This window comes from Scyliorhinus canicula, chromosome 25, assembly GCF_902713615.1.
Source record: "Scyliorhinus canicula chromosome 25, sScyCan1.1, whole genome shotgun sequence".
NCBI classification, from domain to species: Eukaryota; Metazoa; Chordata; class Chondrichthyes; order Carcharhiniformes; family Scyliorhinidae; genus Scyliorhinus; species Scyliorhinus canicula.
This window is the reverse complement of record NC_052170.1, coordinates 24222330-24324305: the sequence shown is the minus strand read 5'-3', so window position 1 is coordinate 24324305 and position 101976 is coordinate 24222330. Positions and strand designations below refer to the sequence as shown.

General features: G+C 48.1%; 1 protein-coding gene across 3 annotated transcripts; it reads right to left on the bottom strand.

The window, feature by feature from the left end:
* Nucleotides 1–16382: 16382 nt before the first annotated feature.
* Nucleotides 16383–80146, bottom strand: LOC119957095 (pancreatic secretory granule membrane major glycoprotein GP2-like). 3 transcript variants are annotated; one of them, XM_038784786.1, is made up of 9 exons: nt 80123–80146; nt 42622–42670; nt 39555–39699; nt 34608–34684; nt 34351–34515; nt 29050–29066; nt 28730–29001; nt 22599–22681; nt 16383–17651 (listed from the first exon to the last, which is right to left on the bottom strand). In XM_038784786.1, the coding sequence occupies exons 1-8, from the start codon at nt 80129–80131 to the stop codon at nt 22630–22632; spliced, it is 786 nt and encodes a 261-aa protein (XP_038640714.1). In that variant the 5' UTR covers nt 80132–80146; the 3' UTR covers nt 16383–17651; nt 22599–22629. The 3 variants fall into 3 exon arrangements, with proteins under 3 accessions (XP_038640714.1, XP_038640713.1, XP_038640715.1); XM_038784785.1 differs by having other exon boundaries at nt 28730–29066; XM_038784787.1 differs by lacking the exons at nt 28730–29001; nt 29050–29066.
* Nucleotides 80147–101976: the final 21830 nt, after the last annotated feature.

Here is a 101976-nt window from a genome sequence, read left to right as displayed (position 1 = left end):
ACCTCCCCTTCGGATCCCCCTCCAATTTTTTGCTGCCCTGAGCGCGATTGCTAGCAGTTCGATTGCTAGTGCGAACAGCAGCGGGGACAGTGGGCATCCTTGTCTGGTGCCCCTGTGCAGCTGGAAGTATTGGGAGTTGGTATTGTTGGTCCGTACACTCGCCATGGGAGCGTTGTATAGGAGCTTTACCCAAGCGGTGAACCCTGTTCCAAGCCCGAACCGCTCCAGTACCTCTATGAGGTATTTCCATTCGACTCTGTCGAAGGCCTTTTCTGCGTCCAGGGAGACGATCACCTCTTGTGTTCTCTCCCCGGAGGGGGTCATTATCACGTTCAGCAGGCGCCTGATGTTCGCGGTAAGCTGTCTACCTTTGACGAAGCCCGTCTGGTCCTCTGTGACCACCTCAGGTACACAGTCTTCTAGCCTTTTGGCTAGGATTTTGGCCAGTATTTTGGCGTCTGCGTTCAGCAGAGATATGGGTCTGTATGACCCACATTCCGTTGGGTCTTTGTCTTTCTTAGGTATCAGCGAGATTGAGGCCTGTGCTAACGTGGGTGGCAGTGTGCCCCTAGCTAGTGAGTCTGTGAACATCTCCCGCAGGTGCGGGGCCAGTGCTGTCGCGAATTTTTTGTAGAAGTCCACCGGGAATCCGTCCGGTCCCGGCGCCTTCCCCGTCTGCATGGAGCTAATGCTCTCCATGATCTCTCCCAGTGCTAGTGGTGCTTCCAGATCCCGTTTTCTGCCCTCTCCCACGACTGGTATGTCCAGTCCATCAAGAAACCGGTTCATCCCAGCCTTCCCCGTTGGGGGCTCTGAGGTGTACAGCTCTTGGTAGAAGGCCTTGAGGTTTCGTTAATCCTCTCTGGTTCTGTTTCCCACGTGCCTCTGGTAGACATCATAATAAAATAACAATAATATAATCATCAATTATTGTCACGAGTAGGATTCAATGAAGTTCCTGTGAAAAGCCCCTAGTTGCCACATTCCGGCGTCTGTTCGGGGAGGCTGGTCCTGGAATTGAACCCGCGCTGCTGGCATTGTTCTGTATTACAGGCCAGCGATTTAGCCCACTGGTCATTGGGAACATATCTTTCTGAATCTACCCTGTCTAATCCTGTTAGAATTTCTAAGTTTCTATAAGATCCCCTCTCACTCATATGAACTCCACTAAATATAATCCTACTTGACTTCGTCTATCCTCGTTTGACAGTCCCGCCATCCCAGGAATCAGTCTGGTAAACCTGTGTTGCACTCCCGCTATCGCAAGAACATCCTTCCTCAGATGAGGAGACCAAAACTGCACACAATGCTCCAGTATGGCCTCACCAATGCCCTATTCAATTGTAGGATTCCTGTATTAAAATGCACACCGTTTGCCTTCTTTACTGCCTGCTGTACCTGTACGCTTACTTTCAGCGACTGATGCATGAGGATACCAAGGTCTCATTGAGTATCCACCTCTCACAATTTACACCCAAATCATAATCTGCCTTGCCATTTTTGGGACTAAAGTGGATAACCATATGTGGAGGGACAGATAGTGTTGAGGAACCGGGGAAGTGGAGGATAAACGTCGACAGGTAATTGTTAGGATATTGTTGTATCATTATTGTCTGCCCTGTGTTCCCCTTTTTATCCCCGCCCTGCTGCCTGCTTTGATCTACAGTATTCTGGTTAGCTGCTACAACAATACTGCACCCTTTGGGATTTCCATTTAGATTACAGTCTTTGGACACCGGAACACCCCAGTCCTCATGGGCCAGACCAAGACGTCCCCTTTAGGTTCTGTGACAGAGCCTGTGTACTTGCAGGCACGGAGATGGGTTGAAGTGTGTCTACTTCAACACAAGAAGCATCAGGAATAAGTTGGGTGAACTTAAGGCATGGATCGGTACTTGGGACTACGGTGTGGAGGCCATCACGGAAACTTGGATAGAAGAGGGGGAGAAATGGTTGTTGGAGGTTCCTGGCTATAGATGTTTCAATAAGATTAGGGAGGGTGGTAAAAGAGGTGGGGTTGCATTGTTAATTAGAGATAGTATAACAGCTGCAGAAAGGCAGTTCGAGGAGGATCTGCCGACTGAGGTAATATGGATTGAAGTCAGAAATAGAAAAGGAGCAGTCACCTTGTTGGGGGGTTTCTATAGGCCCCCAAATAGCAGCAGAGATGTGGAGGAACAGATTGGGAAACAGATTTTGGATTTTGCAGAAGTCACAGGGTAGTAGTCTTGGGTGACTTCAACTTCCCAAATATTGAGTGGAAACTCTTTAGATCAAATAGTTTGGATGGGGTGGTGTTTGTACAGTGTGTCCAGGAAGCTTTTCTAACACAGTATGTAGATTGTCCGACCAGAGGGGAGGCCATATTGGATTTGGTACTTGGTAATGAACCAGGGCAGGTGATAGATTTATTAGTGGGGTAATATTTTGGAGATAGTGACCACAATTCTGTGTCTTTCACTTTAGTAATGGAGAGGGATAGGTGCGTGCAACAGGGAAGGTTTACAATTGGGGGAAGGGTAAATACGATGCTGTCAGATAAGAATTGAAGTGCATAAGTTGGGAACATAGACTGTCAGGGAAGGACACATTTTAGAACAAAGAACAAAGAAAATTACAGCACAGGAACAGGCCCTTCGTCCCTCCCAGCCTGCGCCGCTCCAGATCATTTATCTAAACCTGTCTCCTATGTTTCAAGGTCTACTTCCCTCTGTTCCCGCCCATTCATATACCTGTCTAGATGCTTCTTAAATGATGCTATCGTGCCCGACTCGACCACCCCCACTGGCAAAGCGTTCCAGGCACCCACCACCCTCTGCATAAAAAACTTTCCACGCACATCTCCCTTAAACTTTTCCCCTCTCACCTTGAAATCACCTTGAAGATCCAATTCAAGAGCAAACTCTCCGGTAAATGAAAAAGCCCTGGGGAAAATTGGTGTACAGAGAGATCTGGGTGTTCAGGTCCATTGTACCCTGAAGGTGGCTGTTTAGGTTGATAGAGTGGTCAAGAAGGCATACGGCATGCTTTCCTTCATCAGAAGGGATATTGAGTACAAGAGTTGGCAGGTCATGTTACAGTTGTATCGGACTTTGGATCAGCCACATTTGGAATACTGCGTACAGTTCTGGTCGCTACATTACCAAAAGGATGTGGATGCTTTGGAGAAGGTGGAGAGGAGGTTCACCAGGATGTTGCCTGGTATGGAGGCTGCTAGCTATGAAGAAAGGTTGAGTAGATTAGGATTATTTTCATTAGAAAGACGGAGGTTGAGGGGGGACCACATTGAGGTACAAAATCATGAGATATCTCGACAGGGTGGAGAGCAAGAAGCTTAGAATTCATAGGAATAGGAATCATAGAATTTACAGTGCAGAAGGAGGTCTTTGGCCCATCGAGTCTGCACTGGCTCTTGGAAAGAGCACCCTACCCAAGCCCCCCATCCATCCTATCCCCATTACCCAGTAACCCCACCCAACACTAAGGGCAATTTTGAACACTAAGGACAATTTATCATGGCCAGTGCAGCTAACCTGCACATCTTTGGACTGTGGGAGGAAACCGGAGCACCCGGAGGAAACCCACGCAGACACGGGGAGAACATGCAGACTCCGCACAGACAGCGACCCAAGCCGGAATCGGATCTGGGACCCTGGAGCTGTGAAGCAATTGTGCTATCCACAATGTTACAGTGCGGCCCTAGTGGGTGTAGTGTACATGGATTTTAGTTCGGCATTTGATTAGATTCCCCATGGTCGGCTTATGCAGAAAGTAAGGAGGCATGGGATAGTGGGGAATTTAGGGAAGTTGGATAACGAACTGGCTAACCATTAGAAGTCAGAGAGTGGTGGTGGATGGCAAATACTCAGCCTGGAGCCCAGTTACCAGTGGCGTACCACAGGGATCAGTTCTGGGTCCTCTGCCGTTTGTGATTTTCATTAATGACTTGGATGAGGGAGTTGAAGGGTGGGTCAGTAAATTTACAGATGATACGAAGATTGGTGGAGTTGTGGATAGTGAGGAGGGCTGTTGTCGGCTGCAAAGAGACATAGATAGGATGCAGAGTTGGGCTGAGAAGTGGCAGGTGGAGTTTAATCCTGAAAAGTGTGAGGTTTTCCATTTTGGAAGGACAAATATGAATGCGGAATACAGGGTTAACGATAGGGTTCTTGACAATGTGGAGGAGCAGAGAGATCTTGGGGTCTATGTTCATAGATCTTTGAAAGTTGCCACTCAAGTTGACAGAGCTGTGCAGAAGGCCTATGGGGTGCTAGCTTCGTTAGCAGAAGATTTAAGTGCCGTGAGGTGATGATGCAACTGTACAAAACCTTGGAAGGGCCACATTTGGAGTACTGTGTGCAGTTCTGGTCGCCTCATTTTAGGAAGGATGTGGAAGCTTTGGAAAAGGTGCAAAGGAGATTCAGGTTGGTGCAATTCTGTCCTTCTACCACCAGATGGGGTTTTACCCAAGAGTTCCAGATTGGTGCACTTCCACCCATCTACCACCAGATGGAGCGAGACACTAGGATGTTGCCTGGAATGTAGAGTAGGTCTTACGAGGAAAGGTTGAGGGTGCTAGGCCTTTTCTCATTAGAACAGAGAAGGATGAGGGGCGACTATGTAGAGGTTTATAAGATGATCAGGGGAATAGATAGAATAGACAGTCAGAGACTTTTTCCCCGGGTGGAACAAACCATTACAAGGGAACATAAATTTAAGGTGAATGGTGGAAGATATAGGGGGGATGTCAGAGGTAGGATCTTTACCCAGAGAGTAGTGGGGCATGGAATGCACTGCCTGTGGAAGTAGTTGAGTCGGAAACATTAGGGACCTTCAAGCGGCTATTGGATAGGTACATGGATTACGGTAGCATGATGGGTGGAGTTTGATTTGTTCTTAATATAGGACAGAAGTTCGGCACAACATAGTGGGCTGTTCACGTGTGCTTTTTGTGTTGGGAAATCGGCAAACAACTGTAGAGTCAGTCCAGAGCCGGCGTAGTTGGGAGAGCCGATCCGCGGGCAGGGGGAGATTTTGTCAGGGGCTGGGGGGCACCGTTGACCTGAACAACCTGATTCTAGCTCCATCTGGTGGTAGATGGGTGGAATTGCACCGACCTGGAACTCTTGGGTAAAACACCATCTGGTGGTAGAAGGACAGAATTGCACCAACCTGAACCTCAAGTAAATCTATTCCGAGAGGCAGCAGCAACGGCAGCATTAACTCCACTCAACCTTTTCCCTTTAATCCCCATTTTTAAATCCTCCCAAACCCTGACCTCTTGTGGCTGTCTGGGTGGAGGGTATTGGGATTAGGTAGAATAGAGGCATTTTCTAAATGGGGAAGGTTTCCGGAAATCTGAAACACAAAAGGGTTTCGGAATCCTAATTCAGCAGTGTCTCTGCAGGTTCAGTGCAGAACCAGCTCTCTGCAGCGGTACAACTGAGTCACCCTTGGTGATGGACATTGAAGTCCCCCCACCCAGAGCACATTCTGCACCCTCGCCACCCTCAGTGCTTCCTCCAAGTGGGGCTCAGCAGCAGAATTGATTTCTCAGCTGATGGTGGCTGGTATGTAGTTATCAGCAGGAGGTTTCCTTGCCCATGTTTGCCCTGAAGGCGGGAGACTTCATGGGATCCAATGTTGAGGATGCAGAGAGAGAAACTACCCCAGTGTCTGTGAATTCAGCCTTGGGAGGGGAATGGCACTGGCTGATTCAGCGTTTGGCTCAGCAATAATTGCCTTTGAACTGAAGACTATTTCAGAGCCCCCCCCCCCCCCTCCCTCCCCCTCCCCCTCTCCCGGTACAACACCGGGGCGATTCCTCATCCAAGATTTCTGTCTCAATATTATCTTTGTTGCGAGTTATGTAAAGCCACATTTAAATGTATCTCACTGATCACCTGTTGCCTCATTTTGAAATATGTGCCCAGAAACTTTAGGCAATTCTGGATTCAGAACTTTTATCCAAGTTTGTCACTCAAGTAGAAGCACAGAAATTAGGTGTCATAATATCCATCCATGTATCTGATGGAGTGCAGACAGGCAGTGATTGACACACAGGATGACCAGTGAGCACACAGAATACAGCAGCCAATCACCAGACAGGACACGGCCACTATAAAGCCAGAGGGCACCAGGTTTCCCGCTCTCTCGGGATCCAGCCTCTGAGGCAGTCAGAGCCCGTGAGCAGCAGCTAATACAAACACCATGTGGTAGACAGTTAGTCTGGTCAGGCTAGCCTCAGGTCTCCAGTCAAGTCAGTATAGTGTCAACCCACAGTTAAGCATGTAATATAGTTAGATGTTAAATAAAATTGTGTTGCATCTCGTCAAGTTGGAAGCCTTCTCCCTCTACACTGCATCAAGTGCAGTCAACATAGAACATAGAACATTACAGCGCAGTACGGGCCCTTCGGCCCTCGATGTTGCGCCGACCTGTGAAACCATCTGAAGCCCATCTGACATACACTATTCCATTTTCATCCATATGTCTATCCAGTGACCACTTAAATGCCCTTAAAGTTGGCGAGTCTACTACTGTTGCAGGCAGGGCGTTCCACACCCCTACTACTCTCTGAGTAAAGAAACTGCCTCTGACATCTGTCCTATATCTACCACCCCTCAATTTAAAGCTATGTCCCCTCGTGTTGGTCATCACCATCCGAGGAAAGAAACTCTCACTGTCCACCCTATCTAACCCTCTGACTATCTTATATGTCTCTATTAAGTCACCTCTCAGCCTTCTCCTCTCTAACGAAAACAACCTCAAGTCCCTGAGCCTTTCCTCGTAAGACCTTCCCTCCATACCAGGCAACATCCTAGTAAATCTCCTCTGAACCCTTTCCAAAGCTTCCACATCCTTCATATAATGTGGTGACCAGAACTGCACGCAGTACTCCAGGAGCGGCCGCACCAGAGTTATGTACAGCTGCAGCATGACCTTGTGGCTCCGAAACTCAATCCCCCTACTGATAAAGGCTAGCACACGATATGCCTTCTTAACAGCCCTATTAACCTGGGTGGCAACTTTCAGGGATTTATGTACCTGGATGCCGAGATCTCTCTGTTCATCTACACTACCAAGAATCTTGTCATTAGCCCAGTACTCTGCATTCCTGTTAGTCCTTCCAAAGTGAACCACCTCACACTTTTCCGCATTAAACTCCATCTGCCACCTCTCAGCCCAGCTCTGCAGCTTATTTATGTACCTCTGTATCCTATAACATCCTTCAGAACTATCCACAACTCCACCGACCTTTGTGTCATCTGCAAATTTACTAATCCATCCTTCTTACCCTCTTCCAGGTCATTTATAAAAATGACAAACACCAGTGGCCCGAAAACAGATCCTTGCGGTACACCACTAGTAACTGAACTCCAGGATGAACATTTGCCATCAACCACCACCCTCTGTCTTCTTTCAGCTAGCCAATTACTGATCCAAACCACTAAATCACCTTCAATCCCACACTTCCTTATTTTCTGCAATAGCCTACCGTGGGGAACCTTATCAAACGCCTTACTGAAATCCATATACACCACATCAACCGCTTTACCCTCATCCACCTGTTGGTCACCTTCTCAAAAAACTCAATAAGATTTGTGAGGCATGACCTACCCTTCACAAAACCGTGTTGACTATCGCTAATCAACTTGTTCTTTTCAAGGTGATTATAACCCCTATCTCTTATAAGCCAGCTTGCCCAACACATCATGGTACCAGGTCTGGATGCTGAGAATTGACAGACTCGCCTTGAGGTAATCAGCGTTAATCCGCAATCAGCCATCCAGTAACATGGACAACATCTGCCCTCCTCCGCAGCTCCGCATCGCCGGCAACCTCGGTGCAAACTGGAAGGTTTTCAAACAGAAGTTCCAACTCTATCTCGAAGCCACCGACCTCGAGGCCGAATCGGATGCCAGGAAGATCGCACTCTTCCTTTCTACAGCCGGGGACCACGCCATCCACATCTACAACTCCCTTACATTCACTGAAGGCGAAGACAAGACGAAATTTAAAACAGTCTTGCTGAAGTTCGACAGCCACTGCGACATTGAGGTGAATGAGAGCTTTGAACGATACATTTTCCAGCAGAGGCTTCAGGGTAAGGATGAACCTTTTCAGTCCTTGTTGACCCATCTCCGCATCCTCGCGCAGCCATGTAACTATGACTCGGCAACTGATTCCATGATCCGGGATCAAATCGTTTTCGGGGTCCACTCCGATTCACTTCGCCAGCAGCTCCTGAAAGTCAAGCAGCTCACCCTCACCATCTCCATCGAAACGTGCGTTCTCCACGAGCACGCTAACAACCGGTACTCCCACATCAGGGCGGCAGAAACGGCAAAGCTAAACCCCCACGAGGCAGAACGAGTGCAGGCCATCAAACAAATGCAGGGCCTGAGTCATGATGAGAGTGGCCATTTGGCGAACTTTCCCGGACTCCAGCGCATGCGCGCCACGACCGGGGGGACGGCGAGGCCGACGACCAGCCTGCGGAGGTGCGTACGTCATTCGACCGCACTGTGTATGCAGACCCAGCTTACACAACACATCATTAGGTAGAGTTGGTCATTCAAGCCTGAGGTCGCTTCACCAACCCCAATCTGTCCCCACCCAACCCCTAACCTGTCCCCAAATTCCCTACCACCCAAAATCCTTTTGATTCCCTTCTTCAAAGAGTTTAACTTCTTACAGAAGATTATAGGTTTCTCTGAGATCCGTCCTCATTCGAAACAAATCTAATCCTTCCCGACTCACTCATATCAGTCCTGCCATCTCAGCAGTTAGTCTGGTAAACCCTCTTTGCATTCCCTCCATAGCTAGAACATCCTTCCTCTGAGAAGGAGACTAAAACTACACACAATACTCCAGGTGTGCTCTCACAAAGGCCCTGTATAATTTCAGTCAGACATCCCGGCTCCTGTACTCTAACCCTCGCTGTGAAGGCCAACACACCATTCGCCTTCTTTACCACCAACACTCGTTGAACAGTCACTTCTCTCGAGAACATCTCCTCTCCACGACTGATGTTTTCATAGAATTTACAGTGCAGAAGGAGGCCATTCGGCCCATCGAGTCTCCACTAGCTCTTGGAAAGAGCACCCTACCCAAAGTCAACACCTCCATCCTATCCCCATAACCCAGTAACCCCACCCAACACTAAGGGCAATTTATCATGGCCAATCCACCTAACCTGCACATCTTTGGACTGTGGGAGGAAACCGGAGCATCCGGAGGAAACCCACACACACACGGGGAGGATGTGCAGACTCTGCACAGATAGTGACCAAAGCCGGAATCGAACCTGGGACCCTGGAGCTCTGAAGCGATTGTGCTATCCACAATGCTACAGTGCTGCCCTTTGCAGATGTTTTAGAGAGGGTGCAGAGGAGGTTCACCAGGATGTTGCCTGGTATGGAGGGTGCTAGCTATGAAGAAAGGTTGAGTAGATTAGGATTGTTTTCATTGGAAAGACGGAGGTTGAGGGGAGTCCTGATTGAGGTCTACAAAATTATGAGAGGTATGGACAGGGTGGATAGCAACAAGCTTTTTCCAAGAGTGGGGGTGTCAATTATAAGGAGTCACGATTTCAAGGTGAGAGGGGGAAAGTTTAAGGGAGATGTGCGTGGAAAGTTTTTTACGCAGAGGTTGGTGGGTGCCTAGAATGCTTTGCCAGCGGAGGTGGTAGAGGTGGGCACGATAGCGTAAATTAAGATGCATCTGGACAGATATATGAACGGGCGGGGAACAGGGGGAAGTAGATCCTTGGAAAATAGGCAACAGGCTTAGATAAAGGATCTGGATCGGCGCAGGCTGGGAGGGCCGAAGGGCCTGTTCCTGTGCTGTAATTTTCTTTGTTCTTTGTTCAATATCTTCCAGCATTCATCTTAAATTTATGTCCCCTTGTAATGGTTTGTTCCACCTGAGGAAAAAGTATCTGACTGCCTACTCTATCTATTCCCCTGATCATCTTATAAACCTCTACCAAGTCGTCCCTCATCCTTCTCTGTTCTAATGAGAAAAGGCCTAACACCCTCAACCTTTCCTCGTGAGACCTACGCTACATTCCAGGCAACATCCTAGTTGTCTCACTCCATCTGGTGGTAGATGGGTGGAAGTGCACCGATCTGGAACTCTTGGGTAAAGCACCATCTGGTGGTAGAAGGACAGAATTGCACCAACCTGAATCTCCTTTGCACCTTTTCCAAAGCTTCCACATCCTTCCTAAAATGAGGCGACCAGAACTGCAAACAGTACTCCAAATGTGTCCCTTCCAAGGTTTTATACAGTTGCAGCATCACCTCATGGCTCTTAAATCTTCTGCTAACGAAGCTAGCACCCCATAGGCCTTCTGCACAGCTCTGTCAACTTGAGTGGTAACTTTCAAAGATCTATGAACATAGACCCCAAGATCTCTCTGCTCCTGCACATTGCCAAGAACCCTATTGTAAACTCTGTATTCCGCATTCATATTTGTCCTTCCAAAATGGACAACCTCACACTTTTCAGGATTAAACTCCATCTGCCACTTCTCAGCCCAACTCTGCATCCTATCTATGTCTCTTTGCAGCCGACAACAGCCCTCCTCACTATCCACAACTCCACCAATCTTCGTATCATCTGTAAATTCACTGACCCACACTTCAACTCCCTCATCCAAGTCATTAATGAAAATCTCAAACGGCAGAGGACCCAGAACTGATCCCTGCGGTACGCCACTGGTAACTGAGCTCCAAGCTGAGTATTTGCCATCCACCACCACTCTCTGACTTCTATTGGTTAGCCAGTTCATTATCCAACTTCCCTAAATTCCCCACTATCCCATGCCTCCTTACTTTCTGCATAAGCCTACCATGGGGAATCTTATCAAATGCCTCACTAAAATCCATGTACACTACACCCACTAGGGCAGCACTGTAACATTGTGGTTAGCACAATTGCTTCACAGCTCCAAGGTCCCAGGTTCGATTCCCGGCTTGGGTCACTCTCTGTGCGGAGTCTGCATGTTCTCCCCGTGTGTGCGTGGGTTTCCTCCGGGTGCTTCGGTTTCCTCCCACAGTCCAAAGATGTGCAGGTCAGGTGGATTGGCCATGCTAAATTGTCCTTAGTGTCCAAAATTGCCCTTAGTGTTGGGTGGGGTTACTGGGTAATGGGGATAGGATGGAAGGGGGGCTTGGGTAGGGTGCTCTTTCCAAGAACCAGTGCAGACTCGATGGGCCAAATGGCAGCCTTCTGCACTGTAAATTCTATGATTCCTATTCCTATGAATTCTAAGCTTCTTGCTCTCCACCCTGTCGAGATATCTCATGATTTTGTACCTCAATGGAGTCCCCCCCTCAACCTCCGTCTTTCTAATGAAAATAATCCTAATCTACTCAACCTTTCTTCATAGCTAGCAGCCTCCATACCAGGCAACATCCTGGTGAACCTCCTCTCCACCCTCTCCAAAGCATCCACATCCTTTTGGTAATGTGGCGACCAGAAATGTACGCAGTATTCCAAATGTGGCTGATCCAAAGTCCGATACAACTGTAACATGACCTGCCAACTCTTGTACTCAATATCCCTTCTGATGAAGGAAAGCATGCCATATGCCTTCTTGACCACTCTATTGACCTAAACAGCCACCTTCTGGGTACAATGGACCTGAACACCCAGATCTCTCTGTACATCAATTTTACCCAGAGCTTTTTCACTTACCGGCGAGTTTGCTCTTGAATTGGATCTTCTAAAATGTGTCCTTCCGTGACAGTCTATGTTCCCATCTTATGCACTTCAATTCTTGTCTGACAGCATCGTATTTACCCTTCCCCCAATTGTAAACCTTGCCCTGTTGCACGCACCTATCCCTCTCCATTATAGAATTTATTTTTTTATAGAATTTACAGTGCAGAAGGTGGCCATTCGGCCCATTGAGTCTGCACCGGCTCTTGGAAAGAGCACCCTACCCAACAGCACACTATCCCTATCACCCAGTAACCCCACCCAACACTAAGGGCAATTTTGGACACTAAGGGTAATTTAGCATGGCCAATCCACCTAACCTGCACATCTTTGGACTGTGGGAGGAAACCGGAGCACCCGGAGGAAACCCACGCAGACACGCGGAGAACGTGCAGACTCCGCACAGACAGTGACCCAAGCCGGGAATTGAACCTGGGACCCTGGAGCTGTGAAGCAATTGTGCTAACTTTTAATTTTACTAAAGTGAAAGTCACAGAAATGTGGTCACTATCTCCAAAATGTTCCCTCACTAATAAACCTGCCCTGGTTCATTACCAAGTACCAAATCCAATATGGCCTCCCCTCTGGTCGGACAATCTACATACTGTGTTAGAAAAGCTTCCTGGACACACTGCACAAACACCACCCCATCCAAATTATTTGATCTAAAGAGTTTCCACTCAATATTTGGGAAGTTGAAGTCACCCATGACTATGACCCTGTGACTTCTGCAAAAACCAAAATCTGTTTCCCAATCTGTTCCTCCACATCTCTGCTGCTATTGGGGGGCCTATAGAAAACCCCCAACAAGATGATTGCTCCTTTCCTTTTTCTGACTTCAATCCATATTACCTCAGTAGGCCGCTCCCCCTCGAACTGCCTTTCTGCAGCTGTTGTACTATCTCTAATTAACAATGCAACCCCACCTCTTTTACCATCCTCCCTAATCTTATTGAAACATCTATAACCAGGAACCTCCAACAACCATTTCTCCCCCTCTTCTATCCAAGTTTCCGTGATGGCCACCACACCGTAGTCCCAAGTACCGATCCATGCATTAAGTTTGCCCACCTTATTCCTGATGCTTCTTGTGTTGAAGTATACACACTTCAACCCATCGCCGTGCCTGCAAGTACACAGGCTCTGTCACAGAACCTAAAGGGGACGTCTTGGCCTGGTCCATGAGGACAGGGGTGTTCCGGTGTCCAAAGACTGTAATCTAAATGGAAATCCCAAAGGGTGCAGTATTGTTGTAGCAGCTAACCAGAATACCGTAGATCAAAGCAGGCAGCAGGGCGGGGATAAAAAGGGGAACACAGGGCAGACAATAATGATACAACAATATCCTAACAATTGCCTGTGGATGTTTTTCCTCCGCTGCCCTGGTTCCTCAACACTATCTGTCCCTCCACATATGGTTATCCACTTTGGTCCCAAAAATTGGCACGGCAGATTATGATTTGGGTGTAAATTGTGAGAGGTGGATACTCAATGAGACCTTGGTATCCTCATGCATCAGTCGCTGAAAGTAAGCGTACAGGTACAGCAGGCAGTAAAGAAGGCAAACGGTGTGCATTTTAATACAGGAATCCTACAATTGAATAGGGCATTGGTGAGGCCATACTGGAGCATTGTGTGCAGCTTTGGTCTCCTCATCTGAGGAAGGATGTTCTTGCGATAGCGGGAGTGCAACACAGGTTTACCAGACTGATTCCTGGGATGGCGGGACTGTCAAATGAGGAGAGACGAAGTCAAGTAGGATTATATTTAGTGGAGTTAGAAGAGTGAGAGGGGCTCTAATAGAAACTTAGAAATTCTAACAGGATTAGACAGGGTAGATTCAGAAAGATATGTTCCCAATGAACAGTGGGCTAAATCGCTGGCCTGTAATACAGAACAATGCCAGCAGCGCGGGTTCAATTCCAGGACGAGCCTCCCCGAACAGACGCCGGAATGTGGCACCTAGGGGCTTTTCACAGGAACTTCATTGAATCCTACTCGTGACAATAATTGATGATTATATTATTATTTTATTATTATTATTATGTGGTGGGGGAGTCCAGAACTAGGGGTCATAGTTTGAGGATAAGGGATGAACCTTTCAGGACTGAGGTGAGGAGAAATGTCTTCACCCAGAGAGCGGTGAATCTGTGGAATTCACTCCCACAGAAAGTCGCTGAGGCAAAATCATTGTGTTATTTCAAGAAGGAATAAGATATATCACTTGGAGCGAAAGGGATCGAGGGATATGGGGGGTGGGGAGGCGAGATCAGGGTATTGAACTTGATGATCATCATGAATGGCAGGGCAGGCTCGAAGGGCTGAATGGCCTCCTGCTTCTATTTTCTATCTATGTTTCTGTATATCTTTGAATCATCTACAAACTTTGCCCCATGGTGGCACAGTGGGGAAGCACAGTGGTTAGCACTGTTACCTCACAATGCCAGTGACCCATCGTTTGATTCCAACCTCGGGTGACTGTGTGAAGTTTGCATGTTCTTACCGTGTCTGCGTAGATTTCTTCTCATAATCCCATGGCTTGGCCATGCTAAAATATCCCGACGTGGGATAGTGGAGATAGGGTGGGGGATTGGGCCTGTGTAGGGGGTCGGTAAGGACTGGATGGGCAGAATGGCCTCCTTCTGCACTGTCGGGATTCTATTCCATGACCAATATCCTCAGTTCCTCCTTCCAGATCGTTAATGTATGTTGTGAATAGCTGTCCCAATACTGACCCCTGCGGAACACCATCAGTCACCGACTGCCATCCTGAAAAAGACCCCTTTATCCCCACTCTCTGCCTTCTGCCAGTCAGCCAATCCTTTTGTGGGTGGCAGAGTGGTCTATGGTGTAGGTGGCAGAGTGGTCTCTGGTTTGGGTGGCAGAGTGGTCTCTGGTTTGGGTGGCAGAGTGGTCTCTGGTGTGGATGGCAGAGTGGTCTCTGGTGTGGGTGGCAGAGTGGTCTCTGGTGTGGGTGGCAGAGTGGTCTCTGGTGTGGATGGCAGAGTGGTCTCTGGTGTGGGTGGCAGAGTGGTCTCTGGTTTGGGTGGCAGAGTGGTCTCTGGTGTGGATGGCAGAGTGGTCTATGGTGTGGGTGGCAGAGTGGTCTCTGGTGTGGGTGGCAGAGTGGTCTCTGGTGTGGGTGGCAGAGTGGTCTCTGGTATGGGTGGCAGAGTGGTCTCTGGTGTGGGTGGCGGAGTGGTCTCTGGTGTGGGTGGCAGAGTGGTCTCTGGTGTGGGTGGCAGAGTGGTCTCTGGTGTGGGTGGCGGAGTGGTCTCTGGTGTGTGTGGCAGAGTGGTCTCTGGTGTGGGTGGCAGAGTGGTCTCTGGTTTAGGTGGCAGAGTGGTCTCTGGTGTGGGTGGCAGAGTGGTCTCTGGTGTGGGTGGCAGAGTGGTCTCTGGTTTGGGTGGCAGAGTGGTCTCTGGTTTGGGTAGCAGAGTGGTCTCTGGTTTGGGTGGCAGAGTGGTCTCTGGTGTGGGTAGCAGAGTGGTCTCTGGTGTGGGTGGCAAGGTGGTCTCTGGTTTGGGTGGCAAGGTGGTCTCTGGTTTGGGTGGCAGAGTTGGAACGACAGCTTCACCTGGAAATAAGGGACATAAAGACGGGAGAATGAGTGAGGACAAAATCCCAACATCAAAGGATGTTGGACAGGGTGGATAGGGAGCAGCTATTCCCTTTCGTTGGACGGTCAGTTATGAGGAGACACAAGTTCAAGGTGAGGGGCGGGAGGTTTAGGGGAATTTGAGGATAAACCATTTTTACCCAGAGGGGGGTGGTGAGGGTCTGGAATGCACTGCCTGGGAAGGGGAGGAGGGGGGGGGGGGGGGGTGGGGGTGTAGAGGCGGGTTGCCTCACATCCTTTAAAATGTACCTGGATAAGCAGTTAACACGTCTTAACATTCAAGGCAATGGGCCAATTGCTGGCAAATGGGATTGGGTCGGCAGCTCAGGTGTTTCTCATGTCGGTGCAGACTCGATGGGCTGAATGGCCTCCTTCTGTGCTGTATTACTCTGTGATTCTGCAGACTCGATGGGCCGAATGGCCTCCTGTGCTGTATTATTCTGTGATTCTGCAGACTCAATGGGCTGAATGGCCTCCTTCTGCATCGTAGGAATTCTATGGGCTGGATTTCCCGTTTCTCAGTCTAAGAGCTGACGCCGGGTCAGGATTCGGAACATTCACAACATCAAAACTGTTGCTGAACCCGGACCGATTCAGCGACCGTGGAGGGTTTGAACCGGCGCCAGGTGGAACACAATCGATTCCAATGGGAAACGGTGCAGGAGCCGCCGGGTCCGTGATTGACCCTCGGGAGGCTGACACGCTGCAGCTGCCTGTACACATTACACTCCCCACACACACCATCCCAGCCAACAAGGTGGCACTGGCTGTGCTGGAGTGCGCCCATCCAGCTGATGGGTTGGCTGGGGCCAGAGGGCACCGAGGGGGTGGCTTGGGGGCACTAAGTTCACAGTGGGCTGTGGAAGAGAGGAAGATGAAGCAGGTGGAGGACAGAGGAACAGAAAGATCCCACTCAGAGAAACAAGCCAAACATCAGTCTCAGCGTCAGAATGAGTTTCAATCTGGACCAGGATGGTTTTCACTCCCAATCAGATCATCTGTACATTTCTCCAAAAGAAACACCTTTCACACATTGTGGTTGAGCATTTATAGATTTATTGAGCACACACTTTATGCAATAACATTGAAACACCCGCTTAACCGATCGGCCCACATGTGATGGTGAGAGACTCGGACATGTTAAACTTCCCAGCTGAATATTCAGTGAAACAAACTGTCCACAATCCAAATCCTCAGGACAGTCGACTGCTTCATTCGAGACCTTTTTGACTCCAGGTTGTGTCTGTAAAAGTCCATTAATGGGAAGCTCACAGACCTGATTGTGTCACAGAAACAAGAGAAAAACCAACGAGCTGTAAATGCTGAGCCGGTCAGGCAGTAACTGTGGAGAGAATCACAGTTACTGTTTCAGGGTCAGGAGCTAAAGCATTGAGCTGAAACATGGTCTGGGTTTTTCTCCACAGCCGCTGCCTGACTGGCTGAGAGTTCAGTGTCTGCAGGAGTTTTCCCTGATATTAGTCCTGATCATGTCTTGCTCACACCAGCAGTTTCCCAGCTTCACGCTGCAGAGATGTGACCAACAGGACATTTTCACCGGGTCTATTGATGACATGAGTGATGGTGGGAACACATTGCTCTCTGCTCCGTCAGGAATATCGCTCCTCCAGATAAGGAGGATCTGATTGGACCCACCACATATCAGAAAAGCTGATTCCTTCCCTTGTTTCATTGGGCTCCTGGGATCAGTTACCAAATATTTCACTTTGCTCAACAGAAAGATGTTTCTGTGAAGAAAACAAGAATCCTGGATTTTATTCTGTGCCAACAACACCATTCTCGAGGAACCCTGAGGGAAAGGATGATATCTACCCAGAGATTGTGTTGGGATTAACTGTTGTCAGGACACCCATTCTCGGTGCTGACAAATCTCGGAATTCAGCAACTGGACACAGATCTTTATCAAATCCTCTCATTCAGCAGAAGGTTAAAAAGGGTCATTTGGGGTCAGTCTCTGTCCAACAGCCCAGTGGTCAGGACTTCCAAATGGAGGTTATACTTCCCTATTCCACAAAGCCAAAACTAAAAGCTCCCACATTCCCTAATATGAAGAAGAATCAATCCCAATGTAACATTAACACACAGCGAGCGATTAATCCTTTGCTCGCTGCTTAACGCTGTAAGGCAGAGCTATTACTGAGCGAAGCTGTACAGGTCACCAGGTGCTCACTGGTACAATCCATCACCGTCAATCTTCTGGAGAAGCCACAGCCCAGGGCTAATATTTTCCGAGACTCAACTGAAGCTTCAGGTCCGGGAGTCGTTTCCCGAACAACAGCTGCACCTACATCACAGACAGGAGACATGGTTAATATTGCTGTGAGGGGGGGGGGGGGGGGAATGTGGGGTAGAGTTTGGGGACAAAGTCACCTTCACTGCCAATCACTGGCTGGAACGGGACAGGATGTAAGGAACGGGGGGAAATTGCTGCCAATATGTGTAATGGAGAGATAAGAGGGAGAAATGAACTTAGAGAGAGACAGTGTGGAAGAGGGTGTGAAACTAACAGAGAAAGGGGGAGACAGGATGAGGCAGAGAGAGGGAGAGAGAGACTAGGATAGAACGAGAGAGAGAGAGAGACAGGATAGAAAGAGAGAGAGACTGGGATAGAAAGAGAGAGAGACTGGGATAGAAAGAGAGAGAGATACTGGGATAGAGAGAGAGAGAGAGAGACTGGGATAGAAAGAGAGAGAGAAAGAGAGACTGGGATAGAAAGAGAGAGAGAAAGAGAGACTGGGATAGAAAGAGAGAGAGAGAGAGAGACGGATAGAAAGAGAGATAGAGACTGGGATAGAAAGAGAGAGAGAGATGGGATAGAAAGAGAGAGAGAGAGAGACTCTCTCTAGTGGGCAGCACGGTAGCATGGTGGTTAGCATAAATGCTTCACAGCTCCAGGGTCCCAGGTTCGATTCCCGGCTGGGTCACTGTCTGTGCGGAGTCTGCACGTCCTCCCTGTGTGTGCGTGGGTTTCCTCCGGGTGCTCCGGTTTCCTCCCACAGTCCAAAGATGTGCGGGTTAGGTGGATTGGCCATGCTAAATTGCCTGTAGTGTCCTAATAGTAAGGTTAAGGGGGGGGAGTTGTTGGGTTACGGGTATAGGGTGGATACGTGGGTTTGAGTAGGGTGATCATTGCTCGGCACAACATCGAGGGCCGAAGGGCCTGTTCTGTGCTGTACTGTTCTATGGGATAGAAAGAGAGATAGAGACTGGGATAGAAAGAGAGAGAGATTGGGATAGAAAGAGAGAGAGAGAGAGAGACTGGCATAGAAAGAGAGAGAGAGAGAGATTGGGATAGAAAGAGAGAGAGAGTGACTGGGATAGTAAGAGAGAGAGAGACTGGGATAGTAAGAGAGAGAGAGAGAGACTGGTACAGAGAGACTGGGATAGAGAGAGAGACTGGGATAGAAAGAGAGAGGACTGGGATAGAGAGAGAGAGGGATAGAAAGAGAGAGATACTGGGATAGAGAGAGAGACTGGGATAGAAAGAGGGAGAGAGAGAGACTGGAATAGTAAGGGGGAGAGAGAGAGTGGGATAGTAAGAGAGAGAGAGTGGGGCAGACAGGAGGCAGAGAGAGAGAGAGTGGGGCAGACAGGAGGCAGAGAGAGAGAGAGTGGGGCAGAGGCTAGAGAGAGAGAAAAGGTGTTTTATTCTTTCTTGTAGCCCCAAAGAGAAGGTCTCAGAGGTGACACACGTCGAGTTGGTATCACATTGAGGAAGGGGTTTATTTACAAAATGCAGCTCCGACAGGGCACAATGGTGAACTCCACAAAAGCCCGTGAAACGCTCCGATTATGTCATTGCGGAACATGTGACACTAACACGTGGGCAGCTCGGTGGCTGAGTGGTTAGCACTGCTGCCTCACAGCGCCAGGGTCCCGGGTTCAATTCCCACCTCAGGTGACTGGGCGGAGTTTACACTTTCTCCCCGTGTCTGCGTGGGTTTCCTCCGGGTGCTCCGGTTTCCTCCCACAGGTTTGCCGGTTAGGGGGTGTTGTGGGGTTATGGGGGTCAGGCGGGGTGTGGGGCTCGGCAAGGTGCTCTTTCAGAGGGTCGGCGCAGACTCGATGGGCTGAATGGCCTCCTTCTGCAACATGGATTTCTGAGTTTCTATTACACCAGCCAATGGTGTTACTCTGATACAGAACAGAAAGTAACAGAAAGGCCTCACGGTAGCATGGTGGTTAGCATCAATGCTTCACAGCTCCAGGGTCCCAGGTTCGATTCCCGGCTGGGTCACTGTCTGTGTGGAGTCTGCACGTCCTCCCCGTGTGTGCGTGGGTTTCCTCCGGGTGCTCCGGTTTCCTCCCACAGTCCAAAGATGTGCAGGTTAGGTGGATTGGCCATGCTAAATTGCCTGTAGTGTAAGGTTAATAGGGGGATTGTTGGGTTACGGGTATGTGGGTTTAAGTAGGGTGATCATTGCTCGGCACAACATCGAGGGCCGAAGGGCCTGTTCTGTGCTGTACTGTTCTATATAGAGGGCAGACGGAGACAAAGTGTAAGAGAGAGAGAGAAACATTGAAGGTTAGAGGGAGCGAGACGGCAGGAGGGAGAGTGTGAGAGATTGAGGGGGAGACAGAGGACAGACAGATTGAGGCAGCGACAGAGGGATAGAGAGCAAGGGAAAGATACAGGGATAGAGTGAGGGAGAGATACAGGGGGAGAGAGAGAGGGAGGGAAAGATACAGAGAGAGAGGGAAAGATACAGGGGGAGAGATAGAGAGGGAAAGATACATGGAGAGAGAGGGACAGAGACAGAGAGGGAAAGATACAGAGAAGAGATAAATGGAAAGATACAGGGGAGAGGGAGAGAGGGAGCGGGAAAGTTACAGAGGGGAAAGAGACAGAGAGAGAGCGAGGGAAAGATACAGAGAGAGAGGCAAAGATTTTTTTTCTTCTTTATTTAGATTACCCAATTATTTTTTCCAATTAAGGGGCAATTTAGCGTGGCCAATCCACCTACTTTGCACAATTTTGGTTGTGGGAGCGAAACCCACGCAGACACGGGGAGAATGTGCAAACTCCACACGGACAGTGACCCAGAGCCGGGATTGAACCTGGGACCTCAGCGCCGTGAGGCAGTTGTGCTAACCACTAGGCCACCATGCTACCCTTGAGGGAAAGATACAGAGACAGAGAGCGAGGGAAAGATACAGAGACAGAGAGAGAGCGAGGGAAAGATACAGAGACAGAGAGAGAGCGAGGGAAAGATACAGAGACAGAGTGAGAGGAAAGATACAGAGACAGAGACAGAGAGAGAGAGAGAGAGGGAAAGATGCAGAAACAGAGAGAGAGAGAGAGCGAGGGAAAGGTACAGAGAGAGAGAGGGAAAGATACAGAGACAGAGAGAGAGGGAAAGATACAGAGAGAGAGAGAAAGGGAATGATACAGGGAAAGAGAGAGAGAGAGGGAGCGGGAAAGATACAGAGACAGAGAGGGAAGGATGCAGAGACAGAGAGAGAGAGGAAAAGATACAGGGACAGAGAGAGAGGGAATGAAACAGGGACAGAGAGAGAGAGAGAGAGGGAGCGGGAAAGATACAGAGATAGAGAGAGTGAGGCACTCTCAAGTACGACACAAAAGTTAGGTCTTTAATAAGCAGTGACCAATGGCAGCCTCCATGAGAAGTGTGCTCGCAAAATGGAGTCTCATCTTAAGTACTGTTTCCCAGGGGGCGTAGCCAGAGGCGGAGTCCCCCAGGGTTCCAAGCCTCTTAAAGGGGCCAATGTATTCCGATCATCACAAGCCTCTTAAAGGGGCAAGGTATTCCAATCATCACAGAGAGAGAGAGAGGGAAAGATACAGAGACAGAGAGAGAGAGGTAGAGGGAAATATACAGAGACAGAGAGAGAGAGAGCGAGGGAAAGATACAGAGACAGAGAGAGAGAGGGAAAGATACAGGGACAGAGAGAGGGGGAGAGAGGGAAATATACAGAGACAGAGAGAGAGAGAGAGGGAAAGATACAGAGACAGAGAGAGAGAGAGGGAAAGATACAGAGACAGAGAGAGAGATAGAGAGGGAAAGATACAGAGACAGAGAGATTGGAGAGGGAAAGATACAGAGACAGAGAGAGAGAGGGAAAGATACATGGGGAGAGAGAGAGAGCGAGGGAAAGATACAGGGACAGAGAGAGAGAGAGAGAGGGAAAGATAGAGAGGGAAAGATACAGAGACAGAGAGAGAGAGAGGGAAAGATACAGAGACAGAGAGAGAGAGGGAAAGATACAGAGAGAGAGAGAGAGAGAGGGAGAGATACAGAGACAGAGAGAGAGAGAGAGAGAGGGAAAGATACAGAGAAAGAGAAAGAGAGGGAGAGGGACAGAGACAAAGAGAAAGAGAGAAATGGAAAGATACAGGGGAGAGAGTGAGCGGGAAAGATACAGACAGAGAGGGAAAGATACAGAGAGAGAGAGAGAGAGGGGGAACGATACAGAGACAGAGAGAGAGAGGGAAAGATACAGAGACAGAGAGAGAGAGAGGGAAAGATACAGAGACAGAGAGAGAGAGAGGAAAAGATACAGGGACAGCGAGAGAGAGAGGGAATTATACAGAGACAGAGAGAGAGGGAAAGATACAGACAGAGAGAGGGAGGGAGGGAAAGATACAGAGACAGAGAGAGAGAGAGGGAAAGATACAGAGACAGAGAGAGAGGGTGAGAGGGAAAGATACAGAGACAGACGGAGAGAGAGAGAGGGAAAGACACAGAGACAGAGAGAGAGAGAGAGAGAAAGATACAGAGACAGAGGGAGAGAGAGAGAGGGAAAGATACAGAGACAGAGAGGGATAGAGGGAAAGATACAGAGACAGAGAGAGAGAGGGAAAGATACAGAGACAGAGAGAGAGAGAGGAAAAGATACAGAGACAGAGAGAGGGAACGAGGGAAAGATACAGAGACAGAGAGAGGTGATCTCGGGGTCAGCTGTGCAATGTGAGACTGTTTCACACCTCATTCTGCCCCTTGTTGTGTGAGATCAGCCCAATGGGACGGGACTGTGACAAAGCCCCTGCTTCAGTTACACTGTCGAGGCTCAGACACCAACACAGGAACAGGAGGAGGCCATTCAGCCCATCGAACCTGTTCCATGGGACAGGAGGGTTGTCTGGGTGATAGGAGGGTGACCAGAGGGGGAGTGGAGCTGCTGTATGTGACGTGGAGGCTCCTGATCTCTGAATCCAGACAGTGAGAGGCAGGTGTTGGTGTCAATATTGAATCTGGAAACAGTTTCTTACCTCCAGCATGACTTTCTGCATCGATTCAGGATCACAGTCTCCCAGCAATGTGATCACCAGTTGAAACTGTTTGCCACCCATTCCTAAAGACAACAATCACAGCTTTAGAAGGTTAAACTCACTGAGCACAGCTCCCAGGAGGAATTGGGGCCTGGCCATTCATAGACCATACAGTGCAGAAGGAGGCCATTCGGCCCATCGAGTCTGCACCGACCCATTTAAGTCCTCACTTCCACCCAACACCCCTAACTAAATCGCCCCTCCTAACTTTTTTTCGTCTTTGGACACGAAGGGTAATTTAGTATGGCCAGTCCACCTAATCCAGTAAGGCGTTTGATAAAGTTTCCCATGGCAGGTTGATGGAAAAAGTGAAGTCGTAAGGGGTTCAGAGTGTACTAGCTAGATGGATAAAGAACTGGCTGGGCAACAGGAGACAGAGAGTAGTGGTGGAAGGGAGTGTCTCAAAATGGAGAAGGGTGACTAGTGGTGTTCCACAGGGATCCGTGCTCGGACCACTGTTGTTTGAGATATACAGAAATGATCTGGAGGAAGGTGGTCTGATTAGCAAGTTTGCAGATGATACTAAGATTGGTGGAGTTGCAGATAGCGAGGAGGACTGTCAGAGAATGCAGCAAAAATAGATAGATTGGAGAGTTGGGCAGAGAAATGGCAGATGGAGTTCAATCCAGGCAAATGCGAGGTGATGCATTTTGGAAGATCTAATTCAAGAGTGGACTATATGGTCAATGGAAGGGTCTTGGGGAAAATTGATGTACAGAGAGATCTGGTAGTTCAGGTCCATTGTACCCTGAAGGTGGCAACGCAGGTTGATAGAGGGGTCAAGAAGGCATACAGCATTCTTGCCTTCATCAGAAGGAGTATTGAGTACAAGAGTCGGCAGGTCATGTTACAGTTGTATAGGACTTTGGTTAGGCCACATTTGGAATACTGCGTGCAGTTCTGGTCGCCACATTACCAGAAGGATGTGGATGCTTTAGAGAGGGTGCAGAGGAGATTCACCAGGATTTTGCCTGGTATGGAGGGTGCTAGCTATGAAGAAAGGTTGAGTAGATTAGGATTGTTTTCGTTGGAATGACGGAGGTTGAGGGGGGACCTGATTGAGGTCTGCAAAATTATGAGAGGTATGGACAGGGTGGATAGCAACAAGTTTTTTCCAAGAGTGTGGGTGTCAATTACAAGGGGTCACGATTTCAAGGTGAGAGGGGGAAAGTTTAAGGGAGATGTGCGTGGAAAGTTTTTTACACAGAGGGTGGTGGGTGCCTGGAACGCTTTGCCAGCGGAGGTGGTAGAGGCGGGCACGATAGCGTAAATTAAGATGCATCTGGATAGATATATGAACGGGCGGCAACAGAGGGAATTAGACATTGGAAAATAGGAGACAGGTTTAGATAAAGGATCTGGATCGGCGCAGGCTGGGAGGGCCGAAGGGCCTGTTCCTGTGCTGTAATTTTCTTTGTTCTTCTTTGTTCTAACCTGCACATCTTTGGACTGTGGGAGGAAACTGGAGCACCCGGAGGGAACCCACGCAGACACGGGGAGGACGTGCAGACTCCGCACAGACAGTGACCCAAGCCGGGAATCGAACCTGGGACCCTGGAGCTGTGAAGCCACAGTGCTAATCACTTGTGCTACAGTGCTGCCCTATTCTTCCCTATATTTCATGTTGCCCCCTCAATGTTACCATTGCCTCTTTCCTCTCCCCCATTCCATATCCTGTTTACTCTCTCTTTATCTCGATATTGTGTCTACTATCTACTCTCTGTCTCACATCCTCCTGACTCCCGTCCAAATTAATAACAACATCAGGAATTTGAGCGATATCATTGAGTCCATCAGTACGGCTCTGCTTAATCAGGCTGGTCATTGTGGATCTAACACCACTTTCCTGCCTATTCCCGATAATCTCGTCAATCCCAAATCAGTACCTCGTCTCTCACTTTTTGTTCCTCCTTCAATTGCTGTTTCTCTCTCCCTTCTCCCTGTCACAGGAGAGAGAAATACAGCAAGATAGAGAGAATGTGTGTGAGAGAGAGAGAAACACAACAAGATAGAGAGAATGTGTGTGAAAGAGAGTGACACAGCAAGATAGAGAGATTGTGTGTGAGAGAGATACAGCAAGATAGAGAGAATGTGTGTGAGAGACAGAGAAATAGAGCAAGATAGAGAGAATGTGTGAGAGAGACAGAGAAATACAGCAAGATAGAGAGAATGTGTGTGTGAGAGAGAGAGAAATACAGCAAGATAGAGAGAATGTGTGTGAGAGAGAAATACAGCAAGATAGAGAGAATGTGTGAGAGAGAGAGACACCGAAAGGTAGAGAGAATGTGTGTGAGAGAGAAATACAGCAAGATAGAGAGAATGTGTGTGAGAGAGAGAAATACAGCAAGATAGAGAGAATGTGTGTGAAAGAGAGTGACACAGCAAGATAGAGAGAATGTGTGTGAGAGAGAGATAGAGATACAGCAAGATAGAGAGAATGTGTGTGAGAGACAGAAATACAGCAAGATAGAGAGAATGTGTGAGAGAGACAGAGAAATACAGCAAGATAGAGAGAATGTGTGTGAGAGAGAGAGAAATACAGCAAGATAGAGAGAATGTGTGTGAGAGACAGAGAAATACAGCAAGATAGAGAGAATGTGTGAGAGAGACAGAGAAATACAGCAAGATAGAGAGAATGTGTGTGAGAGAGAGAGAAATACAGCAAGATAGAGAGAATGTGTGTGAGAGAGAAATACAGCAAGATAGAATGTGTGAGAGAGAGAGATACCGAAAGGTAGAGAGAATGTGAGAGAGAGAAATACAGCATGATAGTGAGAATTTGAGAGAGAGAGAAATAAAGTAAGATAGAGAGAATGAGTGTGTGAGAGAGAAATACAGCAAGATAGAGAGAATGTGTGTGACAGAGAGAAATACAGCAAGATAGAGAGAATGTGTGTGACAGAGAGAAATACAGCAAGATAGAGAGAATGTGTGTGTGGTGAGATAACCACTGTAGTTATGTGTACTGCAGTAGGGGGATGTATGCCTGTACCTGTGGCATTCTTTTCACGCACCCTCCACGCCTCCGAAATTCGGCATTCCTCTGTCGAAAAGGAAGCCCAGGCAATCGTTGAAGCGGTGCGGCACTGGAGGCATTACCTGGCCGGCAGGAGATTCACTCTCCTCACTGACCAACGGTCGGTAGCCTTCATGTTCAACAACACGCAGCGGGGCAAGATCAAGAATGACAAAATCTTGCGGTGGAGAATCGAGTTCTCCACCTTTAACTACGAAATCTTGTATCGCCCCGGCAAGCTCAACGAGCCCCCAGACGCCCTCCCCCGAGGTACATGTGCCAGTGCACAAGTGAACCAGCTCCGTGCCTTGCACGACAGCCTTTGCCATCCGGGGGTCACCCGCTTGTACCATCTGATCAAAGCCCGCAATCTGCCCTACTCCGTCGAGGAAGTACGGACAGTCACCAGAGACTGCCAGATCTGTGCGGAGTGCAAGCCGCACTTCTACCGGCCAGATCGCGCGCGCCTGGTGAAAGCATCCCGCCCCTTTGAACGCCTCAGCGTGGACTTCAAAGGGCCCCTTCCCTCTACCGACCGCAACACCTACATCCTTAGTGTGGTCGATGAATTTTCTAGGTTCCCCTTTGCCATCCCATGCCCAGATATGACGTCTGCCACCGTCATCAAGGCCCTGGATTCCATTTTCGCCCTGTTCGGTTTCCCCGACTATATCCACAGTGACAGGGGATCCTCATTCATGAGCGATGAGCTGCGTCAGTTCCTGCTCAGCAGGGGTATCGCCTCCAGCAGGACGACCAGCTACAACCCCGGGGAAACGGGCAGGTAGAGAGGGAGAACGGGACGGTATGGAGGGCCGTCCAGCTGGCCCTACGGTCCAGGAACCTCCCAGCCGCTCGCTGGCAGCAGGTCCTCCCTGACGCGCTCCATTCCATTCGGTCGCTACTGTGCACCGCAACTAACAGTACACCCCATGAATGTGTTTTTGCCTTCCCTAGGAAGTCCACATCCAGAGTGTCACTCCCGACTTGGCTCACGACTCCGGGCCCAGTCCTTCTCCGTAGGCATGTACGGCACCACAAGGCGGAACCCCTGGTGGACAAAGTACGCCTTCTCCACGCCAACCCTCAGTATGCCTACGTGGAGTTCCCCGACGGCCGCCAGGACACAGTCTCGCTCCGGCACCTGGCTCCCTCAGGTGCCGATCCCATGCCCACACCCCTTCCTGCGCCAACCCCAGCGCCCCCCTATTCGTCCCCATCAGGTCCATCCCTCATCCCCCTGCCCACCCTGGAGGACATGGAAGATTTCGGCTTGCTCTCGGAGTCATCCCGCCAGCAGCCAGCACCAACACCGCCAGCACCTGCACCATCGGGGCCATCACCGCCTGTGCCGACGTCACCACCACAGCTACGCCGATCACAGCGGAACGTCCGACCACCGATTCGGCTCAACCTGTAACCTGCTAACCGGATGGACTCTTGATTTTCCTTGTTGGACCCTCTTGTAAATAGCATCCTTTGTATTAGAGTTACATGTCACCCCCGCCGGACTCATTTTTTACAGGGGGTGAATGTGGTGAGATAACCACTGTAGTTATGTGTACTGCAGTAGGGGGATGTATGCCTGTACCTGGAATACAGGTTCCTCCGGTCAGCCCCTGCCGGCTAGCTCCGCCCACAGGGAGCTTGTGTATAAATATGTATGAGAGCTGCTCAGACCCTCAGTCTACAGTTGCGGATGGAGGGACAACATCGTACAGCAATAAAGCCTCTATTGTACTAGTCTCTCGGCTTTGAGTATAATTCTTAGCGCCACAGTGTGTGACAGAGAGAAATACAGCAAGATAGAGAGAATGTGTGTGTGAGAGACAGAAATACAGCAAGATAGAGAGAACGTGAGAGAGAGAGAAATACAGCAAGATAGAGAGAATGTGTGTGACAGAGAGAAATACAGCAAGGTAGAGAGAATGTGAGATAGAGAAATACAGCAAGATAGAGAGAATGTGAGAGAGCAAGAAATACAGAAAGATAGAGAGAATGAGTGTGAGAGAGAGAATTACAGCAAGATGGAATGAGTGTGAGGGAGAAATACAGCAAGCTAGAGAGAATGTGTGTGAGAGAGAGAAATACAGCAAGACAGAGAGAACGTGAGAGAGAGATGTACAGCAAGATAGAGAGAATGTGTGGGAGGGAGTGATACTGCAAGATAGAGAGAATGTGTGTGAGAGATAGAGAAATACAGCAAGATAGAGAGAATGTGTGTGAGAGATAGAGAAATACAGCAAGATAGAGAGAATGTGTGTGAGAGAGAGAAATACAGCATGACAGAGAGAATGTGTGGGAGGGAGTGATACTCCATCCCACTCCCCTCACTCACTCACTCCATCCCACTGCCCTCACCCACTCCATCCCACTCCCCTTACTCACTCAATCCCATTCCCTCACTCACACCATCCCACTCCCCTCACTAACTCCATCCCACTCCCCTCACTCACTGCATCCCACTCCCCTCACTCACTCACTCCATCCCACTCCCCTCACTCACTCACTGCATCCCACTCCCCTCACTCACTCACTCCATCCCACTCCCCTCACTCACTCACTCCATCCCACTCCCCTCACTCACTCACTCCATCCCACTCCCCTCACTCACTCCATCCCACTCCCCTCACTCACTCCATCCCACTCCCCTCACTCACTCCATCCCACTCCCCTCACTCACTCCATCCCACTCCCCTCACTCACTCACTCCATCCCACTCCCCTCACTCACTCCATCCCACTCCCCTCACTCACTCCATCCCACTCCCCTCACTCACTCCATCCCACTCCCCTCACTCCCTCACTCCATCCCATTCCCTCACTCACTCACTCCATCCCACTCCCCTCACTCACTCCATCCCACTTCATTCACTCACTCCATCCCACTCCCCTCACTCACTCCATCCCACTCCCCTCACTCACTCACTCCATCCCATTCCCTCACTCACTCCCTGCAGAATAATAAAAGCCACTCTCTCAGTTGGAGATTTGATGATTGCTCCGGGAGTTTTCCGGGTGAAGTTTGAGTTTAAAACCCCTCCGGATGCTGATACCTGACGATGGTGATGTCGGATTTGGGACAATCATTGATGATGCAACTTGTGGCGGAGTGGTCTCTGGCTTGGGTGGCAGAGTGGTCTCTAGCTTGGGTGGCGGAGTGGTCTCTGGCTTGGGTGGCAGAGTGGTCTCTGGCGTGGGTGGCAGAGTGGTCTCTGGCGTGGGTGGCAGAGTGGTCTCTGGTGTGGGTGGCAGAGTGGTCTCTGGTGGGTGGCAGAGTGGTCTCTGGTGTGGGTGGCAGAGTGGTCTCTGGCTTGGTTGGCGGAGTGGTCTCTGGCTTGGTTGGCGGAGTGGTCTCTGGCTTGGTTGGCGGAGTTGGAACGACAGCTTCACCTGGAAATAAGAGACACAAAGACGGGAGAATGAGTGAGGACAAAATCGCAACATCAAAGCAAAATAAAAAAAGTGCCGGGAATCTGAAGACATTGCAGAAGCTTCTGGAAAGACTCAGTACATCTGGGACCATCTGTGGAGCGAGGAACAGAGAGCCTTGCAGATTGAGAAACTGTTGTCATCCGAGGGCCAGAAGCCGACAAGGTTAACTCTGTTCCTCACAGTAAGAAGTCTTACAACACCAGGTTAAAGTCCAACAGGTTTGTTTCAAACACGAGCTTTCGGAGCACGGCTCCTTCTTCAGGTGAATGGAAAGGCTTGTTCCAGAAATGTTTATATAGACACAGTCAGAGATGCCCCGGAATGCGAGCACCTGCAGGCAATCAAATCATCAAAGATGCAGAGAGAGAGGTAACTCCAGGTTAAAGAGGTGTGAATTGTCCCAAGCCAGTTCAGTCGGTAGGCCTCTGCAAGTCCAGGCTTGTTGGTGGGGGCCGAATGTAATGCGACATGAATCCCAGATCCCGGTTGAGTCCGCATTCATGCGTGCGGAACTTAGCTATAAGTTTTTGCTCAGCAATTTTGCGTTGTCGCGTCTCCTGAAGGCCTCCTTGTAGAATGCTGACCCGGAGATCAGAGGCTGAATGTCCTTGACTGCTGAAGTGTTCCCCAACTGGAAGGGAACAGTCCTGCCTGTTGATAGTCGCACGGTGCCCGTTTATTCGTTGTCGCAGTGTCTGCATGGTCTCGCCAATGTACCACGCTTCGGGACATCCTTTCCTGCAGCGTATGAGGTAGACTACATTGGTCGAGTCGCACGAGTATGCGCCGCGTACCTGGTGGGTGGTGTTTCCACGTGTAATGGTGGTGTCCATGTCGATGATCTGGCATGTCTTGCAGAGATTACCCTGGCAGGGTTTTGTGGTGTTGTGGTTGCTGTTCTGAAGGCTGGGTAATTTGCTGCAAACAATGGTTTGTTTGAGGTTGCGCGGTTGTTTGAAGGCCAGTAGTGGGGGTGTGGGGATGACCTTGGCAAGATGTCCATCCTCGCTGATGATGTGTTGGAGGCTGCGAAGAAGATGTCGTAGTATCTCCGCCCCAGGAAAGTACTGGACGACGAAGGGTACTCTGTCAGTGGTGTCCCGTGTTTGTCTTCTGAGGAGGTCGGTGCGGTTTTTTGCTGTGGCGCGGTGGAACTGTCGATCAATGAGTCGAGCGCCATATCCCGTTCGTACGAGGGCATCTTTCAGCATCTGTAGGTGTCTGTTGCGCTCCTCCTTGTCTGAGCAGATCCTGTGTATACGGAGGGCTTGTCCATAGGGGATGGCTTCTTTAATGTGTTTCGGGTGAAAGCTGGAGAAGTGGAGCATCGTGAGATTATCTGTGGGCTTGCGGTAAAGCGAGGTGCTGAGGTGACCGTCCTTGATGGAGACGAGTGTGTCCAAGAATGGAACTGAATTTGGAGAATAGTCCATGGTGAGTTTGATGGTGGGATGGAACTTATTGATGTCATCGTGTAGTCGTTTCAGTGATGTCTCGCCGTGGGTCCAAAGGAAAAAAATGTCATCGATGTATCTGGTGTATAGCATCGGTTGAAAGTCCTGTGTGGTGAGGAAGTCCTGTTCAAACTTGTGCATGAAGATGTTGGCATATTGAGGTGCAAATTTGGTCCCCATGGCTGTTCCGTGCGTCTGGATGAAGAATTTGTTGTCGAAGGTGAAGACGTTGTGGTCTAGAATGAAACGGATGAGTTGCAGAATTGCGTCTGGAGATTGGCAGTTGTCGGTGTTGAGGACTGAGGCTGTCAGCATTCTACAAGGAGGCCTTCAGGAGACGCGACAACGCAAAATTGCTGAGCAAAAACTTATAGCTAAGTTCCGCACGCATGAATGCGGACTCAACCGGGATCTGGGATTCATGTCGCATTACATTCGGCCCCCACCAACAAGCCTGGACTTGCAGAGGCCTACCGACTGAACTGGCTTGGGACAATTCACACCTCTTTAACCTGGAGTTACCTCTCTCTCTGCATCTTTGATGATTTGATTGCCTGCAGGTGCTCGCATTCCGGGGCATCTCTGACTGTGTCTATATAAACATTTCTGGAACAAGCCTTTCCATTCACCTGAAGAAGGAGCCGTGCTCCGAAAGCTCGTGTTTGAAACAAACCTGTTGGACTTTAACCTGGTGTTGTAAGACTTCTTACTGTGCTCACCCCAGTCCAACGCCGGCATCTCCACATCATGGCTACCATCTGTTCCTCACCACAGACACTGCCAGACATGCTGAGTATTTTATATTCTTCTCCACAATCACCAAAATCCTCTTCAAACCATTGCTAGAATTCAGCATATGAGAGAGAGGAGGTAAAACAGCCTCCGCAATCATTTAAATGTGACTCCTACCCAGACTGGTCCCCACACGGGACAGTCCACATCCTCCTGACCCCACAACAGACTCCGCCACCCCTCAGTAAGCCCCCCCCCCCCCCCCCATGGTATTCCCCAAACCCGACCCCCAGAGTTGGGGCCTATTTTGTGATCCATGCACTGGGCCCCCCAGATCCCTCTGTGCCTCAGAGCTCTGCAATCTCTTACCATTTCCATAATCACCTTCTTTATTATTCTTCCTGTCAAAATGGACACTTTCCCAAGTTATACTCCATTATCCAGGTGATTTTTGCCCCCACATTTACCCTTTCGATGTCCCTTTATACACTCCTTACGTCCGCTTCACAATTTACTGTCCTTCCTATCATTGTGTCATCAGCAAAGTTAGTGAGCAGACATTCAGCCCCTTCATCCGAGTCCCTATCTCCATGTTCCTGAAATATCCTCAGTGACTCAGCTTCCACAGGCCCTGGGATAGAGAATTCCAAAGTCACATCACTGTGATTTTATCATTTTTAAACACTCACTCCCCCTCAGCAGTGTGAGCTCAGTCACATTCCCACCTGGATGAAAAGGTTTTCCCTCAAATCCCCTCACAATCTCCTGCCCCTTACCTTAGATCGATGCCCCCTGGTTACCCCTCAACTGAGGGGAAAAGTACCTCCCTATCCACCCTGTCCATGTCCCTCATAATTCTGTCCAAATCACTTAGCTCCCTCCTCAGCCTTCTCTGCTCCAGAGAAAACATTCCCAGCCTATCCAGTCTCTCTCGATAGCTGAAACGTTGCAGCCCAGGCAACATCCTGGTCAGGTTCCTCTGCACCCTCTCTAATGCACTCACTGCTATAGTGTGCTGACCAGAACTGTACACAATACTCTAGCTGTGGCCTAACCAGTGTTTTATACAGCCCCAGCATAACCTCCCTGCTCTTATATTCTGTGCCTGGGTTAATAAAGGCAAGTATCCCATAGACCTTGTTAACCACCTTATATATCATCCTGCTGCTTTTAGGGACATATGGACCTGCACACCCAGATCCCTCTGTACTTCCTGAGGTCTTACCATTCATTGTATGTTCCCTCCCCTTCTTATTCCTCCCAATAGGCATCACCTCACACTTTTCAGGGTTAAATTCCATTTGCCTCTGTTCTGCCCATCTAACCAGACTGTCTCCTGGGCTGGCAGGACGGACGTATGAGGAGAGATTGAGTCGGTTAGGATTGCATTCTCTGGAGTTCAGGATTAAATTCTAACAGGACTGGACAGGGTAGATGCAGGAAGGATGTTCCCGATGGTGGGGGTGAACCAGGGGTCACAGTCTGAGGATACAAAGAACAACACAGCACAGGAACAGGCCCTTCAGCCCTCCAAGCCCATACTGGTCATGATACTACCCTTGGCCAAAACCCTCAGCACATCCTAGTCCGGCGGCATCGGCCATTTCGGACAGAGATGAGGAGAAATATCTTCACCCAGAGAGTGGAATTCATTATCACAGGAAGTAGTTGAGGCAAAACATTGGATGTTTTCAAGAAGCAGTTAGATATCGCTCTCATGCCGAAGTGGATCAAAGGATATGGGGGAAAGCGGGATTAGGCTATTGAGTTGGGTGATTAGCCACGGCCATAATGAATGGTGGAGCGGGCTCGAAGGGCCGAATGGCCTCCTCCTGCTCCTATTTTCCAGGTTTCTTTGACCAGCTCCTCAATATCGTCTTGTAATCTAAGGCTTTCCTTCTCTCATTCTTCAAACCTGTCACAAATTCTTGTCCAGTTTCCACAATCTCTCTTCATAAGAGACAGGCCAGACATCCCGGGAACAAGTCTGGTGAACCTTCGGAAAACTCCAGCTTTGGGAATAAAATCCTTCCTTAGGTAAGGGAACCAAAACTACACACACTGCTCCAGAGCACACTGCTCTGGTCTAACCAGAGTTCGATAAATTTGAAGCAAGACTTGGCGACTCCTGCACGGAATTCTCTGGCCATAATGTCTAACATTCCTTTAGCTTCCTAATTGCTCGCTGTAAATGCACGATAGCTCTCAGTGCCTTATTGACAAGGGCTCCCAGATCCCTTTGTACATCTACACTTTCTAATCTCGCACTATTTAAAAAATAACCCACACACCTGTTCCTCCCACAAAATGGTCGCCTCACATTTTCTACGGTATATTCCATCTCCCATGTTCTTGCCAACTCACTAAATCTGCCCAAATCCCCGTGAAGCCACTTTGCATCTTCCTCACAACTCACATTCCCACTCACGTTGTGCCTTTCACAATCTTGGAAAGGTTACATTGATCTATATTGTCAACAGCTGGGGCCCTGAGTACTGATCCTTGTGGGCCCCACTCGTCAGAGGCTGTCAATGTGAGAATGGGCCCTTTATTCCCACTCTCTGTTTTCAGCCTGTTAACCAATCCTTAATCTATATCAGTATCTTGCCTCCTATCCCATTGCTGTAGTTTGTTGACCAACCTCCTGTTGGTAACTTTATCAAAAGCCTTCTGAAAATACAGGAACTCTACATTCCCCTTTATCAATTCTGTCAGTAACACCCTCAAAACACCCCCAACATGTTCGTCCAACATCTTTCCCCACATTAACCCATGTCGACTGTGTCCAATCAGATCATCATTATCCAAGTGTCCATTTCTCACATCCTTCCGAATTGATTTGAGTGTTTCCCCTCCGACTGCAGCAAGGTTACTGAATTGGGAAAGGGTTACAAAGGAGATATACGAGTGTCTGATTCAGTTGCCGTCGCTGGAAATTACACTTTGGGTTTCAGTCCCTTACAGCAGGGAGGCTCTGATGTAACTTTGTCATCGCTGCTGCTGACCTGGGACATCCCAGAATTACCCATTTACTCCATTTAAAAACCCCAATGTACCTGTGCAGTAAGCGAGGCTACAGAAGGGAGTCTTCACCAAGTAATAAACAAAGTAATTGCTGCACTGTTTGATCTTTATTTCCACACTCCAGAGACAGGGATTTTCTCTCCAGTGAAAACACACTTTCCTCGTCACTTCCCCATCATCCGGAATGGGATGAGTGCCTGAAATGAGGGATAGAAAGAGTGAAAAGTGTATCCAGTGTGAATATGTTGGACAGTCAATGGAAATCTGAGATAATAGATTCTGAAATTACCGTTTAACCAGCCCGGGGCGTGTGTGGAGCATAGATTCCTTGGAACAAGTTTATCAGGAATGGTCGATCCACCAGAACTGAAAGAACAATCACACAGTCAGTCGCTGGAATGGGGAAATCAAAATAAAATGAAGCTGGAATTACTCAGATGGGCAGGCAGCCTGTGTGGAGAGAAACAGAATTAACCTTTCTGTTTGTGATGTCCCTTCGTCAGGACAGAGGAGTTATCACAACACCAAACATTAACTCAGATTCTCTCCACAGAAGCTGACTGAGCTGCTGAGTATTTGCAGCATGTTGTGTTTCCATTTCACATTGTATTCAGGAGGACGTGTGTGAAATGTGCAGTGAGATCAACCCAGTGGGGGAGGGAATATTACTGATTCCCGGGAGCGGGAGAGAGCGGGAGAGACAGGGATATTTCCGGGAGCGGGAGAGAGAGAGAGAGAGAGACGGGGATATTCCCGGGAGCGGGAGAGAGAGAGAGAGAGAGACGGGGATATTCCCGGGAGCGGGAGAGAGAGAGAGAGAGAGATGGAGATATTCCCGGGAGCAGGAGAGAGAGAGAGAGATGGAGATATTCCCGGGAGCGGGAGAGAGAGAGAGAGAGAGGGAGATATTCCCGGGAGCGGGAGAGACGGGGATATTACCGGGAGCGGGAGAGAGAGAGAGAGAGATGGAGATATTCCCGGGAGCGGGAGAGACGGGGATATTCCTATAGCGGGAGAGAGAGAGACGAGGATATTCCCGGGAGAGAGAGAGAGACGGGGATATTCCCGGGAGCGGGAGAGAGAGAGAGAGAGAGAACATAGAACATAGAACAGTACAGCACAGAACAGGCCCTTCGGCCCTCAATGTTGTGCCGAGCCATGATCACCCGACTGAAACCCACATATCCACCCTATACCCGTAACCCAACAACCCCCCCCCCCCTTAACCTTACATCTATTAGGACACTACGGGCAATTTAGCATGGCCAATCCACCTAACCCGCACATCTTTGGACTGTGGGAGGAAACCGGAGCACCCGGAGGAAACCCACGCACACAGGGGGAGGACGTGCAGACTCCACACAGACAGTGACCCAGCCGGGAATCGAACCTGGGACCCTGGAGCTGTGGAGCATTTATGCTAACCACCATGCTACCCTGCTGCCCCTAGAGGCAGGGATATTCCCAGGAGAGAGACGGGGATATACACGGGAGAGAGAGAGAGAGACGGGGATATTCCCGGGAGCAGCAGGAACGGGGCTATTCCCGGGAGCGGGAGAGAGAGAGAGAGAGAAGGGGATGTTCCCGGGAGCGGGAGAGAGATGGAGATATTCCCGGGAGCGCGAGAGAGCGAGACGGGGATATTCCCGGGAGCGGGAGAGACGGGGATGTTCCCGGGAGCAGGAGAGAGAGACAAGGATATATTCCCGGGAGCGGGAGCGACGGGGATATTCCCGGGAGCGGGAGAGACGAGGATATTCCCGGGAGAGAGAGAGAGCGAGACGGGGATATTCCCGGGAGCGGGAGAGATGGGGATGTTCCCGGGAGCAGGAGAGAGAGACAAGGATATATTCCCGGGAGCGGGAGCGACGGGGATATTCCCAGGAGCGGGAGAGACGAGGATATTCCCGGGAGAGAGAGAGAGACAGGGATATATTCCCGGGAGCGACGGGGATATTCCCGGGAGCGGGAGAGATGAGGATATTCCCGGGAGAGAGAGAGACGGAGATATTCCCGGGAGAGAGAGACGGAGATATTCCCGGGAGAGAGAGAGAGAGACAGAGATATTCCCGGGAGATGGAGAGAGAGAGACGGAGATAATCCCGGGAGCAGGAGAGAGAGAGAGAGAGAGACGGGGATATTCCCGGGAGAGAGAGAGACGGAGATATTCCCGGGAGAGAGAGAGAGAGAGACGGGGATATTACCGGGAGAGAGAGAGAGATGGGGATATTCCCGGGAGCGGGAGAGAGAGAGAGACGGGGATATTCCCGGGAGAGAGAGAGAGAGAGAGACGGGGATATTCCCGTGTGCGGGAGAGACAGAGAGAGACAGAGATATTCCCGGGAGAGAGAGAGACGGAGATATTCCCAGGAGCTGGAGAGAGAGATAGACGGAGATATTCCCGGGAGCGGGAGAGAGAGAGAGACGGGGATATTCCCGGGAGCGGGAGGGAGAGAGAGAGAGAGAGAGAGAGAGACGGGGATATTCCCGGGAGAGAGAGAGAGAGAGACGGGGATATTCCCGGGAGCGGGAGAGAGCGAGAGAGAGAGAGACGGGGATATTCCCTGGAGAGAGAGAGACGGAGATATTCCCGGGAGAGAGAGAGACGGAGATATTCCCGGGAGAGAGAGAGAGAGACGGGGATATTCCCGGGAGCGGGAGAGAGAGAGAGACGGGCATATTCCCGGGCGAGAGAGAGAGAGACGGGGATATTCCCGTGTGCGGGAGAGAGAGAGAGAGACAGAGATATTCCCGGGAGAGAGAGAGAGAGAGACGGGGATATTCCCGGGAGCGGGAGAGAGAGAGAGAGAGAGACGGAGATATTCCCGGGAGCGAGAGAGACGGGGATATTCCCGGGAGAGAGAGAGACGGGAGATATTCCCGGGAGAGAGAGAGGGACGGAGATATTCCCGGGAGCAGAAGAGAGAGAGAGAGACGGAGATATTCCCGGGGCAGGAGAGACGGGGATATTCCCGGGGGAGAGAGAGAGAGACGGGGATATTCCCGGGAGAGAGCGAGAGACGGAGATATTCCCGGTTGCAGAAGAGAGAGTGAGACGGGGATATTCCCGGGGCAGGAGAGACGGGGATATTCCCGGGGCAGGAGAGACGGGCATATTCCCGGGAGAGAGAGAGACGGGGATATTCCCGGAAGAGAGACAGAGAGAGAGACGGGGACAATCCCGGGAGAGAGAGAGAGAGATGGGGATATTCCCGGGGAAGGAGTGACGGGGATATTCCCGGGAGTGGAAGCGAGAGAGACAGGGATATTCCCGGGGCAGGAGAGACAGGGATATTCGCGGGAGAGAGAGAGAGAGAGACGGAGATATTCGCGGGAGAGAGAGTGACGGGGATATTCCCGGGGCAGGAGAGACGGGGATATTCGCGGGAGAGAGAAAGAGAGAGACGGAGATATTCGCGGGAGAGAGAGAGATGGGGTTATTCCCGTGGCAGGAGTGACGGGGATATTCCCGGGAGCGAGAGAGAGAGAGACGGAGATATTCCCGGGAGAGAGAGAGAGACGGAGATATTCCCGGAAGCGGGAGAGAGAGAGAGACGAGGATATTCCCGGGAGAGAGAGAGAGAGAGAGAGACAGGGATATTCCCAGGAGTTGGAGAGACGGGAATATTCCCAGGAGCGGGAGAGACGTGAATATTCCAAGGAGCGGGAGAGACGGGGATATTCCCGGGGGCGGGAGAGACGGGGATATTCCCGGGAGCGGGAGAGACGGGGATATTCCCGGGGGCGGGAGAGACGGGGATAGTCCCGGTGGCGGGAGAGACGGGGATATTCCCGAGAGAGAGGGAAGTAGATATTCCCGGGAGTGAGAGAGAGAGTGAAAGAGAGAGAGAGACAGGGATGTTCCTGGGGGCGCGAGAGACAGGGATATTCCTGGGTGCGGGAGAGACGGGAATATTCCCAGGAGCGGAAGAGACGGGGATATTCCTGGGGAGCAGCAGAGACGGGGATATTCCCGGGAGAGGGAGAGACGGAGATATTCCCGGGAGCGGGAGAGACGGGGATATTCCTAGGGAGCGGCAGAAACGGGGATATTCCAGGGAGCGGCAGAGACGGGGATATTCCCGGGAGCGGGAGAGACGGGGATATTCCTAGGGAGCGGCAGAGACGGGGATATTCCAGGGAGCGGCAGAGACAGCGATATTCCCGGGAGCGGCAGAGACGGAGATGTTTCCGGGGACGGGAGAGACGGGGATATTCATGGGAGCGGGAGAGAAGGGGATATTCCCGGGAGCGGGATAGACGGGGATATTCCCGGGAGTAGGTTGAGACGGGGATATTCCCGGGAGCGGGAGAGACGAGGATATTCCCGGGAACGGGAGAGATGGGGATATTCCGGGGAGCGGAAGGGTCGGGGATATTCCTGGGGGCGGGAGAGACGGGGATAATCCCGGGAGCGGCAGAGATGGGGATATTCCCGGGAGCGGGAGAGACGGGGATATTCCCGGGAGCGGGAGAGACGGGGATATTCCCGGGAGCTGGAGAGACAGGGATATTGGCGGAGGCGGGAGAGACGGGGATATTCCCGGGTGCGGTAGAGACGGGGATATTCCCGAGAGAGAGAGATGTGGATATTCCCGGGAGCGAGAGAGAGAGAGACAGGGATATTCCCCGGAGCGGGAGAGACAGGGATATTCCCGGAAGCGGCAGAGAAGGGGATATTCCCGGGAGAGAGAGATGTGGATATTCCCGGGAGCGAGAGAGAGAGAGACAGGGATATTCCCGGGAGCGGGAGAGACAGGGATATTCCCGGGAGCGGGAGAGACGGGGATATTCCCGGGGGCGGGCGAGACGGGGATATTCCCGGGGGCGGGAGAGACGGGGATATTCCTGGGAGCGGGAGAGACGGGGATATTCCTGGGAGCGGCAAAGACGGGGATATTCCCGGGAGAGGGAGAGACGGGGATATTCCCAGTAGCGGCAGAGACGGGGATATTCCCGGGAGCGGGAGAGACGGGGATATTCCTGGGAGCGTGAGAGAACATAGAACATAGAACAGCACAGCACAGAACAGGCCCTTCGGCCCTCGATGTTGTGCCGAGCAATGATCAACCTACTCAAACCCACGTATCCACCCTATACCCGTAACCCAACAACCCCCCCCTTAACCTTACTTTTCTTTTAGGACACTACGGGCAATTTAGCATGGCCAATCCACCTAACCCGCACATCTTTGGACTGATTTAATTGAGTTTAATTGAGTTTCCCCTGGATTTACCCGTTGAATCTGTACCATCCAGTGGCAAGGTCTTCATCACATTTCAAACTAGAACAGTCAGTATTGGCACACTTTGTGCTTCTCCATGGCTGGTCCAGGACTGTGTGATTCACACACGGGTTGGCAGACAGTAAATGGCAGCAATCTGTAAAGATTGTAAAGATAAAGTTTAGGAAATGTTCCACACTGACTCGTACCCATTGAAACATTAAAAACCTCCGTTTCACCCACTGCTCTGCTATCAAATCCCTGAAATGAAAGCGGGAATGTCTGCTCCTTCCCGAGACCAGCACCCGGAACTCCCCACCCTCACCCCCCGACTCCCAGCTCCATCAAACATCAGACTTTGGCTCAATTCACTAATTGGGAATGTTCCATTGGGAGCGGGTTTAGCCGCATGTTTCCGAGTACTCGCCGTGCCGGGACACACATGGATATACAACGTGACTCGCGCTGTATATGGAGCCTCAGCGGGGAACACGTGGCCAAGGCTGCACACAGGCCCCGTTTTGTACATCAGGGAGCTCCGCTCGCCAGAACTCCCCAGTGTAACGAGAGAGCGGGAAGCCAACTTCAAATGGCACAGCCAGGGCCCTAGGTGGCACTGCCAGGGTGCCCAGGTGGCACAGCCAGGGTGCCCAGGTGGCACAGCCAGGGTGCCCAGGTGGCATGGCCAGGGTGCCCAGGTGGCACAGCCAGGGTGCCCAGGTGGCACAGTCAGGGTGCCCAGGTGGCAGAGCCAGGGTGCCCAGGTGGCACAGCCAGGGTGCCCAGGTGGCACAGCCAAGGTACCCAGGTGGCACAGCCAGGGCGCCCTGGACGTCACCAGTGCCGGGTCACCACCCTGCCCAAAGGGCATGCATCTGAGGGTCTCCAGACCCCCGGGAGACCCCCACGGGAGACCCTACCCTCCCCCCGAGAGCCGTTGGGTCTGGTTCCCGATTGTGGGGTGCAGTGCTGAATAGCGCTCGCCCGAGGTCTCTGAGGTGAAGGGCCTGAATCCCAAAGCCTCAGACTCCTCGGGAATCTGATCCAAATACTGATCCCGCCCACAGTGTATGTATGTCGGGAGACGGTGGGAGCCGGGTCGATCCCGGCTCTCCTGGCATTTACCGGCCGCCCTGCGCCATGGCGAGCTGATTCTAGTGCTCAGCGTGGCCATTGGATCGACCCCTTTGTATTTTTTAAACTTATTCTTTCAGCCTGAAAACCTCAACAACTTGTTCCAGTGAATTTCACACCCAAGATTCCCCCAAACATTCCAGGATGTTGACCTCACTTCTCCTGGGAATCTCCCGATATTCCCCATGTTTCACTCTGTGGGATCCACATCCTTTGGGCTCATTTAAATTCCCAGACGCTGGAATCTCCCGGTTCCCGGGATTTAACGGCCGTGCCCGGGAGAGCTCACCAGGCCTCCGTTTATACCGGTCCACACAAATGTGGAGCAGACGTAACGGCACCTGGGGGGGTGGAGGGGGGGGGGGTGTCCTAGGCCATTGGAGACCCCCAGGGTGGTCAGGGACTGGACGGGGGGGTCGTGCCAGGGAGTCCGAATGCCTCCCTCCCTCTGCCCCAACCCTCCTCCCACTCAAACCCTCCCTCTGAAACCCCTCCCTCCCAAACCCCGCTTCCAAAATCCACCCCCAAAACACCTCCTCTCTAAACCCTCCATCACAAATCCCCCTCACTAAATCCTCCCTCCACTCAAACCCTCCCTCTGAAACCCCTCACAAAACGCCCCTCGCCAAATCCTCCACTTCAAAACCCTCCCTTGCTCAACACTCCCTGCGAAAACACTCCCTCTGAAAACACTCCCTCTGAAAACCCTCCCTACCCAACTCGTCCTTCCCAAAACCCTCCACCTCTTGAACAGTCCCTCCACTCAATCCCTCCCTCCTGAAAACCTCCATCCAAAACGCTCCGTCCAAAATGCTGACTCCAAATCCCTCCCTCCACCCAAACCCTCCCTCCAACATCTCACCTCCCTCCAGAACCTCACCTCCCCAGTGCCTCATCGCCATCCATCACCTGCCTTCCTCCAACACCCACCTTGCACCAGTTCTTCACCAATTGCCAGCATGCCTCCTCCCTCCAGTGTACCTCCTCCCTCCAGCACCTCTCCACCCATCCAGCGTGCCTCCTTCCTCCAGCGTGCCTCCTCCCTCCAACGTTCCTCCTCCCTCCAGCACCTCGCCACCCTCCAGCGTGCCTCCTCCCTCCGACGTGCCTCCTCCCTCCGACGTGCCTCCTCCCTCTAATGTGCCTCCTCCCTCCGACACCTCGACTCCCTCCAGTATTCCTCCTCCCTCCAGCACCTCGCCACCCTCCAGCGTGCCTCCCTCCGACGTGCCTCCTCCCTCTGATGTGCCTCCTCCCTCCAGCACTTCGCCACCCTCCAGCGTGCCTCCTCCCTCCAGCGTGCCTCCTCCCTCCAGCGTGCCTCCTCCCTCCAGCACCTCGCCTCCCTCCAGCGTGCCTCCTCCCTCCAGCGTGCCTCCTCCCTCCAGCGTGCCTCCACCCTCCAGCGAGCCTCCTCCCTCCAGCACCTCGCCTCCCTCCAGCGTGCCTCCTCCCTCCAGCACCTCGCCACCCTCCAGCACCTCGCTACCCTCCAGCACATCGCCACCCTCCAGCGTGCCTCCTCCCTCCAGAGCTTCACCTTCTCAGGCAAAATCTCTCAGTGAGATAATTGTGCAAACTCTCCCGATTATCCTCAAATTTCAATCCTCCCAAACCATTCATTGTGTCACAATCTCCTCTGAGCTGAGCCAAAAACTTCATCCGTCTGCGTCCAACACAACCCCATCACCCAATCACTGGAGGCCACAAGCTCATCCCAACGTTCCGAGCTGGGAAATGTCTTCCCGAAAGCTCTCAGTCACTCCACCTTCCTCTCGTCCTAAATACACATCCTTCAATAAAACCTCTCCAAAAACCACGTTCTCTGTTTCAAACCAATTCTTTGGTCAGGAAGAAGCTCTCGAGGTTTTGAGGGGAAGATACTGAATGGAGACGATTGTATTTGTTGTACAATAGCCGAGCGTCCTGAATGAAAGTTACTCACTCAGACATCCCAGAATCAGCAACAACGTCTTCATCTCACTCGGCAAATCCTGCAAAGGAAAAGAGACAATCCGTATGAGAGAGAATTCCGGCGATGGGAAAATTAGAGATAATGTTAAACTGTGGGTGTGATAGGAAAAATTGAGTTTATCTCTCTATAGTGAGTGACGTCTCTCTGGGAGTGGGATAGTAAACATTGAGTTTATCTATCTATAGTCAGTGAAGTCTCTCACTGGGAGTGGGATAGTAAACATTGAGTTTATCTATCTATAGTCAGTGAAGTCTCTCTCTGGGAGTGGGATAGTAAACATTGAGTTTATCTATCTATAGTCAGTGAAGTCTCACTGGGAGTGGGATAGTAAACATTGAGTTTATCTATCTATAGTCAGTGAAGTCTCTTTGGGAGTGGGATAGTAAACATTGAGTTTATCTCTCTATAGTCAGTGAAGTCTCTCACTGGGAGTGGGATAGTAAACATTGAGTTTATCTATCTATAGTCAGTGAAGTCTCTCTGGGAGTGGCATAGTAAACATTGAGTTTATCTATCTAAAGTCAGTGAAGTCTCTCACTGGGAGTGGGATAGTAAACATTGAGTTTATCTATCTGTAGTCAGTGAAGTCTCTCTGGGAGTGTGATAGTAAACATTGAGTTTATCTATCTGTAGTCAGTGAAGTCTCTCTGGGAGTGGGATAGTAAACATTGAGTTTATCTATCTGTAGTCAGTGAAGTCTCTCTGGGAGTGTGATAGTAAACATTAAGGGCCCGATTCTCCGCACTCACGATGGGTCGGAGAATAGCGGGCGGCGAAAATTCTTACGGCGACGCTGGTCTGACGCCCTCCCGCTATTCTCCCCCCCCCAACTCCCGCCCCCTGACACGAATCGCTGCTCGCCGTTTGTTTACGGCGAGCAGCGATTCTCCCCTGGCCGGTGGGCCGATTTCCAAGGCCTTTACGGCCGTTTTCACGAATTTAAATACACCTGCTATACCAGTTCGTGAAAACGGCCGCAAAGTGCCGTTCTGCACAACCATTCCACCGATTGGCACGGCCACACCACGGCCGTGCCAAGGGTGGCATGGGCCCGCAATCGGTGCCCACCTATCGCGGGCACCGGGACCGATTCCCGTGCACTCGTTCTCCCTCCGCCGCCCCACAGGATAAGTCCGCGGCGCGGCTGAGGGGCATTACGGACCGCGCATGCGTGGGTCTGACGCATATGCGCGGATGACGTCATCCACGCATGCGCGGGTTGGAGTCCTCCAATCCGCGAATGTGCGGCTGACGTCATCATATGCGTCAACCGTCGCTATCTTTGGCGCGCGGATTTAGCGAAATTCGTTAAGCCCGCGATGCCGGAGTTCAAGGGGCCCCTCTGCTAGCCCCGACCAGGGAGCAGAATCGGGTCCCGGGAGGGGGCGCGGAGGCTCCCGTGAAACGCGGCCGGTTTCACGGCAGCCATCACGACTCTCCGCCTTTGCGGAGAATCGCGCCCTGAGTTTATCTATCTGTAGTCAGTGAAGTCTCTCTGGGAGTGGCATAGTAAACATTGAGTTTATCTATCTATAGTCAGTGAAGTCTCTCACTGGGAGTGGGATAGTAAACATTGAGTTTATCTATCTATAGTCAGTGAAGTCTCTCTGGGAGAGGGATAGTAAACATTGAGTTTATCTATCTATAGTCAGTGAAGTCTCTCTGGGAGTGGGACAGTAAACATTGAGTTTATCTATCTATAGTCAGTGAAGTCTCTCACTGGGAGTGGGATAGTAAACATTGAGTTTATCTATCTATAGTCAGTGAAGTCTCCCTGGGAGTGGGATAGTAAACATTGAGTTTATCTATCTATAGTCAGTGAAGTCTCTCTGGGAGTGGGATAGTAAACATTGAGTTTATCTATCTATAGTCAGTGAAGTCTCTCTGGGAGTGGAATAGTAAACATTGAGTTTATCTCTCTGTAGTCAGTGAAGTCTCTCTCTGGGAGTGGGATAATAAACATTGTGTTTATCTATCTATAGTCAGTGAAGTCTCTCTGGGAGTGGGATATTAAACAATGAGTTTATCTATCTATAGTCAGTGAAGTCTCTCTGGGAGTGGGATAGTAAACATTGAGTTTATCTATCTATAGTCAGTGAAGTCTCTCTGGGAATGGGTAGTAAACATTGAGTTTATCTATCTATAGTCAGTGAAGTCTCTCTGGGAGTGGGATAGTAAACATTGAGTTTATCTATCTGTAGTCAGTGAAGTCTCTCTGGAAGTGGCACAGTAAACATTGAGTTTATCTATCTATAGTCAGTGAAGTCTCTCTGGGAGTGGAATAGTAAACATTGAGTTTATCTCTCTGTAGTCAGTGAAGTCTCTCTGGGAGTGGGATAGTAAACATTGTGTTTATCTATCTATAGTCAGTGAAATCTCTCTCTCTGGGAGTGGGATATTAAACAATGAGTTTATCTATCTATAGTCAGTGAAGTCTCTCTGGGAGTGGGATAGTAAACATTGAGTTTATCTCTCTGTAGTCAGTGAAGTCTCTCTCTGGGAGTGGGATAATAAACATTATGTTTATCTATCTATAGTCAGTGAAATCTCTCTCTCTGGGAGTGGGATATTAAACAATGAGTTTATCTATCTATAGTCAGTGAAGTCTCTCTGGGAGTGGGATAGTAAACATTGAGTTTATCTATCTATAGTCAGTGAAGTCTCTCTGGGAATGGGTAGTAAACATTGAGTTTATCTATCTATAGTCAGTGAAGTCTCTCTGGGAGTGGGATAGTAAACATTAAGGGCGAAATTCTCCCAAAACGGGAGAAATCGTAAAACTGCTGTAAAACCCGGGCGGGTTTTACGGCAGCGCGCCCCTTCCCGACGGGGGACCGATTCTGGTCCCCCGTCGGGGCTAGCAGCCCGACGTCGGAGGCTCCGACAAGTCGGGTTTAACGAAAATCGTTAAGCCCGCTTGCCGGATTTAGCGCCGGCTGACGCGTCATATGACGTCAGCCACGCATGCGCAGTTTGGAATACTCCACCCGCGCATGCGCGGGTGACGTCATCGCGTTTTTGCGCGAAACCCGCGCATGCGCGGGCCGGGTTGCCCCTCAGCCGCCCCGCGTATTGATACTGCGGGGCGGCGGAAGGACAAATAGTGCGCGGGCAGCGGGCCCGCTGCCCGCGATCGGTGCCCACCGATCGCGGGCCCATGGCACCCTTGGCACGGCCGTGGTACTGCCGTGCCAATCGGTGCCATGGTTATTTTTTGCGAGTTTGTCACGACGTTTTTACGAACGGCAGGACCAGGTGTGTTTGCCGTTCGTAGAAAGGTCGTAAAGGGCTGGGACTTCGGCCCTTCTAACAGCTGAGAATCGCTGCCGGCCGTAAAAAAACGGCGGCAGCGATTCTTGTCGGGATTTCGGCGGGGGGGGGGGGGGGGGGGAGAATAGCGGGAGGGCGTCAAAAAATGTCGGGAAGGCCCTCCCCCTATTCTCCCACCCGTCGTGGGGGGGGGGAGAATTTCGCCCTAAGTTTATCTATCTATAGTCAGTGAAGTTTCTCTGGGAGTGCGATAGTAAACATTGAGTTTATCTATCTATAGTCAGTGAAGTCTCTCTGGGAGTGGGATAGTAAACATTGAGTTTATCTATCTATAGTCAGTGAAGTCTCTCACTGGGAGTGGGATAGTAAACATTGAGTTTATCTATCTATAGTCAGTGAAGTCTCTCTGGGAGTGGGATAGTAAACATTGGGCGCGATTCTCCGCTGCCCACGACGGGTCGGAGAATAGCGGGAGGGCCTTCCCGACAATTTTCACGGCCTCCCGCTATTCTCCCCCCCTGTGGTATTGTGTGAAGTAAATAATGGCATGATGGGAAAACTAGTCATGTTTCTTGGTACTATAACATTTAAACTGACTTTGCATAACCTAAGGCACAAATACAAGCAGCCAAGTTCAACTTGACCCGAAAACTTGCTGACTCTAAACTCGGATAAAAACTCAGTCGTCCCACCCCAGAGCAATCTAAATACACAAGATAAACGAGAAATAGTTCTTTTCGATACTGAAACAAATCTGCTCCGTTTCTTAAACATGCACCAAAAGACAAGATAGTGATATGAGACCCCGAGTCCTCTAAAGGTCAGCAAGGTGACGCCATTTTAATGATTATTATTTATGTTTTACTTTTGATCAAATTCCTGACCAAGCTGTATTCACGTTATCTTGATTTTATAATGTATAAATGTCTACCTATTTTCTGTAATATCCAGACTTGGAAGGGAACCAGCAGTTTGTACTTGGCTGCCTTCCGACTTCAAGTCTCAGCCATACTGCTAGCAGTTGTAGTTCATAAATAAAGCTTAGTTTTGCTTTCCTAACGAACCTTGTTGAATCTTTTTATCACAGTCCAGAAGCGGGGAAAATATTGACTACGACATTTGGCGCTGCGAGAAAAAATCCAATACCCTGAGTGATCTTCCGTGAGGGACTAAGAAAAAGTGATCGAAGCTACGACCGGAGTAAAGAGACAGACGCCGGCACAAGGTATGATTCACCTTGGTCTCTGTCTCTCTCTCGGATTGCTGGCTTGACCCCTCTTCCCTGACGAAAGTAACTAAACAGGTGACGGTTCTCGAATCTAAATTTGACTGTGAGTAATTTTGGGGTCAGGGACCCGATTGTGATTAGCCACAGGTCAGGGACCTTTTTGATCTTGTTTTCCATCCGGATCAGATTTATACAGGCTGTCAATAAATTTGGTTCAGGGACCCTTTGATTAAGTTTTGGGGTCAGGGATTCTGTGAATAAGTTTTGGGGTCAGGGACCCTGTGAGTATTTTTTTTTGGGGTCATGGACCCTCCAATTTGATTTGGTACCAGAAATTTTTTTTGAACATTTTTTTGCCAGGGACACATTATGGGACAAACTTTAGACAAAACTAGGGGCAATTCTGCTCTATTTTTCATGTGTTTAAAAACCCTTCTCATGAACGTTGTTCCGGAGACTGTTTGCAGCGCTGCTTTAAACAATAAATTAGGTAACGATATCTGGCCACTAGGTTACACAGGGAACTTGGAACTACAATAATTGCATTGTCGCTGAAAAAATTATTTGGTAGAGAAACGCCAGCTTCAAACTTAACGCAACGAACAATCACTGTTTATGAGTTGAAGAGATAACGCCCGCAAAAGAGGTATTGATGATTGTGTGAATGGGATAGAAAACAGTCAAACCACTAAAACAGCAATCTGGCAATAACAAACCTCCTGTTGGCAGTAATGTAGGGCTGGCCCATAATATTATAGGAAAGGAAGATCCTCCCAGTTGCTCTGGAATGCCGTTGTTCCACTATTCAGGTGATACGGAAGGGGAGGACGATTTCAACCCTGGACCCCACCCTCATCCTGCACGCCCCGATCCTACAATTCCACTGTCCCAAGTCCTGACTCCCCCTTCTGATCCCATTACCAATGAACCCCCCGCTAACGTGTCCCCCGTAGCGACACGCATTCGGTCACATACGCAAGCTGTAAATATGCAACAAACCTTTACCTCTGTTAATCAGGCTTTTCTTGATTTATCACTCCAACCTAATGAGAAGGAAACTTTTCCTCCAGCCTCCCCCTTGTACTGTGCAAGATATTTTTTTACTGACACGGGAGAACAGCCCTAGCCACCTTGACCTTGCCCCCTTGCTGCCAGGCTCATAACACACAGGGAACTGTCATACGTCCATTCTCCATACATTATAAACAACCCTTCTCTATGGAGGACATGATAATTTACTAAAAAGTATTGATTAAAAGATCCACAAGAAGGGAATTATGGAAGTGAAGTTAATGAGTTACCAATTTAGAAGCATGCTGGGGATAATGACTGAATTTTAACATTGCTTTTGAATGAAATTTAGTAGATCAGATAATGTAAACTAACTACTGCTTGGTATGTTGTACTGGCCTTATTATGATAACAGGTGGTTCTTCTGAAGGACAACAAAATGAATACTCAAATTGTTTTTAAACTAAGGGCAAAACATTCATAGTTCCTCTTGTAAATGTTCCTAAGCTTTCTCTCTTCAAAGTTGTTCAGTTCACACTATTTCAGTTTATAAGAAAATGCCTTTCAAATTAACTTTACGAATAGAAGTAATTAACTATGAATAAGCTTTTAGATTACGTGAAAAGACGTAAAAGGCATCACACCAAGTTCCCCGCCCCTTAGATTCAGCAGGAAACATTAACCATTTCAGCAGACAGTTGGTCTTTTTTGAATTGACAAAGAAAAAATACACGTCTCTAAGAATAGCTAATGCCTCTTAAATTAATCAATGCAAATTGACTTAAATGGAATAACACAGATAAAGTTTTCGAAGGAGAATGAAAAATGTTTTTGTTCAAAATTTTTCCCCAAGGACAAGGGCTGAATCCAAGAGAGAGAAAGAGAGACAGAGGAAGAGATTGAAGGAGAGAGAGAGAGACAGGGACAGAGACAGGATCTGTTAGAGACAACAAAAGTTGAGAGAGCGAAAGAGAGCGAGTCAGGGAGAGGCAGAGATGGAGAGGTAGGCAGATAAAGAGAAAGAGCAACAAGAGTTCCAAAGACAGACAGAGTTACGTAGAGAGGGAGAGAGATAGATAAGAGAGAGAGGGAAATAATTCATATTTCATTTTTCAGACTTTGACTTTAAAAATTATGTTTCAAGCTGTGATTATTTGAAAGAGGTAAAGAGATATCAATGCCAACATGGTCCTTGTTATTACCTGAAACCTTCGCGATAAAAGGTTCCTGTTAACTTTGTAAGGCGGGTGACATAGAATCTTTACAGTGTCACCTTTGAGCTGTTAATTGGTTTGTACGGAGCGCGATTACTCCTGCAGATGCGGATAACTCTGCTTAATAACACATAAACAGGGCAAAAAGCGTGCGTACCCTGACATAAAACATCACACATGTAATTTCCTTAATCAATTGTTAAAATTGTAATTGGAAGGACCATCTGGCATCAGACAAAGGGTGCAATGGGTAAAGCTTTAGATACAACTTTTGAAAATGGCAGCGCACTGCAAACGCTGTGTGAACAATACTGGGGGGAACTAAAGACCTATCAACAGTCATAGAAGCTCAACAAGTGATTTGGGAAAATAATAGGGGGTCAACTGCTAAAACGTTAGTTGCTCTATGGAGGGAATATTGTCCAAAATTGAAGGATGCCTCCTTGTTAGCCAACTGGCAGGATAAAGAATTAAAATTGGGTATAGAATTGACAGGTCTTGAAAACGGAATGCGCATATGGGAAAAGAACCAAGTTAGGCTATCCACCTTGATCAGAAAGGGGCTAAAACACTCCATTAGTTTTTGTTCAGGAATATCTGAGGATGACAAATCGCCCAAAATGAAAAAAGGGGAGCAAAGTCAATACAAGATTAAGGTTAGGAACTTAACAATGGATTCTTGTCTAAAATAACTTCAGATCATTTCAGGCCGTCCAGATAGACTCGGTGGTTCAGTTCATTTGAAATTTTAAAAAATAATAAACATCCAGTAATGTCTCTTCCAAAAAAAAACTGGTTAAATAGCAAACATTGAAAATTGACTACTCATAGCCCTCTCCCAGGAAGGATGTACCTCAACTAGCGACACCTGACCCTATTAGGCAGACAGACACTGCAAATTCGGAGCGGTAATACAAGTGCATTGATAATGGAATGTTTCTAGAACTGTCTCAAATACCAGGTCACCAGCTGCAGAATTTAATAACTTCTGAGCCTGGGCCCGATTGCTCTCTGTTCTATGCTGGCAGCTAACGTTAACCCTGAGTACCATTGTTTAAAAAAATAAAAATCTACAAACTGCAGGAAGTCTTACAAAAGATTAATGACACTTTGGCACAGCTATTAAAACACCCGATAGAGTCCAGATGAGAGAATATAGTGACCCAAGCCTTGATAACGGCATTACCATATCACCTATCCCACAGGCCCAGCTTCAAAATTTTCCCCTATTCACTACTCCACAGTGGTGGTCGATTGATTTTGATCCCTCACACTTTTCACCTCCCTTAGATATTCCCAATCCACATGTCACTCTTTGCTACGATCATACAGGATGCTCGCCCGCTTTGGAGAGCATTTACCAAGACGCCATTGGTTCTCTACAATCCGTTTCCTTTGTTGGCCTCGCTAAGGGAAAAGAAGGGTCTGCCTTTCTTGTCGATTTACCCCACAGCCTTTGGCGTCAGTCGAGACTTGTGTCATCCCACGTGACCCTTTCTGTCAACGAAAGCTACAGTGCCAAGTCCTTGGAATTTCTGGCAGCTGCACTAAGAGGACAAGCTGATCCTTTCCTTAATGGAAGTCAAACCCTACCCGCAGGCACTTTAGAATATTTTAAACGCCCATTTGTCCTCATTGGCACACTGCACCACCATCGTTCAGCCCAATCTACGACTCCTGAACTGCCCACAGATTTATGGGCAGCCTCCAAACACGAAGCTGGTCTCACTAATGTCCCTCCCATTGTTATTAGAGTCAAACCTGATATGCCCTTGCCCTCGATTTCACAGTACCCTTTGCGCCCCGAGGCTGAAGAAGGAGTCTCGGTCATGATTCAATCGTTCCTTCAACAGGGAATTTTGATACCATGCCAATCGCCCTGTAACACTCCGATTCTTCCAGTTCCAAAGATAGGAAGACCATCCGAATGGCGTTTGGTCCAAGACCTCCGGCGTATTAATCAGATAGTGGAACCCTTACATCCTATTGTCCCAAACCCGGTGACAATCCTTAGTAATGTCCCACCGGGAGCCACTATTTTCACCCTTGTTGATTTACAACATGCCTTTTTTGCGATACCCCTCGCCCCTGAATCACAGTATTTGTTTGCCTTTACATTTAAGGGAAAGCAATACACTTGGACTAGGCTTCCACAGGGCATCATTCATTCTCCAACCATTTTCTCACAGGCATTGCCCTCCCGGTTAGCGACATTAGCACCTCCTGGTGGCTCCACCATCATTCAATATGTTGATGACTTACTCCTTGCCAGCCCTGATTTCATCGCTAACCAGTGTGACACCTTTTACCTGCTCATCCGTCCTCATTCATGGAGATATGTGATCCCGCCCGCTAAAGAGTGCGCAAAGAGTGGTGAGGCCGTGGAATGCCCTACCTGCAACAGTAGTGAACTCGCCAACATTGAGGGCATTTAAAAATTTATTGGATAAGCATATGGATGATAAGGGCATAGTGTAGGTTAGATGGCCTTTAGTTTTTTTTTCCATGTCGGTGCAACATCGAGGGCCGAAGGGCCTGTACTGCGCTGTATCGTTCTATGTTCTATGTTCTATGTTCTAAAGTTCATAAAGGCCAACGACAGGTCAAATTTTTGGGTGTCCTAATAAGTGCTACTGATCGCTCGCTTACTCAGGAACGCATTTCTCCTATACTGCAGACCCCATTTCCTACATCACCCAAGCAGGTGCGAGCCTTTTTAGGATTAGTGAACTTTCGCAGACAATGGATTCCGAATGTTACTGTACATACTAAAGAATTAACTCCGTACTCCTCTCAAAATGCTCCTCTTAAGTTTGAACTACCTGATTCAGCAAAGCAATCATTTATTACTCTGAAAAATGCCCTGGCTACCGCCCCAGCACTAGGACAACCTATGTATGACAGACCCTTTCAGCTGTACATTAATGTTCTTGATCAATGTGCCACTGGTGTTCTTACACAAGAACACGGTGACCGGCGTCGCCCGGTCGCCTACTGGTCTACTAAATTAGATCCTGTAGCTTGGGGTCGACCTCCCTGCACCCAAATTCTTACGGCTGTCCATTTGTTAGCACAGGCAGCCTCTAATCTGACCCTTCACCAGCCAGTACAAGTGCATACTTCGCACTCTATTGTGTCTCTCCTAACGTCTCAGCAAACCCAGCATCTGACTCAAGCGCGCTTGAGCCGCTATGAGGTTTCACTATTGTAAAACCCCGACCTTTCTTTTCATTATTGTTCAACCTTAAATCCTGCTGTGTTCCTCGAACAGCCCCCCGATAACCTTGGGGACCCACCACACGATTGTTTACTTCGGAATCACTTCCTTACCACGCCTCGCCCGGATTTAACAGACAGGCCTATTGATAATCAAGATCTAATTTTTGATGTTGATGGCAGTTCTTCCATTTCCTGTCCCACAGTCGGGATATGCCGTGGTAACCGACACTGACGTGCAGGAAGCAGCAGCCTCCCAGACCCCTGTCTCTGCACAAAAAGCCGAGCTATTCGCCCTTACTCGAGCATGTATTTTGGCCACAGACAAAAGTACTAATGTTTACACTGATTCTAGGTATGCCTTTGGCGTGACCCATGATTTTGGCCGCCTCTGGCAACACCGAGGTTTTCTCACCTCTGCGGGAACTCCCATTCAAAATGCATTTTGGTTAAAAATCTCCTCGATACTATTCAGCTTCCCCGTCAATTGGCAGTTATTAAATGTGTTACGCACACGAAGGGTGACACTCCTGTTCAATTAGGAAATGCCAGTGCTGATTCAGCTGCTAAAACTGCAGCTTCATCAACCTCTTTAATTGTTCCCAGTGGGGCTAATCAGGCTCTAAACCAGGTACCTGCATTGAGGACGAAGGGCATGCCAGAGATAACTAAAGTTCAAAATTTACAGAGGGACGCCTCTGATTCTGAGCGAACACTATGGAAGTCAATGGGGTGTTCGCACTCCTTGACACGAGACCTCTGGCTGACTCCAGCTGGTCAAGTTTGTATTCCGAATTCTTTATTGCCTGTACCTGTTGATGATTTGCATTCTTGTACCCATCTTGGCAAGGAGGGAGTGGTACAGCTACTCCTAAAAACTTGGTGACACCCAGATTTGAATACAGCAGCGCAAACACGGCAGGATCGATGCGTCATTTGCATGAAACATAATAAGGGTAAAGGTATTAAATGCCCTCCAGGAACCACTCCCTTGTCAGATAGTCCTTTCGCTTGTACACAGCTTGATTTTATCGAATTGCCAAAAGCACAGTGCTATAAATTTGTTTAGTAATAATCAATGTGTTTAGTAAATGGATTAAAGCCTTCCCCACCACTACTTTTACGGCACATACAGTAGTGAAGTTGTTGTTAACGGAAGTCATTCCTTGTTTTGGGGTTTCCAAAATGGTGAGCTCAGACAATGGACCATATTTTGTAGCTCGGATCAATACTGAATTGTGAGATTCTCCGTGGGCCAATGGGCCGAGTACCGGGGAGTTTACGGCCGTTTTCACGGCCGCGATCACACCTGCTTTCAGCGTTCGTGAAAATGGCCGCAAAGTGCCCGTCCCGGACAACCATGGCACCGATTGGCACGGCCGCACCACGGTGGCATGGGCCTGCGATCGGTGGGCACCGATCGCGGGCAGCGGATCCGATACCCACGCACTATTTGTTCTTCCGCCGCCCCGCAGGATCAGTCCGCGGGGCGGCTGAGGGGCATGACGGCCCGCGCATGCGCGGGTTTGATGCATCTGCGTGATGACGTCAGCCGGCGTGACGCTTGGCGCGCGGACATAGCGACAGTCGCTAAGCCCGCGATGCCGTGCTTCACGGGGCCCCACTGCTAGCCCCGCACGGGGGGGGGGGGGGGGGGGGGGGGTGAATCGTGTCCCAGGAGGGGGCGGGGAGACTGCTGTGAAAAACGGGCAGTTTCACGGCAGCCTTTACGACTAGCCGCATTTGCGGAGAATCGCGCCCAATTGAGTTTATCTATCTATAGTCAGTGGTCTCACTGGGAGAGGGATAGTAATCATTGAGTTTATCTATCTATAGTCAGTGAAGTCTCTCTGGGAGAGGGATAGTAAACATTGAGTTTATCTATCTATAGTCAGTGGTCTCACTGTGAGTGGGAGAGTAAACATTGAGTTTATCTATCTATAGTCAGTGGTCTCACTGTGAGTGGGAGAGTAAACATTGAGTTTATCTATCTATAGTCAGTGGTCTCACTGGGAGAGGGATAGTAAAGAATGAGTTTATCTGTCTATAGTCAGTGGTCTCACTGGGAGAGGGATAGTAAACATTGAGTTTATCTATCTATAGTCAGTGAAGTCTCCCTGGGAGTGGGAGAGTAAACATTGAGTTTATCTATCTATAGTCAGTGAAGTCTCTCTGGGAGTGGGATAGTAAACATTGAGTTTATCTATCTATAGTCAGTGAAGTCTCTCTGGGAGAGGGATAGTAAACATTGAGTTTATCTATCTATAGTCAGTGGTCTCACTGGGAGTGGGATAGTGAACATTGAGTTTATCTATCTATAGTCAGTGGTCTCACTGGGAGTGGGATAGTAAACATTGAGTTTATCTATCTATAGTCAGTGAAGTCTCACTGGGAGTGGGATAGTAAACATTGAGTTTATCTATCTATAGTCAGTGGTCTCACTGGGAGTGGGATAGTAAACATTGAGTTTATCTATCTATAGTCAGTGAAGTCTCACTGGGAGTGGGATAGTAAACATTGAGTTTATCTATCTATAGTCAGTGAAATCTCTCTCTCTGGGAGTGGGATAGTAAACATTGAGTTTATCTATCTACAGATGTTGAAGTTAGGGATACCGTATATACTCGCGTATCCTGCGATCTCGCGTATCATGCGACCCCTAAATTTTCGGCCCCAAAACATGATTTTATCATATATCTTATGTATCATGTGAGTCGCTTTTTTGAGATACCAGATGGCACTGGGCTAGGCTTTCCGCCATAAACAACCGAATGAGAAACAGCTGTTTTGCTGTTTCTAATCACGATAATAAACAGTTACCTAACACGTAACAAGTACCGTAACACATAACAACGATCTAATACATTCTACCCTTAGCCACGATGGAGAAAAGATCTGCGAAGAAATATACTGCCAAATTGAAGCTGCAAGTTGTTGCCGAAGCGGAACAAAGCAACAACGTTAAAGCTGCAAAGCTGTTTGGTGTCGGAGAAAGCTGTGTCCGAAACTGGAGAAAACAAAAAGAAAAATTGAAGGAAACTCCTTCCTATAAATGCGCAAATCGCGGGTCGAAATGAAGGAGAATTCCAAGCTTTATTTGATGATGACACTGATAACAATGAAAGCGAATTTGAAGGATTTTAGTTTACCTGTAATAGTTTGTTTTAAAAGTGTTTTTATTTTATTAAATGTTAATTAACCTACATATGTATTCCTGTTTTATATTTCATAAATATAATAGTTTCATTAACTACTGGGTACTATTTGACTTACCGTAAATGGATACGGTCTGCTTAACAGCCTAACAGCCTAATCTTGGCCAGCACTTCACACCCGCAAATTTTGTATCTCGCGTATCATGCGACCCCCCAAATTTCGGTTATAATTTAGGTTCTCAAAAGTCGCATGATACGCGAGTATATACGGTAGATGTTTGATTCCTCTAGGTCAAGTCGGCATAAGGAGGGAGGATGTGTTGGGTATTCTGAAAGGCATTCAGGTGGAAAAGTCCCCAGGTCCGGATGGGATCTATCCCAGGTTACTGAAGGAAGCGAGAGAGGAAATAGTTGGGGCCTTAACAAACGTCTTTGCAGCATCCTTGAGCATGGGTGAGGTCCCAGAGGACTGGAGAATTGCTAATGTTGTTCCCTTGTTTAAGAAGGGTAGCAGGGATAATCCAGGTAATTTTAGACCGGTGAGCCTGACATCAGTGGTAGGGAAGCTGCTGGAGAAGATACTGAGGGATAGGACCTATTCCCATTTGGAAGAAAATGGGCTTATCAGTGATAGGCAACATGGTTTTGTGAAGGGAAGGTCATGTCTTACCAACGTAATGGAATTCTTTGAGGAAGTGACAAAGTTGATTGAAGAGGGAAGGGCTGTAGATGTCATATACACGGACTTCAGTAAGGCATTTGATAAGGTTCCCCATGGTAGGCTGATGGAGAAAGTGAAGTCTCGTGGGGTCCAGGGTGGACTAGGTAGATGGATAAAGAATTAGCTGGGCAGCCCAAGACAGAGAGTAATGGTGGAAGGGAGTTTCTCAAAATGGAGAAAGGTGACTAGTGGTGTTCCACAGGGATCTGTGCTGGGACCACTGTTGTTTGTGATATACATAAATGATCTGGAGGAAAGTACGGGTTGTCTGATTAGCAAGTTTGGAGATGACACTAAGATTGGTGGAATAGCAGATAGTGAAGGGACTGTCAGAGAACACAGCAGAATATAGATAAATTGGAGAGTTGGGAAGAGAAATGGCAGATTGAGTTCAATCCGGGCAAATGCGAGGTGAGACATTTTGGAAGATCCAATTCAAGAGTGAACTATATGGTAAATGAAAAAGCCCTGGGGAAAATTGATGTACAGAGAGATCTGGGGGTTCAGGTCCATTGTACACTGAAGGTGGCTGTTTAGGTCGATAGAGTGGTCAAGAAGGCAGACGGCATGCTTTCCTTCATCGGAACGGATATTGATTACAAGAGTTGGCAGGTCATGTTACAGTTGTATAAGAATGTGGTTTGGCTACATTTGGAATACTGCGTACAGTTCTGGTCGCCACATTACCAAAAGGATGTGGATGCTTTTGAGAAGGTGCAGAGGAGGTTCACCAGGATGTTGCCTGGTATGGAGGGTGCTAGCTATGAAGAGAGGCTCAGTAAATTAGGATTATTTTCATTAGAAAGATGGTGGTTGAGGGAGGGAACCCATTGAGGTACAAAATCATGAGAGGTATGGACAGGGTGGATAGCAAGAAGCTTTATCCCTGAGTGGGGGACTCAATTACTAGGGGTCACGAGTTCAAGGTGAGAGGGGAAAAGTTTAAGGGAGATATGCCTGGAAAATCCTTTACGCAGAGGGTGGTGGGTGCCTGGAACGCATTGCCGACAGAGGTGGTAGAGGTGGGCACGATAGCGTATTTTGGACAGATACATGAAAGGGCAGGGAGCAGAGGGATACAGATCCTTAGAAAATAGGCGACAGTTTCAGATAGAGGATCTGGATCGGCACAGGCTTGGAGGGCCGAAGGGCCTGTTCCTGTGCTTAAATATTTCTTTGTTCTTTGTTCTCTTTGTTCTAAACCATGCTTGTTTGTGACTTACTGGATTCATCATTCAGATCCATCTCCAGTCTCCTCAATGACACAGCTCATTCAGGAGCTCTGTATTGGGACTGGAGAACACACACAGACTTGAGCACATCTTCAAAAACAGTGATAAAACTCTCAACATATTCTAAATTCTAATTCATACCTGATTACTTACCGGAGCCTCAGGAGGTGTTCCGGTGTGAGCTGGAGGAGGTTCAGTAAGATTGCCTGTTCCTCAGTGTTGACTTCTGCCTATGGGACCCTCTGTCTCCTTATGAGGGAAACAGACCGGACGACAATTCTGATTTGCTCCCTGGAGAGCAAAGCTTATCCAATAGAATGGCTGGAGGGGGAAATGTGACTGTGCCTTGTGTCATGTGCTCTGCATTGGGTAATGTAATCCAGCCCCTGTCACTCACAGTGCTGGATTCTGAAATGTAAATCACCACATTTACCGGAAGTCTGCAGAGGGATTTGGATAGGTTAAGTGAATGGGCTAGGGTATGGCAGATGGAATACAATGTTGACAACTGTGAGGAGATCCATTTTGGTAGGAATAACAGCAAAAGGGATTATTATTTCAATAATAAAATATTAAAACCTGCTGCTGTGCAGAAATACCTGGTTGTGCTGGTGCATGAGTCACAACAAGTTGGTTTACAGGTGCATCAGGTTTTTTGTCCTTCATTGTTTGAGGGATGGAATTTAAGACTAGCGAGGTTATGCTGCAATTGTATCAGGTGTTAGTGAGGCCACACCTGGAGTGTTGTGCTCAGTTTTGGTCTCCTTACCTGAGAAAGAATGTACTGGTGCTGGAGGGTGTAGAGGAGATTCACGAGGTTAATCCCAGAACTGAAGGAGTTGGATTATGAGGAGAGGTTGAGTAGACTGGGACTGTACTCGTTGGAATTTAGAAGGATGAGGGGGTGGATCATACAGAAACATATACAATTATGAAGGGAATAGATAGGATAGATGGGGGCAGGTTGTTTCCACTGGCGGGTGAAAGCAGAACGAGGGGGCATCGCCTCACAATAAGGGGAAGTAGATTTAGGACTGAGCTTCGGAGGAACTTCTTCACCCAAAGGGTTGTGAATCAATGGAATTCCTTGCCCAGTGAAGCAATTGAGGCTCCTTCATTAAATGTTTTTAAGATAAAGATAGATTATTTTTTGATGAATAAAGGAAAAAAGGGTTATGGTGTTCCGGCCAGAAAGTGGAGCTGAGTCCACAAAAGATCAGCCATGATCTCATTGAATGGCAGAGCAGGCTCGAGGGGCCAGATGGCCGACTTCTGCTCCTAGTTCTTATGTTCTTATTTCACACCAGAATCCACGCCCAGTTAAACCACCAACCCACACACATTCCAACCGCCAATCGAAAACTAATAGAAATTTGTTTGTAATTGTCCCCTGTTGTTGTTTGTGAGTTGATGTGGATTGGGGGATAACCCAGCCCTGCTAAATGTCTGGTACATCTCCATGGTGATCTGTGAAACAGTGGAGACCCCGAACAGAGAATCTGAGGGGCACGGGGCAATTTTCCTGGCCATCCTACAGCCTGTTTTGTGGCTCCTGAGGCCATTGGCCAGTGGAAGGATCTTTCAGTCCCATCGCTGTCAATGGGGCTTCCCGGTGTTTACACCCTCCGCCCCACGGCAGGGGGAGGGGGCTCTGTCAGTGGGACCGGAATCACACCAATAGGAATGGCCGGGAAGTCCCACACACTGACTCCAGTGAAGACACAATTAAGAAGCTTTCCCGAATTTCCTCCAAAGCTTCATCCGTTTTGAGTTGCCTCGATCCTATGTATGCTTCCTTTTTCATCTTAGCTAGTCTCACAATTTCACCTGTCATCCATGGTTCCCTAATCTTGCCATTTCTATCTTTCATTTTCACAGGAACATGTCTGTCCTGCACTCTAATCAACCTTTCCTTAAAAGACTTCCACATTTCAAATGTGGATTTATCCTTAAACAGCTGCTCCCAATCCACATTCCAGAGCTCCTGCCGAATTTTGTTCCTTTAGGACCATTCTCATCTTTGGCCATTAGTATTCTAAAATTTATGGAATTGTAATCGCTATTCCCAAAGCAATCGCCGACTGAAACATCAACCACCTGGCCGGGATCATTCCCCAATACCAGGTCCAGCATGGCCCCTTCCCGAGTTGGACTATTTACATACTGCTCTAAAAAAAACTCTCCTGGATGCTCCTTAAAAACTCTGTTCCATCCACGCCATAATAAAATATTAAAACCTGCTGCTGTGCAGAAATACCTGGTTGTGCTGGTGCATGAGTCACAACAAGTTGGTTTACAGGTGCAACAGGTTTTTTGTCTTCATTGTTTGAGGGATGGAATTTAAGACTAGCGAGGTTATGCTGCAATTGTATCAGGTGTTAGTGAGGCCACACCTGGAGTGTTGTGTTCAGTTTTGGTCTCCTTACCTGAGAAAGAATGTACTGGTGCTGGAGGGTGTGCAGAGGAGACTAGTTTAATCCCAAATCTGAAGGGGTTGGATTATGAGGAGAGGTTGAGTAGTCTTGGACTGTACTCGTTGGAATTTAGAAATTTAGAAGGATGACGGGGGGGGGGGGGGGGGGGGGGGGGGGGGGGGGGGGGGGGGGGGGGGACCTTACAGAAACATATAAAATTATGAAGGGAATTGTTTTTGAAAACTCACCACATTATTAGAATTCCCCCCATACCAAAAAAGGGTCGATATTCTAAATGGTGAACAGGGATTCTCACTCCCTCACTCCGATGCAGGCTTCGATGGGTGCTATTCAGGTCAAACTATATTTTCAAGTTATCCCCCAGTATAACCCATACCTTCTCCGAAGATTTTATCTACTTACCACTTAGTAGCATCGATGTCCTGTGTCCTGTGTTGCTAAGTAAGTAACGTAGATTTTCAGGAATAATCCACTTTTTCAGGTTAAGTTAAGTTATTTTATTATTATATTTTTTCTTTTAAAAGCTGCAAACACTTTCTTTACAGAAAGGTAAAAAGATCTTGCTTCTGGATCCTGCTGGTTGGTTGTAGGGACCTTCAGGCCCACCTTGACACTCAATCTTCTTTAAATTCTGGTCATTTTGAGTTATATCCGCTGGTTAGCTCTGTGCTGTGTCTTGTTGATCCATGTACTGAGCTACAGGAGCCAACTCTGCTAGCTATCTCTAAGCTGACTCTGACTCCTGTGTAATTTCTAGTCTTCCTTGGATGTATAACTGTTTAAACTCGGCTGCTTGCCTTGTCTTTCCCATGGCCGTGCTCTCTCTCTCTCTCCGAGTTCTCCTCCCCTTCTCTCATGTTGCTGTTTCTCTTGTTGTTGTTGCTCTTCTGTTTCTGTCCCCTGGGTTTATATTCTCTTTCTAACAATTACATAGAACATAGAACATAGAAAAATACAGCACAGAACAGGCCCTTCGGCCCACAATGTTGTGCTGAGCTTTTGTCCCAGATTAAGAACAAATTAATCTACACCCCATCATTCTACCGTAATCCATGTATCTATCCAATTGCCGCTTGAAGGCCCCTAATGTTTCCAACTCAACTATTTCCACAGGCAGTGCATTCCATGCGCCCACTACTCTCTGGGTAAAGAACCTACCTCTGACATCCCCCCTATATCTTCCACCATTCACCTTAAATTTATGTCCCCTTGTAATGGTTTATTCCACCCGGGGAAAAAGTCTCTGACTGTCTACTCTATCTATTCCCCTGATCTATCAAGTCGCCCCTCATCCTTCTCCGTTCGATTGAGAAAAGGCCAAGCACCCTCAACCTTTCCTCGTAAGACCTACTCTCCATTCCAGGCAACATCCTGGTAAATCTCCTTTGCACCTTTTCCAAAGCTTCCACATCCTTCCTAAAATGAGGTGACCAGAACTGCACACAGTACTCCAAATGTGGCCTTACCAAGGTTTTGTACAGCTGCATCATCACCTCACGGCTCTTAAATTCAATCCCTCTGCTAATGAACGCTAGCACACCATAGACCAAATGTTTATGTTTGTGGGACATCCAAAATTAAGGGTCATCAATCGAAGATCGATCGTGACTAATAAACCCAATAAAGAATTTGTGTTTAAAAGGCACTTATTAAGTTTTTAGAGTCCTATTGTAAATTAACTTATTTCCCTCTGATTGTTAAAAAGTATCTTTGATGTAAACATTTGAATACCACTAATTATTCATTTTGGGCATAACGTCACCTCAGATTTGATTGCATTATCCTTTGTGATGTTCAAAGTTCCTTTGGTTTCAATAGGTGTTACTTTTTATTCTGTGATTTTGAGTCGATTAATTTTCCAGTTGTTTCCTAAGAGAGTTTATTTCAATTAAGGTGTGAGACTTTGCTTTTAGCTGTATGCTATAATTTAACTTGGTTATGACTTGAAAGACCTGCCTGCTTTAAACATTCGTCACTTAATCCAATTGAATGTGAGTGAGTGTCTTTAAATTTGCTTACCTTTCAGCGGGATCAGGGTTTGAGGTAATATCAGGTAAGCTCTTCCTTTCTTTTTCTTTTTCTTGTTTTTTTTTAATCTAGAGGGGATGTCAGGGAAGGCAGTACAATGCTCCTCCTGCAGAATGTTTGAGGTGAGGGACGCAGTCAGTGTCCCTGCTGATTTATTCTGTGGGAAGTGCACCCAACTCCAGCTCCTCAAAAACCGTGTTAGGGACCTGGAGCTTGAGCTGGATGAACTTCGGATCATTCGGGAGGCAGAGGGGGTCATAGATAGGAGCTTCAGGGAAGTAGTTACACCAAAGACTGGAGATAGATGGGTAACTGTAAGAGGGACTGGGAAGAAGCAGTCAGTGCAGGGACCCCCTGCGATCGTTCCCCTGAGTAACAAGTATACCGTTTTGGATACTTGTGGGGGGGACGACTTACCAGGGGTAAGCCATGGGGTACGGGCCTCTGGCACGGAGTCTGTCCCTGTTGCTCAGAAGGGAAGGGGGGAAAGGAGTAGAACATTAGTAATTGGGGACTCAATAGTCAGGGGCACAGATAGGAGATTTTGTGGGAGCGAGAGAGACTCACGTTTGGTATGTTGCCTCCCAGGTGCAAGGGTACGTGATGTCTCGGATCGTGTTTTCCGGGTCCTTAAGGGGGAGGGGGAGCAGCCCCAAGTCGTAGTCCACATTGGCACTAACGACATAGGTAGGAAAGGGGACAAGGATGTCAGGCAGGCCTTTAGGGAGCTAGGATGGAAGCTCAGAGCGAGAACAAACAGAGTTGTTATCTCTGGGTTGTTGCCCGTGCCACGTGATAGTGAGATGAGGAATAGGGAGAGAGAGCAATTAAACACGTGGCTACAGGGATGGTGCAGGCGGGAGGGATTCAGATTTCTGGATAACTGGGGCTCTTTCTGGGGAAGGTGGGACCTCTATAGACAGGATGGTCTACATCTGAACCTGAGGGGCACCAATATCCTGGGGGGGAGATTTGTTAGTGCTCTTTGGGGGGGTTTAAACTAATTCAGCAGGGGCATGGGAACCTGGATTGTAGTTTTGGGGTGCGAGAGATTGAGAGTAGAGAGGTCAGGAGCACAGTTTTGACTTCGCAGGAGGGCGGCAGTGTTCAGGTCTGTGGTTTGAAGTGTGTCTATTTCAATGCCAGGAGTATACGAAATAAGGTAGGGGAACTGGCAGCATGGGTTGGTACCTGGGACTTCGATGTTGTGGCCATTTCAGAGACATGGATAGAGCAGGGACAGGAATGGTTGTTGCAGGTTCCGGGGTTTAGGTGCTTTAGTAAGGTCAGAGAAGGGGGCAAAAGAGGGGGAGGTGTGGCGCTGCTAGTCAAGGACAGTATTACGGTGGTAGAAAGGATGCAAGATGGGGACTCTTCTTCCGAGGTAGTATGGGCTGAGGTTAGAAACAGGAAAGGAGAGGTCACCCTGTTGGGAGTTTTCTATAGGCCACCTAATAGTTCTAGAGATGTAGAGGAAAGGATGGCGAAGATGATTCTGGAAAAGAGCGAAAGTAACAGGGTAGTTGTTATGGGAGACTTTAACTTTCCTAATATTGACTGGAAAAGATATAGTTCGAGTACATTGGATGGGTCGTTCTTTGTACAATGTGTGCAGGAGGGTTTTCTGACACAATATGTTGACAGGCCAACAAGAGGTGAGGCCACTTTGGATTTGGTTTTGGGTAATGAACCAGGCCAGGTGTTAGATCTGGAGGTAGGTGAACACTTTGGAGACAGTGACCACAATTCGGTGACCTTTACGTTAGTGATGGAAAGGGATAAGTATACCCCGCAGAGCAAGAGTTATAGCTGGGGGAGGGGCAATTATGATGCCATTAGACATGACTTAGGATGTGTTGGTTGGAGAAGTAGGCTGCAAGGGTTGGGCACACTGGATATGTGGAGCTTGTTCAAGGAACAGCTATTGCATGTTCTTGATAAGTACGTACCAGTCAGGCAGGGAGGAAGGGGTCGAGCGAGGGAACCGTGGTATACCAAAGAAGTGGAATCTCTTGTTAAGAGGAAGAAGGAGGCCTATGTGAAGATGAGGCGTGAAGTTTCAGTTGGGGCGCTTGATAGTTACAAGGAAGCGAGGAAGGATCTAAAGAGAGAGCTGAGACGAGCAAGGAGGGGACATGAGAAGTCTTTGGCAGGTAGGATCAAGGAAAACCCAAAAGCTTTCTATAGGTATGTCAGGAATAAAAGAATGACTAGGGTAAGAGTAGGGCCAGTCAAGGACAGTGGTGGGAAGTTGTGTGTGGAGGCTGAGGAGATAAGCGAGATACTAAATGAATACTTTTCATCAGTATTCACTCAAGAAAAAGATAATATTGTGGAGGAGAATGCTGAGACCCAGGCTATAAGAATAGATGGCATTGAGGTGCGTAGGGAAGAAGTGTTGGCAATTCTGGACAAGGTGAAAATAGATAAGTCCCCGGGGCCGGATGGGATTTATCCTAGGATTCTCTGGGAAGCCAGGGAAGAGATTGCTGAGCCTTTGGCTTTGATTTTTAGGTCATCATTGGCTACAGGAATAGTGCCAGAGGACTGGAGGATAGCAAATGTGGTCCCTTTGTTCAAGAAGGGGAGTAGAGATAACCCCGGTAACTATAGGCCGGTGAGCCTAACGTCTGTGGTGGGTAAAGTCTTGGAGAGGATTATAAAAGATACGATTTATAATCATCTAGATAGGAATAATATGATTAGGGATAGTCAGCATGGTTTTGTGAAGGGTAGGTCATGCCTCACAAACCTTATCGAGTTCTTTGAGAAGGTGACTGAACAGGTAGACGAGGGTAGAGCAGTTGATGTGGTGTATATGGATTTCAGTAAAGCGTTTGATAAGGTTCCCCACGGTCGGCTATTGCAGAAAATACGGAGGCTGGGGATTGAGGGTGATTTAGAGATGTGGATCAGAAATTGGCTAGTTGAAAGAAGACAGAGAGTGGTAGTTGATGGGAAATGTTCAGAATGGAGTTCAGTTACGAGTGGCGTACCACAAGGATCTGTTCTGGGGCCGTTGCTGTTTGTCATTTTTATAAATGACCTAGAGGAGGGCGCAGAAGGATGGGTGAGTAAATTTGCAGACGACACTAAAGTCGGTGGAGTTGTAGACAGTGCGGAAGGATGTTGCAGGTTACAGAGGGACATAGATAAGCTGCAGAGCTGGGCTGAGAGGTGGCAAATGGAGTTTAATGTGGAGAAGTGTGAGGTGATTCACTTTGGAAAGAATAACAGGAATGCGGAATATTTGGCTAATGGTAAAATTCTTGGTAGTGTGGATGAGCAGAGGGATCTCGGTGTCCATGTACATAGATCCCTGAAAGTTGCCACCCAGGTTGATAGGGTTGTGAAGAAGGCCTATGGTGTGTTGGCCTTTATTGGTAGAGGGATTGAGTTCCGGAGCCATGAGGTCATGATGCAGCTGTACCAAACTCTGGTACGGCCGCATTTGGAGTATTGCGTACAGTTCTGGTCGCCTCATTATAGGAAGGACGTGGAAGCTTTGGAACGGGTGCAGAGGAGATTTACCAGGATGTTGCCTGGTATGGAGGGAAAATCTTATGAGGAAAGGCTGATGGACTTGAGGTTGTTTTCGTTAGAGAGAAGAAGGTTAAGAGGTGACTTAATAGAGGCATACAAAATGATCAGAGGGTTAGATAGGGTGGACAGCGAGAGCCTTCTCCCGCGGATGGAGGTGGCTAGCACGAGGGGACATAGCCTTAAATTGAGGGGTAATAGATATAGGACAGAGGTCAGAGGTGGGTTTTTTACGCAAAGAGTGGTGAGGCCGTGGAATGCCCTACCTGCAACAGTAGTGAACTCGCCAACATTGAGGGCATTTAAAAATTTATTGGATAAGCATATGGATGATAAGGGCATAGTGTAGGTTAGATGGCCTTTAGTTTTTTTTTCCATGTCGGTGCAACATCGAGGGCCGAAGGGCCTGTACTGCGCTGTATCGTTCTATGTTCTATGTTCTATGTTCTATGAAACTCTCATCCATACCTTTCCAGATGCTTCCTGAGATAGTTACATTCCATTAAGGTGTGAGCCATTGTTTTAGCTTACCACATGAAACCTGTGTGTTTGATAAACCTGTTTGTGAGCAAGAATCTGCATTTTATAATCCTGCTCTTTGCAGCTGCTATTAACCTTTTGTGGGATCTTTCCCATATATCCTCTCAGACTAGATATTGCCAGACTTCCATGTTTCAAATGACACATTTTCCTGTATTTTCAAGAACACCCCGTCTTGACATTTGAAACATAACTATATTATTTGGTTAATTGTCCCCCCCCATCCAATTGTACTAACATATATCCCCGATCTTTGTCATTTGTATGCATGTGTTGCAATTTTAATTTGTGCACCAAAATAAACTCGTATATGTATCCATATCTCAGACCAGTGTCGATAAGAGTCTTGTTTTTCTTCCTCAAGTCCAATTACCGTGAACCATAGCCATAGCCGCTCAGGAAAGTAACACAATTGCTTTCCGTGTGTTTTACTACCTCCAAAGCATTTTACTTCCTTGGGGTAGCAGCGCCATAGAAGCTTCCTCATGTCCCTCAGAAACAGCACACACCTCAGTCCATTAGTAACCAAAAAGGTCTTTTGTCCATCACTGGCTGTTAGGTGTCCCATTTTTCCGTCATCCAAATTGCTTTCCGTTTCTCATTGGAATGGTAATTATGATATCATGTACCACCCACTGATCCCCTTGCTTCATTAATTTAAAAGGTTCAATTGATCCTGCTTATATTCCTAACTTCCCCACATTAATGTCTAACATTGTCGTGAAGCATGTATGTCTGCCAACCCCTGGTTTACATGAGAGAATGTCTTTCTGACAAATTTCCTTCAAATCCTTTTCGTCTGTCATCATTTCCCTTACAACATTAAAGTGTATATTTTCCATTACAGCATTTGCAAAACCACATTGAACTGTCACTTTTCAACATAAATTCTCCCTATTGTTAAATACACAGTAAAAAAAATTAAGTCTTACCTTAACACAATACTCATTACCTAACCATACAAATAGACTGTGTTGCAACTTTATGTATTTGCAACTGTTATCACAATTTAAATACTAGAAATAAAGTACAATATCGAAACATCCCTTCGTGGCTTTGGGACGAATAATTATTACATACTAAATATGGCATATAAACAACATCAATATTATTCATAATGTTCTATGTAGTTAAATCAAGAAAACACACGAAACTACCCCTCTATTAAAACATTCACACAGTTTAGAAATGCGGATCAAGTTCTTTAACAACACACATACCCCCCTTATCATATATATAGCAGTCCCGACCAATTTGCATGACATTTCTTTCTTTAATAACGATTACAGCTCTTCAATGCAATATTGTTTTGCTGCATTGGTAACAATTTTCCCACCGTGGCATCAAGCTACAAAAATTCTTAAATGATTGTCATTTATCATGTTGGGGTTCCTCATCAGTCGCTGCTGTCTGCCGAGACCCTTAATAACTCCACCGCGTAGTACATACCCCGTGGAAACCACAGATCATCCATCAGCTGATGTCCAGTTAGAGATGTCTGACCGGAGGTTTCACTGTTCAGTAATAATTTGATATTTTGATTTGTTTCTAACCCATAAAGTTTTCCTCCGGATTTTGGCATTTAATTCCCTCAAATATGTAGCCAATTGTATCATTAGTTTTCCCCAAATCCTGTCTAAAAGATTCTTCTCTGGAGTGTAGTTCTCTTCCTTCGTGTAAACTGGTTTGTTATTTATTTTTTCCATCTGAAAAATCAAATGAACAGATCAAGGGTGGAGAGGGCCCTATTCTTTAATTTGTACCTTCTGTTTTCATTTGGATTCCCCCAGAAGTGCCCTCTCCAGGACTTCCGGATTTCTTTTGCCACCATTTCTTTTTGAACTGGTTTATTTTCCTTATCATTGTTGTACATCATGCAATTAAAGCCTGTTAAGCTTCCTCCTTTTGTCATTGCACCCCTGAGTGAGATTCGAAGAATCTCAAACTCCTCCTCTGCTCACCCAGTGATCTAATCTGGTCAAAACCTTACCGATACTTTCCTGATATTGCTACTGCATTTACTTTAATTACTTTATTTTGATTACGACCAGATTTTTATGAAAGTAAGTTCCAAACATGACATTTTAACTTGATCATCTGTCCAACCAATGCTGCTAACAGGTTTTAATTCACTGTCTTCCCACCAATTGGATCATGTGCTTTAATTGTGATACAATGTCTTTTGCTCCAGACACCATGCTTCTCTAATTCAACTGTATGTTTACCCAGAATCTGAACAATCTCATCTTTACATTTTACAACTTCATGGATTATTTTTCCTGCAGTTTTAATTGGTAGCTTCACACAAACTTCCTCTGTATTATCAATTGGTTTTAATATCTTTATGTTTCTGCATCAATTTTTATTAAATCTTTTCCTGCAATCAGATTCTCATTTCCTGATACTGCAATTAATTCTCCTAATCTAACTCCTGGTCCAATATCTTTATTCTCTAATGCTCCTTCTTCAAGGTATTTAACATTCTAAACATCATTATTTAAGATAGTGATACTAAGTGTTGGTCAGGCACTAGGACCCTGCGGAGCCTGCAGTGTCAATTTCAAGGCAGCAGTTTCAAAGTCTGCAACAGCTGACTGCTGCCCAGCACAAACTCTTTATCTGTTTATTCTGAGACCAATTTAGTTCTGAACATACTGATTTACTCATCATACGGATCACATTTCTTCCTGCCATTTATAACTTCCAATTTATGTGAAAATCAGCTTTACAAAATACAACATTTTTTAAAAATACAAACATTTTGTGCAGCAGGGTAGCATTGTGGATAGCACAATGGATTCACAGCTCCAGGGTCCCAGGTTCGATTCCGGCTTGGGTCACTGTCTGTGCGGAGTCTCCACATCCTCCCCGTGTCTGCGTGGGTTTCCTCCGGGTGCTCTGGTTTCCTCCCACAGTCCAAAAATGTGCAGGTTAGGTGGATTGGCCATGATAAATTGCCCTTAGTGTCCAAAATTGCCCTTAGTGTTGGGTGAGGGGTTATTGGGATAGGGGGAGGTGTTGACCTTGGGTAGGGTGCTCTTTCCAAGAGCCGGTGCAGACTCAATAGGCCGAATGGCCTCCTTCTGCACTGTAAATTCTATATTTAAAGGAAATTCACAATTCCTTATTAGACATACACACACTCATTCATCCACTCAGATCTTGGATCTTTACTCTGCAGGATTTCACAAATCCTTATTAAACACACACTCACATTTATCCACTGAGATCTTGGACCTCTATTCTGCAGGGTTTTAGTTACTCTTAACAAAAATTGAGACCCCTCCATGCTGATAAGTTTCACTTCTGCAGGAGTTTTTTTTTGCCTCTGTTAAGCTTTTCCACTCTTGTTTCATTGTTACAACTCTTTTGACCATATTTCAGAGCAAGAGGATTATTCTCATTGCCATTTTTCGGAATTCAAGTTCTGTTCCTGGTTCTCCCTTTCAGTTGCAATCTGAAATTAAGGATAAGTACCCTTTCTGGGCCCTATCCAATGCTGACTAAGGCGCTATCTTCCTGTTTTAGTTAAGGGTCGATTGGTTATTGGTCTCTGAAGATTCTAGGCGTCCCTATTTTCCAGAAAATTTCCGCACAATCTGCCTTACTCTAAGGACGATTTATTTTTTGGCCTCCTTTTACTAGTAATGGATGCAAGACTTTTAGTGCTGTCACCAAGATGTCTTGCAGACTTTCACTCAGGGTCAGCATCTTCTAGTCTGCTAATTCACACCCAACCTGAGTTTCAGTCCCCTCGATCCACAGAATATCCTTACGAAAGTCAATCACAAATGACTTTCCAGACTAAACTCGGCATGTAAAGTCTGACTCACACATAGACCAGAAACTTCTAATATTTTAGCCTTTGTGCCGGTTAGAAATTTCTAATATTCCAACCGTTTCTTGGGAACTAGAAACTTCTAATATTCTAGCCCCTACTCTAGCCCCCATTCTGATCAGCTAGAAACTTCTAATATTCTAGCCCCTACTCTAGCCCCCATTCTGCACAGCTAGAAACTTCTAATATTCTAGCCTCGCTTTACCTAGAAACTTCTAATATTCTAGGCCTCCACGCTGGATGCCATGGAGAAAGCAAAAAAACCGGCTGGGCGTAATTAACACTCTTTGGGGGGGTTTAAACTAATTCAGCAGGGGCATGGGAACCTGGATTGTAGTTTTGGGGTACGGGAGATTGAGAGTAGAGAGGTCAGGAGCACAGTTTTGACTTCGCAGGAGGGCGGCAGTGTTCAGGTCTGTGGTTTGAAGTGTGTCTATTTCAATGCCAGGAGTATACGAAATAAGGTAGGGGAACTGGCAGCATGGGTTGGTACCTGGGACTTCGATGTTGTGGCCATTTCAGAGACATGGATAGAGCAGGGACAGGAATGGTTGTTGCAGGTTCCGGGGTTTAGGTGCTTTAGTAAGGTCAGAGAAGGGAGCAAAAGAGGGGGAGGTGTGGCGCTGCTAGTCAAGGACAGTATTACGGTGGTAGAAAGGATGCAAGATGGGGACTCTTCTTCCGAGGTAGTATGGGCTGAGGTTAGAAACAGGAAAGGAGAGGTCACCCTGTTGGGAGTTTTCTATAGGCCACCTAATAGTTCTAGAGATGTAGAGGAAAGGATGGCGAAGATGATTCTGGAAAAGAGCGAAAGTAACAGGGTAGTTGTTATGGGAGACTTTAACTTTCCTAATATTGACTGGAAAAGATATAATTCGAGTACATTGGATGGGTCGTTCTTTGTACAATGTGTGCAGGAGGGTTTTCTGACACAATATGTTGACAGGCCAACAAGAGGTGAGGCCACTTTGGATTTGGTTTTGGGTAATGAACCAGGCCAGGTGTTAGATCTGGAGGTAGGTGAACACTTTGGAGACAGTGACCACAATTCGGTGACCTTTACGTTAGTGATGGAAAGGGATAAGTATACCCCGCAGAGCAAGAGTTATAGCTGGGGGAAGGGCAATTATGATGCCATTAGACATGACTTAGGATGTGTTGGTTGGAGAAGTAGGCTGCAAGGGTTGGGCACACTGGATATGTGGAGCTTGTTCAAGGAACAGCTATTGCATGTTCTTGATAAGTACGTACCAGTCAGGCAGGGAGGAAGGGGTCGAGCGAGGGAACCGTGGTTTACCAAAGAAGTGGAATCTCTTGTTAAGAGGAAGAAGGAGGCCTATGTGAAGATGAGGCGTGAAGTTTCAGTTGGGGCGCTTGATAGTTACAAGAAAGCGAGGAAGGATCTAAAGAGAGAGCTGAGACGAGCAAGGAGGGGACATGAGAAGTCTTTGGCAGGTAGGATCAAGGAAAACCCAAAAGCTTTCTATAGGTATGTCAGGAATAAAAGAATGACTAGGGTAAGAGTAGGGCCAGTCAAGGACAGTGGTGGGAAGTTGTGTGTGGAGGCTGAGGAGATAAGCGAGATACTAAATGAATACTTTTCGTCAGTATTCACTCAAGAAAAAGATAATATTGTGGAGGAGAATGCTGAGACCCAGGCTATTAGAATAGATGGCATTGAGGTGCGTAGGGAAGAAGTGTTGGCAATTCTGGACAAGGTGAAAATAGATAAGTCCCCGGGGCCGGATGGGATTTATCCTAGGATTCTCTGGGAAGCCAGGGAAGAGATTGCTGAGCCTTTGGCTACAGGAATAGTGCCAGAGGACTGGAGGATAGCAAATGTGGTCCCTTTGTTCAAGAAGGGGAGTAGAGATAACCCCGGTAACTATAGGCCGGTGAGCCTAACGTCTGTGGTGGGTAAAGTCTTGGAGAGGATTATAAAAGATACGATTTATAATCATCTAGATAGGAATAATATGATTAGGGATAGTCAGCATGGTTTTGTGAAGGGTAGGTCATGCCTCACAAACCTTATCGAGTTCTTTGAGAAGGTGACTGAACAGGTAGACGAGGGTAGAGCAGTTGATGTGGTGTATATGGATTTCAGTAAAGCGTTTGATAAGGTTCCCCACGGTCGGCTATTGCAGAAAATACGGAGGCTGGGGATTGAGGGTGATTTAGAGATGTGGATCAGAAATTGGCTAGTTGAAAGAAGACAGAGAGTGGTAGTTGATGGGAAATGTTCAGAATGGAGTTCAGTTACGAGTGGCGTACCACAAGGATCTGTTCTGGGGCCGTTGCTGTTTGTCATTTTTATAAATGACCTAGAGGAGGGCGCAGAAGGATGGGTGAGTAAATTTGCAGACGACACTAAAGTCGGTGGAGTTGTAGACAGTGCGGAAGGATGTTGCAGGTTACAGAGGGACATAGATAAGCTGCAGAGCTGGGCTGAGAGGTGGCAAATGGAGTTTAATGTGGAGAAGTGTGAGGTGATTCACTTTGGAAAGAATAACAGGAATGCGGAATATTTGGCTAATGGTAAAATTCTTGGTAGTGTGGATGAGCAGAGGGATCTCGGTGTCCATGTACATAGATCCCTGAAAGTTGCCACCCAGGTTGATAGGGTTGTGAAGAAGGCCTATGGTGTGTTGGCCTTTATTGGTAGAGGGATTGAGTTCCGGAGCCATGAGGTCATGATGCAGCTGTACCAAACTCTGGTACGGCCGCATTTGGAGTATTGCGTACAGTTCTGGTCGCCTCATTATAGGAAGGACGTGGAAGCTTTGGAACGGGTGCAGAGGAGATTTACCAGGATGTTGCCTGGTATGGAGGGAAAATCTTATGAGGAAAGGCTAATGGACTTGAGGTTGTTTTCGTTAGAGAGAAGAAGGTTAAGAGGTGACTTAATAGAGGCATACAAAATGATCAGAGGGTTAGATAGGGTGGACAGCGAGAGCCTTCTCCCGCGGATGGAGGTGGCTAGCACGAGGGGACATAGCCTTAAATTGAGGGGTAATAGATATAGGACAGAGGTCAGAGGTGGGTTTTTTACGCAAAGAGTGGTGAGGCCGTGGAATGCCCTACCTGCAACAGTAGTGAACTCGCCAACATTGAGGGCATTTAAAAATTTATTGGATAAGCATATGGATGATAAGGGCATAGTGTAGGTTAGATGGCCTTTAGTTTTTTTTTTTCCATGTCGGTGCAACATCGAGGGCCGAAGGGCCTGTACTGCGCTGTATCGTTCTATGTTCTATGTTCTATGTTCTAACACGATGTCCTGGCTCATGCACTGCTAAGTAAGTAACGTAGATTTTCAGGAATAAACCACTTTTTCAGGTTAAGTTAAGTTATTTTATTATTATATTTTTTCTTTTAAAAGCTGCAAACTCTTTCTTTACAGAAAGGTAAAAAGATCTTGCTTCTGGATCCCGCTGGTTGGTTGTAGGGACCTTCAGGCCCACCTTGACACTCAATCTTCTTTAAATTCTGGTCATTTTGGGATGTATTCGCTGGTTAGCTCTGTTGCTGTGTCTTATTGATCCATGTACTGAGCTATAGGAGCCATCTCTGCTAGCTATCTCTAAGCTGACTCTGACTCCTGTTTAAATTCTAGTCTTCCTTAGATGTATAACTGTTTAAACTTGGCTGCTTGCCTTGTCTTTCCCATGACCGAGCTCTCTCTCTCTCTGAGTTCTCCTCCACTTCTCTCCTGTTGCTGTTTCTATTGTTGTTGTTGCTCTTCTGCTTCTGCTCCCTGGGTTTAAATTCTCTTTCTAACAATTATTAAGTTTTTAGAGACTTATTGTAAATTAACTTATTTCCCTTTGATTGTTAAAAGGTATCTTTGATGTAAACATTTGAATACAACTAATTATTCATTTTGCGCATAGCGTCACCTCAGATCTGATTACATTATCCTTTGTGATGTTCAAAGTTCCTTTGGTTTCAATAGGTGTTACTTTTAATTCTGTGATTTCGAATCGTTTAATTTTCCAGTTGTTTACTAAGAGAGTTTATTTCAATTAAGGTGTGAGACTTTGCTTTTAGCTGTATGCTAAAATTTAACTTGGTTATGACTTGAAAGACCTGCCTGCTTTAAACATTCGTCACTTAATTCAATTGAAACTCTCATCCATACCTTTCCAGATGCTTCGTGAGATAGTTACATTCCATGAAGGTGTGAGCCATTGTTTTAGCTTACCACATGAAACCTGTGTGTTTGATAAGCCTGCTTGTGAGCAAGAATCTGCATTTTATAATCCTGCTCTTTGCAGCTGCTATTAACCTTTTGTGGGATCTTTCCCTGTATCCTTTCAGATCAGATATTGCCAGACTTCCATGTTTCAAATGATACATTTTTCTGTATTTTCAAGAACAGAATAGATAGGATAGATGCGGGTTTCCAATGAAAACAATCCTAATCTTCTTAACCTTTCTTCATTGCTAGCACCCTCCATACCAGGCAACATTCTGGTGAACCTCCTCTGCACCCTCTCCAAGGCATCCACATCCTTCTGGTAATGTGGCAACCAGAACTGCACGCAGTATTCCAAATGTGGCCGAACCAAAGTCCTATATAACTGTAACATGACCTGCCAACTCTTGTACTCAATACCCTGTCCGATGAAGGCAAGCATGCTGTATGCCTTCTTGACCACTCTATCAACCTGCGTTGCCACCTTCAGGGTACAATGGACCTGAACTCCCAGATCTCTCTGCACATCAATTTCCCCAAGATCCTTCCATTGACCATATAGTCCGCTCTTGAATTTGATCTTCCAAATGCATCACCTCGCATTTGCCTGGATTGAACTCCACCTGCCATTTCTCTGCCCAACTCTCCAATCTATCTATATTTTGTTGTATTCTCTGACAGTCCTCCTCGCTATCTGCAACTCCACCAATCTTAGTATCATCTGCAAACTTGCTAATCAGACCACCTATACCTTCCCCCAGGTCATTTATGTCGGTCACAAACAACAGTAGTGCGAGCACGGATCCTTGTGGAACACCACTAGTCACCCTTCTCCATTTTGAGACACTCCCTTCCACCACTACTCTCTGTCTCCTGTTGCCCAGCCAGTTCTTTATCAATCTAGCTAGTATACCCTGAACCCCATACGACTTCACTTTTTCCATCAACCTGCCATGGGAAACCTTATCAAAAGCCTAACTAAAGTCCATGTACACGACATCTACAGCTCTTCCCTCATCAATTAACTTTCACTTCCTCAAAGAATTCTATTAGGTTTGTAAGACATGACCTTCCCTGCACAAAACCATGCTGTCTATCACTGATAAGTCTATTTTCTTCCATATGTAAATAGATCCTATCCCTCAGTATATTCTCCAACAGTTTGCCGACCACTTACGTCAATCTCACAGGTCTATAATTCCCTGGATTATCCCTGCTACCCTTCTTAAACAAAGGGACAACATTAGCAATTCTCCATTCCTCCGGGACCTCACCCGTGCTCAAGGATGCTGCTAAGATATTAGTTAAGGCCCCAGCTATTTCGACCCTCGCTTCCCTCAGTAACCTGGGATAGATCCCATCCGGTCCTGGGGACTTGTCCAACTTAATGTCTTTTAGAATACCTAAAACTTCCCCCTTCCGTATGACAACTTGACCAAGAGTATTTAAACATCCATCCCTAGCCTCAACATCCGTCTTCTCCCTCTCCTTTGTGAATACCGATGCAAAGTACTCATTAAGAATCTCACCCATTTCCTCTAAGTCCACACATAAATTCCCTCTTTTGTCTTTAAGTGGGCCAATCCTTTCTCTAGTTACCCTCTTGCTCCTTACATACGAATAAAATGCTTTGGGATTTTCCTTAACCCTGTTAGCCAAAGATATTTCATGACCCCTTTTAGCCCTCTTTCTTGCGTGTTTGAGATTCGTCCTACTTTCCCGATATTCCTCCAAAGCTTCATCAATTTTGAGTTGCCTCGATCCTATGTATGCTTCCTTTTTCATCTTAGCTAGTCTCACAAATTCACCCGTCATCCATGGTTCCCTAATCTTGTCTGTCCTGCACTCTAATCAACCTTTCCTTAAAAGACATCCACATTTCAAATGTGGATTTATCCTTAAACAGCTGCTCCCAATCCACATTCCCGAGCTCCTGCCGAATTTTGTTCCTTTAGGACCACTCTCATCTTTGTCCATTAGTATTCTAAGATTTATGGAATTGTGATCGCTATTTCCAAATTAATCGTCGACTGAAACATCAACCACCTGGCCGGGATCATTCCCCAATAGCAGGTCCAGCATGGCCCCTTCCCAAGTTGGACTATTTACATACTGCTCTAAAAAAAACTCTCCTGGATGCTCCTTACAAACTCTGCTCCATCTACGCCTCCATTACTAAATGAATACTTTTCGGCAGTATTCACTCAAGAAAAAGATAATATTGTGGAGGAGAATGCTGAGACCCAGGCTATTAGAATAGATGGCATTGAGGTGCGTAGGGAAGAAGTGTTGGCAATTCTGGACAAGGTGAAAATAGATAAGTCCCCGGGGCCGGATGGGATTTATCCCAGGATTCTCTGGGAAGCCAGGGAAGAGATTGCTGAGCCTTTGGCTTTGATTTGTAGGTCATCATTGGCTACAGGAATAGTGCCAGAGGACTGGAGGATAGCAAATGTGGTCCCTTTGTTCAAGAAGGGGAGTAGAGATAACCCCGGTAACTAGAGGCCAGTGAGCCTAACGTCTGTGGTGGGTAAGGTCTTGGAGAGGATTATAAAAGATACGATTTATAATCATCTAGATAGGAATAATATGATTAGGGATAGTCAGCATGGTTTTGTGAAGGGTAGGTCATGCCTCACAAACCTTATCGAGTTCTTTGAGAAGGTGACTGAACAGGTAGACGAGGGTAGAGCAGTTGATGTGGTGTATATGGATTTCAGTAAAGCGTTTGATAAGGTTCCCCACGGTCGGCTATTGCAGAAAATACGGAGGCTGGGGATTGAGGGTGATTTAGAGATGTGGATCAGAAATTGGCTAGTTGAAAGAAGACAGAGAGTGGTAGTTGATGGGAAATGTTCAGAATGGAGTTCAGTTACGAGTGGCGTACCACAAGGATCTGTTCTGCGGCCGTTGCTGTTTATCATTTTTATAAATGACCTAGAGGAGGGCGCAGAAGGATGGGTGAGTAAATTTGCAGACGACACAAAAGTCGGTGGAGTTGTAGACAGTGCGGAAGGATGTTGCAGGTTACAGAGGGACATAGATAAGCTGCAGATCTGGGCTGAGAGATGGCAAATGGAGTTTAATGTGGAGAAGTGTGAGGTGATTCACTTTGGAAAGAATAACAGGAATGCGGAATATTTGGCTAATGGTAAAATTCTTGGTAGTGTGGATGAGCAGAGGGATCTCGGTGTCCATGTACATAGATCCCTGAAAGTTGCCACCCAGTTTTATAGGGTTGTGAAGAAGGCCTATGGTGTGTTGGCCTTTATTGGTAGAGGGATTGAGTTCCGGAGCCATGATGGTCATGTTGCAGTTGTACAAAACTCTAGTACGGCCGCATTTGGAGTATTGCGTACAGTTCTGGTCGCCTCATTATAGGAAGGACGTGGAAGCTTTGGAACGGGTGCAGAGGAGATTTACCAGGATGTTGCCTGGTATGGAGGGAAAATCTTATGAGGAAAGGCTGACGGACTTGAGGTTGTTTTCGTTAGAGAGAAGAAGGTGAAGAGGTGACTTAATAGAGGCATACAAAATGATCAGAGAGGTTAGATAGGGTGGACAGCGAGAGCCTTCTCCCGCGGATGGAGGTGGCTAGCACGAGGGGACATAGCCTTAAATTGAGGGGTAATAGATATAGGACAGAGGTCAGAGGTGGGTTTTTTACGCAAAGAGTGGTGAGGCCGTGGAATGCCCTACCTGCAACAGTAGTGAACTCGCCAACATTGAGGGCATTTAAAAGTTTATTGGATAAGCATATGGATGATAAGGGCATAGTGTAGGTTAGATGGCCTTTAGTTTTCTTTTTCCATGTCGGTGCAACATCGAGGGCCGAAGGGCCTGTACTGCGCTGTATCGTTCTATGTTCTATTAATACTACACGAATCCCATTCAATGTTGGGGAAGTTAAAATCTCCCATCACAACCACCCTATTGCTCCTAGATCTGGAGCGGCGCAGGCTTGGAGGGCCGAAGGGCCTGTTCCTGTGCTGTAATATTTCTTTGTTCTTTCTTCTCTTTGTTCTAAACCATGCTTGTTTGTGACTTGCTGGATTCATCATCCAGATCCATCTCCAGTCTCCTCAATGACACAGCTCATTCAGGAGCTCTGTATTGGGACTGGAGAACACACACAGACCTGAGCCCATCTTCAAAAACAGTGATACACCTCTCAGCATATTCTAAATTCTAATTCATACCTGACTACTTACAGACACACCTCAGGAGGTGTTCCCGTATGTGCTGGAGGAGGTTCAGTAAGATTGCCTGTTCCTCAGTGTTGACTACATTCTATGGGACCCTCTGTCTCCTTATGAGGGAAACAGAGCGGACGACAATTCTCCCTGGAGAGCAAAGCTTACCCAATAGAATGGCTGGAGGGGGAAAGGTGACTGTGCCTTGTGTCATGTGCTCTGCATTGGGTAATGTAATCCAGCCCCTGTCACTCATAGTCCTGGATTCTGAAATGTAAATCACCACATTTACCGGAAGTCTGCAGAGGGATTTGGATAGGTTAAGTGAATGGGCTAGGGTATGGCAGATGGAATACAATGTTGACAACTGTGAGGAGATCCATTTTGGTAGCAATAACAGCAAAAGGGATTATTATTTCAATAATAAAATATTAAAACCTGCTGCTGTGCAGAAATACCTGGTTGTGCTGGTGCATGAGTCACAACAAGTTGGTTTACAGGTGCAACAGGTTTTTTGTCCTTCATTGTTTGAGGGATGGAGTTTAAGACTAGGGAGGTTATGCTGCAATTGTATCAGGTGTTAGTGAGGCCACACCTGGAGTGTTGTGCTCAGTTTTGATCTCCTTACCTGAGAAAGAATGTACTGGTGCTGGAGGGTTTGCAGAGGAGATTCACTAGGTTAATCCCAGAGTTGGAGGGGTTGGAGTATGAGGAGAGGCTGAGTAGACTGGGACTGTACTCGTTGGAATTTAGAAGGATGAGGGGGGGGGGGGATCAGACAGAAACATATACAATTATGAAGGGAATAGATAGGATAGATGCGGGCAGGTTGTTTCCATTGGCGGGTGAAAGCAGAACTAGGGGGCATCGCCTCACAATAAGGGGAAGTAGATTTAGGACTGAGCTTCGGAGGAACTTCTTCACCCAAAGGGTTGTGAATCTATGGAATTGCTTGCACAGTGAAGCAGTTGAGGCTCCTTCATTAAATGTTTTTAAGATAAAGATAGATCATTTTTTGAAGAATAAAGGAAAAAAGGGTTATGGTGTTCCGGCCGGAAAGTGGAGCTGAGTCCACAAAAGATCAGCCATGATCTCATTGAATGGCAGAGCAGGCTCGAGGGGCCAGATGGCCGACTCCTGCTCCTAGGTCTTATGTTCTTATTTCACACCAGAATCCACACCCAGTGATACCACCAGCCCACACACATTCCAACTACCAATCAAAACCTGGCAGAAATCTGTTTGTAATTGTCCCCTGTTGTTGTTTGTGAGTTGATGTGGATTGGGGGATAACCCAGCCCTGATAAATGTCTGGTACATCTCCATGGTGATCTGTGAAACAGTGGAGACCCCGAACAGAGAATCTGCGGGGCACGGGGCAATTTTCCTGGCCATCCTACAGCCTGTTTTGTGGCTCCTGAGGCCATTGGCCAATGGAAGGATCTTTCAGTCCCATCGCTGTCAATGGGGCTTCCCGGTGTTTACACCCTCCGCCCCACGGCAGGGGGAGGGGGCTCTGTCAGTGGGACCGGAATCACACCAATAGGAATGGCCGGGAAGTCCCACTCACTGACTCCAGTGAAGACACAATTAAACTAAACATTACAGAAATCATCAAAATAAACACTTCCTTTCCAAAAATATACATCCACCCAATTCATCTGTAGGAAATGTTGTTGCCTGTATTTTACCCAAGGTCTCGTTGTTGATCTTCAGGATCTCCGCGGTTACAGTGGGTGTGGAGCTGGGGGGTGGGGCTTTCTGCTGGGTACAGGAGGAAAGGATTAAGCAAAGATTTATTGAAGCACAAAATAGACAAAAATGACAGAAATGTGAGTGAGATCCACAGAATCATCAGATCCCGACAGTGGAGAAGGAGGCCACTCAGCCCATCGACTTTGCACCGTCCCTCTGAAAGAGCACCCTACCTCGGCCCACTCCCCCCGTCCTTCCCCTGTAACCCCATCTCGGCCCGACCCCCACCATATCCCTGTAGCCCCAACTCGGGGCAAATTAGCATGGCCAATCCACCGAACCGGCACATCTTGGGACAGTGGGAGTAACCCGGAACATCCGGAAGGAACCCACACAGACACGGGGAAAACGTACAGACTCCACGCAGACAGTCATCCGAGGTCGGAATCGAACCTGGGTCCTGGTGTTGTCAGGCAGCAGTGCTAAGCACTGTGCCACCGTGTCGACCTGTGTCTCACTCTGGCAGGCCACTGGTCCAATCAAATCACAACCCACAGGAACTCAAAATAATTAAAAATATAACTTACAGATTCTGACGCTGCTTTTTCACTTTGTGGTTTCATAATCTGACCCCCCCCCCCCCCCGCCCCCTCGACACAGGACTGACCCCCCAACACAGGACTGACCCCCCAACACAGGACTGACCCCCCGGCACAGGACTGACCCCAGACACAGGACTGACCCCCCGACACAGGGCTGACCCCCCGACACAGGGCTGACCCTCCCGGACACAGGACTGACCCCAGACACAGGACTGACCCACCTGACACAGGGCTGACCCCCCCCCGGCACAGGGCTGACCCCCCGGCACTGGACTGACCACAACACAGGACTTTGCCACTGACCATAAGACCATGAGACATAGGAGCAGAATTAGGCCACTCGGCCCATCAGGCCTGCTCCGCCATTCAATCATGGCTGATATGTTTCTCACCCCCATTCCCCTGTCTTCTCCCCATAACCCCTGATCCCCTTATTAATCAAGGCCTATCTATCTCTGTCTTAAAGACACTGCGTGATTTTGCCTCCAGCCTACTACGACAAAGAGTTCTGTAGCCACCTAAGATGGACACTGGGCTACCAAAATGGAGAACTGCTAAGGCTGCAGGGAGAAAACAGTCTTAGTAAGGACAAGCAGTTTGCAGAAGGCTAATTAGCATTCTGCACGTACAAAAACCAGTTTATGGCCAGGTGCAGGATCTCAGCTTAAGGTGTAAATGGCAACAACGATTTGCATAGTAATGAGGTGATCCAGATCTGGGCCCACACAATAGAAACATTTGGGTTTGAATGGATACTTTGAGTGGACGCCCAGACGAAACGGCACCATAAGTATCCATCACAACGCACCATAGAGACCGCCCCACCCATCGAGAAGAGACCCTCAGATTGGGGGTTTGGAAAATATCGATTGGGAGAAGACCCAATCGATACCTAGCAGGTGAAAGAGCCCGCCCCAAAGGGCACGGACCTCTCGGACCTATAAAAGTAGACCCCGCACATGGTCCGTTCTGTTTTTCTCCGGCTCTGTTGCTTCCAGACTCCGGCCTAGGCTGTTGCATCCTGACTCCGACCCCAGCCTCCAGATCCTGTCTTTCATCACCGGCCGTTGAGCACCAGCCATCGATCAGTAAGTGCCAAAACGACGCTCGCTACGTGACCCTGGCATTGCTTATACTCTAGCCGACTATTAGTGAACAGAAGGTGCAGTCCAGAAAGGAACAAAAGGCCTTGTCCCCTGACCTTGCTGGTTCCTACTTAGATAAGTATTTAGTCGTTTAATAGTAGAAATAAGTATTAGTCTTTAGCGTATGCATGCGTATTTATTATATTGGTTATAATAAATATCAATCATTTGAACTTACTAATCGGTGTACAGTTTTATTACTTTGAACCTGACCTTGATATACTTGTGAGGTGTCTAAATACGGCACCTGGCGACTCCGAGCAGAATTACATACACAGAGCTGTAGTAGTGTTAAGCACACGGCCTTTAAACGGAGGCGTGTTAATACACTCCAATAAACGCGTAATACACTCAAGTAAAACGTGCAACAGTTCCACAGATACACCACCCTCTGACTGAAGAATTTCCACCTCATGTCTGTTTTAAAGGATCGTCCCTTTAGTCTGTGATGGTGCTCTCTGGTTCTAGTTTTTCCTACAAGTGGAAATATCCTCTCGATGTCCACTCTATCCAGGCCTCGCAGCATCCTGTAGGTTTCATCCCCCCTCATCCTTCTGAACTCCAACCAGTACAGACCCAGAGTCCTCAACCGTTCCTCATACGGCAAACTCTTCATTCCAGGGATCATTCTTGTAAACCTCCTCTGGACACTTTTCAAGGCCAGCACATCCTTACTTAGATACGGGGCCCAAAACGGTTCAGAATACTCCAAATGGGGTCTGACCAGAGCCTTCTACGGCCTCAGAATTACATCTCTGGTCTTGTATTCTAGCCCTCTTGACATGAATGCTAACATTGCATTTGCCTTCCTAACTGCCGAATGAACCTGCGCATTAACTTTAAGAGAATCGTGAACAAGGACTCCCAAGTCCCTTTGTGCTTCTGATCTCCAAAGCATTTCCCTATTTAGAAAATAGTCTTTGCCTAAATTCCTCCTTCCAAAGTGCATAACCTCACACTTCTCCACATTGTATTCAATTTGCCAATTCATTGCCCACTCTCACAGCTTGTCCAAATACTTCTGCAGCCCCCTTGCTTCCTCAAAACTACCTGTCCCTCCCTCTACAGATCTTTATATCATCTGCAAACTTAGCAACAGTGCCTTCAGTTCCTTCTTCCTACTATCGATATCCCTCTGCAGGCTTTCAGTGTCCTCTGCACACTTTGCTCTGCCAAAGTTCGGTTCGGATTTGGTTCGGCCACATTTGGAATACTGCGTACAGTTCTGGTCGCCACATTACCAAAAGGATGTGGATGCTTTTGAGAAGGTGCAGAGGAGGTTCACCAGGTTGTTGCCTGGTATGGAGGGCGCTAGCTATGAAGAGAGGCTCAGTAAATTAGGATTATTTTCATTAGAAAGACGGTGGTTGAGGGAGGGACCCCATTGAGGTACAAAATCATGAGAGGTATGGACAGGGTGGATAGCAAGGAGCTTTATCTCTGAGTGGGGGACTCAATTACTAGGGGTCACAAGTTCAAGTGAGAGGGGAAAAGTTTAAGGGAGATATGCATGGAAAGTTCTTTACGCAGAGGGTGGTGGGTGCCTGGAACGCATTGCCGACGGAGGTGGTAGAGGCGGGCACGATAGCGTCATTTAAGGTGTATCTAGACAGATACATGAAAGGGCAGGGAGCAGAGGGATACAGGTCCTTAGAAAATAGGCGACAGTTTTACAAAGAACAAAGAAAATTACAGCACAGGAACAGGCCCTTCGGCCATCCCAGCCTGCGCCGATCCAGATCCTTTATCTAAACCTGTCTCCTATTTTCCAAGGTCTACTTCCCTTTGTTCCACCCATTCATATACCTGTCTAGATGCTTCTTAAATGATGCTATCGTGCCCGCCTCTACCACCTCCGCTGGTAAAGCGTTCCAGGCACCCACCACCCTCTGCGGAAAAAACTTTCCACGCATATCTCCCTTAAACATTCCTCCTCTCACCTTGAACCCGTGACCCCTTGTAACTGACACCCCCACTCTTGGGAAAAGCTTGTTGCTGTCCACCCTGTCCATACCTCTCATAATTTTGTATACCTCAATCAGGTCCCCCCTCAACCTCCGTCCTTCCTACGAAATCAATCCTAATCTACTGAACCTTTCTTCATAGCTAGCACCCTCCATACCAGACAACATCCTGGTGAACCTCCTCTGCACCCTCTCCAAGGCATCCACATCCTTCTGGTAATGTGGCGACCAGAACTGCACGCAGTATTCCAAATGTGGCCGAACCAAAGTCCTATACAACTGTAACATGACCTGCCAACTCTTGTACTCAATACCCCGTCCGATGAAGGCAAGCATGCTGTCTGCCTTCTTGACCACTCTATCAACCTGCGTTGCCACCTTCAGAGTACAATGGACCTGAACTCCCAGATCTCTCTGCACATCAATTTTCCCCAAGATCCTTCCGCTCTTGAATTTGTTCTTCCAAAATGCATCACCTCGCATTTGCCTGGATTGAACTCCACTTGCCATTTCTCTGCCCAACTCTCCAATCTATCTATATTTTGTTGTATTCTCTGACAGTCCTCCTCGCTATCTGCAACTCCACCAATCTTAGTATCATCTGCAAACTTGCTAATCAGACCACCTATACCTTCCTCCAGGTCATTTATGTAGATCACAAACAACAGTGGTCCGAGCACGGATCCCTGTGGAACACCAATAGTCACCTTTCTCCATTTTGAGACACTCCCTTCCGCCACTACTCTCTGTCTCCTGTTGCCCAGCCAGTTCTTTATCCATCTAACTAGTACACGCTGAACCCCATACGACTTCACTTTTTCCATCAACCTGCCATGGGAAACCTTATCAAACGCCTTACTAAAGTCCATGTATACGACATCTACAGCCCTTCCCTCATCAATTAACTTTGTCACTTCCTCAAAGAATTCTATTAGGTTTGTAAGACATGACCTTCTCTGCACAAAACCATTCTGCCTATCACTGATAAGTTTATTTTCTTCCAGATGTGAATAGATCCTATCCCTCAGTATATTCTCCAACAGTTTGCCTACCACTGACGTCAAGCTCACAGGTCTATAATTCCCTGGATTATCCCTGCTACCCTTCTTAAACAAAGGGACAACATTAGCAATTCTCCAGTCCTCCGGGACCTCACCCGTGCTCAAGGATGCTGCAAAGATATTTTTAAGGCCCCAGCTATGTCGGCCCTCGCTTCCCTCAGTAACCTGGGATAGATCCCATCCGGTCCTGGGGACTTGTCCAACTTAATGTCTTTTAGAATACCCAAAACTTCCCCCTTCCGTATGACTACTTGACCGAGAGTATTTAAACATCCATCCCTAGCCTCAACATCCGTCTTGTCCCTCTCCTTTGTGAATACCGATGCAAAGTACTCATTAAGAATCTCACCCATTTCCTCTGAGTCCACACATATATTCCCTCTTTTGTCCTTAAGTGGGCCAACCCTTTCTCTAGTTACCCTCTTGCTCCTTACATATGAATAAAATGCTTTGGGATTTTCCTTAACCCTGTTAGCCAAAGATATTTCATGACCCCTTTTAGCCCTCTTTAATGCGTGTTTGTGATTCGTCCTACTTTCCAGATATTCCTCCAAAGCTTCATCAGTTTTGAGTCGCCTCGATCCTATGTATGCTTCCATTTTCATCTTAGCTAGTCTCACAATTTCACCCGTCATCCATGGTTCCCTAATCTTGCCATTTCTATCTTTCATTTTCACAGGAACATGTCTGTCCTGCACTCTAATCAACCTTTCCTTAAAAGACTCCCACATTTCAAATGTGGATTTATCCTAAAACAGCTGCTCCCAATCCACATTCCCGAGCTCCTGCCGAATTTTGTTCCTTTAGGACCACTCTCATCTTTGTCCATTAGTATTCTAAAATTTATGGAATTGTGATCGCTATTCCCAAAGTAATCGCCGACTGAAACATCAACCACCTGGCCGGGATCATTCCCCAATACCAGGTCCAGCATGGCCCCTTCCCGAGTTGGACTATTTACATCCTGCTCTAAAAAAAACTCTCCTGGATGCTCCTTACAAACTCTGCTCCATCTACGCCTCCAACACTACACGAATCCCATTCAATGTTGGGGAAGTTAAAATCTCCCATCACAACCACCCTATTGCTCCTAGATCTGGAGCGGCGCAGGCTTGGAGGGCCGAAGGGCCTGTTCCTGTGCTGTAATATTTCTTTGTTCTTTCTTCTCTTTGTTCTAAACCATGCTTGTTTGTGACTTGCTGTATTCAGCATCCAGACCCATCTCCAGTCTCCTCAATGACACAGCTCATTCAGGAGCTCTGTATTGGGACTGGAGAACACACACAGACCTGAGCCCATCTTTAAAAACAGTGATACACCTCTCAGCATATTCTAAATTCTAATTCATACCTGACTACTTACAGACACACCTCATGAGGTGTTCCCGTGTGTGCTGGAGGAGGTTCAGTAAGATTGCCTGTTCCTCAGTGTTGACGACATTCTATGGGACCCTCTGTCTCCTTATGAGGAAAACAGAGCGGACGACAATTCTCCCTGGAGAGCAAAGCTTACCCAATAGAATGGCTGGAGGGGGAAATGTGACTGTGCCTTGTGTCATGTGCTCTGCATTGGGTAATGTAATCCAGCCCCTGTCATTCACAGTCCTGGATTCTGAAATGTAAATCACCACATTTACCGGAAGTCTGCAGAGGGATTTGGATAGGTTCAGTGAATGGGCTAGGGTATGGCAGATGGAATACAATGTTGACAACTGTGAGGAGATCCATTTTGGTAGCAATAACAGCAAAAGGGATTATTATTTCAATAATAAAATATTAAAACCTGCTGCTGTGCAGAAATACCTGGTTGTGCTGGTGCATGAGTCACAACAAGTTGGTTTACAGGTGCAACAGGTTTTTTGTCCTTCATTGTTTGAGGGATGGAGTTTAAGACTAGGGAGGTTATGCTGCAATTGTATCAGGTGTTAGTGAGGCCACACCTGGAGTGTTGTGCTCAGTTTTGATCTCCTTACCTGAGAAAGAATGTACTGGTGCTGGAGGGTTTGCAGAGGAGATTCACTAGGTTAATCCCAGAGTTGGAGGGGTTGGATTATGAGGAGAGGCTGAGTAGACTGGGACTGTACTCGTTGGAATTTAGAAGGATGAGGGGGGGGATCATACAGAAACATATACAATTATGAAGGGAATAGATAGGATAGATGGGGGCAGGCTGTTTCCACTGGCGGGTGAAAGCAGAACTAGGGGGCATCGCCTCACAATAAGGGGAAGTAGATTTAGGACTGAGCTTCGGAGGAACTTCTTCACCCAAAGGGTTGTGAATCTATGGAATTGCTTGCCCAGTGAAGCAGTTGAGGCTACTTCATTAAATGTTTTTAAGATAAAGATAGATCGTTTTTTGAAGAATAAAGGAAAAAAGGGTTATGGTGTTCCGGCCGGAAAGTGGAGCTGAGTCCACAAAAGATCAGCCGTGATCTCATTGAATGGCAGAGCAGGCTCGAGGGGCCAGATGGCCGACTCCTGCTCCTAGGTCTTATGTTCTTATTTCACACCAGAATCCACGCCCAGTGAAACCACCAGCCCACACACATTCCAACTACCAATCAAAACCTGGCAGAAATCTGTTTGTAATTGTCCCCTGTTGTTGTTTGTGAGTTGATGTGGATTGGGGGATAACCCAGCCCTGATAAATGTCTGGTACATCTCCATGGTGATCTGTGAAACAGTGGAGACCCCGAACAGAGAATCTGCGGGGCACGGGGCAATTTTCCTGGCCATCCTACAGCCTGTTTTGTGGCTCCTGAGGCCATTGGCCAATGGAAGGATCTTTCAGTCCCATCGCTGTCAATGGGGCTTCCCGGTGTTTACACCCTCCGCCCCACGGCAGGGGGAGGGGGCTCTGTCAGTGGGACCGGAATCACACCAATAGGAATGGCCGGGAAGTCCCACACACTGACTCCAGTGAAGGCACAATTAAACTAAACATTACAGAAATCATCAAAATAAACTCTTCCTTTCCAAAAATATACATCTACCCAATTCATCTGTAGGAAATGTTGTTGCCTGTATTTTACCCAAGGTCTCGTTGTTGATCTTAGGATCTCCGCGGTTACAGTGGGTGTGGAGCTGGGGGGTGGGGCTTTCTGCTGGGTACAGGAGGAAAGGATTAAGCAAAGATTTATTGAAGCACAAAATGGACAAAAATGACAGAAATGTGAGTGGGATCCACAAAATCATCAGATCTCGACAGTGGAGAAGGAGGCCACTCAGCCCATCGACTTTGCACAGTCTCGCTGAAAGAGCACCCTACCTCGGCCCACTCCCCCCATCCTTCCCCTGTTACCCCATCTCGGCCCAACCCCCCACCACATCCCTGTAGCCCCAACTCGGGGCAAATTAGCATGGCCAATCCACCGAATCGGCACATCTTGGGACAGTGGAAGGAATCCGGAACATCCGGAAGGAACCCACACAGACACGGGGAAAACGTACAGACTCCACACAGACAGTCATCCGAGGTCGGAATCGAACCTGGGTCCAGGTGTTGTCAGGCAGCAGTGCTAAGCACTGTGCCATCGTGTCGACCTGTGTCTCACTCTGGGAGGACAATTAAAAATATAACTTACAGATTCTGACGCTGCTTTTTCACTTTGTGGTTTCATAATCTGACCCCCCCCCCCCCCCGATACAGGACTGACCCCCCGACACAGGACTGACCCCAGACACAGGACTGACCCCCCCGACACAGGGCTGACCCCCCAACACAGGACTGACCCCCCCGACACAGGACTGACCCCCCGGCACAGGGCTGACCCCCCGACACAGGACTGACCCCAGACACAGGACTGATCCCCCCGACACAGGGCTGACCCCCCAACACAGGACTGACCCCCCCGGACACAGGACTGACCCCCCGGCACAGGGCTGACCCCCCGACCCAGGGCTGACCCCCCGGCACAGGACTGACCCCCCCCCCCGACACAGGACTGACCCCCCGACACAGGGCTGACCCCCCGATACAGGACTGACCCCCCGACACAGGACTGACCCCAGACACAGGGCTGACCCCCCGGCACAGGACTGACCCCCCCCCCCGGCACAGGACTGACCCCCGGCACAGGGCTGACCCCCCGGCACTGGACTGACCCCCCCCCCCGGCACAGGACAGACCCCAGACACAGGACTGACCCCCCCCCCCCGGCACAGGACTGACCCCCCGGCACAGGACTGACCCCCCGACACAGGACTGACCCCCCCGACACAGGGCTGACCCCCCCGACACAGGGCTGACCCCCCCGACACAGGGCTGACCCCCCCGACACAGGGCTGACCCCCCGGCACAGGACTGACCCCCCGACACAGGACTGACCCCCCGACACAGGGCTGACCCCCCCGACACAGGGCTGACCCCCCGGCACAGGACTGACCCCCCGACACAGGACTTTGCCACTGACCATAAGACCATGAGACATAGGAGCAGAATTAGGCCACTCGGCCCATCAGGCCTGCTCCGCCATTCAATCATGGCTGATATGTTTCTCACCCCCATTCCCCTGTCTTCTCCCCATAACCCCTGATCCCCTTATTAATCAAGGCCTATCTATCTCTGTCTTAAAGACACTGCGTGATTTTGCCTCCAGCCTACTACGACAAAGAGTTCTGTAGCCACCTAAGATGGACACTGGGCTACCAAAATGGAGAACTGCTAAGGCTGCAGGGAGAAAACAGTCTTAGTAAGGATAAGCAGTTTGCAGAAGGCTAATTAGCATTCTGCACGTACAAAAACCAGTTTATGGCCAGGTGCAGGATCTCAGCTTAAGGTGTAAATGGCAACAACGATTTGCATAGTAATGAGGTGATCCAGATCTGGGCCCACACAAGAGAAACATTTGGGTTTGAATGGAGACTTTGAGTGGACACCCAGACGAAACGTCACCATAAGTATCCATCACAACGCACCATAGAGACCGCCCCACCCATCGAGAAGAGACCCTCAGATTGGGGGTTTGGAAAATATCGATTGGGAGAAGACCCAATCGATACCTAGCAGGTGAAAGAGCCCGCCCCAAAGGGCACGGACCTCTCGGACCTATAAAAGTAGACCCCGCACATGGTCCGTTCTGTTTTTCTCCGGCTCTGTTGCTTCCAGACTCCGGCCTAGGCTGTTGCATCCTGACTCCGACCCCAGCCTCCAGATCCTGTCTTTCATCACCGGCCGTTGAGCACCAGCCATCGATCAGTAAGTGCCAAAACGACGCTCGCTACGTGACCCTGGCATTGCTTATACTCTAGCCGACTATTAGTGAACAGAAGGTGCAGTCCAGAAAGGAACAAAAGGCCTTGTCCCCTGACCTTGCTGGTTCCTACTTAGATAAGTATTTAGTCGTTTAATAGTAGAAATAAGTATTAGTCTTTAGCGTATGCATGCAGTATTTATTATATTGGTTATAATAAATATCAATCGTTTGAACTTACTAATCGGTGTACAGTTTTATTACTTTGAACCTGACCTTGATATACTTGTGAGGTGTCTAAATACGGCACCTGGCGACTCCGAGCAGAATTACATACACAGAGCTGTAGTAGTGTTAAGCACACGGCCTTTAAACGGAGGCGTGTTAATACACTCCAATAAACGCGTAATACACTCAAGTAAAACGTGCAACAGTTCCACAGATACACCACCCTCTGACTGAAGAATTTCCACCTCATGTCTGTTTTAAAGGATCGTCCCTTTAGTCTGTGATGGTGCCCTCTGGTTCTAGTTTTTCCTACAAGTGGAAATATCCTCTCGATGTCCACTCTATCCAGGCCTCGCAGCATCCTGTAGGTTTCATTAAGATCCCCCCTCATCCTTCTAATCTCCAACCAGTACAGACCCAGAGTCCTCAACGGTTCCTCATACGACAAACTCTTCATTCCAGGGATCATTCTTGTAAACCTCCTCTGGACACTTTTCAAGGCCAGCACATCCTTACTTAGATACGGGGCCCAAAACGGTTCAGAATACTCCAAATGGGGTCTGACCAGAGCCTTCTACGGCCTCAGAATTACATCTCTGGTCTTGTATTCTAGCCCTCTTGACATGAATGCTAACATTGAATTTGCCTTCCTAACTGCCGAATGAACCTGCACGTTAACCTTAAGAGAATCGTGAACAAGGACTCCCAAGTCCCTTTGTGCTTCTGATCTCCAAAGCATTTCCCTATTTAGAAAATAGTCTTTGCCTAAATTCCTCCTTCCAAAGTGCATAACCTCACACTTCTCCACATTGTATTCAATTTGCCAATTCATTGCCCACTCTCACAGCTTGTCCAAATCCTTCTGCAGCCCCCTTGCTTCCTCAAAACTACCTGTCCCTCCCTCTACAGATCTTTATATCATCTGCAAACTTAGCAACAGTGCCTTCAGTTCCTTCTTCCTACTATCGATATCCCTCTGCAGGCTTTCAGTGTCCTCTGCACACTTTGCTCTGCCAAAGTTCGGTTCGGATTTGGTTCGGCCACATTTGGAATACTGCGTACAGTTCTGGTCGCCACATTACCAAAAGGATGTGGATGCTTTTGAGAAGGTGCAGAGGAGGTTCACCAGGATTGTTGCCTGGTATGGAGGGTGCTAGCTATGAAGAGAGGCTCAGTAAATTAGGATTATTTTCATTAGAAAGACGGTGGTTGAGGGAGGGACCCCATTGAGGTACAAAATCATGAGAGGTATGGACAGGGTGGATAGCAAGGAGCTTTATCTCTGAGTGGGGGACTCAATTACTAGGGGTCACAAGTTCAAGTGAGAGGGGAAAAGTTTAAGGGAGATATGCATGGAAAGTTCTTTACGCAGAGGGTGGTGGGTGCCTGGAACGCATTGCCGACGGAGGTGGTAGAGGCGGGCACGATAGCGTCATTTAAGGTGTATCTAGACAGATACATGAAAGGGCAGGGAGCAGAGGGATACAGATCCTTAGAAAATAGGCGACAGTTTTACAAAGAACAAAGAAAATTACAGCACAGGAACAGGCCCTTCGGCCATCCCAGCCTGCGCCGATCCAGATCCTTTATCTAAACCTGTCTCCTATTTTCCAAGGTCTACTTCCCTTTGTTCCGCCCATTCATATACCTGTCTAGATGCTTCTTAAATGATGCTATCGTGCCCGCCTCTACCACCTCCGCTGGTAAAGCGTTCCAGGCACCCACCACCCTCTGCGGAAAAAACTTTCCACGCATATCTCCCTTAAACTTTCCTCCTCTCACCTTGAACCCGTGACCCCTTGTAACTGATACCCCCACTCTTGGGAAAAGCTTGTTGCTGTCCACCCTGTCCATACCTCTCATAATTTTGTATACCTCAATCAGGTCCCCCCTCAACCTCCGTCCTTCCTACGAAATCAATCCTAATCTACTGAACCTTTCTTCATAGCTAGCACCCTCCATACCAGACAACATCCTGGTGAACCTCCTCTGCACCCTCTCCAAGGCATCCACATCCTTCTGGTAATGTGGCGACCAGAACTGCACTGCAGTATTCCAAATGTGGCCGAACCAAAGTCCTATACAACTGTAACATGACCTGCCAACTCTTGTACTCAATACCCCGTCCGATGAAGGCAAGCATGCTGTCTGCCTTCTTGACCACTCTATCAACCTGCGTTGCCACCTTCAGAGTACAATGGACCTGAACTCCCAGATCTCTCTGCACATCAATTTTCCCCAAGATCCTTCCGCTCTTGAATTTGTTCTTCCAAAATGCATCACCTCGCATTTGCCTGGATTGAACTCCACTTGCCATTTCTCTGCCCAACTCTCCAATCTATCTATATTTTGTTGTATTCTCTGACAGTCCTCCTCGCTATCTGCAACTCCACCAATCTTAGTATCATCTGCAAACTTGCTAATCAGACCACCTATACCTTCCTCCAGGTCATTTATGTAGATCACAAACAACAGTGGTCCGAGCACGGATCCCTGTGGAACACCAATAGTCACCTTTCTCCATTTTGAAACACTCCCTTCCGCCACTACTCTCTGTCTCCTGTTGCCCAGCCAGTTCTTTATCCATCTAACTAGTACACGCCTGAACCCCATACGACTTCACTTTTTCCATCAACCTGCCATGGGAAACCTTATCAAACGCCTTACTAAAGTCCATGTATACGACATCTACAGCCCTTCCCTCATCAATTAACTTTGTCACTTCCTCAAAGAATTCTATTAGGTTTGTAAGACATGACCTTCTCTGCACAAAACCATTCTGCCTATCACTGATAAGTTTATTTTCTTCCAGATGTGAATAGATCCTATCCCTCAGTATATTCTCCAACAGTTTGCCTACCACTGACGTCAAGCTCACAGGTCTATAATTCCCTGGATTATCCCTGCTACCCTTCTTAAACAAAGGGACAACATTAGCAATTCTCCAGTCCTCCGGGACCTCACCCGTGCTCAAGGATGCTGCAAAGATATTTTTTAAGGCCCCAGCTATGTCGGCCCTCGCTTCCCTCAGTAACCTGGGATAGATCCCATCCGGTCCTGGGGACTTGTCCAACTTAATGTCTTTTAGAATACCCAAAACTTCCCCCTTCCGTATGACTACTTGACCGAGAGTATTTAAACATCCATCCCTAGCCTCAACATCCGTCTTGTCCCTCTCCTTTGTGAATACCGATGCAAAGTACTCATTAAGAATCTCACCCATTTCCTCTGAGTCCACACATATATTCCCTCTTTTGTCCTTAAGTGGGCCAACCCTTTCTCTAGTTACCCTCTTGCTCCTTACATATGAATAAAATGCTTTGGGATTTTCCTTAACCCTGTTAGCCAAAGATATTTCATGACCCCTTTTAGCCCTCTTTAATGCGTGTTTGTGATTCGTCCTACTTTCCAGATATTCCTCCAAAGCTTCATCAGTTTTGAGTCGCCTCGATCCTATGTATGCTTCCATTTTCATCTTAGCTAGTCTCACAATTTCACCCGTCATCCATGGTTCCCTAATCTTGCCATTTCTATCTTTCATTTTCACAGGAACATGTCTGTCCTGCACTCTAATCAACCTTTCCTTAAAAGACTCCCACATTTCAAATGTGGATTTATCCTAAAACAGCTGCTCCCAATCCACATTCCCGAGCTCCTGCCGAATTTTGTTCCTTTAGGACCACTCTCATCTTTGTCCATTAGTATTCTAAAATTTATGGAATTGTGATCGCTATTCCCAAAGTAATCGCCGACTGAAACATCAACCACCTGGCCGGGATCATTCCCCAATACCAGGTCCAGCATGGCCCCTTCCCGAGTTGGACTATTTACATCCTGCTCTAAAAAAAACTCTCCTGGATGCTCCTTACAAACTCTGCTCCATCTACGCCTCCAACACTACACGAATCCCATTCAATGTTGGGGAAGTTAAAATCTCCCATCACAACCACCCTATTGCTCCTAGATCTGGAGCGGCGCAGGCTTGGAGGGCCGAAGGGCCTGTTCCTGTGCTGTAATATTTCTTTGTTCTTTCTTCTCTTTGTTCTAAACCATGCTTGTTTGTGACTTGCTGTATTCAGCATCCAGACCCATCTCCAGTCTCCTCAATGACACAGCTCATTCAGGAGCTCTGTATTGGGACTGGAGAACACACACAGACCTGAGCCCATCTTTAAAAACAGTGATACACCTCTCAGCATATTCTAAATTCTAATTCATACCTGACTACTTACAGACACACCTCATGAGGTGTTCCCGTGTGTGCTGGAGGAGGTTCAGTAAGATTGCCTGTTCCTCAGTGTTGACGACATTCTATGGGACCCTCTGTCTCCTTATGAGGAAAACAGAGCGGACGACAATTCTCCCTGGAGAGCAAAGCTTACCCAATAGAATGGCTGGAGGGGGAAATGTGACTGTGCCTTGTGTCATGTGCTCTGCATTGGGTAATGTAATCCAGCCCCTGTCATTCACAGTCCTGGATTCTGAAATGTAAATCACCACATTTACCGGAAGTCTGCAGAGGGATTTGGATAGGTTCAGTGAATGGGCTAGGGTATGGCAGATGGAATACAATGTTGACAACTGTGAGGAGATCCATTTTGGTAGCAATAACAGCAAAAGGGATTATTATTTGAATAATAAAATATTAAAACCTGCTGCTGTGCAGAAATACCTGGTTGTGCTGGTGCATGAGTCACAACAAGTTGGTTTACAGGTGCAACAGGTTTTTTGTCCTTCATTGTTTGAGGGATGGAGTTTAAGACTAGGGAGGTTATGCTGCAATTGTATCAGGTGTTAGTGAGGCCACACCTGGAGTGTTGTGCTCAGTTTTGATCTCCTTACCTGAGAAAGAATGTACTGGTGCTGGAGGGTTTGCAGAGGAGATTCACTAGGTTAATCCCAGAGTTGGAGGGGTTGGATTATGAGGAGAGGCTGAGTAGACTGGGACTGTACTCGTTGGAATTTAGAAGGATGAGGGGGGGGATCATACAGAAACATATACAATTATGAAGGGAATAGATAGGATAGATGGGGGCAGGTTGTTTCCACTGGCGGGTGAAAGCAGAACTAGGGGGCATCGCCTCACAATAAGGGGAAGTAGATTTAGGACTGAGCTTCGGAGGAACTTCTTCACCCAAAGGGTTGTGAATCTATGGAATTCCTTGCCCAGTGAAGCAGTTGAGGCTACTTCATTAAATGTTTTTAAGATAAAGATAGATCGTTTTTTGAAGAATAAAGGAAAAAAGGGTTATGGTGTTCCGGCCGGAAAGTGGAGCTGAGTCCACAAAAGATCAGCCGTGATCTCATTGAATGGCAGAGCAGGCTCGAGGGGCCAGATGGCCGACTCCTGCTCCTAGGTCTTATGTTCTTATTTCACACCAGAATCCACGCCCAGTGAAACCACCAGCCCACACACATTCCAACTACCAATCAAAACCTGGCAGAAATCTGTTTGTAATTGTCCCCTGTTGTTGTTTGTGAGTTGATGTGGATTGGGGGATAACCCAGCCCTGATAAATGTCTGGTACATCTCCATGGTGATCTGTGAAACAGTGGAGACCCCGAACAGAGAATCTGCGGGGCACGGGGCAATTTTCCTGGCCATCCTACAGCCTGTTTTGTGGCTCCTGAGGCCATTGGCCAATGGAAGGATCTTTCAGTCCCATCGCTGTCAATGGGGCTTCCCGGTGTTTACACCCTCCGCCCCACGGCAGGGGGAGGGGGCTCTGTCAGTGGGACCGGAATCACACCAATAGGAATGGCCGGGAAGTCCCACACACTGACTCCAGTGAAGGCACAATTAAACTAAACATTACAGAAATCATCAAAATAAACTCTTCCTTTCCAAAAATATACATCTACCCAATTCATCTGTAGGAAATGTTGTTGCCTGTATTTTACCCAAGGTCTCGTTGTTGATCTTTAGGATCTCCGCGGTTACAGTGGGTGTGGAGCTGGGGGGTGGGGCTTTCTGCTGGGTACAGGAGGAAAGGATTAAGCAAAGATTTATTGAAGCACAAAATGGACAAAAATGACAGAAATGTGAGTGGGATCCACAAAATCATCAGATCTCGACAGTGGAGAAGGAGGCCACTCAGCCCATCGACTTTGCACAGTCTCGCTGAAAGAGCACCCTACCTCGGCCCACTCCCCCCATCCTTCCCCTGTTACCCCATCTCGGCCCAACCCCCCACCACATCCCTGTAGCCCCAACTCGGGGCAAATTAGCATGGCCAATCCACCGAATCGGCACATCTTGGGACAGTGGAAGGAATCCGGAACATCCGGAAGGAACCCACACAGACACGGGGAAAACGTACAGACTCCACACAGACAGTCATCCGAGGTCGGAATCGAACCTGGGTCCAGGTGTTGTCAGGCAGCAGTGCTAAGCACTGTGCCATCGTGTCGACCTGTGTCTCACTCTGGGAGGACAATTAAAAATATAACTTACAGATTCTGACGCTGCTTTTTCACTTTGTGGTTTCATAATCTGACCCCCCCCCCCCCCCGATACAGGACTGACCCCCCGACACAGGACTGACCCCAGACACAGGACTGACCCCCCCGACACAGGGCTGACCCCCCAACACAGGACTGACCCCCCCGACACAGGACTGACCCCCCGGCACAGGGCTGACCCCCCGACACAGGACTGACCCCAGACACAGGACTGACCCCCCCGACACAGGGCTGACCCCCCAACACAGGACTGACCCCCCCGGACACAGGACTGACCCCCCGGCACAGGGCTGACCCCCCGACCCAGGGCTGACCCCCCGGCACAGGACTGACCCCCCCCCCCGACACAGGACTGACCCCCCGACACAGGGCTGACCCCCCGATACAGGACTGACCCCCCGACACAGGACTGACCCCAGACACAGGGCTGACCCCCAGACACAGGACTGACCCCCCCCCCCCGGCACAGGACTGACCCCCCGGCACAGGGCTGACCCCCCGGCACAGGACTGACCCCCCCCCCCGGCACAGGACAGACCCCAGACACAGGACTGACCCCCCGGCACAGGGCTGACCCCCCGACCCAGGGCTGCCCCCCCGGCACAGGACTGACCCCCCCCCCCGACACAGGACTGACCCCCCGACACAGGGCTGACCCCCCGATACAGGACTGACCCCCCGACACAGGACTGACCCCAGACACAGGGCTGACCCCCAGACACAGGACTGACCCCCCCCCCCCCGGCACAGGACTGACCCCCCGGCACAGGGCTGACCCCCCGGCACAGGACTGACCCCCCCCCCCCGGCACAGGACAGACCCCAGACACAGGACTGACCCCCCGACACAGGACTGACCCCCCGACACAGGACTGACCCCCCCGACACAGGGCTGACCCCCCCGACACAGGGCTGACCCCCCCGACACAGGGCTGACCCCCCCGACACAGGGCTGACCCCCCGACACAGGACTGACCCCCCGGCACAGGACTGACCCCCCGACACAGGACTGACCCCCCGACACAGGGCTGACCCCCCCGACACAGGGCTGACCCCCCGGCACAGGACTGACCCCCCGACACAGGACTTTGCCACTGACCATAAGACCATGAGACATAGGAGCAGAATTAGGCCACTCGGCCCATCAGGCCTGCTCCGCCATTCAATCATGGCTGATATGTTTCTCACCCCCATTCCCCTGTCTTCTCCCCATAACCCCTGATCCCCTTATTAATCAAGGCCTATCTATCTCTGTCTTAAAGACACTGCGTGATTTTGCCTCCAGCCTACTACGACAAAGAGTTCTGTAGCCACCTAAGATGGACACTGGGCTACCAAAATGGAGAACTGCTAAGGCTGCAGGGAGAAAACAGTCTTAGTAAGGATAAGCAGTTTGCAGAAGGCTAATTAGCATTCTGCACGTACAAAAACCAGTTTATGGCCAGGTGCAGGATCTCAGCTTAAGATGTAAATGGCAACAACGATTTGTATAGTAATGAGGTGATCCAGATCTGGGCCCACACAAGAGAAACATTTGGGTTTGAATGGAGACTTTGAGTGGACACCCAGACGAAACGGCACCATAAGTATCCATCACAACGCACCATAGAGACCGCCCCACCCATCGAGAAGAGACCCTCAGATTGGGGGTTTGGAAAATATCGATTGGGAGAAGACCCAATCGATACCTAGCAGGTGAAAGAGCCCGCCCCAAAGGGCACGGACCTCTTGGACCTATAAAAGTAGACCCCGCACATGGTCCGTTCTGTTTTGCTCCGGCTCTGTTGCTTCCAGACTCCGGCCTAGGCTGTTGCATCCTGACTCCGACCCCAGCCTCCAGATCCTGTCTTTCATCACCGGCCGTTGAGCACCAGCCATCGATCAGTAAGTGCCAAAACGACGCTCGCTACGTGACCCCGGCATTGCTTATACTCTAGCCGACTATTAGTGAACAGAAGGTGCAGTCCAGAAAGGAACAAAAGGCCTTGTCCCCTGACCTTGCTGGTTCCTACTTAGATAAGTATTTAGTCGTTTAATAGTAGAAATAAGTATTAGTCTTTAGCGTATGCATGCATATTTATTATATTGGTTATAATAAATATCAATCGTTTGAACTTACTAATCGGTGTACAGTTTTATTACTTTGAACCTGACCTTGATATACTTGTGAGGTGTCTAAATACGGCACCTGGCGACTCCGAGCAGAATTACATACACAGAGCTGTAGTAGTGTTAAGCACACGGCCTTTAAACGGAGGCGTGTTAATACACTCCAATAAACGCGTAATACACTCAAGTAAAACGTGCAACAGTTCCACAGATACACCACCCTCTGACTGAAGAATTTCCACCTCATGTCTGTTTTAAAGGATCGTCCCTTTAGTCTGTGATGGTGCCCTCTGGTTCTAGTTTTTCCTACAAGTGGAAATATCCTCTCGATGTCCACTCTATCCAGGCCTCGCAGCATCCTGTAGGTTTCATTAAGATCCCCCCTCATCCTTCTAATCTCCAACCAGTACAGACCCAGAGTCCTCAACGGTTCCTCATACGACAAACTCTTCATTCCAGGGATCATTCTTGTAAACCTCCTCTGGACACTTTTCAAGGCCAGCACATCCTTACTTAGATACGGGGCCCAAAACGGTTCAGAATACTCCAAATGGGGTCTGACCAGAGCCTTCTACGGCCTCAGAATTACATCTCTGGTCTTGTATTCTAGCCCTCTTGACATGAATGCTAACATTGAATTTGCCTTCCTAACTGCCGAATGAACCTGCACGTTAACCTTAAGAGAATCGTGAACAAGGACTCCCAAGTCCCTTTGTGCTTCTGATCTCCAAAGCATTTCCCTATTTAGAAAATAGTCTTTGCCTAAATTCCTCCTTCCAAAGTGCATAACCTCACACTTCTCCACATTGTATTCAATTTGCCAATTCATTGCCCACTCTCACAGCTTGTCCAAATCCTTCTGCAGCCCCCTTGCTTCCTCAAAACTACCTGTCCCTCCCTCTACAGATCTTTATATCATCTGCAAACTTAGCAACAGTGCCTTCAGTTCCTTCTTCCTACTATCGATATCCCTCTGCAGGCTTTCAGTGTCCTCTGCACACTTTGCTCTGCCAAAGTTCGGTTCGGATTTGGTTCGGCCACATTTGGAATACTGCGTACAGTTCTGGTCGCCACATTACCAAAAGGATGTGGATGCTTTTGAGAAGGTGCAGAGGAGGTTCACCAGGATGTTGCCTGGTATGGAGGGTGCTAGCTATGAAGAGAGGCTCAGTAAATTAGGATTATTTTCATTAGAAAGACGGTGGTTGAGGGAGGGACCCCATTGAGGTACAAAATCATGAGAGGTATGGACAGGGTGGATAGCAAGGAGCTTTATCTCTGAGTGGGGGACTCAATTACTAGGGGTCACAAGTTCAAGTGAGAGGGGAAAAGTTTAAGGGAGATATGCATGGAAAGTTCTTTACGCAGAGGGTGGTGGGTGCCTGGAACGCATTGCCGACGGAGGTGGTAGAGGCGGGCACGATAGCGTCATTTAAGGTGTATCTAGACAGATACATGAAAGGGCAGGGAGCAGAGGGATACAGATCCTTAGAAAATAGGCGACAGTTTTACAAAGAACAAAGAAAATTACAGCACAGGAACAGGCCCTTCGGCCATCCCAGCCTGCGCCGATCCAGATCCTTTATCTAAACCTGTCTCCTATTTTCCAAGGTCTACTTCCCTTTGTTCCGCCCATTCATATACCTGTCTAGATGCTTCTTAAATGATGCTATCGTGCCCGCCTCTACCACCTCCGCTGGTAAAGCGTTCCAGGCACCCACCACCCTCTGCGGAAAAAACTTTCCACGCACATCTCCCTTAAACTTTCCCCCTCTCACCTTGAACCCGTGACCCCTTGTAACTGATACCCCCACTCTTGGGAAAAGCTTGTTGCTGTCCACCCTGTCCATACCTCTCATAATTTTGTAGACCTCAATCAGGTCCCCCCTCAACCTCCGTCCTTCCTACGAAATCAATCCTAATCTACTGAACCTTTCTTCATAGCTAGCACCCTCCATACCAGACAACATCCTGGTGAACCTCCTCTGCACCCTCTCCAAGGCATCCACATCCTTCTGGTAATGTGGCGACCAGAACTGCATGCAGTATTCCAAATGTGGCCGAACCAAAGTCCTATACAACTGTAACATGACCTGCCAACTCTTGTACTCAATACCCCGTCCAATGAAGGCAAGCATGCTGTATGCCTTCTTGACCACTCTATCAACCTGCGTTGCCACCTTCAGGGTACAATGGACCTGAACTCCCAGATCTCTCTGCACATCAATTTTCCCCAAGATCCTTCCGCTCTTGAATTTGTTCTTCCAAAATGCATCACCTCGCATTTGCCTGGATTGAACTCCACTTGCCATTTCTCTGCCCAACTCTCCAATCTATCTATATTTTGTTGTATTCTCTGACAGTCCTCCTCGCTATCTGCAACTCCACCAATCTTAGTATCATCTGCCAACTTGCTAATCAGACCACCTATACCTTCCTCCAGGTCATTTATGTAGATCACAAACAACAGTGGTCCGAGCACGGATCCCTGTGGAACACCAATAGTCACCTTTCTCCATTTTGAAACACTCCCTTCCGCCACTACTCTCTGTCTCCTGTTGCCCAGCCAGTTCTTTATCCATCTAACTAGTACACCCTGAACCCCATACGACTTCACTTTTTCCATCAACCTGCCATGGGAAACCTTATCAAACGCCTTACTAAATTCCATGTATACGACATCTACAGCCCTTCCCTCATCAATTAACTTTGTCACTTCCTCAAAGAATTCTATTAGGTTTGTAAGACATGACCTTCTCTGCACAAAACCATTCTGCCTATCACTGATAAGTTTATTTTCTTCCAGATGTGAATAGATCCTATCCCTCAGTATATTCTCCAACAGTTTGCCTACCACTGACGTCAAGCTCACAGGACTATAATTCCCTGGATTATCCCTGCTACCCTTCTTAAACAAAGGGACAACATTAGCAATTCTCCAGTCCTCCGGGACCTCACCCGTGCTCACGGATGCTGCAAAGATATTTTTTAAGGCCCCAGCTATGTCGGCCCTCGCTTCCCTCAGTAACCTGGGATAGATCCCATCCGGT

What these genes read in the sequence shown, in the direction of transcription:
- LOC119957095 (XM_038784785.1), bottom strand. An exon ending in CGCCCCGGGCTGGTTAAACG is followed by an intron (nt 34,516 to 34,607) that starts GTAATTTCAGAA and finishes CCCTCATTTCAG; the next exon opens with GCACTCATCCCATTCCGGAT. An exon ending in TAGCCTCGCTTACTGCACAG is followed by an intron (nt 29,067 to 34,350) that starts GTACATTGGGGT and finishes TCTTATTTCCAG; the next exon opens with GTGAAGCTGTCGTTCCAACT.